Source organism: Oncorhynchus mykiss, chromosome 5 (genome assembly GCF_013265735.2).
Source record: "Oncorhynchus mykiss isolate Arlee chromosome 5, USDA_OmykA_1.1, whole genome shotgun sequence".
Classification (NCBI taxonomy): Eukaryota; Metazoa; Chordata; class Actinopteri; order Salmoniformes; family Salmonidae; genus Oncorhynchus; species Oncorhynchus mykiss.
Window position 1 is genome coordinate 23,462,597 of NC_048569.1, and position 144,179 is coordinate 23,606,775.

General features: G+C 43.4%; 2 protein-coding genes and 1 pseudogene across 3 annotated transcripts; 1 reads left to right on the top strand and 2 right to left on the bottom strand.

The window, feature by feature from the left end:
- Positions 1-8,391: 8,391 nt before the first annotated feature.
- Positions 8,392-11,616, top strand: LOC110522830 (annotated as a pseudogene).
- A 16,838-nt stretch (positions 11,617-28,454) lies between these two features.
- Positions 28,455-94,085, bottom strand: LOC110522831 (synaptic vesicle glycoprotein 2C-like). Of its 2 annotated transcripts, XM_036977081.1 has the most exons (13): positions 93,842-94,085; positions 84,289-85,324; positions 56,920-57,100; positions 46,657-46,808; positions 41,503-41,636; positions 36,541-36,630; positions 36,290-36,400; positions 36,091-36,179; positions 35,536-35,700; positions 33,836-33,969; positions 30,273-30,476; positions 29,905-30,064; positions 29,605-29,788 (listed from the first exon to the last, which is right to left on the bottom strand). In XM_036977081.1, exons 2-13 carry the CDS (start codon positions 84,905-84,907, stop codon positions 29,605-29,607), a joined length of 2,223 nt encoding a protein of 740 aa, XP_036832976.1. In that variant the 5' UTR covers positions 84,908-85,324; positions 93,842-94,085. The 2 variants fall into 2 exon arrangements, with proteins under 2 accessions (XP_036832977.1, XP_036832976.1); XM_036977082.1 differs by lacking the exon at positions 93,842-94,085 and having other exon boundaries at positions 28,455-29,788; positions 84,289-84,907.
- Positions 94,086-128,192: 34,107 nt separating this feature from the next.
- Positions 128,193-135,939, bottom strand: LOC110523460 (E3 ubiquitin-protein ligase TRIM39-like). Its single transcript, XM_036977083.1, has 2 exons — positions 135,794-135,939; positions 128,193-130,576 (listed from the first exon to the last, which is right to left on the bottom strand). The coding sequence occupies exons 1-2, from the start codon at positions 135,912-135,914 to the stop codon at positions 128,937-128,939; spliced, it is 1,761 nt and encodes a 586-aa protein (XP_036832978.1). The 5' UTR covers positions 135,915-135,939; the 3' UTR covers positions 128,193-128,936.
- Positions 135,940-144,179: the final 8,240 nt, after the last annotated feature.

Sequence of the window (144,179 nt, forward strand, 5' to 3'; positions counted from 1 at the left end):
TACTGCAGTCAGACATATCAGTAGGCCTATGTTACTCAGTGATTGTTGGCCAATGTTATAGTAATGTCATTTCATATTGAAAGAAAATAGATTATTTTAGCTTACTGATTACTTCCGAATCATAACATATTTGTGGACCTTCTGCCATGCTGTGAGACGGCCAGGCCATGGTGGAAGACACCGGCTGTTCACACCAGAACAGGAGACCAGTATTGTAAACATGGTGGTGGCAAACAATACCATTAGACTAGGAGAAATCCAGAACCACATAATTGCAGACAACACAATATTCAATAACATTCACCAGGTGGGCTTGTCTACATTAGACCGTGTATTACAGAGCAACCGAATCTGGATGAAACAAGTCTACAGGGAGCCATTTGAGCAAAACTCATTGTTAAAGAACAGCGCTATAAATATTTTGCAAGTACTGTACTTTGAATTTACTATCATATCAGCACTGTATAGACCCATTACAGTACTGTAATCCAGTGTATTGTGCCTCACCATATTGACTGCTCTAGGTATGTCACATATTGTCTTGTCTGTTTCAGAGAGTCTTGGAGCTGGATGCCGTTGTAATTCAGCACATTTATATTCACATTGATGAGGCTGGCTTCAACCTAGCCAAAAGAAGGGGACGGAACATTCATAATGGCCAATAATGTTCCTGGACAGTGTTGAGGGAATATCACCATGTGTGCAGCCGTTAGCCAGCAAGGTGTCCTCCATCACCATGCCAACCTTGGTCCCTACAACACCCCCCCTTCTCATCACATTCCTGGACACACTACATGGCATCCTCATTTCAGCGGAGCAGAGGTGTGGACCAGAGCAGCCCAGGTATGTTGTCATCTGAGACAACGTGAGTTTCCACCGGGCTGTTCTGGTCCGCAACTGGTTCATCGACCTCCCACAGTTTATTGTTCTGTACCTCCCACCATATTCCCCATTCCTAAAGCCAACTGAAGAGTTTTTCGGCATGGCGAAGGAAGGTGCATGACCTCCATCCCCTCGCACGCATGCCTCTTCTCCAGGCAATAGAGGATGCATGTTCCTGGGGGGCTTTCAGCGGCTGGATCCGTCACTCCAGAAGATTCTTTGAAAGAAACAGCCATTCCTTTTTTTTGTACAGAAAACCCTTTATCTTACTGAATGATTTTCCTGGATTTCTGCTGTTGAGTATGGAAAGTGTTACATACAAAACACAAGTATTCAAAAATACTGCATTTTAATGACAATGTTTTTGTTACTGTATTGCATTTATGTATATTTTAGTAGGTATACATTACTGTAACAATCTTTTACAAAACAGGCTACAGTGTAACACTGAAAATGCAAACGGCATAAACCTACTGATGGGATATTCACAGTAGTGTTTTGAGCACATAAGTGTGTTGGTTGGTAGACAGATCTATTCATATGACGCATGTGTGTCATTTTGATGCAAAAAACATTTTGGAAAGAGAAAAACGGTTTTGAATGCAGTGTTTGCTTTTGCTAGAGCTTTGTAGAGTTTTACATTTTTTGGTTGTGTTTTGTGAAACTGGGCCAAAGATTCAGCAAACGTGTAAACAATTGTGGAAAACTGTTGCTAAGAAGCTAATCTGACTGCCCTGCAGCACACCTTGCACTGGATATGACCTAAGTCTCCTTGTAGGTCAACAGACACCTCTACTCTCTCCATGGGTCAGACTCCACTCTATCCAGCCCATCTGATCCAGTCTGACAGAAGACTTCATTGATTATATCAGAGTGAATCAGCGACTAAGTTACTTGAGTGGTTTAGTGACACTTATTTTGCCGCTGGTTAGTGGTTAACCTGTTGTTTGGAGTAGTCTAATTGGCTCTGGTAGAGTGTGATAAGGCTCTACTCCGAATATTCACACTACTAGCATACCACTTAGTTAGGATGGAGCAGTGCATTGGTATGCTAGTGCATTGGTATGCTAGTGCATTGGTATGCTAGTGCATTGGAATGTAGACTTTGATTGCGAAGTACAACAACTCTCTCTCGCCTTCCTTATTATTTCTCTCAGGAAAGTTGTGTAACAGTCCGACCATGAAGGCTTGGGTCCACTGAAGTGTCTGGGGACAATCCTTCATCTGGACCTTACTATGCTGTTCATTCAAAGAGGCCTGAATTCCTCTGACTGTGACAAAGTCAAGTTCATGTTATTGTCGCTGTACATTCCCCAAGGTGATGGAGTGGAGTTGGTCAAAGCCTCTCGGGCAACTTCAGTCTGCGATTTGGGAAGATTTAACAAATTATTTCTCAGCACGGTACTTATTATGGTCATCTGTGGCATACCATTCCCACAAGGCAATACAATAATAAAGTACTGCATGCAATGAAGTAACTGTCCTACTGTGGGATTAACAATGGTTTGCCATTACACAGTCAGCTGTTTACTGTGAGATGTTAGTTCACACTAATATTTTCACACTTATCTTGTATCTCTCTCTTGAAGAATTAGGGTTTGTTTCTCAGCCAAGGGAGTGGTCTCACTCACAATTTTGCCTAAGAACACAGCCTTGAATAAAGAATGGTACCAACACATCCTCTGAGAGCAACTTCTCCCAACCATCCAGGAACAGTTTGGTGACGAACAATGCCTTTTCCAGCATGATGGAGTATCTTGCCATAAAGCAAAAGTGATATGTAAGTGGCTCGGGGAGCAAAACATTGATATTTTGGGTCCATGGCCAGGAAACTCCCCAGACCTTAATCCCATTGAGAATTTGTGGTCAAGCCTCAAGAGACAGATGGACAAACAAAAACCCACAAATTCTGACAAACTCCAAGCATTGATTATGGGCTGCCATCAGTCAGTATGTGGCCCAGAAGTTAATTGACAGCATGCCAGGGCGGATTGCAGAGGTCTTGAAAAAGAAGGGTCAACTCTGCAAATATTGACTCTTTGCATCAACTTCATGTAATTGTCAATAAAAGCGTTTGACACTTACGAAATGCTTGTAATTATACTTCAGTATTCCATAGCAACACATGACAAAAAATATCTAAAGACAATGAAGCAGCAAACTTTGTGAAAATTAATATTTGTGTCATTCTCAAAACTTTTGGCCACGACTGTACATTCATCTTTGTGGATGAAGCTGGATTCAACTTGGCAAAAACACGCTGCAGGGGAAGAAATGTGATTGGACAGAGAGCAACCGTGGATGTCCCAGGCCAGAGAAGAGTGAACATCAAAGTGTGCAGCTCTGTCCAATAATGGTTTGCTGTTACACAAACCACTCATTGGCCCGCTGTTACACAAACCACTCATTGGCCCCTACAATACAGAGCGGCTCATTTATTTTCTGGATGACCTGCATAATTGACTTGTGCAAGCAGAGGAGAGAGGGGCAAGAAACTCCCCTACCTTCGTTGTTGTGTGGGATTGTGTGGCATTCCACCACTCTGTTGCTGTCAGACTGGTTTGTGTGCACATCCCAGGATGTCAGTTGTTGTGTCTTTTGCATCATTAAACTGAAGATTCATTTTTATCAAATGACTCTCTGTAGTTATTGTTACGCGATTAAACTTAATCATGTAACTGTAATTAACTAGGAAGTCGGGGCACCAAGGAAAATATTCAGATTACAAAGTTATAATTTTCCTAATATAACTTTTCAGATATTTTCATATCTGATCAATAGTCTTCTGATTAATGAATTCTTCTTTACCTCACATTAGTCTCATTCCAAACGTCATAAATTGTTGGTTATCTGCACGAGTGGGGGAGTGGGGGTCAGCTGAGAAGTCACTACAGAGTTGATAATTATAATTGAGAGCAACATGGTCTGCTGAGAAATTCTCAAGGTGGGGGTTTTATTTGGAATTGCAGAAAAGGGCCTGTCCCAGGATGCCCGACCATAACTGTGCTCATGGGCGGTCCTCTGATTTAGTTAAACTCAAAAGGGAATTGGAGTTTCCTTCATTAAACAGTCCAAAATCACATTATACAATTTCACAAACAGTATCATCCTCACTCATTCATCTTATACAACAATTAGATGTAAGCCTCATATCTGAGGCTACTATATAAACAGCGTTATGGTAAAGTGGCCGTATTGTTTCCCAAGAGTTTCACAAAATTGTACCAAACGGATTCTTCACCAATCTTTTATTCCTTCTCCTGAACTTAAATGTTTTTCGGACCTCAGGTTCTGTGAGGTGGAAGAAATTCCTCTGTTCTCTATGAAAATTCACTCTGTCTCTATACTGTGGCCATGAGGAGATAACCTCCTCCAGGAATTTACGACCTCCCTCTGAACCCAGCAGCCTGGGTGGTGTGGAGACACTTCTACTGAAGACTGCCAGGGTGTGGAGACACTTCTCCTGAAGACTGCCAGGGTGTGGAGACACTTCTCCTGAAGACTGCCAGGGTGTGGAGACACTTCTCCTGAAGACTGCCAGGGTTGGATTAGACATTCCAGAAGATACTTTCCAAGATGCATCGCCAGAGAAGACATAAGATATGATGTTGATGAGAACTTGTGGCCAAATACAGGAGAGAGGGAGAACTAGAACCCTCACAGTACTGTACAGTATGAGTGATTATACTTTAATGTTGATGTTTTTTTTGTTGTAATTATTATTGCATCCCTGGAATTTCAGGAATTTGCTTTTGGTTTCAACTTTTTATTTTTCACTATAAGTTACTATATGCAAAGATATATAATAAATAAAGGCTACTGAAGCAAATTGCTGCATTTTTTATTAATTCTTGTTACATATACTTTAGTACAGTCAATAAAGTGAGGTGTTATTCTTATTCTATACTGATTTTTGTGAAAAATCTTTTGAACTTTAAAGAGAAGTTCAGCATTTATGTAATGCTTCCTGTTGTTAGTGTGTTTTAGGTCAGTGTATTATGAGTGACAACGTATGCTTTCTGAGTGAGAATTGTTGCCTGTGTTATGGTCGAACAAGCTTATTTTGAAGCATGCATCAAGTGTTTTGGGGGTTTGAGTGAGTTTTGGAGGTGAGAATAACTGTTTGGCCAAGATGCATGTTGGTAATGCAAACTGTGTGAAGAGTTTTGAAAAAATGGCTTCAGTATTGACTGATGCTTGTAAGCAATTGAAAAAAACTAATAGCTTCCTGTGTGGAGAGGAATTCACACGTAAGAAAGACATGTTTATGGAAGAGACTGGATAATCTAATGTTGACCTAAAGCAGCACCAGAGTCCAGAGAGCTGCAAATCCACCATGCGTTATCTGTTCATGTCTTTCCTGTCTAGAGAGGCACATTAAATATGATGCTATTGTATCCAGCCGGATGTCTGGGTGTGTGTGCTTGTGTGTCTGTGTGTATGTGTATATAGGAAGGTGTCTTTGAATCCTGTGATTGAGTTAACAGAGCTCTGGCCCTGTCTGGCTATGGTCCCCTCTCTTTCCCGGAGATCACATGACATTATTTAGCCAGTGCCAGAGCCAGTGAATGAGGTGGGAAGGCCAGTTCATCAAGGAAAAAATCATAAAATCATCAAGGAACCCTAAATCCGTTAACATGGTCACCCTCATTGACATTATCCTGACCAACTTGCCCTCCAAATACACCTCAACTGTTTTCAATCAGGATCTCAGCGATCACTGCCTCATTGCCTGTATCTGCTATGGGTCCGCGGTCAAACGACCACCCCTCATCACTGTAAAATGCTCCCTAAAACACTTCTGCGAGCAGGCCTTTCTAATCGACCTGGCCCGGGTATCCTGGAAGGATATTGACCTCATCCCGTCAGTCGAGGATGCCTGGTCATTCTTTAAAAGTAATTTCCTCACCATCTTAGATAAACATGCCCCATTCAAAAAATGCAGAATTAAGAACAGATATAGCCCTTGGTTCACTCCAGACCTGACTGCCCTTGACCAGCACAAAAACATCCTGTGGCGGACTGCAATAGCATCGAATAGTCCAACTATGCAACTATTCAGGGAAGTCAGGAACCAATACACGCAGTCAGTCAGGAAAGCAAAGGCTAGCTTTTTCAAACAGAAATTCGCATCCTGTAGCTCTAACTCCAAAATGTTTTGGGACACTGTAAAGTCCATGGAGAACAAGAGCACCTCCTCCCAGAAAATATTGAAATATTAAAACTGTACAAACTCCTCAAAAACACAAATAATACTGCACCTGTACTTTGATTTTACAAGTAAATGGTCAGAGCATTCATCACTGTCATCTATTAGATTATGCTGAGCTGGGCTTGGCTGTATGGGGGACTCAGAGGACCTCTGAAGAGGGAAATGTTATTGCCGTGTCGGGACAATTGAGTAGGAGTTTGTGTGTGGGTGTACGTGTGTTTGTGTGTGGAATTAGTGGGAGTGTTGGAGTGTGTATGTGTGTGTGTGCGTGCGTGCGAGCGTGCATGCGTGTGGAATTAGTGGGAGTGTGTGTGGGTGGGAGGGGAAGCATGACTCAGTGAGAAAACACAGAACCAGACTCCCTGGGTTCAAACAACAAACTCTCTGTCTCTCGCTCTCTTAACTCCCTCATACTTCACTCATTAGGGAAACATTAGGATTTTCAATCTGATGAAACTGTCCCCAATATGCTTTGATCGTTGATCATTTATTATGTAATGTTATGTATTCAGTTCCCATACTCTCCCATACGCAAGTGTGTGTGTTTTTAATGTGTATGTTTGTGTTTTAGTGTGTGTGTGTGTGGGGGGGGGGGGGGGGCGTCTTTTAGTATGCATGTTGTGCTTGCATGTGTGTGTTATATATCACATCATATTCTGTCCTCTCCACTGTAGATGCAGCTGGACTTCAAAACAGCACCCTATGTTGGGTCACGTTGCTCAGAAGACCACTAGCTGATCCAAAACTAACATCAGCTCATTCCTGCTAAGGGAGGAGGCAGGATACTGACTATAATAACACAGAGCCCAGGTCTCAACTATGGCATCGGATCAGGGCTGCGTTCCCTACCTTCTGTTCTGTTCTTGCTGACTACCCTCTACAGATGTGAGACACTTGGACAGCTGTAAGTGATATAAATAATGCTGCCACGTATCCAGCATGCTTAGCTCCCTGGCCTACTTTAGTTGGCTAGGGATGATTCTAGGAGAGAACTTTGCTCGATTAAGACGCAGCCCAGATCTAAACAAGTTTATATAACAGGCACAGAATGACCAGCCAGACTACCAGGAATGGGGCAGTACTGGGAAAACATCCAAATTGTCAAATTAAGTGAGGAACATTACTTATTATCTGTTGGAACCCTGACTGTAGCCCCCCCATGTCAATTACACTGTAGCCCCCCCATGTAGCCCCCCATGTCCATTCACCAACCAAGGTGAGAGTCTGTTACTATAATTGAAATGAAGTTTCAAAAATGAAATGAACAGCTTCATCATTTACATCTTGAATTAAGTATATTTAGCTTTTGTGCCAAAAGTTCAGCGGTGCAAAGTTCATCCTGTAGGCTACAGCCCCACAACCACCAGCGGAAACAACCACAGCCTGAACCTCAACCCCAAAACCGCACTGATCTAATCTAAACGCCTACTCACACACAAACAGTGCAACAGCCCATTGACAGACACAATACCCAGCTAGCTTTTTGTCGAAGATTACCTTGCAGCTAGCTAAGCTATGAACCAATTAAAATAGCTAACTTACTGTGGCTAGTCACTTTTTAGCAAGTTTAGTCTAGCCTGGAGTCTAGCCTAGTCTAGCCTATGAGAAAGGACAGTAGACTGCTGTCACATCAAATCATCAAATCAAATGTAATTTGTCACATGCACCGAATACAACCTTACAGTGAAATGCTTACTTACAAGCCCTTAACCAACAATGCTAAAAGAATTTAAGAAAAAAAAGTTCAAATAAGTGTTCACTTAGGGCTAGGCATCCCGCTAGCGGGACAACTTCCTGTGAAACTGGAGGGCGCGCAATTCAAATAAATAAGCATAAAAATGATGGATATTAAACATTTGGTTGGTGAACGGACCGATTCCCTCAAACTGTTGTTGTTTATGCAATGCTTGTACATTTTGATACAGCTGTTTATACTTACAGTATGTGTTGTAACACACTGTTATTTTCGTGACAATGGCTTCATGCTCATAGGGGCAAAAAGGCACCTGCCCCCTCAGATTGTCCTGTTGTAAAAGTGTCCATGTTAAATTCATTATTAAACATATGTTTTTTGCCCACGTTTTATTATAATTATTTAGAAAAAAAATATCTGTCAGCGGTGGTTTACAGAGGGGGCACACTGACTGGACATGGCAAAGAAATAGAAAAGACATACTAGAGTCTATGTACAAGAGGAAGTAACTGCACAGTTGCTCAGTGAGTGTACCCTCAGAGCGTATGGTCTAACAGTGTACCTAATCTCTGGATGACTCACCAGTAATGGTGTTAACGACAACATGACGTCACAGACGCGACAGGTGCTCCTCTACGGACAGACGGCGTGAGTCAAGTCGCTCTGGTTGGGTGGCTCTCTGTGAGGGTTCTCTGGTTTATTTAATTGGATCTCCGTTAGCAGCTTCTCTTCCTGGAGTCCACACAAAAACATGACAATTAACAAACACTGATACACTGATAGACAAGGACAGTCAACATTTTTTACATACAATGATATACAAACAATATAACTAACAAATAATACAAACAATACAACCATTTTTTTGGTCCCCTCACAGTCCCAGCCATTCCCTGAGATATATTTTAATCATTTTTTTAAAGGTCATTTTATGGTTTGCTCGAGTAATTTGTGATCATGGCTCTATATAATACTGTGTGTTGCCGTGAATTCGTTTTGGACATTGTAACTGTGAAGAGAAACCTGATTGCATGTCTTGTGTGTCTGAGCTGAATGTTATTTGCTTATGTAGAGAATCTGTAATGTTCATTACAGTAATACTTCTCAAAACAACTACAAGAGAAGCAGTTCATCTCTCGTTGACCCTCAACCAGGAAAGACTGACATGCATGTCATTGATTGTAGAACTCTATTTGCAGTTAAAGGTGGTACACCTAGAATTTCTCCAAATTGTTTCTCCTTCTCCCCTAACTTTGTGAATTGGACTTGACCATGATTATTGACCATCCAATGTTATACTTAGGAGATCCTCAACTGGTCACACCCTTTATACACAACTCCAGTTGAGATTTAGGTCTTAGAGAATGTTTTGAACCAAATACAATGTTTTTAGTGAGAGGGGTCCACATAGATGTTTAGATGAGACTCTCTGTTGTGTCCCAGCATCTGTGCGTCAGAGACACAGGAAGAACAAGATAGGCCACAGGGTCACACCTGGTAGCTGCTGGGGCCTGACGGGAACTGAGATGATAAAAATAAATACAATGTTTGAGATATAATTGATAAAACAAATGGGAGTTGAGGTTATCAGTTTTGTTTGAACATGAGGGGGAAGCTTGGGGGGTAAAAAACGGCTTACGTGCCATTGTTGTTGTTCTGTTGGACATGTAGCATTTATTATTTACCAGTAAATGAGGGACACAGCAGGCATAGTGTGTCTTTTTGAGCGGATGTTGTTTGTTTTCAGACAAAGACGTAAGTGGGGATATTTCTTGTAAACCCGTCTTTTGGACGTTTGGACGCACCGACTCATTCAAGGGGATGGCAGCCATTATTTTAAGAACTAGGAAGATAAGGTCACACTCCCACAAGTGATATCATTGAAAAGCCCATACTGTCCTCTCAAAGGGACAACAGGACTTCATACAGTGTCTTGTATAGCCTCAGAGATACGGACCCAGAACTGATATCCACTAGAGAGTGGATATACAAAAATGAATTGCTAAGTCTCACGAGGATACACCTCACTGTATATGATTCCGTAATAGGAAGTTTACTAGAATTGTACCCTCTATTTGACTAAATAACCCAAGTGACTTGATCAGTAAACCAATAGAGTAGTTCTCTTAACCCATAAAAAAAAATCTGATCTCTATTCAAAAAGAGTGGCGGTTCAATTCGGTGCCATAATCCTATTCCTTTAACAGCTGTAAAATTAATTCCCATCAATAAAACTTATCTGAGAGGTTGACGGAACTCCAGGCAATCAATATCTACAGTACAATCGCAAAGTATTCAGACCCCTTTCTTCTCCCCTCCTCAGCCCCTCTGCCCTTACCCCTCCTCTTAAAGTCTGTCTCTCTCCCTAATGCCACCCAACAGACACAGACACAACAAGCACCCCATTCTTCTCCCCTCCTCAGCCCCTCTGCCCCTACCACTCCTCTTAAAGTCTGTCTCTCTCCCTAATGCAACCCAACAGACACAGACACAACAAGCACCCCATTCTTCTCCCCCCCTCAGCCCCTCTGCCCTTACCCCTCCTCTTAAAGTCTGTCTCTCTCCCTAATGCAACCAAACAGACACAGACACAACAAGCACCCCATTCTTCTCCCCCCCTCAGCCCCTCTGCCCTTACCCCTCCTCTTAAAGTCTGTCTCTCTCCCTAATGCAACCAAACAGACACAGACACAACAAGCACCCCATTCTTCTCCCCTCCTCAGCCCCTCTGCCCTTACCCCTCCTCTTAAAGTCTGTCTCTCTCCCTAATGCCACCCAACAGACACAGACACAACAAGCACCCCATTCTTCTCCCCTCCTCAGCCCCTCTGCCCTTACTCCTCCTCTTAAAGTCTGTCTCTCTCCCTAATGCAACCCAACAGACACAGACACAACAAGCACCCCATTCTTCTCCCCTCCTCAGCCCCTCTGCCCTTACCCCTCCGGCGCTGCGGTTGCTAAGCAATGACACAGCGGCGTATCTTGCCGGCCCTCTGAGCACACGGGTCATACCCTGCATTTACGTGCTGGCTGTTGTCGTGGGGATCCCGGCCAACGTTGCCATCTTGTCTGCCGGGGCCACTAAAGTCAGGACAGTGTCATCAACCATCCTCTACTGCAGCCTGGCCGTCTCCGACCCCTTCCTCCTCCTCTCTCTCATCTTCAAGGCCCACTACCATCTCCACGGCAACCACTGGATGTTCGGCGAGACTGCCTGCCGCGTTGTCACAGTTGTCACGTTGTCACTGTTTCTACGGCAACCTCTACTGCTCGGCCCACACGCTAGCCTGCCTGGCTGTGGTGCACCCCTTCCTCTACAAGAGCCTTCCCAAGATGGCGTGCACCGTTTGGGCCAGTTTGGTTGTGTGGGGGGGTGTTTGGGGCTGCCGTCATACCTAAACTACTGGTCCGTCAGAGCTACCGCCTACCCCAGCTCGGCCTTACCACCTGCCATGATGTACTCCCCCGAGACTACAGCTCCCATGCTCCTCTGCTCTACTACAATATGGGCCTGACAATCCTGGGTCTATTAGTCCCCCTGGTGGCCATGGCTGTGTGTTACACACGGATCGTCCGAGAACTCAACCGCTCGCACCACGACTGGACACTGTATGTCAAGGCCAGCTCACTGGTGTTTGTGATCTTCGTGGCATGTTTCGGCCCCGCCGCGACCCTCCACTTCCTGCATTACATACGCCTGTTGGAGGGCGGAGAGGAGAGCTTCTATGGCTACTTCAAGGTAGCAGTGTGTCTGTGCTGCCTGCATGCCTGGACCCGTTCCTCTTCCTCCTCATGTCTAAATCAGATGTATCTAAACTCTACTTCATGACCCTCAAGGGGAAGACACTGAACATCTCCACCTGAATCTTAATCTGGATTAGAATCTGGATTAAAAATGTGATCAGAATAATCAGAAAAAGTCCCTGAGCATCCCCAACTGAATTTTACATGATCTGGATTAGAACCTGCATCACAGGCCTACATTTGTGTCAGAGATCTCAACCTGTAGCTAAACTGTGAATGTATGTGACTGACTATCAGAGCATCCTCTCTATTTCTGAGTATCCTATTCACTTATTCTGAATGAAGATTTGGAACATAAACAGGCCACAAACAGGATCAGGACAGTTATGGATCTCAGTGTAAATGGGACAACATCTGGTTTAGGATCTAGTTCCATATGTGATATTTGTTTGGATTTGTATGTGACTCTTTGCTGTTTTTTTTCTGTTTGAGCTGGAAACCAGACGGCAGAAACAGGACCTTTCTGACAACGAACAGATAGTAATGTCAACTACTGTATCAATAACTGTACACTGTATTCCGAGTAGACTGGAATTATATTGTGTGTGTGTGTGTGCGCGTGTGTATGGACTTGTATAGGTGTATTATTATTTACATACAAAACAAGCTTTGTTGTTCAATGCTTGGCTCTTTCAGTACATGTTATTTAAAGAGAATGTTTTAAATGTACCATGTAGTTACACTAAGTGTACAAAAGCATTAGGAATACCTGCTCTTTCCATGACAGACTGAACAGGTGAATCCAGGTGAAAGCTATTATCCCTTATTGTTAAATCTACTTCAGTCACTGTAGATGAAGGGGAGGAGACAGGTTAAAGAAGGTTTTTTAAGCCTTGAGACATGGTTGTGTACAGTTGAAGTCGGAAGTTTACACCTTACACCATAGCCAAATACATATAAACTACGTTTTTCACAATTCCTGACATTTAATCCTGGTAAAAATTCCCTGTCTTAGGTCAGTTAGGATCACCACTTTATTTTAAGAATGTGAAATGTCAGAATAATAGTAGAGAATAATTTATTTCAGCTTTTATTCCTTTCATCACATTCCCTGTTACGGTGAGTGAATGAGGACCCAAAAGCGAACTAACTTAAACAGAGCTTCTTTAATAACCAAACATAGGTAGGCTCAGATAGACCGGCAGATTCCGACAGGACAGGACAAGGTTACAGCAAACATGACGATAGTCTGGTTCAGGCATGAAACACAACAAACAAGAATCCGACAAGGACAGGAACAAAAACAGAGAGAGATATAGGGACCTAATCAGAGGGAAAAAGGGAACAGGTGGGAAACGGGGTGAATGGGTAGTTAGGAGGAGACAAGGCACAGCTGGGGGAAAGAGGGGGAGAAAAGGTAACCTAACAACGACCAGCAGAGGGAGACAGGGTGAAGGGAAAGGACAGAAACACACAACATGACAATACATGACAGTACCCCCCCACTCACCGAGCGCCTCCTGGCGCACTCGAGGAGGAAACCTGGCGGCAACGGAGGAAATCCTCGATCAGCGCACGGTCCAGCACGTCCCGAGAGGGAACCCAACTCCTCTCCTCAGGACCGTACCCCTCCCAATCAACGAGGTACTGGTGACCACGGCCCCGAGGACGCATGTCCAAAATCCTGCGGACCCTGTAGATGGGTGCGCCCTCGACAAGGATGGGGGGGGGGGGGGGGAGACGAGCGGGGGCGCGAAGAACGGGCTTAATACAGGAGACATGGAAGACCGGGTGGACGCGACGAAGGTATCGCGGAAGAAGAAGTCGAACTGCGACAGGATTAATGACCCGAGAAATACGGAACGGACCAATGAACCGCGGGGTCAACTTGCGAGAAGCCGTCTTAAGGGGAAGGTTCTGAGTGGAGAGCCAAACTCTCTGACCGCGACAATATCTAGGACTCTTAGTTCTACGCTTATTAGCAGCCCTCACAGTCTGCGTCCTATAACGGCAAAGTGCAGACCTGACCCTCTTCCAGGTGCGCTCGCAACGTTGGACAAAAGCCTGAGCGGAGGGGACGCTGGACTCGGCGAACTGAGATGAGAACAGCGGAGGCTGGTACCCGAGGCTACTCTGAAAAGGAGATAGCCCGGTCGCAGACGAAGGAAGCGAGTTGTGGGCGTATTCTGCCCAGGGGAGCTGTTCTGACCAAGACGCAGGGTTGCGAAAAGAAAGACTGCGTAAGATGCGACCAATAGTCTGATTGGCCCGTTCTGCTTGACCGTTAGACTGGGGGTGAAAGCCGGAAGAGAGACTGACGGAAGCCCCAATCAAACGGCAAAACTCCCTCCAAAATTGAGACGTGAATTGCGGACCTCTGTCCGAAACGACGTCTGACGGAAGGCCATGAATTCTGAAAACATTCTCGATGATGATTTGTGCCGTCTCTTTAGCAGAAGGAAGCTTAGCAAGGGGAATGAAATGAGCCGCCTTAGAGAACCTATCGACAACCGTAAGAATAACAGTCTTCCCCGCTGACGAAGGCAGTCCGGTGACAAAATCTAAGGCGATGTGAGACCACGGTCGAGAGGGAATGGGAAGCGGCCTGAGACGGCCGGCAGGAGGGGAGTTACCGGACTTAGTCTGCGCGCAGACCGAACAAGCAGCCACGAAACGACGCGTGTCATGCTCCCGGGTGGGCCACCAAAAACGCTGGCGAATGGAAGCAAGCGTACCCCGAACGCCAGGGTGGCCGGCTAACTTGGCAGAGTGAGCCCACTGAAGAACGGCCAGACGAGTAGGAACGGGAACGAAAAGAAGGTTCCTAGGACAAGCGCGCGGCGACGGAGTGTGAGTGAGCGCTTGCTTTACCTGCCTCTCAATTCCCCAGACAGTCAACCCGACAACACGCCCCTCAGGGAGAATCCCCTCGGGGTCAGTGGAGGCTACTGAAGAACTGAAGAGACGAGATAAAGCATCAGGCTTGGTGTTCTTAGAGCCCGGACGATAAGAAATCACGAACTCGAAACGAGCGAAAAACAGCGCCCAACGCGCCTGACGCGCATTAAGTCGTTTGGCAGAACGGATGTACTCAAGGTTCCTATGGTCAGTCCAAACGACAAAAGGAACGGTCGCCCCCTCCAACCACTGTCGCCATTCGCCTAGGGCTAACCGGATGGCGAGCAGTTCGCGGTTTCCCACATCATAGTTACGTTCCGACGGCGACAGGCGATGAGAAAAATACGCGCATGGGTGGACCTTGTCGTCAGAGAGGGAGCGCTGAGAAAGAATGGCTCCCACGCCCACCTCTGACGCGTCAACCTCGACAACGAACTGTCTAGAGACGTCAGGTGTAACAAGGATAGGAGCGGATGTAAAACGATTCTTGAGGAGATCAAAAGCTCCCTGGGCGGAAACGGACCACTTAAAGCACGTCTTGACAGAAGTAAGGGCTGTGAGAGGAGCTGCCACCTGACCGAAATTATGGATGAAACGACGATAGAAGTTCGCGAAGCCGAGAAAGCGCTGCAGCTCGACGCGTGACTTAGGGGCGGGCCAATCAATGACAGCTTGGACCTTAGCGGGATCCATCTTAATGCCTTCAGCGGAAATAACAGAACCGAGAAATGTGACGGAGGAGGCATGAAAAGTGCACTTCTCAGCCTTCACAAAAAGACAATTCTCTAAAAGGCGCTGGAGGACACGTCGAACGTGCTGAAGATGAATCTGGAGTGACGGTGAAAAAATCAGGATATCGTCAAGGTAAACGAAAACAAAGATGTTCAGCATGTCTCTCAGGACATCATTGACTAATGCCTGAAAGACAGCTGGAGCGTTAGCGAGGCCGAAAGGAAGAACCCGGTATTCAAAGTGCCCTAACGGAGTGTTAAACGCCGTCTTCCACTCGTCCCCCTCCCTGATGCGCACGAGATGGTAAGCGTTACGAAGGTCCAACTTAGTGAAAAACCTGGCTCCCTGCAGGATCTCGAAGGCTGAAGACATAAGAGGAAGCGGATAACGATTCTTAACTGTTATGTCATTCAGCCCTCGATAATCTATGCAGGGGCGCAGAGACCCGTCCTTCTTCTTGACAAAAAAAAACCCCGCTCCGGCGGGAGAGGAGGAGGGGACTATGGTACCGGCGTCAAGAGCTACAGACAAATAATCCTCGAGAGCCTTACGTTCGGGAGCCGACAGAGAGTATAGTCTACCCCGGGGGGGAGTGGTTCCCGGAAGGAGATCAATACTACAATCATACGACCGGTGTGGAGGAAGAGAGGTGGCCCTGGACCGACTGAACACCGTGCGCAGATCGTGATATTCCTCCGGCACCCCTGTCAAATCACCAGGCTCCTCCTGTGAAGAAGAGACAGAGGAAACAGGAGGGATAGCAGACATTAAACATTTCACATGACAAGAGACGTTCCAGGAGAGGATAGAATTACTAGACCAATTAATGGAAGGATTATGACAAACTAGCCAGGGATGGCCCAAAACAACAGGTGTAAAAGGTGAACGAAAAATCAAAAAAGAAATGGTTTCGCTATGATTACCAGAAACAGTGAGGGTTAAAGGTAGCGTCTCACGCTGAATCCTGGGGAGAGGACTACCATCCAGGGCGAACAAGGCCGTGGACTCCCTTAACTGTCTGAGAGGAATGTCATGTTCCCGAGCCCAGGTCTCGTCCATAAAACAGCCCTCCGCCCCAGAGTCTATTAAGGCACTGCAGGAAGCTGACGAACCGGTCCAGCGTAGATGGACCGACAAGGTAGTGCAGGATCTTGAAGGAGAGACAGGAGTAGTAGCGCTCACCAGTAGCCCTCCGCTTACTGATGAGCTCTGGCTTTTACTGGACATGAAGTGACAAAATGACCAGCAGAACCGCAATAGAGACAGAGGCGGTTGGTGATTCTCCGTTCCCTCTCCTTAGTCGAGACGCGGATACCTCCCAGCTGCATAGGCTCAGCTCCCGAGCCGGCAGAGGAAGATGGTAGTGATGCGGAGAGGGGGGCAACGGAGAACGCGAGCTCCTTTCCACGAGCTCGGTGACGAAGATCAACCCGTCGCTCAATGCGAATAGCGAGTTCAATCAAGGAATCCACGCTGGAAGGAACCTCCCGGGAGAGAATCTCATCCTTTACCTCTGCGCGGAGACCCTCCAGAAGACGAGCGAGCAAAGCCGGCTCGTTCCAGCCACTGGAGGCAGCAAGAGTGCGAAACTCAATAGAGTAGTCTGTTATGGATCGATTGCCTTGACATAGGGAAGACAGGGCCCTGGAAGCCTCCTCCCCAAAAACAGATCGATCAAAAACCCGTATCATCTCCTCCTTAAAGTCCTGATACTGGTTAGTACACTCAGCCCTTGCCTCCCAGATTGCCGTGCCCCACTCACGAGCCCGTCCAGTAAGGAGAGATATGACGTAGGCGACACGAGCAGTGCTCCTGGCGTAAGTGTTGGGCTGGAGAGAAAACACAATATCACACTGGGTGAGGAACGAGCGGCATTCAGTGGGCTCCCCAGAGTAACACGGCGGGTTATTGATTCTGGGCTCCGGAGATTCGAAAGCCCTGGAAGTGGCCGGTGGATCGAGGCGGAGATGGTGAACCTGTTCTGTGAGGTTGGAGACTCGGGTGGCCAGGGTCTCAACGGCATGTCGAGCAGCAGACAATTCCTGCTCGTGTCTGCCTAGCATCGCTCCCTGGATCTCGACGGCTGAGTGGAGAGGATCCGAAGTCGCTGGGTCCATTCTTGGTCGGATTCTTCTGTTACGGTGAGTGAATGAGGACCCAAAAGCGAACTAACTTAAACAGAGCTTCTTTAATAACCAAACATAGGTAGGCTCAGATAGACCGGCAGATTCCGACAGGACAGGACAAGGTTACAGCAAACATGACGATAGTCTGGTTCAGGCATGAAACACAACAAACAAGAATCCGACAAGGACAGGAACAAAAACAGAGAGAGATATAGGGACCTAATCAGAGGGAAAAAGGGAACAGGTGGGAAACGGGGTGAATGGGTAGTTAGGAGGAGACAAGGCACAGCTGGGGGAAAGAGGGGGAGAAAAGGTAACCTAACAACGACCAGCAGAGGGAGACAGGGTGAAGGGAAAGGACAGAAACACACAACATGACAATACATGACATTCCCAGTGGGTCAGAAGTGTACATACAATCGGTTAGTATTTGGTAGCCTTTAAATATTTTAACTTGGGTCAAACGTTTCAGGTAGCCTTCCACAAGCTTCCCCAATAAATTGGGTGAATTTTGGCCCATTACTCCTGACAGAGCTGGTATAACTGAGTCAGGTTTGTAGGCCTCCTTGCTCGCACACACCTTTTCAGTTCTGCCTACAAATTTTCTATAGGATTGAGGTCACGGCTTTGTGATGGCCACTCCAATACCTTGACTTTGTTGTCCTTAAGCCATTTTGCCACAACTTTGGAAGTATGCTTGGGGTCATTGTCCATTTGGAAGACCCATTTGCGACCAAGCTTTAACTTCCTGACTGATGTCTTGAGACGTTGCTTCAAAATATCCACATAATTTTCCTGCCTCATAATGCCATCTATTTTGTGAAGTGCACCAGTCCCTCCTGCAGCAAAGGATCCCCGCAACATGATGCTGCCACCCCCGTGCTTCACGGTTGAGATGGTGTTCTTCAGCTTGCAAGCATAACCCTTTTTCCTCCAAACACCACTATGGTCATTATGGCCAAACGGTTCTATTTTTGTTTCATCAGACCAGAGGACATTTCTCAAAAAAGAATTATCTTTCTCCCCATGTGGAGTTGCAAACCGTACTCTGGCTTTTTTATGGCGGTTTTGGAGCAGTGGCTACTTCCTTGCTGAGCGGCCTTTCAGGTTATGTCGATATAGGACTTGTTTTACTGTGGATATAGATACTTTTGTACCTGTTTCCTCCAGCATCTTCACAAGGTCCTTTGCTGTTGTTCTGGGTTTGATTTGCACTTTTCTCACCAAAGTACGTTCATCTATAGGATACTCTCCTTCCTGAGCAGTATGATGGCTGCATGGTCCCATGGTGTTTATACTTGCGTTGTCACGCCCTGGCCTTAGAGAGACATTTTATTTCCCTATTTGGTTAGGTCAGGGTGTGATGTGGGGTGGGCATTCTATGTTTTGTTTTCTATGTTTCTTTATTTCTATGTTTTGGCCGGGTATGGTTCTCAATCAGGGACAGCTGTCTATCATTGTCTCTGATTGGGAATCATACTTAGGTTTTTCCCTCCTTTCAGTGTGGGTAGTAACTTTGTTTGTGGCACTAATGCCCTGTTAAGCTTCGCGGTTGTTTTGTATTGTTTATTGTTGGCAACATTATTTAATAAAAAATAAAATGTACGCTAACCACACTGCACTTTGGTCTACTTCCAACGACACCCATGACAGAACTTCCCACCACAAAAGGACCAAGCAGTGTGGTATGGGGGACTCATGGACTTGGGAGGAAATCTTGGACGGTAAGGGACTCTAGAGGCAGGCTCGGGAATATTGCCGTCCCAAGGAGGAGAGCTGGAGGCAGCAAAGCAGGCACGAGAGGCAGCTCCCCCCCCCCCCCCCCCCCCCCCCCAAGAATTTTTTTTTTTTTGGGGGTGGCACACGGGGAGATTGGCGGAGTCAGGTTATAGACCTGAGCCAACTCCTCGTGCTTACCTTTTTATGTCTCTATTTGGTTTGGTCAGGGTGTGATTTGAGGTGGGTATTCTATGTTCTATAATTTTTATTTTTTTCTGTTTTGGCCGGGTAGGGTTCTCAATCAGGGACAGCTATCTGTCGTCTCTGATTGAGATCCATACTTAGGTAGCCCTTTTCCCACCTGTCTTTGTGGGAAGTTGACTTTGTTTAGGCCACATAGCCTTTGAACTTCACGGTTTATTTTTGTAGTTTCATTTGTTCGGCCTCATTTTGATTAATAGAAGAAAATGTACGTTCACCACGCTGCACCTTGGTCCTCTCCTCCTCTGGGGCCTTTCAGAACAGGTGTATATATACTGAGATCATGGGACAGATCATGTGACACTTAGATTGCACACCGTTGGACTTTATTTAACTAATTATGTGACTTATGACGGTAATTGGTTGCACCATTTAGAGAGCCACTTTGGTCGACTTCCAACGACTTCCAATGCGTACTATTGTTTGTACAGATGAATGTGGTACCTTCAGGCATTTGGACATTTCTCCCAAGGATGAACCAGACTTGTGGAGGTTTACAATTGTTTTTCTTAGGTCTTGGCTGATTTCTTTTGCTTTTCCCATGATGTCATGCAAAAAGGCACTAAGTTTGAAGGTTACCCTTGAAATACATCCACAGGTACACCTCCGATTGACTCAAATGATGTCAATTAGCCTATCAGAAGATTCTAAAGCCATGACATCATTTTTCTGGAATTTTCCAAGCTGTTGAAAGACACAGTGAACTTGGTGTATGTAAACTTCTGACCCACTGGAATTGTGATACAGTGAACTATAAGTTAAATAATCTGTCTAAACAATTGTTGGAAAAATTACTTGTGTCGTGCACAAAGTAGATGTCCTAACCGACTTGCCAAAACTATAGTTTAAGAAATTTGTGGAGTGGTTGAAAAACACGTTTTAATGACTCCAACCTAAGTGTATGTAATCTTACGACTTCAACTGTAGATAAATACACTCTGTAAACCTAAACCAACTGATTGGCATGGCAACAGCACTGGTCTCTGGTGTTTCAAGACTGCACCGCCCTCAACCGTAAGGCTCTCCAGAGGGTAGTGAGGTCTGCACAACGCATCACCGGGGGCAAACTACCTGCCCTCCAGGACACCTACACCACCCGATGTCACAGGAAGGCCATAAAGATCATCAAGGACATCAACCACCCGAGCCACTGCCTGTTCACCCCGCTATCATCCAGAAGGCGAGGTCAGTACAGGTGCATCAAAGCTGGGACCGAGAGACTGAAAAACAGCTTCTATCTCAAGGCCATCAGACTGTTAAACAGCCACCACTAACACTGACACTGACTCAACTCCAGCCACTTTAATAATGGGAATTGATGGGAAATGACGTAAATATATCACTAGCCACTTTAAACAATGCTACCTTATATAAATGTTACTTAACCTACATTATTCATCTCATATGCATACATATATACTGTACTCTATATCATCGACGGTATCCTTATGTAATACATGTATCACTAGCCACTTTATACTATACTATGCCACTTTGTTTACATACTCATCTCATTTGTACATACTGTACTCGATACCATCTACTGTATCTTGCCTATGCTGCTCTGTACCATCACTCATTCATATATCCTTATGTACATATTCTTTATCCCCTTACACTGTGTACAAGACAGTAGTTTTGGAATTGTTAGTTAGATTACTTGTTATTACTGCATTGTCGGAACTAGAAGCACAAGCATTTCGCTACACTCGCACTAACATCTGCTAACCATGTGTATGTGACAAATAAAATTTGATTTGATTTGATTTACCTTCAAACTCAGTGCCTTTTTGCATGACATCATGGGAAAATCAAAAGAAATCAGCCAAGGTGGAGAAAATAAAGAGGACAGGTGAACCAGATCAGAGCACACATGCACACATGCCAATACCAGAGTGGTCACATTTACTATTTGATGCAACATTTTTTGTGACCAAACAATCAGTACAGTTGAAAATAAGATGGAAAACCATTTAACTTCTATTTTTTATTCAGTTCATGGGAATTTAACCACAAAATAAATGTTGATGTGCTACACGTCATCGTGCACATCCTTTTATTTGCAACAAGTACATTTGATGGCAACATCTCTGGTGCAGATTTTGGAATATTCAGAGAAAAATCTGTCGCCAATTGGGTGGAAACTGTGAGAGCAAAATTGCAAGATTATGTTAACATATAGTATTTGCATCAAATGGTTATTTTATGCAACAGAATAGAGGGTTGTTATAACTATATTGTGTCTGTGTGGGCTTTTATTCGTAACAATAGGAAAGGGCTATTCCATGACGCCAGATCATGTCTGTGCTCACGGGGGCAGGCCAATGACTTAGTTAAACTTTAAAGGGAATACAATTCTCTCACATTAACATCACATTACATCATTTCACAAATAGTTTCATCTTTACTCATTCATTTTATACAAGAATATGACGCAAACCTCATGACGGAGGCACCTGTATAAACAGAGTTAGGGTAATGTGGCTGTAATGTCTTTCATGAGGTCACAATCATGAAACAAAATGGACCGGGCCGTAGCTGGCTTCTCCACCGACCGTTTACACATTCTCCAAAATATGGATATTGTTCAGTTCTCAAATTCTGTGATGTAGTAGAAGTTCCTTTACTCTACTGTGAAACTCTCTCCATATTACATGGCCAGGGAGAGTCTCTTTACGGAATTTATGATATGGGGGTTAAGTTGTAAAACTGCCCCCCCTCCCCTCCCAACAGGAGAGGGGGTTATTCACATCTCTGCTAGCCAATTGACAGAAAGTGCTAACATCATGACAACAGTATATAGTCATTGAACACGGATCACTTTATTAATGTTTACATACTGTTTTACCCACTTCATACTGTATGTATATACTGTATTCTAGTCAATGCTTTTTATTCAGATAATGCCCATAATGTCTAGACACACACCCTCATATACCTACATATTATATTCCAGACTCTGACATAACTCGTTATAATATTTCTTAATTTCCTTTGTTCGGTATTACTGCACTGTCGGAGCTAGGAACATAAGCATTTCGCTACACCTGCAAAATACATGTACACGAGCAATACAATTTTCATTCGATTTTGATTTATGATCCTATTAAAGCTCAGTAGTTATAGTGATTAGATTGTGAGCGAGGGGGTTCAAAAGCAGGGCCTCCTGCGCAACAGAAGAGCGCATTAGCCCACTTAGCCAAAGCAACTCCTCAGGTCTCATGCAAGTTTGCTCATCACCTGAACACACTCGCCCACATGCACGCCCACACACTGAATGAACAGTTCCATCTTCTGGCCATCTTGATAAATGACACCAATTGTAAAGTCTGTAATCAAAGTACCATGGTTGTTAGAGAATGTAACTCTTTATTGAATACATTACGTGTAGATCCCAGTGGAACCTACCTCTATATAGTTGTCGTGACGTATTAGTTTACCTCTTAGAGCTACCCCCCTACTTTTTTCAATTTCCGCCTGAAGACATACCCAAATCTAACTGCCTGTAGCTCAGGCCCAGAACCAAGGATATGCATATTCTTGGTACCATTTGAAAGAAAACACTCTGAAGTTCGTGTAAATGTGAATTGAATGTAGGAGAATATAACGCAATAGATCTGGTTTAGATAATACAATGAAAAAAAACATGTTTTTTATTTTTATTGTTGTATCATCATCTTTAAAATGAACAAGATAAAACAAACATTCAGATAGGATGATGGGGACAATTTTAGTGAAACATATAAGAGGGCAATAGTACTTGTGCAACGTTTCAGAATGATAACTTCCAAAATGAGTGTGCTACATGACATTTATCATGAAGTCACCCAGGTGTCCCACACAAGTAGCCCAAATGTACCCAAGTGGCCAAATTGGTGAAGGTATACATTTTGAAACAAATGACTATATGCAAAATACCAAAATGGTATTCTAACACCCCCCCCCCCCCCCACCCCAAAAAAAAGAAAAAAAAAATATGAAGAAAAAAATGTATACATTTACAAAATAACATGGGTAACTATTTACACACTTTCAATATTTGGAAGACCCTCAGTCCTCTATCAAATCAAATTTATTTATAAAGCCCTTCGTACATCGGCTAATATCTCAAAGTGCTGTACAGAAACCCAGCCTAAAACCCAAAACAGCAAGCAATGCAGGTGTAGAAGCAAGGTGGCTAGGAAAAACTCCCTAGAAAGGCCAAAATCTAGGAAGAAACCTAGAGAGGAACCAGGCTATGAGGGGTGGCCAGTCCTCTTCTGGCTGTGCCGGGTGGAGATTATAACAGAACATGGCCGAGATTTTGAAACGGTCATGGATGACCAGCAGGGTCAAATAATAATAATCACAGTAGTTGTAGAGGATGCAACATGACAGCACCTCAAGAGTAAATATGAACAGTTTAGGGTTCCATAGCCACAGGCAGAACAGTTGAAACTGGAACAGCAGCAAGGCCAGGTGGACTTGCATGCCTCAGGTCCTCCGAGAGAGAGAAAGAGAGAATTAGAGAGAGCATACTTAAATTCACACAGGACACCGGATAAGACAGAAGTACTCCAGATATAACAAACTGACCCTAGCCCCCCCGACACAAACTACTGCAACATAACTACTGGAGGCTGAGACAGGAGGGGTCAGGAGACACTGTGGCCCCATCTGATGAGACCCCCGGACAGGGCCAAACAGGAAGGATATAACCCCACCCACTTTGCCAAAGCTCTACACAATATTGTGCTGCTGATGCCAGGTGCCATAGAAGTCTCTTTCTGCTGTAAAGCAGAGGGTCACCAAGCATGTGGTGCAGGTGATGGGGGACTTAATTTTGCAAAGAACACAGCGACGCCTCCATGCTGTGCCTATTTGGCCCTGAGGCACATCCATGCCTGCAGAAATACATTTGGGCAGATGAACACCACTTGTAGCAGGAGCTGGATGAACCAGCTTCAGTGGGGGATGGACACCTTGGCACTGGGGGCTCCCATTCGGAGTCAGTGTCACTGTGAAAGAAAATGTTCAGTTAGAATAGTTTCACATATGAGCCCTGTATCAACAGGTATAATAAACATATATATATAGAGTACAGGGAACATAAGATTGAATATATTATTATAGACCTGCTAGATCTACTGTCTCTTTTATATTATGACATTTCAGCTAGATCTACTGTCTTTATTATATTACAACAGACCAGCTGTATCTACTGTCTCCATTTCACTTTGGCCATTGTTGTGGGCCTGCCCTCCCCTCAACAGCCTCAAACAGGCTATTTTATGTGGGTTGGGGTGGGGCGGCAGACACACGCATCTCACATTTCATTACATTACATTTTTATATATTGCTACTAAATGTAAAAAAAATCATAAATAATATTTTATATTATTAATTTCAAACAAGGGCATTAGCATGAGAAGAACTTACCAGTCCAAAACGATGTACTCTCCGTTCAAAAAATATTCATCCATTTGGGAATCGCTAAATTAATCGTCCTCCCAACAATCTGTCTCACTTTCCCGATTTCTTCTAAAATTGTGTGTACATCTGTATATCTAGACTTAGATTTAGCTTTCCCTGATTTAGTCGCCGTAATGATTATTATATAAACAGCTGAATATGCGAAACAACGCTGTGCGTAATATGCGTTGCTCCTTCCGGTATGAAACTTCAATAGCGAATGACTCTCTTTATGCCGGAGTTTACTACTTGGTCTTCCAACACATAAACATTACATATTGCCGTTTACCTCAGCTCATTGGCTATCTACCCAGCTAGATTTCAAGACGATCAGTGGTCATTCGGTTAAAATGCAGTCAATCAACGAAACAGCTGTCAAATCATTGGTGCACAATGATGTCATTACGTGTCGTCGAAAATGGAATGAGACGGAATTCACGACACAAGCGGTTCACAAAATGTTTTGTGTTAGGCTACAAAAAACGGATTTTATCAAACAAAAGATAATTCAATGTGTAACAATGAGCATTGGGATTGCAAACAGACGAAGATCGTCAAAGGTAAACAATTTATTTTAATGCAGTTTGTGATTTTGTTACGCCTGTGCTGGTTGAAATAGTAATTTCTATACTCACAGGTTTTATACCCTCAGGTCAGAAGTGGGCGTAGCCGCCTTTAGGGCCCTTCTCTGGGCGTACCAAGTTAATGAGCCAAGGGCTAGGTTTTACTCAAATCCAATTTTAGACAACTAACTTACCATTTCATCTTCCCCAAAACATTCTCTTTGATTTGGATATTTTCCATACAACGTACAATGTATAAACATCAAACATATACTAGGGAAACCCTTCACATTACAATGTTTTTTGTAATAACGTCATCTGTTAACCTTTAATAACAGAACAAAAATGACATACATTTTCATATTCCATCTATCGTCATGACCACCATTGTGGCGGACGAAAACCATTGTTCCAAAGTCCCTTTAGTTCATGTTTAATGTTCTGAGGCTGGTTCTCAATAGTAATCGGACATAGGAATTTGTCTGTGGCCTGAGATTTACCAGGGCCGTGAGGGGCCATAAAACCCTCCACATTTTCAGACCCCTAGCTCTCCCCTCCTCTGTTGGGTGGAGCGATAATCTGTAGGGTTGTGGTCTCCTGTAACCTGACCTGATCAAGACAGTCATGACATAGTTTACATTGCACCTGTTAACCTTCCCTAGTCAAAGTAAATCAGACCAAGGACAGGTATTTGACAAATGGTTTAACACACACCTCCATGTATTGTCTACAGCAGGGCTATTCAAACCTGGGCCTCAAGATCTACTAACTACAGAACTTGTAATGCTCCGGGTGTCGTGGGTGTGGAGTCAAACGCAGGAGACAGAGAGTGCAATACTGTGCGTCTTTAATAGCACCAACAGGGTGCTCACAATAGTTACGTTCCCAAACACAGGGAATGAAAATGTACAACGGAAAAATCACGACCAGGCACTAACACGTACCTCTACAACAGAGCCGAAGGTTACACTGAAATAATCCCGCACAACAGCCAGGCGGGCCGGCTGTCTAATAAAGACAAACTAATTATACATAAACAGGTGCTACCAATAAACATACAAGGAGGGGGAGGAAAGACAATCAGTGGCAGCTAATAGGCCGGTGACGACGACCGCCGAGCGCCACCCGCCCAGGAAGGGGAACCACCCTCGGTCGGACTCGTGACAGAACTGCTGGTTTTCATCCTTCCCCTCTAACCAGGGACAGATTCAGACCTGGTCAGTGGATTATCTGGCCAATCAATGACATGCATGTTATTTCTGTGTCTAGACCAGGTTACGGTTAAGCACTTTGTGAAATTTTTTTTTGTAAAAAGCACTATACTTTGATATATTGATCAGTGAGAAGAGGGACAGAAGGGGAGAAGAGGAAACCAGTAGTACTGTAGAGGGACCTGGAGGGGCTGGAGTTGAATAGTCCTGGTCTATAGCATGTCTGTAGCTCCGTACAGAACAGAACATTTCCCCACTGCATGCCCCGTCAAAATTACCCAGAAGAACGGATGGACCCATGCCCACAGAACAAGGAACTCACCAGAATGACACAGTCACCTTTGATCCAGATTAAAATGGCTGCAGCAGGGATGTAGTGGAGCGGAAGCACACCTAAACAAGGACTACACCACTGGTTTATTCAATGAAAAGTGTTAACACACCTGGCTGTTACACCAACTTAGCATTGTTACCTGTAGTGTTTATGTTACTCTCTCTGTTATCTCAACCAGCTACAGTGTTTAGCCACCGTCATGTTTTTTTTACAACTACATCCCTGTAGCAGAGACACAAAAACAGAACACACAACAGAAAGACTTTAGTAACACACATGCAAAGTTTCCTATTTTAACAGAAGTGTAGTTAAAGAGTTTGTTTCATACAGAGTGTGACGTGATGAGGGATGGATGGCTGCAAGTGATGCAGTTGGACAAGCTGAAAGACAAACTCATTAACACACCATTAACCATTAACTCTTCTTGAACTGCACTGTTGGTTAAGCGCTTGTAACTAAGCATTTCAAGGTAAGGTCTACACTGTTGGTTAGGGGCTTGTAAGTAAGCATTTCATGGTAAGGTCTACACTGTTGGTTAGGGGCTTGTAACTAAGCATTTTACGGTAAGGTCTACACTGTTGGTTAGGGGCTTGTAACTAAGCATTTTACGGTAAGGTCTACACTGTTGGTTAGGGGCTTGTAAGTAAGCATTTCACGGTAAGGGCTACACTGTTAGTTAGGGGCTTGTAAGTAAGCATTTCATGGTAAGGTCTACACTGTTGGTTAGGGGCTTGTAAGTAAGCATTTCACGGTAAGGTCTACACTGTTGGTTAACAGCTTGTAAGTAGGCATTTCATGGTAAGGTCTACACTGTTGGTTAACAGCTTGTAAGTAAGTATTTTACGGTAAGGTCTACACTGTTGGTTAGGGGCTTGTAAGTAAGCATTTCACTGTAAGGTCTACACTGTTGGTTAAGGGCCTGTAAGTAAGCATTTCAAGGTAAGGTCTACACTGTTGGTTAAGGGCTGTAAGTAAGCATTTTACGGTAAGGTCTACACTGTTGGTTAGGGGCTTGTAAGTAAGCATTTTACGGTAAGGTCTACACTGTTGGTTAGGGGCTTGTAAGTAAGCATTTTACGGTAAGGTCTACACTGTTGGTTAGGGGCTTGTAAGTAAGCATTTCACGGTAAGGTCTACACTGTTAGTTAGGGGCTTGTAAGTAAGCATTTCATGGTAAGGTCTACACTGTTGGTTAGGGGCTTGTAAGTAAGCATTTCACGGTAAGGTCTACACTGTTGGTTAACAGCTTGTAAGTAGGCATTTCATGGTAAGGTCTACACTGTTGGTTAACAGCTTGTAAGTAAGCATTTTACGGTAAGGTCTACACTGTTGGTTAGGGGCTTGTAAGTAAGCATTTCACTGTAAGGTCTACACTGTTGGTTAGGGGCTTGTAAGTAAGCATTTCATGGTAAGGTCTACACTGTTGGTTAGGGGCTTGTAAGTAAGCATTTCACTGTAAGGTCTACACTGTTGGTTAGGGGCTTGTAAGTAAGCATTTCACGGTAAGGTCTACACTGTTGGTTAACAGCTTGTAAGTAGGCATTTCATGGTAAGGTCTACACTGTTGGTTAACAGCTTGTAAGTAAGCATTTTACGGTAAGGTCTACACTGTTGGTTAACAGCTTGTAAGTAAGCATTTCACGGTAAGGTCTACACTGTTGGTTAGGGGCTTGTAAGTAAGCATTTCACGGTAAGGTCTACACTTGTATTCGCCGCATGTGCCAAATAAAGTTTGATTTGATTTGAAACCAGTCAAGACACTTCAGTGAGTCAAGTCAACTCAATAACATCGACCCCAACCCATGGATGTGAAATTAACAACGTTTGAATATATACAATATATTATACACGCACACACAATATCATACATACACACACACACACACACACACTGTACATTTACACAGATGATCCATACCTGGTCAAATGCAAAAGCACGTACTGCAATGATGCCATTATGATACTGCAAAGTCATGAATATGTAAAAGGCATAGTTCACTCCAAACTATACATTTAGCTTTCAGTGAAATAGGTTAAATATCCCAACAGAGTCATGTGCTCACAACAGCTTAAGCCTGAAACCTAAATTGACGCTTCTCTAGTTAGGATTCTGCCCTTAGAGAATGATTATGTTGTAACGTATAGTAACTATGGTACCCAGGCTGACTAAAGAACGTATCTTATCACCTAACTTGTATTCATGTCAGACCCGTGGCACTGAGGACAGCAGCAATAGGTACCTTTGATTAAACTTAGGCTAGGTTTAGAATGGCTTTTTCATATCTCATCAAGTTAAAACCCTCCTGCTTTCTGCTAAAAACAGAGCTGAATTTTGATCAACTTCCCAAACTAAATGCCTGGATATTCAACAAGAAATAATCGTAAAACAAACAGCTGGTTTGGGAATGACAAGGTTGAAAAATAGGTTAGGCAAGATAGTCCGGTCTTGGGGCAGCAATCATCTCTCTACCTGGGCAGAGCCCTCCAGAAGGTGAATGAAATAGGGTTCAACTCTTCCCACACACTCCACCCCGAATTCCAGCTCCACCCCTCTGGTCGCAGGTACAGAGTACCTAAGGTTCAAATAAATATGGCCAAGGGCTCTTTTATTCCGAATACAACTTAACAAAATGTTGGACTAATTGCACTTTAGCACTTGCACTTCAACATGTAGCCCTTTACTTGAACACGCTATCGTAAGGCCTACATACCACTGTCTTAAAGTGTTCAACTAAAGCCTAATGGGTACATGAGTGAAGACTGCTGGGTAGTGTAGTTCTACATCAAGACGTGGCCGCGTGTGTCAGGCAGTCGTAGTCCCACCAGGCCTCCTCCCACTAGTACAGCCGACGCCAGCAGGATGGGGATGGTCTTTGTGATGCCAACCAGAGAACCGAAGATCAGGTTCCCCAACACCGCTGCCAGCTTACACATGGCATTACAGAACCCAAAACCTGTACCCCTGGAGAAGAAAAGGAGGGCAGAGGAGAGAGTCAAGGATGGAGGGTGTGTGTGTGTGTGTGTGTGTGTGTGTTGGTGTGTGTCGTGCCTGCCTGCCTGCCTGCCTGTTGTACCCACCTCCTGTCAGTTGGGTAGAGCTCAGCAGTAACAACATCCAGGGAGTTCCAGGCTGATATACTGAGGCCGTTATAGAGACACAGCATGAAGATCATCATAGACTCACTTGTCCCAAACCACAGAAAGAAACAACTGATGCCTGACAGCACCATGGAGCCCCCTGGAGGAGAAAACATGCTATTACACATCATATCACAACATAAGACATGATAACAGATTACAAACACATTATCTTTTTGGTGATACATTTTTTATTTAATTTCATAGGTACCGATAATGTAAAACCCCAGGGGGGACAGTCACACAATTGAACATTTGTCTGAATATCAAATATATACTCTCTATGAAGTAGAATTTAAAAAACTTACCCAGCATGCTCAGGCGCCCTATCTTGTCCATGAGAAGGGCGGAGACTATGTTGCCGGGCAAAACGGCGAGCGTGCCCACGAAGTTGACAAAGTAGACCCAGTAGGCACTGTAGTCATCATCAAAGGTCATCTGACAGCCCGTCTTGTTGTGGTGGAACGAACTGTTGATCACCCTCGACCCCACCAGCTTAGAATCGTCAATATCTGCAGAAAGACAAAGAGAGAAATAGAGAATCAGACAAGTGTACTATTTTGACTCCTTTATGTTCTGTTTGTCTGGCAGGTGAACTTTCTGAATAGACACTGTGCTGGGTTTATACTTATTATCTAATGCTGCTTCCATGGGCCTTTAACTCTCTTTATTAACTCATGTTTGTCCCCTATCGTTCAGACATGGTCTCAGCCTGCCTCTTGTGAGGTTCTCTTCTCTTGATGAAGGGAAGGTAGAACAGGGCCGGGGGGTCAGAAATATGGTCCGTCTGCAAAACATCCCAGGTCTTTTAGGGATAACTACATAACTCTCCCCTGATGGAAACGCTATTTATACACGACATCACAGAGAAAGAGCAAAGGCAGCAAACACTATGCCCTTTTCATACCTCTCTCGCTCTCTCTCTCTCTCTCTATCCCTCCCTTCCACCCTCCCTCACCCCCTTCCTCTCTGTGTTGCTGCTTGAGGCAATGAGACTACGTCTCCCATGAGACTTTGCCACCAAGTTCACACGCCCAGATTGTTTTCATGTTCAGCTGTTTCCTAAATACTGAGATGGAACCGTTTCTAAACCTGCGACCCCTCATGGTCTGAGTCAGCTGAACCACACCGTGGCCGTTAGCAGTCCCCCTAATTCACTACTCCCTCAGAGACCCTGCCTTTCCTGGTTCAACTATTAGTCAGCTCCTCTTATAATTAGATTGTACTCCACATGAACCCTCCTTCATAAGGGCTAGATAACACAGTCGTAACAATAATATAACAGATGTCATAAACAGTATTGAACGATAACATTAACCAAGAACTGTGCTAAAGTGTACATTGAGATGATATTACAGCGTGCATTGGTCTGTGTAATGTCAAGCCAAAATAGAAAATATCTTTCCTTCCCTCCACCTCACTTTAGAGCACCGTATTTCCATCCCTAATCTTCTATCAGATACAATTGAACTGCTGCAGGAGTGTGTAACGATCATTGCAATGCTATTATAGGTGGTACGTATGGACGTACACACGGCTCGATTTCTTTGTCAAGCACAGTGAACAAGGAACATAGAGGCCATTTCTGCAGGGGAAGAGAGGTTGACCTGTAATTCACTGGTGTAAAGGAAAGCTAGGGGGGAGAGAGGGAGAGGGGCAGGAGAGAGAGGGGGAGAAGGAGGGAGAGGAGAGAGGGGGAGGGAGAGTAGAGAGGGGGAGAGGGACAGGAGAGAGAGGGGGAGAGGGACAAGAGGAGAGAGAGAGAGGGACAGGAGAGAGAGGGGGAGAGGGAGGGAGAGGTACAGGAGAGAGAGGGGAGAGGGAGGGAGAGGAGAGAGGGGGAGAGGGAGGGAGAGTAGAGAGAGGGGGAGAGGGACAGGAGAGAGAGGGGGAGAGGGAGGGAGAGGGAGGGAGAGGAAAGAGGGGGAGAGGGAGAGAGAGGAGAGAGAGGGGGAGAGAGGGGGAGAGGGACAGGAGAGAGAGGGGGAGAGGGAGGGAGAGGAGAGAGAGAGAAGGAGAGGGACAGGAGAGAGGGAGACAGAGAGAGAACAGAGAGAGAGAGCAGTGAGAGAGACAGAGAAGAGCGAGAGAGAACAGAGAGACAGAGCAGAGAGAGACAGAGCAGAGAGAGAGACAGAGAGGGCGAGAGAGAGACAGAGAAGAGAGAGAGAGAGAGAACAGAGAGAGAGAGCAGAGAGAGACAGAGCAGAGAGAGAGAGAGAGAGAGAGAGCGAGGGAGGGCAAGGGGGAGAGAGAGAGAGAGAGAGAGAGAGTCAGAGCAGAGAGGGAGACAGAGAGAACACATAGAGAGAGCAGAGAGATAGAGGGAGCAGAGAGAGAGAGGAAAAGGAAGAGAGGAGAGTAAGAGAGTTTTGTCTGAAGGGTTTTGTGAGAGGCAGGGGGACACCTCATCTATAACATGGTTGCTGTGAGGAAGAGATGTGCTCAGAATTAATAGAATGAGTAACATTTCAAGTAAACAACCAAGTGTGTGTGTATGCGAGCACGCGCGCATACCAGGGTTTCTGTTAGGAAAATGTGGAGCCAGACATTTGAAAGGCAACATTGTAATTTAAGGGACATTTGAGAAATTTGCAGACCCAGATGCATTTAGTGTATAACCTGATTAGGGTGTCCACCCACGGTGCTCAGAATGACAGAAATCCCATCTAGATGATGGTAAAGCATGTTAACAGAACAGGCATGTCAAGGATGCAACGATGTGCGGTCATTCTTACCCAATTCTGATGTGCATTTTGAACATGTTAAAATAACTGTCCACATTTACTTTTCCTCGGCCAACATGAAAAGTAAGGAACAGCAAAATCACTTGCCTATGTCAATCTACTATATTAGAAAAGTTTAGGCTACCTAGTCTATTGGTCAGTTCTTTGAGAAAGACATGTCATATTCCAAACAGACAGTTGTGGGACAATAGATCCCAAATTCAAACAAGCAGTAGGCCTAGGATACAAAAACAAATATGTTAAAAAGCAACAGATCAGAAGCTTCAGTTTAAAATATGATTTATTCACATTATAAGCGCAGCAATGCGAACAAGGCAGTAGACTACACGCAAATGTTCTTTCCATAATGCAATTATCGGGAAAATACAGTCAAAAGCACTCTACCATTGCGAGCGGTTTCATGTGACAAGAGATGAAAATATCTGTTTAGAAAGAGAGGAGATCTAATAGGCTAGTTAAGCAAGTTAAGACATGCCTCATAATATCTATTAAAACGTTCAGGTTTCAAAACATGTATATGTTTTCAAAATGCATACTACCAAAGTGGTGTGATGCTCTGATGAAGCCTGCCTCCCGTTGCCGTTTGATGCCAAGTTCAACACAACTGGGAACTCGGAAATCTCAGACTTCTGACAGTGGGTTCAAGACAACTGGAAAAATATTCTAACTCAGGAACTTGGGCCTCTTCCTAAAGTTCCGCCTTTCCGACCTGAAGATCTCTGACGTCATGATTTCACATCGTATTTTTCAGAGTTCCAAGATGTCTTGAAAGCACCACAAGATGCTGCAGCAGCAGCTCTAGCTGCGTCGACAGATTTTCCACTTAAAGGCTCTGTATCTGTATGCTGTACGAGTGTGATAAAAAAAGATGCATAACAAATATACTGTAAACGCGCCAATTTAATTACACTCAATTATGCAAATGAACCAATAGACCGATAAGCATGACCAGTCAAATGTATTTCCATCAAAGAACAGGCTAAAAATCATTATTTCACAATGGGATTGTCCTTCTCCCAGCCATTCGGCCGGCTTCAATTTTATCGGCTATGACAAAAGCCATTACCGGCTAATGGACACCCTGGCGCATACATGCATGTGTGTGTGAGCGTGTGTGGACTCACCTGTGTTATAAAAGAAGGCTTCTACGAAGGTGCAGTTCTTGAATAATGAGCCCACTGTTGACACGTCGTCAAAGTAACAGTTCTGAAACGTAGAGTCTATAAAGGTGACGGACTTCAACTTCATACTGATGAACCTAGAGAGGAGGAGAGAGGAGAAAGGAGAGGAGGAGAGGGAGGGGGAGAGAGGAGAGGAGAGGAGAGGGAGGAGAAGAGGAGAGGGAGGGGGAGAGGGAGAGGAGAGGAGAGGGAGGAGAAGAGGAGAGGGAAGAGGAGAGGGAGGAGAGGAGAGGAGGAGATGGGAGAGCGAGGGGGAGGGAGAGGGAGAAGAGGAGGGGGAGAGAGGAGAGGGAGAAGAGGAGAGAGGGAGAAGAGGAGAGGAGAAGGAGGTGGAGAGAGGAGAGAGAGGGGGAGAAGAGGAGAGGAGAGAGGGAGAGGAGAAGGAGGTGGAGAGAGGAGAGAGAGGGGGAGAAGAGGAGAGGAGAGAGGGAGAGGAGAAGGAGGTGGAGAGAGGAGAGAGAGGGGGAGAGAGGAGAGGGAGAAGAGGAGAGAGGGAGAAGAGGAGAGGAGAGAGGGAGAGGAGAAGGAGGTGGAGAGAGGAGAGAGAGGGGGAGAAGAGGAGAGGAGAGAGGGAGAGGAGAGGGAGGGGGAGAGAGGAGAGAGAGGGGGAGAAGAGGAGAGAGGGAGAAGAGGAGAGGAGAAGGAGGTGGAGAGAGGAGAGAGAGAGGGAGAAGAGGAGAGGAAAATAAGAATAAATACAGTAAAGAAAAATCTATTGTACCATCAACACTTATTTTTGGTCGACACAAAGCAGAGTTGAGATAGTGATCGAGCAAATAAAAGATTGATGATATCCCCTCCAGTACCCAGCGGTGTGAGACCACTAGCTGGGAGAACAGCCTGGCCTGTACGCTGACTCAGCCCTTTCTATCCAATAGAGATAGGATACGTTATCTCTAAGGATACGTTATCTCTAAGGATACGTTATCTCTAAGGATATGTTATCTCTAAGGATATGTTATACTGTACTGGACATGACTGATGAAACACTTTACAAAACAAAGATGAAACGCAAGTCCACAGGCCAGTATTGTTGCATACAAACACACACACACATTTTAACCAGGGGTTTCTAGTGGAAGGGGTGTAGTACGTCAATATGTTCCTGTGATAGGCAATGCTACCAAATACCAATTGAGTGTATGTAAACCTCTGACCCACTGAGAATGTGATGAAAGAAATAAAAGCTGAAATAAATCATTCTTTCTACTATTATTCTGACATTTAACATTCTTAAAATAAAGTGGTGATCCTAACTGACCTGAGACAGGGATTAAATGTCAGGAATTGTGAAACTGAGTTTAAATATATTTGGCTAAGGTGTATGTAAACTTCCGACTTCAACTGTATGTTAGAGAGGAGGATCATAGTAGAGAGAGAGAGAGAGAGACGTTTTTTTATTTCCCGGAGGCGGTGTAGATAAAGGAAAGGAAGAACATTACGGAGAGCGGTGTGTTGTTTACAGGAATGACGGATCACACTGCTATCCTGGAATGGGATAGGCTACGTTAACTGGATAAACTGGGGGTTTGATAGAGCCTGTTTAACTCATTAAAGTCTCTTTAAGTGAGTTTGTTGGTTACAATAACCATCATTGGTGAAGACTACATTGGTGTGTTTGTGTGTGCGTTTAGACACAGTACCTGTCGTTGACGAATACTCCGTTGGTGTGTATCTGGTTCTCCAGGGTGAAGTTAAAGGTGAAGTCTTCTGTATGTTCGTTGTTGTGAGTCTTCACTCTAGAGGCATACTCATCAGACTGCAGGTGATGGATGACATCAGGGAACCACACAGATAGGCCATAGTACCTGCAAAGGATATGGCGTCACTGACAGACTAGTAACCGCACACAGGAATAATATTCTTAACATTCTCTAGTTAGGATATACAGTGCATTCAGACGCCTTGACTTTTTCCACATTTTGTGACATTACAGCCTTATTCGAAAATGTATTACATCGTTTTTTCCAATCTTCAATCTACACACAATGCCACATAATGACAACGGGATTTAGCATTGGGATTTAGCATTGATGTTCCTAATGGTGCTTTATTTAGATGGGTGGTCTCTTTCCCAGTTAGCGTGGGAGCATTCATCATCTTAGCGCTATTTGAGAGACCCTGGCTCTACCTTAGAGTACTTCATTATGAACACACAGACTCAGGATAAACTGATAGCTGGGATAGGCACTGCTTACCCAAAAGACAGTGTGAACCACACGAAGGCCAGTTTGATGGTGTTGTCTTTCACTGGGTAATTGAAACAGCTCATGAACGTTAACCAGATCTAGAGAAAGAGAAAGAGACAGGTATAAATACCTAAAAAAAAGTCATTATTCATAATGATTTCATATAATATTTGTTGTTACAACCTATCACTAACACCCACAGTCCTACCCCTCTGAGTTCAGTCCTGATCATGAAGAGGACTTGGCCAACAGGGTTGGATGAGTCTGACTGCATCTCTACCAATTCATCCAGATGCGTAGGGAGCTTTATTCTGTTCACCTACAGGGGGAGACTCAGAGTCAATACACTATGTGTGTGTTTTTGTGTGAAGGAGAGAGAGAGAAAGAAAGAAAAAGAGGAAAAGAGAGAGGATGAAAGAGAGCGAGAGAGTCCCAAAGAGACAGGTACTGTATACTCACGGTGAAGACTTTCTCTGGTTCTCCGCGGGCCCTCATGTTGGTGTCATGGATCTGTTTCAGCACCATCCATGCCTCGTCATGTTTACCCATCTAGACACAGAGAGGGTTACACACACAAATCAAATTCCCCCGAATACAATACAACGAATACTGTGAAATGCTTGCTTACCGAGCCCTTCCCAACGATGCAGAGTTTTAAAGTAATAATAAAACATTTTAAAACAGTAACATGAGGAATAAAGAATGGAGATACAGTACAGTGAGGACCAGTACCAGATCAATGTGCAGGGGTACAAGGTATTTGAGGTAGATACTGTATGTACATGAATGCAGGGTAAGGTGACTACGCATCAGGATAGATAATAATAAGAGTAAAATAAAGAACAGAATAGCAGCAGCATATGATGAGTGTAAAAGTGTGTGAACTGTTTATGAAACACAATTGAGACATTATTTTACTCTAAGATTAGAGGGGTACCCTCATACCCTTTTTATGTTCCAACTCCTCAACTTGTGTTTATTTTGAGTAATAATGTAGGCCACATGATTTCAACATGTGAACAAAGTGGACAGACTAGCATGCTGTTCAAACAGTTGGAGAAGGACAGCAGGGTGTGTTTATAACTATTCAACTGTTTTGCCTTGTTAGCTAGCAGATACATCCAAGTTGGATAAACTAAATACAAGTGGGTCTTATGGTTGTGGAAGGCTTATATGTATCCTAGGTATAACTGAATTCATTAGATTATTGCTGACTGTTTGAAATGCTGTGCTTTTGACCTTTAATTGTAAAGAAAAGCTTATTTAGAGAGAACATTTAAAAACTTGAGATGTATATTGTGAATCGGCAATTAAGTTTGAAAAAATCCAGATATGATTTTTATGCCATATCGCCTGGACCTAGTGTCTATAGGTGTGTGTGTGTGTTTATGTATGTATGTGTGTTTGTGTGGTGTCATTATGCATGTGTGTGTGTTATGTGTGTGTGTAAGTACAGTACGTAGTGTATAATGTGAGGTCGTTTTGTGTGAGTGTGTCAGTGTAGTGTGTGTGAGTGACTGTGTACATAGTGTGTGTATATAGTCCTGTGTGTGAGTGGGTATAGATTCAGTGCAAGGTAGATCAATGCAGATAGTCCAGGTAACCATTAATGAACTATTTAGCAGTATTATGGCTATGTCACATGTGCAGCCAGAGGAAAAGAAACTCTAGACCACCTTCACTCCACACATAGTGATGCATACAAAGCTCTCCCCCCTCGCCCTCCATTTGGCAAATCTGACCATAATTTTATCCTCCTAATTCCTGCTTACAAGCAACAACTAAAGCAGGAAGTACCCGTGACTCGCTCAATATGGAAGGTCAGATGAAGCAAATGCTACACTATAGGACTGTTTTGCTAGAACAGACTGGAATATGTTCAGGGATTCATCCAATGGCATTGAGGAGTAAACCACCTCAGTCACCGGCTTCATCAATAAGTGCATCGATGACATCGTCCCCACAGTGACCGTACGTATATTTCCCAACCAGAAGCCATGGATTACAGGCAACATCCGCATCGGCTAAAGGCTAGAGCTGCCGCTTTCAAGGAGCGGGACACTAATCCGGACACTTATAAGATATCCTGCTATGCCCTCAGACGAACCATCAAACAAGCAGAGCGTCAATACAGGATTAAGATTGAATCCTACACCAGGCTCTGATGCTCGTCGGATGTGGCAGGACTTGAAAACTATTACGGACTACAAAGGGAAACCCAGACGCGAGCTGCCCAGTGACATGAGCCTACCAGATATGCTAAATGCCTTTTATGCTCGCTTTGCAGTGTTAGACTCAACATTTTGAACATTGAGATATTAAATAAATGATAGGAAAGAAGCATAGAATCAAAGGAGAAAGAGACTGGGCCTCTGTAGAAAGACAGATAGCTGTGGAATGTGTTGGGGGACGGGAGCAGAGCACCGTGTTGATACAGGGAAGACAGATGGAACTCTATGGATTAGATGAAGGAGGGGTTGAGGTCAGGAGGTGAGGACAGTTCACCTGAAGGGAGTAATAAGGGTTTGGTATCTTGTTACTCTTTTCCTGTTAAACCATTAGATGTAAGGATTGTAGAGAAGGCGGAGTGTTTTAAGTGGGATATATATATCTGAGTGGGACAAATGTTGAAGTGTCTGAAAACAGCTGTACAGAACCTTTGGGAGGAATTAAACTTGGTTAAAGCTTCTCTAGTGTCTGAGTTATTTACTCTGAAAAATAAAAACCTAACAGAGGCAAGCAACACTGAAGCATGCACGAGAGGACTAGTTGTTCTGGACGACTGTGTGATAACGCTCTCGGTAGCCGATGTGAGTAAGAACTTTAAACAGGTCAACATTCACAAAGCCGCGGGGCCAGACAGATTACCAGGACGTGTACTGAAAGCATGCGCGGACCACCTGGCAAGTGTCTTCACTGACATTTTCAACCTCTCACTGTAATACCTACATGTTTCACGCAGACCACCATAGTCCCTGTGCCAAAGGAAGTGAAGGTAACCTGCCTAAATGATTGCCGCCCCGTAGCACTCACATCAACAGCATCCTCCCGGACACCCTAGACCCACTCCAATTCACATACCGCCCCAACAGATCCACAGATGACGCAATCTCAATCGCACTCCACACTGCCCTTTCCCACCTGGACAAAAGGAACACCTATGTGAGAGTGCTGTTCATTGACTACAGCTCAGCGTTCAACATAGTGCCAACAAAGATCATCACTAAGCTAAGGACCCTGAGACTAAACACCTCCCTCTGCCACTGGATCCTGGACTTCCTGACGTGCCACCCCCAGGTGGTAAGGGTTGGCAACAACACATCTGTCACGCTGATCCTCAACACTGGGGCCCCTCAGGGGTGCGTACTTAGTCCCCTCCTGTACTCCCTGTTCACTCACAACTGCGTGGCCAAACACAACTCCAACACCATCATTAAGTTTGCTGACGACACAACAGGGCCTTATCACCGACAACAGGGCCTTATCACCGACAACAATGAGACAGCCTATAGGGAGGAAGTCAGAAACCTGGCAGTGTGGTGCCAGGTCAACAACCTCTCCCTCAATGTGAGCAAGACAAAAGAGCTGATCGTGGACTATAGAAAAAGGCGGGCCGAACAGAACCCCATTAACATTTATGGGGCTGTAGTGGAGCGGGTCGAGAGTTTCAAGTTTCTTGGTGACCACATCACCAACAAACTATCATGGTCCAAACACACCAAGACAGTTGTGAAGAGGGCACGACAACACCTTTCCCCCTCAGGAGACTGAAAAGATTTGGCATGGGTCCTCAGATCCTCAAAATGTTCCACAGCTGCACCATCGAGAGCATCCTGACCGGTTGCATCACCGCCTGGTATGGCAACTGCTCTGCTTCAGACATTAAGGCGCTACAGAGAGTAGTGTGTACAGCCCAGTACATCACTGGGGCCAAGTTTCCTGCCAGGAAACAGGACCTATATACTAGGCGTTGTCAGAGGAAGGCCCAAAAAATTGTCAGAGACTCCAGTCACGCAAGTCATAGACGTGTCTCTCTGCTACCGCACGGCAAGCGGTAACGGAGCGCCAAGTCTAAGATCAAAAGGCTCCTCACAGCTTCTACCCCCAAGCCATAAGACTGCTGAACAATTAATCAAATGGCCACATAACTATTTACATTGACGCCCACCCTCCATTTATTTTTCAATTTATTTACACTGCTGCTACTCACTCTTTATTATCTATGCATAGTCACTTCATCCCTACCTACATGTACAAATTACCTCGACTAAACTGTACCCCCGCACATTGACTCGATACCGGTACCCACCGTATATAGCCTCGTTATTGTCATTTTATTGTGTTACTTTTCATAATTTTTTACTTTAGTTTATTTGGTAAATCTTTTATTAACTCTTCTTGAGCTGCACTGTTGGTTAAGGGCCTGTAAGTAAGAATTTCACGGTAAGGTCTACACTGTCGGTTAAGGGTCTGTAAGTAAGCATTTCATGGTAAGGTCTACACTGTTGGTTAAGGGCTGGTAAGTAAGCATTTCACGGTAAGGTCTACACTGTTGGTTAGGGGCTTGTAAGTAAGCATTTCACGGTGAGGTCTACACTGTTGGTTAGGGGCTTGTAAGTAAGTATTTCACGGTAAGGTCTACACTGTTGGTTAGGGGCTTGTAAGTAAGCATTTCACGGTAAGGTCTACACTGTTGTATTTAGCACATGTGACAAATAAAGTTTGATTTGATTTAGCAGTCTTATGGCTTGGGGGTAGAAGCTGTCTCGAAGACTGTTGGTCCGAGAGCCGATGCTCCGGTACCGTTTGCCGGACGGTAGCAGAGTGAACAGTCTATGGCTTGGGTGGCTGGAGACTGGTGATTCTTCGGGACTTCCGCTGACACCACCTCATATAGAGGTCCTGGATGGCAGGGATCTTGGCCCCAGTGATGTACTGGTCTGTCCACACAACCCTCTGTAGCGCTTTGTGATCTCTTCATGACTGTGTGGGTGTGTGTGGACCATGTTAAGTCTTTAGTGATGTGGATGCCAAGGAACGTGAAGCTCTCGACCCGCTCCAAAAAGTCCTGTCGATGTGGATGGGGGCGTGCTCTCCCCTCTTTCTCCTGTGGTCCATGATCAGCTCCTTGTTGTTGTCCTGGCACCACACTTCTAAGTCTATAGGGGCTGTCCCATCAGGAAGTCCAGGATCCAGTTGCAGAGGGAGGTGTTCAGTCTCAGGGTCCCTAGCTTGGTGATGAGCTTGCAGGGGACTATGTTGTTGAACGCTGAACTGTAGTCCATCAACAGCATTCTCACATAGTTATTTCCCCTCTTGTCCAGGTGGGAGACGGCAGTGTGAAGTGCAATGGAGATTGTGTCATCTGTGAATCTGTTGGGGCGGTATGCAGACACACACACACACACACATACTCCTTACCTCTAGGAAGAATCGTGGGCTCTCGGGCATGAAGGTGAGTGCTACGACAGCACACACACAGGGTAGAGCACACACCACCACAAACACTCTCCAACTGTGGAACTGGTAGGCGGAGCCCATACTGAAACTCCATCCTGCACACACAACCACCAATCAGAAACAAGAGAAATGAGCACAACAATACACATTCCATGTCTGATATTATGCGTTGTTTTTGTATAAGAGTAAAAGTACGAAGGCCTGAAATCTTAAAGTGCCTCCAAGTACCTTAAAATCATCAACCCATTTCATTATAGTCTCTCTTATTAGGAATTATCCCAAAACACACTTCTAGTTTCCACATGAGATGCAGTGTGATGATGGGAATGAGAATCTAGAGATGAAGAACACCATATGGTGAAGGAAATGAGCTCTCTCTCTGTGTATGTGATGCCCATGGGGCTGTGTTAGACTCCACCAGTACATATCACTTTAGGGAGATTACAGCTATAATGGACTGGAGGGTATGGCTGACTGATTGACACACACCTAGATTTATGGAGCTGCACTACCTAGAACAAGGCGGTATCACACACACCTGCAGTGTCCTTGGTCATAGCACAATGCCCATGACATTAACACCTACACATACACATTTCTTACACAACACATTTACGACCGCCCCTCCACTTAATTCCTCGAACACACACACACACACATACACACACACACTGAGGCTTTCCAGTAAGAAGAGGAGTCCTCCAGCCTCTGGCCAGCAGCAGTCAATGAAGAGCCCACTGCGGCGGAACCTGTTACACACACGTTCTCTCACAGACGTGTGTGTGTGTGTGAAGATATGCCTTGTGTTTTATGACGAGTGCTTTTATGTCCCTGACAGACAGACAGACAGTAGTAGACAGACAGACAGTGACAGACAGACAGTAGCAGACAGAAGACAGTAGTAGACAGACAAACAGTAGCAGACAGACAGACAGTAGACAGTAGCAGACAGACAGACAGAGTAGACAGTAGCACAGACAGACAGTAGCAGACAGACAGACAGACAGACAGAAGACAGTAGTAGACAGACCGACAGTGACAGACAGACAGTAGACAGTAGCAGACAGACAGACAAACAGACAGACAGAAGACAGTAGTAGATAGACAGACAGTAGCAGACAGACAGTAGACAGTAGCAGACAGACAGACGTACAGTAGACAGTAGCAGACAGACAGACAGACAAACAGTAGACAGTAGCAGACAGACAGAGTAGACAGTAGCAGACAGACAGTAGCAGACAGACAGAGTCAGCATACAGTAGCAGACAGACTGTAGCAGACAGACAGTAGACAATAGCAGACAGACAGACAGCAGACAGTAGCAGACAGACCGTAGACAGCAACAAACAGACAGTAGACAGTAGCAGACAGACAGTAGACAGTAGCAGACAGACTGACAATAGACAATAGCAGGCAGACCGACAAGACAGTAGACTGTAGCAGACAGACAGACAGACAGCTTCAGACAAACAGTAGACAGTAGCAGACAGACAGACAGAGTAGACAGTAGCAGACAGACAGTAGCAGACAGACAGACAGACAGACAGTAAACAGTAGCAGATAGACAGACAGACAGTAGCAGACAGACAGACAGTAGACAGTAGCAGACAGACCGACAGTAGACAGTAGCAGACAGGCAGAGTAGAGAGTAGCAGATAGACAGACAGACAGTAGCAGACAGACAGACAGACAGACAGACAGACAGACAAGACAGTAGCAGACAGACAGTAAACAGTAGCAGACATACAGACAGTAGACAGTAGCAGACATACAGACAGTAGCAGACAGACAGACAGACAGACAGTAAACAGTAGCAGATAGACAGACAGACAGTAGCAGACAGACAGACAGTAGACAGTAGCAGACAGACCCAACAGTAGACAGTAGCAGACAGGCAGAGTAGAGAGTAGCAGATAGACAGACAGACAGTAGCAGACAGACAGACAGACAGACAGACAAGACAGTAGCAGACAGACAGTAAACAGTAGCAGACATACAGACAGTAGACAGTAGCAGACATACAGACAGTAGCAGACATACAGACAGTAGCAGACAGAGGCAGTAGACAGTATCAGACAGACAATAGGCAGTAGCAGACAGACAGTATACTGTAGCAGACAGACAGACAGTAGACAGTAGCAGACAGACAATAGACAGTATTAGACAGACAGACAATAGACAGTATTAGACAGACAGACAATAGACAGTATTAGACAGACAGACAGACGATAGTAGCAGACAGACAGGCAGACGATAGTAGCAGACAGACAGACAGTAGACAGTAGCAGACAGTAAACAGTAGCAGACATACAGACAGTAGACAGTAGCAGACATACAGACAGTAGCAGACAGAGGCAGTAGACAGTAGCAGACAGAGGGTAGCAGATAGACAGACAGTAGACAGATAGACAGACAGTAGCAGACAGACAGACAGACAGACAAGACAGTAGCAGACAGACAGACAAGACAATAGCAGACAGTAGCAGACAGACAGTAGCAGACAGACAGTAAACAGACAGTCGCAGACAGTAGACAGTAGCAGACATACAGACAGTAGCAGACAGAGGCAGCAGACAGTAGCAGACAGACAGTAGACTGTAGCAGACAGACAGTAGACAGTAGCAGACAGACAGTAGACTATAGCAGACAGACAGATAGTATCAGACAAACAGCAGAGAGTAGACAGACAGACAGTAGCAGACAGACAGTAGACAGTAGCAGACAGACAGACAGTAGCAGACATACAGACGGCAGACAGTAGCAAACAGACAGACAGGCAGTAGATAGTAGCAGACAGACAGACAGTAGACAGTAGCAGACAGACAGACAATAGACAGTATTAGACAGACAGACGATAGACAGTATTAGAAAGATAGACAGACGATAGTAGCAGACAGACAGACGATAGTAGAAGACAGACAGCCAATAGACAGTATTAGACAGTAGCAGACAGACAGACAGACAGACAGACAAGACAGTATACAGTAGCGGACAGTAGCAGACAGACAGTAGCAGACAGACAGTAAACAGTAACAGACATACAGACCGTAGACAGTATTAGACAGACAGACAATAGACAGTATTAGACAGATAGACAGACGATAGTAGCAGACAGACAGACGATAGTAGCAGACAGACAGCCAATAGACAGTATTAGACAGTAGCAGACATACAGTAGCAGACAGACAGTAAACAGTAACAGACGTACAGACAGTAGACAATAGCAGACAGACAGTAGCAGACAGACAGTAGACAGTAGCAGACAGACAATAGACAGGAGCAGACAGACAGTAACAGACAGACAGATAGTAGACAGTAGCAGACAGACAGACAGTAGACAGTAGCAGACAGACAGTAAACAGCAGCATACATACATACAGTAGCAGACATAGGCAGTAGACAGTAGCAGACAGACAATAGACAGTAGCAGACAGACAGTAGACTGTAGCAGACAGACAGCCAGTAGACTGTAGCAGACATACATACAGTAGCAGACAGAGGCAGTAGACAGTAGCAGACAGACAATAGACAGTAGCAGACAGACAGTAGACTGTAGCAGACAGACAGTAGACTGTAGCAGACAGACACACAGTATCAGACAAACAGCAGAGAGTAGATAGACAGACAGTAGCAGACAGACAGTAGACAGTAGCAGACAGACAGACAGTAGCAGACATACAGACGGAAGACAGTAGCAGACAGACAGACAGTAGATAGTAGCAGACAGACAGACAGCAGACAGTAGCAGACAGACAGACAATAGACAGTATTAGACAGACAGACAATAGACAGTATTAGACAGACAGACAATAGACAGTATTAGACAGACAGACAGACGATAGTAGCAAACAGACAGACAGACGATAGTAGCAGACAGACAGACAGTAGACAGTAGCAGACAGACAGACAATAGACAGTATTAGACAAACAGACAGTAGCAGACAGACAGACAGTAGCAGAAAGTAGCAGACAGACAGTAGCAGACAGACAGACAGTAGACAGTAGCAGACAGACAGTAGCAGACAGACAGTAAACAGCAGCATACATACATACAGTAGCAGACAGAGGCAGTAGACAGTAGCAGACAGACAATAGACAGTAGCAGACAGACAATAGACTGTAGCAGACAGACAGCCAGTAGACTGTAGCAGACATACAGACAGTAGCAGACATAGGCAGTAGACAGTAGCAGACAGACAATAGACAGTAGCAGACAGACAGTAGACTGTAGCAGACAGACAGTATACTGTAGCAGACAGACAGTAGACTGTAGCAGACAGACACACAGTATCAGACAAACAGCAGAGAGTAGATAGACAGACAGTAGCAAACAGTAGACAGTAGCAGACAGACAGACAGTAGCAGACATACAGACGGCAGACAGTAGCAGACAGACAGACAGACAGTAGATAGTAGCAGACAGACAGACAGCAGACAGACAGACAATAGACAGTATTAGACAGACAGACAATAGACAGTATTAGACAGACAGACAATAGACAGTATTAGACAGACAGACAGACGATAGTAGCAGACAGACAGACAGACGATAGTAGCAGACAGACAGACAGTAGACAGTAGCAGACAGACAGACAATAGACAGTATTAGACAAACAGACAGTAGCAGACAGACAGACAGTAGCAGACAGTAGCAGACAGACAGTAGCAGACAGACAGTAAACAGTAACAGACATACAGACAGTTGACAGTAGCAGACAGACAGTAGCAGACAGACAGTAGACAGTAGCAGACAGACAGTAACAGACAGACAGATAGTAGACAGTAGCAGACAGACAGACAGTAGCAGAGAGACAGATAGTAGACAGTAGCAGACAGACAGTAGACAGTGCCAGACAGACACAGTAGCAGACAGACAGATAGTAGAGAGTAGCAGACAGACAGACAGTAGCAGACAGACAGACAGATAGTAGACAGTAGCAGACAGACAGACAGACAATAGACAGTAGCAGACAGACAGACAGTAAACACGGGTAATCCCTGGATACAGGTTGAGGGTTCAGGCCTAGGCTGCTGATATCAATTACTATGATTGGTGACCTAGGTGTGGCACAAATAATCCTGCAGCGTGATAGGACAGGGCTGTCAGTCATTCACCGTAGTGTGGTATGATGAGCCAGGCCATTGCCGAGGCATAGATCCCTCCTATCATCCAGAACATGCAGAGCCAGCTCAGGTGCTCTCCTCTCTTCTCCCTCGCCAGGAACTCCGCAAAGTAGGGGAACACGATGGGGACCACCCCACCAATCCTGCATGGGGACATGGGAAATGTCAGAAATACATGTATATGGACAAATTAACTGACAAACAGGGTAAAGATCTTGAGTGCCCTGTTTGTCCTTTTTGTCAGGTCACTTTCAAAACATCACTGTTTGTGTGGTCTTTCGACAGCTGGAGAAACAATATGGCAGCTCTGATCTGGCGTAATGAGTCTGGAGAGAGAAACAGAAAGAGAGAGGTAGAGAGAGACTTGACTTTTTGTCTTACTTAAATGAGACATCCTCATTACACTAAAACCACCAGAACCCCCCACCCCAATAAAAACGCACTGCATGCCACCGCAACCTCCAGCACCACATTACAACTGTACAACCAACCCCTCCTCTCCAGCCGTACAGACAGCTCCCCTAAGCCCCCATACCTCCAGAGAGAGAGAGAGAGAGAGGTCCATCTTGGTCTGATCTGGTGGATGATAAAAATCAATAGCCCACCAGAGGAACCAGCAGTCAGTAGCCTAAAAGCCTTTCTTCTGGTCCCACTGGCAACACAGTAGGACAGACATCAAACTATTAATAGATGATTATCTGTCTATTTCTGCTGCTTTTGTTGTTAGGATCTCTGCTGATGGGTTTGTTTGGGAAGGGAACAAAATATTGACAGTTTGCTACAGCAGGAAAATAATCCTGCAGCAACAGGAAATGTGAATGACTGTGGATTATCATTAATGGGCTTTTTTTTGTAGGGGCTAATACATTTTATGTCAGGGCAAATCAAGTCTAACATTTTTAAGTAGAAATTACAGGGTTGACAAAATGGCGCCGTAGAGAGAACACTGTGTTTCAGCGAGCTCCCATGGCATTTGTGATTTATATTTTTACATTAATCTCCTAGTTTGAAAAAGTGGTAGAATTGGCTAAATAAGTTATCTTACAATGAGTCTTGACGGCTATTTCTCAAAAATCTCCGACAACATGCCCAACAGAACTACTAAGAACTCGACCAAAACCACCATCCCTGTAGATGTGCATGAGGAGCTAGCTAACGTTAGCGAAGCTAACACCATTGCGGATCCAGGCACAATGGACCTGGTGATTCAAAGGATGACTGAAAATATTACTAAAGTGATCGATGATAAGATAAGAATGGTCTTGGAAGCAATAGCAGGCCATTCAGCTGAACTACAGAGGGTTGTGGAACGTGTTGATGAGGCGGAAGGAAGAATTGCTACAGTGGAAACTTCAACTACATCTATGAACACTAAGATAAAAGCACTTGAGAAACAGGTGTGCAAAATGGCGGAGCACATTGACGACTTGGATAATCGAGGACGCAGATGCAATATTCGTGTTGTGGGACTCCCGGAAAATTTTGAAGGGACACGTTCAGTAAATTTTTTTGAGGAATGGATCCCTGGCTACCTACAAAGGCTGGTTGTGCGAAGCTGGACAGAGCTCATCGCTCTCAAGCACCGGTACCCGGTCCCAACCAGCACCTTCACCGACAAGCAGCGCGTCATGGATGCGGCTAGAAACATCGGCTCTGACGGTAGTCAACGTAAAGGTCTCATTCTTCAATGATTATTCCACTGCGGTTGTACGAAGACGCAAAGTGTTTGATGAGGAGAAGGCTCGACTCAAGAGAATGAAGATGGACTACGCACTGTTGTACCCGGCCACATTGAAGATTATGGTCAACGGATCACCTAAAGAACTCTACACACCTGAAGAGGCTGCTGCGTTTTTTGACTCTCTCGGGTAAATAACTTTAAGCTGCACCTCCGCAGCATTGGATAACTTTTTCATTTGAATTTGAATCTGATCATGAAACAGTAGTGTGAGTTCTCACGTGCTCCGGTTCAGTAATATTCCTATCTTCATTATTTTTCTTGCTAAAGTAACTGCCACTATAGCCCAGGCTGAGATATGTGTGAATCCATATTGGTGCCCAAGGCTTGGTTTTAGGTGGAAGAGCCTCAATCTTCTTCTATTTTCATTTCCATATACTGTATGTATGTATGTATGTATGTATGTATGTATGTATGTATGTATGTATGTATGTATGTATGTATGTATATATATATATATATATATATATATATATATATATATATATAGAAGAAAATTATCATCAACAAAACAGTGATCAAATTAGATCCTACATCTGTAGGAAGCTTGAACGATGCCTTTTCTCATTGAGAAGCAAATTTATGCTAATTGTAGCAATTCAATGCAAATTATATCATTTGTCTGACAGCCAGTGGAAACCACCAGCTAGCTGGTGGCTATCAAAGAGATGAGAAGAGTCTTTAAATCGACATGGAAATAAAAGTAAGACAGGCATTGTATTAGATGGAGTGCGCTGGCAGTATGTAGGACTGGTAGAGTGGAACTGCAATGAGGTGTAGTCTGAGTCACACACACACACACAACACACACATACACAACACACACTTACTAATACCACAGCTGAGTGTAAATCCATTGTGTTGTTGCAGATTGATTTTGACAGCTCTGTCCAACTGAAACCTTGCTTTAGAAACAGTCCTGTGGTTTATGAATCCCCTCGGGCCAAAACAGGCTGTCTCAGATTAAATTACATTTACTTGTTAATGCAAACGCACCATAGAGCCATAGCCAAGTCATGCTATGAATAACAATCATGTGCAACAATCACCAGGTAATCAATTGTGCAGATAGTGTATTATCTAAGAGTGGGGGGCAAATATTCTGTCAGTCTCATCTGTTTATTAATCTTTTAGCAGAATGTTTTATTCTATTTTGCCGAAGCTTGTATCAATGTTTCTACCTATTGTTTAGTCTTTTATTACAAAAAAAGGTTTTCTTTTCACTGTCAAAGTCAGTGACATCTTGTGATTATACTAGCAGACTTTGAATCAGTCATTAAACAGAAAAATAAGGACATTTAGTCTGCTGTGAATGTTTAGCTAACATTTGTGTTTCTCTCTGTTCTTCCTCTCTCCCACTCAGGGGAAGGGCTGATGTCAGGCAGCTTGTATAACCTCCTGTGCTGTTCTCTGACTGTGGAGTGGAGACTAGAGGGAGCGAAAGAGAGAGACATCAACCTTGGGAAAATCCTCTGCATTATCACTAACAGCAGACTCCTACATTTCCTCAGTGAAAACAATGTACTGAGCAAATGTCAAATTGGCTTTTTACCAAATTACCATACAACAGACCATGTGTTCACCCAGCACACCCTAATTGACAAACAAAACAAACCAAAACAAATTTGTTGATTTCAAAACAGTTTTTGACTCAATTTGGCATTTTGATGGAAAGTGGTGTTGGGGGGGACATACGACATTATAAAATCCATGTACACAAACAACAAGTGTGTGGTTAAAATTTGCAAAAAACACACACATTACTTTCCACAGGGCCATGGGGTGAGACAGGGATGCAGCTTAAGCCCCACCATCTTTAACATACAGTGCCTTGCGAAAGTATTCGGCCCCCTTGAACTTTGCGACCTTTTGCCACATTTCAGGCTTCAAACATAAAGATATAAAACTGTATTTTTTTGTGAAGAATCAACAACAAGTGGGACACAATCATGAAGTGGAACGACATTTATTGGATATTTCAAACTTTTTTAACAATTTAAAAACTGAAAATTGGGCGTGCAAAATTATTCAGCCCCTTTACTTTCAGTGCAGCAAACTCTCCAGAAGTTCAGTGAGGATCTCTGAATGATCCAATGTTGACCTAAATGACTAATGATGATAAATACAATCCACCTGTGTGTAATCAAGTCTCCGTATAAATGCACCTGCACTGTGATAGTCTCAGAGGTCCGTTAAAAGCGCAGAGAGCATCATGAAGAACAAGGAACACACCAGGCAGGTCCGAGATACTGTTGTGAAGAAGTTTAAAGCCGGATTTGGATACAAAAAGATTTCCCAAGCTTTAAACATCCCAAGGAGCACTGTGCAAGCGATAATATTGAAATGGAAGGAGTATCAGACCACTGCAAATCTACCAAGACCTGGCCGTCCCTCTAAACTTTCAGCTCATACAAGGAGAAGACTGATCAGAGATGCAGCCAAGAGGCCCATGATCACTCTGGATGAATTGCAGAGATCTACAGCTGAGGTGGGAGACTCTGTCCATAGGACAACAATCAGTCGTATATTGCACAAATCTGGCCTTTATGGAAGAGTGGCAAGAAGAAAGCCATTTCTTAAAGATATCCATAAAAAGTGTTGTTTAAAGTTTGCCACAAGCCACCTGGGAGACACACCAAACATGTGGAAGAAGGTGCTCTGGTCAGATGAAACCAAAATTGAACTTTTTGGCAACAATACAAAACGTTATGTTTGGCGTAAAAGCAACACAGCTCATCACCCTGAACACACCATCCCCACTGTCAAACATGGTGGTGGCAGCATCATGGTTTGGGCCTGCTTTTCTTCAGCAGGGACAGGGAAGATGGTTAAAATTGATGGGAAGATGGATGGAGCCAAATACAGGACCATTCTGGAAGAAAACCTGATGGAGTCTGCAAAAGACCTGAGACTGGGACGGAGATTTGTCTTCCAACAAGACAATGATCCAAAACATAAAGCAAAATCTACAATGGAATGGTTCAAAAATAAACATATCCAGGTGTTAGAATGGCCAAGTCAAAGTCCAGACCTGAATCCAATCGAGAATCTGTGGAAAGAACTGAAAACTGCTGTTCACAAATGCTCTCCATCCAACCTCACTGAGCTCGAGCTGTTTTGCAAGGAGGAATGGGAAAAAAATGTCAGTCTCTCGATGTGCAAAACTGATAGAGACATACCCCAAGCGACTTACAGCTGTAATCGCAGCAAAAGGTGACGCTACAAAGTATTAACTTAAGGGGGCTGAATAATTTTGCACGCCCAATTTTTCAATTTTTGATTTGTTAAAAAAGTTTGAAATATCCAATAAATGTCGTTCCACTTCATGATTGTGTCCCACTTGTTATTGATTCTTCACAAAAAAATACAGTTTTATATCTTTATGTTTGAAGCCTGAAAGTGGCAAAAGGTCGCAAAGTTCAAGGGGGCCGAATACTTTCGCAAGGCACTGTATATATCAATGAATTGGCGAGGGCACTAGAACAGTCTGCAGCACCCGGCCTCACCATACTAGAATATGAAGTCAAATGTCTACTGTTTGCTGATGATCTGGTGCTTCTGTCACCAACCAAGGAGGGCCTACAGCAGTACCTAGATCTTCTGCACAGATTCTGTCAGACCTGGGCCCTGACAGTAAATCTCAGTAAGACAAAAATAATGGTGTTCCAAAAAAGTCCAGGCGCCATCTAGACACCATTACCCTAGAGCACACAAAAAACATACATACCTTGGCCTAAACATCAGCACCACGGGTAACTTCCACAACGCTGTGAACGAGCTGAGAGACAAGGCAAGAAGGCCTTCTATGCCATCAAAAGGAACATAAAATTCGACATACCAATTAGGATCTGGCTAAAAATACTTTAATCAGTTTTAGAACCCATTGCCTTTTATGGATGTGAGATCTGGGGTCCACTCACCAACCAAGAATTCACAAAATGGGACAAACATCAAATTAAGACTGCATGCAGAATCTTGCAAAAAATATCCTCTGTGTACAACGTAAAACACCAAATAATGCATGCAGAGCAGAATTAGGCCGATACCCACTAATTATCAAAATCAAGAAAGGAGCTGTTAAATTCTACAACCACCTAAAAGGAAGCAATTCCCAAACCTTCCATAACAAAGCCATCACCTACAGAGAGATGAACCTGGAGAAGAGTCCCCTAAGCAAGCTAGTCCGGTGGCTCTGTTCACAAACAGACCTCACAGAGCCCCGGGACAGCAACACAATTAGACCCAACCAAATCATGAGAAAACAAAAAGATAATTACTTGACACATTGGAAAGAATTAACAAAAAATCTGAGCAAACTAGAATGCTACTTGGCCCTAAACAGAGAGTACACAGTGGCAGAATACCTGACCACTGTGACTGACCCAAACTTGAGGAAAACATTGACTATGTACAGACTCAGTGAGCATAGCCTTGCTAATGAGAAAGGCCGCCGTAGGTAGACCTGGCTCTCAAGAGGCTAGGTGCACACTGCCCACAAAATGAGGTGGAAACTGAGCTGCACTCCCTAACCTCCTGCCAAATGTATGACCATACTAGAGACACATATTCCCCTCAGATTACACAGATCCACAAATAATTTGAAAACAAACCCAATTTAAATAAACTCCCATATCTACTGGGTGAAATACCACAGTATGCAAGATTTGTGACCTGTTGCCACAAGAAAAGGGCAACCACCGAAGTACAAACACCAATGTAAATACAACCCATATTTATGTTTATTTATTTCCCCTTTTGAACTTTAACTATTTGCGCATCATTCCAACACTGTATATAGACATAATGACATTTTAACTGTCTTTATTATTTCTTCTCAGTGTAATGTTTACTGTAAATAATCTAGTTAACTTGCTTTGGCAATGTTATCATGTTTCCCATGCCAATAAAGCCCTTAAATTGAATTCATATGAATTGAATTGAGAGACAGCTGTGGAGACGAGAGAGAGAGAGCCTTGGAAGAGTGGAGAATATCTGGAGCCTTGGAGGAATGGAGAATATCTGGAGAGGGAGAGAGAGCCTTGGAGAAGTGGAGAATAGCTAGAGAGAGAGAGAGAGCCTTGGAGGAGTGGAGAGAGAGAGAGAGAGAGAGAGAGAGAGACGTGGGAGTAGAGCTCTGTCTGGAAGAGTACTGCATGGTCAAAGAAACTATATGGGACTGTCACGGATCCCTCCAGAACTTTCATCACGCACACCTGGCCCCTATTCCCACTGATTAGTATTTGTGTATATGATATGTGCCCTTTGGTTTCCATTGGGGGTAGATTATTGTTACTATGTCCGTTGGTGGGTGTGAGTACCTGTGCTGTGTGTTTGGGGTTTTCGTGCCCTTGTGGATCGTGCAGATGATTACGGGTCTCGTCCCGTGAGTAAATCATTGTGCACGTGTGTTATTTACTCAACGTACTCCTCGCTTTTTTGTTTGGGTTTCAACCCTGTGTTTTGTATAGTGTTTGTTTGGTCTTCGTCCCCGTGCCTTTACACGGCACGCCGTAATTTTGGGGTATAAAAAAAACCTGTCTCCCAAATCTCTTCATACCAGCGTGACAGGAACTTATGAAGTGTTCTAGGAGAGGTTTAGAGGAAGAGAACTTAATGGAACTTATGAAGTGTTCTAGGAGAGGTTTAGAGGAAGAGAACTTAATGGAACTTATGAAGTGTTCTAGGAGAGGTTTAGAGGAAGAGAACTTAATGGAACTTATGAAGTGTCCTAGGAGAGGTTTAGAGGAAGAGAACTTAATGGAACTTATGAAGTGTTCTAGGAGAGGTTTAGAGGAAGAGAACTTAATGGAACTTATGAAGTGTTCTAGGAGAGGTTTAGAGGAAGAGAACTTAATGGAACTTATGAAGTGTCCTAGGAGAGGTTTAGAGGAAGAGAACTTAATGGAACTTATGAAGTGTTTTAGGAGAGGTTTAGAGGAAGAGAACTTAATGGAACTTATGAAGTGTTCTAGGAGAGGTTTAGAGGAAGAGAACTTAATGGAACTTATGAAGTGTTCTAAGAGAGGTTTAGAGGAAGAGAACTTATGAAGTGTTCTAAGAGAGGTTTAGAGGAAGAGAACTTAATGGAACTTATGAAGTGTTCTAGGAGAGTTTTATAGGAAGAGAACTTATTAAGTGTTCTAAGAGAGGTTTAGAGGAAGAGAACTTAATGGAACTTATGAAGTGTCCTAGGAGAGGTTTAGAGGAAGAGAACTTAATGGAACTTATGAAGTGTTCTAGGAGAGTTTTATAGGAAGAGAACTTATGAAGTGTTCTAAGAGAGGTTTAGAGGAAGAGAACTTAATGGAACTTATGAAGTGTCCTAGGAGAGGTTTAGAGGAAGAGAACTTAATGGAACTTATGAAGTGTTCTAGGAGAGGTTTAGAGGAAGAGAACTTAATGGAACTTATGAAGTGTTTTAGGAGAGTTTTATAGGAAGAGAACTTAATGGAACTTATGAAGTGTTGTTGGTGTAATGGCTCTCGTCGTCGGTGGAAGGAAGAGTGGACCAAAGCGCAGCGTGGAAAGTGTTCATGATATTTATTTACAAGAAACACTCAAACAAAAATAACAAATCCAAAAACGAAAGCGACCAGTGCCGTCGGGCACAGACACTAAACAGAAAATAACATCCAACAAAACCCAAACGGAAAATCACAACTTATATATGATCCACAATCAGAGACAACGATAGACAGCTGCCTCTGATTGGGAACCACACTCGGCAAAACAACAAAGAAATAGAAAACATAGATTTTCCCACCCGAGTCACACCCTGACCTAACCAAGCATAGAGAATAAATAAGGATCTCTAAGGTCAGGGCGTGACACTATGAGCGTTTTAGTGGAAGAGAACTTATGAAGTGTTCTAGGAGAGTTTTAGTGGAAGAGAACTTATGAAGTGTTCTAGGAGAGTTTTAGTGGAAGAGAACTTATGAAGTGTTATATGAGAGCTATGTGGAAGAGAACTTAATGGAACTTATGAAGTGTTCTAGGAGAGTTTTAGTGGAAGAGAACTTATGAAGTGTTCTAGGAGAGTTTTAGTGGAAGAGAACTTATGACGTGTTATATGAGAGCTATGTGGAAGAGAACTTAATGGAACTTATGACGTGTTCTAGGAGAGTTTTAGTGGAAGAGAACTTATGAAGTGTTCTAGGAGAGTTTTAGTGGAAGAGAACTTATGAAGTGTTCTAGGAGAGTTTTAGTGGAAGATAACTTATGAAGTGTTATATGAGAGCTATGTGGAAGAGAACTTAATGGAACTTATGAAGTGTTCTAGGAGAGTTTTAGTGGAAGAGAACTTATGAAGTGTTCTAGGAGAATTTTAGTGGAAGAGAACTTATGAAGTGTTCTAGGAGAGTTTTAGTGGAAGAGAACTTATGAAGTGTTCTAGGAGAGTTTTAGTGGAAGAGAACTTATGAAGTGTTCTAGGAGAGTTTTAGTGGAAGAGAACTTATGACGTGTTCTAGGAGAGTTTTAGTGGAAGAGAACTTATGAAGTGTTCTAGGAGAGTTTTAGTGGAAGAGAACTTATGAAGTGTTCTAGGAGAGTTTTAGTGGAAGAGAACTTATGAAGTGTTCTAGGAGAGTTTTAGTGGAAGAGAACTTATGAAGTGTTCTAGGAGAGTTTTAGTGGAAGAGAACTTATGACGTGTTCTAGGAGAGTTTTAGTGGAAGAGAACTTATGACGTGTTCTAGGAGAGTTTTAGTGGAAGAGAACTTATGAAGTGTTCTAGGAGAGTTTTAGTGGAAGAGAACTTATGACGTGTTCTAGGAGAGTTTTAGTGGAAGAGAACTTATGAAGTGTTCTAGGAGAGGTTTAGAGGAAGAGAACTTATGAAGTGTTCTAGGAGAGCTATGTGGAAGAGAACTTAATGGAACTTATGAAGTGTTCTAGGAGAGTTTTAGTGGAAGAGAACTTAATGGAACTTATGAAGTGTTCTAGAAGAGGTTTAGAGGAAGAGAACTTATGAAGTGTTCTAGGAGAGGTTTAGTGGAAGAGAACTTAATGGAACTTATGAAGTGTTCTAGAAGAGGTTTAGAGGAAGAGAACTTATGAAGTGTTCTAGGAGAGGTTTAGTGGAAGAGAACTTAATGGAACTTATGAAGTGTTCTAGGAGAGTTTTAGTGGAAGAGAACTTATGAAGTGTTCTAGGAGAGTTTTAGTGGAAGACAACTTATGAAGTGTTCTAGGAGAGTTTTAGTGGAAGAGAACTTATGACGTGTTCTAGAAGAGGTTTAGAGGAAGAGAACTTAATGGAACTTATGAAATGTTCTAGAAGAGGTTTAGAGGAAGAGAACATAATGGAACTTTTGAAGTGTTCTAGTAGAGTTTTAGTGGAAGGAAATGTTCTACAAGACATGACACATTATAAAGTACTATAATAGAGTAGAATAGAATAACAGAATAGTGCACAGTACAGTATATTATTGTATAGTATAGTACAGTATAGAAGAGTAAATTAGAGTAGAGGAGACTAGAATATAGTAGAATAGAACATAACGGACACCACTCACCCGAAGCCCGAAAACATGCGGCAGAAGAGGAACATGCCGTACCCCTGGACAAAGGAGGAGAGGAAGGAGAAGAAGCCGTTGACAGACATAGCGATGAGCAGGCACTGTTTACGGCCCACCTTGTCTGACAGACCCCCCCAGAAGAACGCCCCCACCATCATCCCCAGGTACACTATGCTACCTGCAGAGAGCGAGGGAGGGAGAGAAAGAGGGGGTCAAGACAGACAAAGAAAAAGAGAGTGGGAGAAAGTAAGAGAAGGGAGGGGAGGGAGAGGAGAGGATGGGAGAGAGAAAGAGAAAGAAAGACAGAAAGACTAAAATAGAGGGAGGGAGGGAGGGAGGGAGGGAGGGAGGGAGGGAGGGAGGGAGGGAGGGAGGGAGGGAGGGAGGGAGGAGAATGGATAAGAGGGAGTGAGAAAATATTAATTTACACAGTGTTGCCTTTTTAAGTGGCCCTTTTATATTTTGCAGCACTTGAGAATGATCTGATCCATCTGGACCAAACATTTTTAAGGCAAACTGCTGACTAGGGAGAAGACACACACACATAGAAGCAGGTGTGTCACACGCATAAACTGTGTCAAAATTGCTGCATGTCTGACTATTAGTACAGTCCAGAGCAGACAAGGTCACGTGGTGTGATTTAACCAGGCCTGTCAATTCCCAGTCATTGACAAACCTATGAGGGGTCACAGAGATCTGGTCAATCTGATTGGACAGTGCCTGGGGACCTGCAGACAGACCGACCTACAGTAATAAAGAACCTACAGGCAACCATGAAGCCACAACACTAACTGAACCTCACCATGGAGTATCACTTCATATCACAACACTAACTGAACCTCACTATGGAGTATCACTTCATATCACAACACTAACTGAACCTCACTATGGAGTATCACTTCATATCACAACACTAACTGAACCTCACCATGGAGTATCACTTCATATCACAACACTAACTGAACCTCACTATGGAGTATCACAACACTAACTGAACCTCACTATGGAGTATCACTTCATATCACAACACTAACTGAACCTCACTATGGAGTATCACTTCATATCACAACACTAACTGAACCTCACCATGAAGTATCACTTCATATCACAACACTAACTGAACCTCACCATGGAGTATCACTTCATATCACAACACTAACTGAACCTCACCATGGAGTATCACTTCATATCACAACACTAACTGAACCTCACTATGGAGTATCACAACACTAACTGAACCTCACCATGGAGTATCACTTCATATCACAACACTAACTGAACCTCACCATGGAGTATCACTTCATATCACAACACTAACTGAACCTCACCATGGAGTATCACTTCATATCACAACACTAACTGAACCTCACCATGAAGTATCACTTCATATCACAACACTAACTGAACCTCACTATGGAGTATCACAACACTAACTGAACCTCACTATGGAGTATCACTTCATATCACAACACTAACTGAACCTCACTATGGAGTATCACAACACTAACTGAACCTCACAAATATTGTGTTCTGACAGCAGCAATTGATAGGGGAGAGTTTCATACCACAACACTGACCTGAAAACAACTGTCTGAGTGAGCTAACAGAAAATGTCAAGTCTTGTTCTTCCGCAGGAAGGGAGTGTGATCTCTCTTCAAGTCCCAAGGGACACTGGGAAGTGGAGGGGAAAAGGGGGCAGTAAATAACCCACTTCACTCCAGAATCGAGAAATGTTAATACAAATTATAATCAGTGTTTCTGGGGAGAGGTGATCGTTTACCGACACTGTGCCTCATCACTGCCGGGAAGGCCAGAGCCCACAACCCAGACCCTCCCTGTTTTCTTCACTTCTGTTTTCCCTTCTTTGAATGTTGGTGATGGCCTTATTGAGACGTACAAACAGGACCATGAGAGACACATATTCATTATAAGTGACAACAGACACTGGACTCTATAGCAGAGACTACAGGACGGTTCTACATGGAAACCAAAAGGGTTCTAACTGGAACCAAAAAGGGTTCTTCAATTCCCAGTCATTGATGACAGGGGATCTACAAAGGGTGCAATTCAGTCTTTACTTCTTACCACAACACCTGCTATGAAATAATGGGATTCACACACATTTTTCTGAGAATTGCTGGAAGGGACTTTCACTTCCACAACAAATGACTGCGTAATAAGCATTATTCAAATGAAGCTGCATTTAGTCTAATTGAATGTAAAGAAAATCCTACGCTTTAGAGATATTTCTGCAGACTGTCCATCTGCTCTCTCCTCTTCAACGGTACGGTACAGCGGGCAGCTCTGCCTTAAGCCCAGGGGGACTACTTAACTAACTCAATGCTAGCTGCTGCTGTTATCTCCACCAGACAAGATGAGCACGCCGAGCGGGGAGGCGTGGTGAGTTTGTCTGGATGATAATTAGCTCTTATGTGTAAGCATAATTCCCCTTCCACGCTACGCTCCTCATTACTCTGTTCTGAGGATGGATGAGAAGATGAGAGGAACGGATGAGAGGAGAGGAGAAGGAAGGCAGACAGCAGAGAGAAACAGCTGACTAATTAGGGATCTGGAAAATTGGGAACATTCCGGATGATCTTTGGGGATTCCCCCAGCACCAGGGAATCCCCTGAGGATGATGTCTGAGCAACAGGTCTGTCTGAGAGCAGCTATCAGACAGACTAGTTGTTGGTAAAATTATGATTAAATGACTGAACAAATCATTTTAAATGGAACTGTAACTAAGTAAACTTATACTCTGTTTTATTATATCTGATTAACAATATGAGTTCATACGATGGGATTGTGTGACACAGACAAGGAGTAATTAAAGTTAATGAACACCATTCCAACTAGGAAGAAACAAATGGGTTGTAGACTGTGTAAACACATAAGGTCGTTAACCTATGGTTGAACCTACAGAACTGAGCTCTGGGGTTTTTAGATAAGACAGTGAGGGCATTCCTGAGTTTTCTGTTAATTAGAACTGTCAGCTCAGTGGTGATTGATAATGTTGAGGGGTCAAAAGTTACCTGGGAGTGTGTTAGTAAGTTAAAATGAACTCACTGTCCCGGTCGAGAGGAGGGGATTCTCTTAAAGCAATGAAATGACGTCACGATTTGTATATAAACTGTTGCTCGTGGTAAAATGGGAGCGTGCTCCGAGAATAAATTCTGTTACCTATTATTGAAAAGACTGGTCTCCATCTATTATATGCAAACAAGAATGAGAATCTTACAAATTCTCATAAAATAGATTAAGGGTTTTCAATGAATGAAAACACATTGGCATCATTAAATTACAGTAACAATTGGTCCTTCGAGTGGATTCCACAAACTTGCCTCTGTCGTCCGAAGGGAAAGCCGAAAGCCGTGCACGGACGGGTCTGACTCGTTATTTAATAAAGACCTGACCACTGGATTGAGGTTTTAAAAAACAGGCTGGTATTGATCTGAAGGCGACAGGGAAGGTAACGGAATCGAACCGGCATTGCTTTTCCCAGTCTACAGGACGAAGGTAAATAGTCTTTATTCTCGAATTTGGGAGGAATTATTTAAGATATTTTTGATTGAATGTGCTAAAGGAGTTTGGATTTAATCAATGATAGGTGCTTGAATATTCTGAACAAATACAATGGGTTTCTACTTTGTGTTTTAACCAAAATCGATAGGAAGGAAACGGGTCTGAACTGACTCGTGGTAACGTGCACTACCAAAACTAAACTAGGACTTAATAAATCTTGGTCTTGCAAGCCAAAAGATTTTTTAAGGGTGAGACATAGTACGTATTGTTGGACGGGACGGTCGTTCTGTACAAATAGGATAGCCATTAATTCAAAAGACATACCTAAATAAAGTTTTAACCTAAGTAGTCTTTCTGTATATGGGAAGTAGTCTGACTATGAAAAGTAGCAGATAGATATATTAAAACAGGTGAGGATAAATTAGGCTTGGTGAGAAGGCAAGGCAATTCTAGGCGAACATAATAACTGAACCCATTCAGTACTGAAATAAATGAATATCTAAGGGGTGGAGAGGGAAACCGATTCTAGAGTAGTGAGATATGAGATATTAACGTTGAAAATCCCAAGGAACAATAGTTTATAATGAGCTTATAATTGTATACGGATGAAATGTAATGTCCGATCAAAAGTCATCTATAGATGAGGTTTCCAGAAAGGAGAAATACATACTGATTATCATTAAAGAGACACACACATAGTCAGACAGAAAAGCAACTAAAGTAACTAAGTAACGGTAAATAGCAGATTCATAGAAATACACGCACATAGAAGGTAAAAAAAATAGAAAGTCATTAGATAAGTGATTAAATACCATAGCTACTGGTAAGGATTTAACGAACATGGAGAGTAAATCCTCAAAGGAGGTCCCGGAATTAACGGGAGATGAGAAATAATGCAGGGAAGAGATAAGAGAAACATCTATTTTGGCCCGACATGGTTTAAAGAAGGAACGATAATTCTCTCACGTGTGAGACCTAATAACTTATTAAGAGTCACGATAGTAACTATTCCTAATTTCTGATAGAGGAGAGCGAGATTAATGAGAATCCTCACTGAGGGAAAACTTTGGGCTTTTAAATTAGGGCTATTTTCTGTTGTCCAGATGCCAGAGTTACAAATACAGACAATTGTAAAATGGGTCTATTTGCGGAGAATCTCAGTCAGTTCCATCGCGTTGGTGGTATAGTGGTGAACGTAGCAGTCTTACAAACTGCAGTCTAGGGTTCGGTTCCCCGCCGAGGCATTAACTAAAAAAAAAAATCTGAGTTGGTTGGTTGTGATTAAGCTAATTGTATTGCATAGAAAGTTATAGTCACTACTATTGGTATAAGATATAAACTGAACGTTTTAAATAGTTTGTTTGGTTCAAATTGAAAGACTAATTCATTCAACTTCAAGTAATAACGAAGCGAATTTTGATGCAAGACGATGTCTGTTCACTAAATGATCTGTTTGAATAAGGTATTGGGAATAGAGTTGTAATAAAATGCTAAATCAAAGACGAGACAGTTACTTAAATCAAATGAATTCTAAATAATACCGAAGAGACAATTACGATAGATTTGTGCCCATCGAAATGTTCTTATAAATTTAGCGAATTGGGAGATGAGAGATGTTGATTGATGTTGTAAATTCTAATTCAGGATTCAACAGATGTGATAAATTAGGTTTGGTTTATCGAACCCGTACTACTGTTGCTGCAGCCAGCCAACAATTGTTTATAATTCATTGAAAGTTGTTGCGGCTCGGCTCTAGGTTGAGCGCTTGTTGATGACATCACTCGCAAGGCACTTTTGTCGCCATGGAAATGATGTCGTGACTGGGGGTATCGGAGAAAATGTTTGTGTCATTTAGAAGGAAAATGCGTGCATTATTGTTTTGAGTCACTTTTCAGAAGTTGAAAATGAAAATGTCCAAATACATTTCTAAAAGTAGTAGTAAGTCGTCAGGGAGGTCAGGAAAGATGCTAAAAACTAGCAGCAGATTCGCTAGGTTGAATGTGGTTATTTGAGCTTTTCCCCTGATACGTAGACATCTGTAACAGGGGATAGTTGTTTTTTCTTGAGGAACATGCAGATGGTGTTTTGTTTTATTGAGATGTAAACATGAGTCTCTGAGTAATTTTGTCATCTGAAGCATTATAGTAGTGAGTTTTTGAATAGTTTGTTTTTTGCTGATAAAAGTGGTTTGTTTATTTGGTTACTGATGATTGTTTATTCTAGGAGTTGATTTAACTTAATTAAGCATTTGTTCTGGTGTGTTTAAGTAGGATTCTTTATTCCGGGATGGATGGAAGTTATCTAAAATATGTGAGTTGAAGGAGCCATGGGAAAATACGTTTACATTTTTATTAAATATCTGGGATTAAATTACGGATTTCTTACACTGAGAAATGTACGACATTTGCGGCAGAGGGAAAAAGTAATAAGTAAGGGTAGCATGTTCATTTAAGTAAACATATACATTGACGTTGTTTAAAACTTATGATTAATGATTTTAGGTAAAGGGGAATTATCATTAGGTTTAGTTTATAGTTCACTTTTGAGTTTCTGAATCGAAGTAGCATAGTGAATGCTAGTTAGAAGTTTTGTGTTCTTCTGGGAAAATTGATGTTTAGGTGTCTCACTTTCAGATGTTTCCTGGGATTATAATCTTGGGGAGAGTGGGTGAGATTGAGGCCATAAACGACCAAATTAAAAAAGGCCTGGAAGTTTTGTTTATTCATTAAGGTTTGCAAATATATACACATAAAACATTTGTTAGGACTATTTGTTTTAGTGCAAAGGTATTTTAAAGAGGCACGCTCACACATGGAACTTTATGAGTTTTTATTTTATGAGTTTTAATTACGCAAGTGATTTTATTTTAATTTTAAGGATAACGGGTCCTTTAATATGTCTAATGTATGTCTAATGTAGTATGGAACATGACTATAAAAGGGTGGTATGACCTATTGACCATGGCTAGCTGACCACGACTCCATTTTGTTGATCCCTGCCTACAGACAGAAACTAAAACAAGAGGCTCCCACGCTGAGGTCTGTCCAACGCTGGTCCGACCAAGCTGACTCCACACTCCAAGACTGCTTCCATCACGTGGACTGGGATATGTTTCGTATTGCGTCAGATAACAATATTGACGAATACGCTGATTCGGTGTGCGAGTTCATTAGAACGTGCGTTGAAGATGTCGTTCCCATAGCAACGATTAAAACATTCCCTAACCAGAAACCGTGGATTGATGGCAGCATTCGCGTGAAACTGAAAGCGCAAACCACTGCTTTTAATCAGGGCAAGGTGTCTGGTAACATGACCGAATACAAACAGTGCAGCTATTCCCTCCGCAAGGCAATCAAACAAGCTAAGCGTCAGTACAGAGACAAAGTAGAATCTCAATTCAACGGCTCAGACACAAGAGGTATGTGGCAGGGTCTACAGTCAATCACGTACTACAGGAAGAAATCCAGCCCAGTCACGGACCAGGATGTCTTGCTCCCAGGCAGACTAAATAACTTTTTTGCCCGTTTTGAGGACAATACAGTGCCACTGACACGGCCTGCAACGAAAACATGCGGTCTCTCCTTCACTGCAGCCGAGGTGAGTAAGACATTTAAACGTGTTAACCCTCGCAAGGCTGCAGGCCCAGACGGCATCCCCAGCCGCGCCCTCAGAGCATGCGCAGACCAGCTGGCCGGTGTGTTTACGGACATATTCAATCAATCCCTATACCAGTCTGCTGTTCCCACATGCTTCAAGAGGGCCACCATTGTTCCTGTTCCCAAGAAAGCTAAGGTAACTGAGCTAAACGACTACCGCCCCGTAGCACTCACTTCCGTCATCATGAAGTGCTTTGAGAGACTAGTCAAGGACCATATCACCTCCACCCTACCTGACACCCTAGACCCACTCCAATTTGCTTACCGCCCAAATAGGTCCACAGACGATGCAATCTCAACCACACTGCCCACTGCCCTAACCCATCTGGACAAGAGGAATACCTATGTGAGAATGCTGTTCATTGACTACAGCTCGGCATTCAACACCATAGTACCCTCCAAGACCCTGGGTCTCGACCCCGCCCTGTGCAACTGGGTACTGGACTTCCTGACGGGCCGCCCCCAGGTGGTGAGGGTAGGCAACAACATCTCCTCCCCGCTGATCCTCAACACTGGGGCCCCACAAGGGTGCGTTCTGAGCCCTCTCCTGTACTCCCTGTTCACCCACGACTGCGTGGCCACGCACGCCTCCAACTCAATCATCAAGTTTGCGGACGACACAACAGTGGTAGGCTTGATTACCAACAACGACGAGATGGCCTACAGGGAGGAGGTGAGGGCCCTCGGAGTGTGGTGTCAGGAAAATAACCTCACACTCAACGTCAACAAAACTAAGGAGATGATTGTGGACTTCAGGAAACAGCAGAGGGAACACCCCCCTATCCACATCGATGGAACAGTAGTGGAGAGGGTAGCAAGTTTTAAGTTCCTCGGCATACACATCACAGACAAACTGAATTGGTCCACTCACACAGACAGCATTGTGAAGAAGGCGCAGCAGCGCCTCTCCAACCTCCGGAGGCTGAAGAAATTTGGCTTGTCACCAAAAGCACTCACAAACTTCTACAGATGCACAATCGAGAGCATCCTGGCGGGCTGTATCACCGCCTGGTACGGCAACTGCTCCGCCCTCAACCGTAAGTCTCTCCAGAGGGTAGTGAGGTCTGCACAACGCATCACCGGGGGCAAACTACCTGCCCTCCAGGACACCTACACCACCCGATGTTACAGGAAGGCCATAAAGATCATCAAGGACATCAACCACCCGAGCCACTGCCTGTTCACCCCGCTATCATCCAGAAGGCGAGGTCAGTACAGGTGCATCAAAGCTGGGACCGAGAGACTGAAAAACAGCTTCTATCTCAAGGCCATCAGACTGTTAAACAGCCACCACTAACATTGAGTGGCTGCTGCCAACACACTGACACTGACTCAACTCCAGCCACTTTAATAATGGGAATTGATGGGAAATGAGGTAAATATATCACTAGCCACTTTAAACAATGCTACCTTATATAATGTTACTTACCCTACATTATTCATCTCATATGCATAGGTATATACTGTACTCTATATCATCGACTGTATCCTTATGTAATACATGTATCACTAGCCACTTTAACTATGCCACTTTGTTTACATACTCATCTCATATGTATATACTGTACTCGATACCATCTACTGTATCTTGCCTATGCTGCTCTGTACCATCACTCATTCATATATCCTTATGTACATATTCTTTATCCCCTTACACTGTGTATAAGACAGTAGTTTTGGAATTGTTAGTTAGATTACTTGTTGGTTATTACTGCATTGTCGGAACTAGAAGCACAAGCATTTCGCTACACTCACATTAACATCTGCTAACCATGTGTATGTGACAAATAAAATTTTATTTGATTTGATTTTGGGGTCTGATCAGCCTCAGGGGAGAGCCATTTGTATAATGAATTTGTGGTCATTTGGGTTACTAGTTTTAAGGTAAATTAATTATAATGGAGTTTTAGTTTGGGGTTAGAATTATTGTTTGAATCACTGATGAGAAAGTGTTTCAGGATTCTGTTTTACAATATTAGCTGTGAAGTTTTTGAATTGGCTATTATTGATTTGGTATTACAACAGAAAAAAAATCCTATTTATCATTGAGAATAAATAGGGGGAGATAAAATACATTGAGGTTTGGATAGGAGATATATTAAGCCGATAGGGCAGGGAATTACATAGAAAAATAAGTTTCAGTTCTTAGGGGTGATATATTACTGTAGGTATTCCACACTATGCAACATATATTAAATTCATGTTATTGTCAGATAGAATACTGAGGATCCCTGAAGGAAAGAGCTAGGAAGGATTTTGATATGGTTAGCATTTGTTTTGGCTTTGTTTGACTATTAGGAGTTTTTTTTAAATAGTATTACATTTAACAGGAATATAGGACATCTGTGATGATTTAGGATTATTGTTAGGATTAAGATAGATTGATTAAGGAAATGTAAGGACTTTAGAGATTGCCACTTATAGACATGTTTTTTCTAAAATCAATGATTTTAGATAAAGTCAAACAGTGAGACGCTTAGTGGTATTTGAGAGATAGGAGAGAAAAGGGTTACTGTTTAAATCAGTAAATATATATATTTAATAAAGTATATAAGTAGCACAGATACTTCTTAAAGTAGATAAGACACTTGACAGAGAATTGGTACAGGATTGACATGCATGGACGCCCAAGGGAGAATTGGACATGTGGAAAATGAAACGGGCGCTCCTACATGATGATGTCAGACATAAGGATAATTTACTAATCTTACCTAAGTCATTGTTTAGAGTAGGCAAGGTTGTTACCTGGGCAGAGCCAGGTAACAAAGGGGGGATGGGTAAATTGTGTTCTAGGATAGGATGTGACCTACGGGATAATTAACTAATAAAATTAAAGAAATTGCTAACAAGTAGGTATAGAAGTTAAAGATATAATCAGATAGAACAAATGAGAAGCTGTTTGTTACCAAACCTGTATGTCCAAGATTTTATGCACTACAGGTGAATTACAGGTGAAGTCACTCAATCCAGTCCCTGAGGCCTGGTGGGGGGACCGTACCAAGGACTCCTGGTGACAGGTAGCTGAAAGAACTACCCGGATTCATATCACACTGCGGGAGGGTAAGACACATTGAAACTGTTGAACAATAACAGTGTTCGAGAGGAGAACTGGAATTAACAGAATTCTGGGGGCCATCTCTCGAATGACGATTCCCTTTCTGTCATTTCCTCCCTGCTCTTGTTCATAGAAGTGAAAGTGTGTCTGACTCTTGCTAATGATGTGTTTTCTGGAAGAGGGTGGGGCTTTATAGGTGAGCTGTCCATCCTAAACTGTATGGTTGGGGGACCTAATTCCTGACCATATTCCTGATACACCATGAACACCGAGAAGGGGGTAATATTGACATAGTTAAACAATGAGGATTTAGTATTAACCAAGCATAAGAGATCACTTGATCTAGATAAACAGGAAGTGAGAGTGGGATTGGGAAGGATGTCTCAGTGGAGTTCTATGTAGACCAAGTGGGGCCTCTGACTCCTTGGCAGTTCAGGACTAAGAGTGGCTATTATGGAAGACATCTATGCAAGTCGCTGTGTAGTTCATGGAAACAGGTTATAGCTCACATCATGTGAGAGGGCTACATAAATCTACATACCCAGCATGGAAGAAGATGGAGTGTAGTGAAAGTAAGGGTTTCAGTTGATAACCTAGTGCATTCCAGGTAGAAAGAGTTAAAGCAGCTGATTGCTCTATAGTCAGCAGACTACAAGCAGAGTCCCTGACAAAGCAGATACTGACTGTGGAGTTGTCCAGAGCCAAGAGCCGGTGTGGATAGTTTAGATGAACGATCTTAAGGAAAGGGAAACTGGTTATGAGGATTCTAACATCTGGTTAGAGTGAATTCAATATACGGCCAGATCAATATCTAAAGAAAAACGCTATGCGGGTGCCACAGCAAACCTCAGTTGACAACCATCCCTTTTCCATTAAATGGAATTAATTCACTTAAGGGAATGGCCTGTATGGTAAAGCTATTCATGGAAGCAGGAAAGCCAGATAATGACAGTTGTATGGATTTGTACTATTTATATCCACATGTTCCTCTGAAATCTGAGCTTCCTCCTTTCACAGAGGCAAGGGGAGACTGTTTACTGTTTGATTCAGTATAGTACTTCTGGGAAATATGTGGGGGAAATCAGTACTTGCAATAGGACATATAATGTTACTTCTGATGCGACCAATGAGTGATTTGGCAGGCTGGTTGAGATCTGGGGATTTCAGTAAGATAAGGAGGCCCAGGGTTCACATCTGTTGGTTGTGTGGGGGAACGACGTTATGGCCGAGCATTACTGGCTAATTGGACAGGGGTATGTGTACTGGTACATTTGAGAATGCCTTTCATACTCATTCAACACCATGACATGATGTTGACTAAACGGGAGAAAAGAAGTACGCAGTCTGGGTCTTCTGATGATAGGGTTTGTATTAATAACATTGTGGTTCCACGGGGGGGCAGATGAGATCAAAGCTTTCAATTAGATCCTGGCAGGATTGGAGTCAAGTATTTTTTGGTGGTCCACTCTCAATGAGAATGTGGATTGGATCAATTATATCTATTAAAAATCAACAGCGCTTCACCAATTATATCAGAGATGTAATGAATGACTTGGCAGAATAGAATAGTCTTGGATGTTTGCTGGCTGAAAAGGGTGGGAGTGTATGGAGGTAACTTCCATGTCCTAGAGAGACGGGGGTGGTGTCAAACTGCTCAGTCCGAAAGTTGACGTCATTTCCGGTCACGACTTGCAGACTTGTTTTCGAGTTGCTGTGCGTTTTGTTGCCAACCTGTTTTGCTACCTGACAAATTTACGGTTTTTACTTTTTAATTACCGTTTATATTTGTGTTTTTTCCTACTCAACTTTTTCACTCCGGACGCTTTATCTGGACACGGTTCGTCAGGATCTCCAACAGCCGAAGCTAAGTAGTAACATTAACATGATGCCTTCTAATTGCAGTCGCTGTACTCGCCTTACGGCGAGGATAGCTGTGCTACAAGCCCAGCTTCAGACGCAATCGCTAGGCAAGGGTAATTTCAGTGTAGGAAAGGATGAAACCGCGTCTGTGCCACCAGTAAGTACAGATAGTAGTATAAATCCCCTGGCACAGTCCCCGCAGCCGGACAACTTTCTCACGGTTTCTGGAAGGAAATGCTGTAGGAACGCTCAACCGGTGTCGCTCATTCAGCCGACAGAAACTTTCAACCGGTTTTCCCCATTAAGCAGCGGGTCGGAGTCAGAGGCCGAGTCTTCTCTGGTCTCTACTCCTCCCGTTACGGGGTCTGAGACGCCGAAGCTTCCCACCATTAGCTCTGACAAATTGAAAACTCTAGTCATTGGCGACTCCATTACCCGCAGTATTAGACTTAAAACGAATCATCCAGCGATCATACACTGTTTACCGGGGGGCAGGGCTACCGACGTTAAGGCTAATCTGAAGATGGTGCTGGCTAAAGCTAAAACTGGCGAGTGTAGAGAGTATAGAGATATTGTTATCCACGTCGGCACCAACGATGTTAGGATGAAACAGTCAGAGATCACCAAGCGCAACATAGCTTCTGCGTGTAAATCAGCTAGAAAGATGTGTCGGCATCGAGTAATTGTCTCTGGCCCCCTCCCAGTTAGGGGGAGTGATGAGCTCTACAGCAGAGTCTCACAACTCAATCGCTGGTTGAAAACTGTTTTCTGCCCCTCCCAAAAGACAGAATTTGTAGATAATTGGCCCTCTTTCTGGGACTCACCCACAAACAGGACCAAGCCTGACCTGCTGAGGGGTGACGGACTCCATCCTAGCTGGAGGGGTGCTCTCATTTTATCTACCAACATAGACAGGGCTCTAACTCCTCTAGCTCCACAATGAAATAGGGTGCAGGCCAGGCAGCAGGCTGTTAGCCAGCCTGCCAGCATAGTGGAGTCTGCCACTAGCACAGTCAGTGTAGTCAGCTCAGCTATCACCATTGAGACCGTGTCTGTGCCTCGACCTAGGTTGGGCAAAACTAAACATGGCGGTGTTCGCCTTAGCAATCTCACTAGGATAAAGACCACCTCCATTCCTGTCATTATTGAAAGAGATCATGATACCTCACATCTCAAAATAGGGCTACTTAATGTTAGATCCCTTACTTCAAAGGCAATTATAGTCAATGAACTAATCACTGATCATAATCTTGATGTGATTGGCCTGACTGAAACATGGCTTAAGCATGATGAATTTACTGTGTTAAATGAGGCCTCACCTCCTGGCTACACTAGTGACCATATCCCCCGTGCATCCCGCAAAGGCGGAGGTGTTGCTAACATTTACGATAGCAAATTTCAATTTACAAAAAAAAAAATGACGTTTTCGTCTTTTGAGCTTCTAGTCATGAAATCTATGCAGCCTACTCAATCACTTTTTATAGCTACTGTTTACAGGCCTCCTGGGCCATATACAGCGTTCCTCACTGAGTTCCCTGAATTCCTATGTTGAACATAATAAGCAGCTCTCTATCCACCGGATGTGTACCAAACTCACTAAAAGTGGCAGTAATAAAGCCTCTCTTGAAAAAGCCAAACCTTGACCCAGAAAATATAAAAAACTATCGGCCTATATCGAATCTTCCATTCCTCTCAAAAATTTTAAAAAAGGCTGTTGCGCAACAACTCACTGCCTTCCTGAAGACAAACAATGTATACGAAATGCTTCAGTCTGGTTTTAGACCCCATCATAGCACTGAGACGGCACTTGTGAAGGTGGTAAATGACATTTTAATGGCATCGGACCGAGGCTCTGCATCTGTCCTCGTGCTCCTAGACCTTAGTGCTGCTTTTGATACCATCGATCACCACATTCTTTTGGAGAGATTGGAAACCCAAATTGGTCTACACGGACAAGTTCTGGCCTGGTTTAGATCTTATCTGTCGGAAAGATATCAGTTTGTCTCTGTGAATGGTTTGTCCTCTGACAAATCAACTGTAAATTTCGGTGTTCCTCAAGGTTCCGTTTTAGGACCACTATTGTTTTCACTATATATTTTACCTCTTGGGGATGTTATTCGAAAACATAATGTTAACTTTCACTGCTATGCGGATGACACACAGCTGTACATCTCAATTAAACATGGTGAAGCCCCAAAATTGCCCTTGCTAGAAGACTGTGTTTCAGACATAAGGAAGTGGATGGCTGCAAACTTTCTACTTTTAAACTCGGACAAAACAGAGATGCTTGTTCTAGGTCCCAAGAAACAAAGAGATCTTCTGTTGAATCTGACAATTAATCTTAATGGTTGTACAGTCGTCTCAAATAAAACTGTGAAGGACCTCGGCGTTACTCTGGACCCTGATCTCTCTTTTGAAGAACATATCAAGACCATTTCAAGGACAGCTTTTTTCCATCTACGTAACATTGCAAAAATCAGAAACTTTCTGTCCAAAAATGATGCAGAAAAATTAATCCATGCTTTTGTCACTTCTAGGTTAGACTACTGCAATGCTCTACTTTCCGGCTACCCGGATAAAGCACTAAATAAACTTCAGTTAGTGCTAAATACGGCTGCTAGAATCCTGACTAGAACCAAAAAATTTGATCATATTACTCCAGTGCTAGCCTCTCTACACTGGCTTCCTGTCAAAGCAAGGGCTGATTTCAAGGTTTTACTGCTAACCTACAAAGCATTACATGGGCTTGCTCCTACCTATCTCTCTGATTTGGTCCTGCCGTACATACCTACACGTACGCTACGGTCACAAGACGCAGGCCTCCTAATTGTCCCTAGAATTTTTAAGCAAACAGCTGGAGGCAGGGCTTTCTCCTATAGAGCTCCATTTTTATGGAACGGTCTGCCTACCCATGTCAGAGACGCAAACTCGGTCTCAACCTTTAAGTCTCTACTGAAGACTCATCTCTTCAGTGGGTCATATGATTGAGTGTAGTCTGGCCCAGGAGTGGGAGGGTGAACGGAAAGGCTCTGGAGCAACGAACCGCCCTTGCTGTCGTTGCCTGGCCGGTTCCCCTCTTTCCACTGGGATTCTCTGCCTCTAACCCTATTACAGGGTCTGAGTCACTGGCTTGGGCTCTGAGTCTACTGGGGCTCTCTCATGCCGTCCCTGGAGGGGGTGCGTCACCTGAGTGGGTTGAGTCACTGATGTGGTCATCCTGTCTGGGTTGGCGCCCCCCCCCCCCCCTTGGGTTGTGCCGTGGCGGAGGTCTTTGTGGGCTATACTCAGCCTTGTCTCAGGATGGTAAGTTGGTGGTTGAAGATATCCCTCTAGTGGTGTGGGGACTGTGCTTTGGCAAAGTGGGTGGGGTTATATCCTTCCTGTTTGGCCCTGTCCGGGGGTGTCCTCGGAGTGGGCCACAGTGTCTCCTGACCCCTCCTGTCTCAGCCTCCAGTATTTATGCTGCAGTAGTTTATGTGTCGGGGGGCTAGGGTCAGTTTGTTATATCTGGAGTACTTCTCCTGTCCTATTTGGTGTCCTGTGTGAATCTAAGTGTGCGTTCTCTAATTCTCTCCTTCTCTCTTTCTCTCTCTCGGAGGACCTGAGCCCTAGGACCATGCCCCAGGACTACCTGACATGATGACTCCTTGCTGTCCCCAGTCCACCTGGCTGTGCTGCTGCTCCAGTTTCAACTGTTCTGCCTTATTATTATTCGACCATGCTGGTCATTTATGAACATTTGAACATCTTGGCCATGTTCTGTTATAATCTCCACCCGGCACAGCCAGAAGAGGACTGGCCATCCCACATATGCTCTCTCTAATTCTCTCTTTCTTTCTCTCTCTCGAGGACCTGAGCCCTAGGACCATGCCCCAGGAATACCTGACATGATGACTCCTTGCTGTCCCCAGTCCACCTGACTGTGCTGCTGCTCCAGTTTCAACTATTCTGCCTTATTATTATTCGACCATGTTGGTCATTTATGAACATTTGAACATCTTGACCATGTTTTGTTATAATCTCCACCCGGCACAGCCAGAAGAGGACTGGCCACCCCACATAGCCTGGTTCCTCTCTAGGTTTCTTCCTAGGTTTTGGCCTTTCTAGGGAGTTTTTCCTAGCCACCGTGCTTCTACACCTGCATTGCTTGCTGTTTGGGGTTTTAGGCTGGGTTTCTGTACAGCACTTTGAGATATCAGCTGATGTACGAAGGGCTATATAAATACATTTGATTTGATTTGATTTGGACGCGGAGGATACAGTTTCGGATGGATCAGTGACCAAGGCCTTGTCTGGTTTACACAGCCTAGTTCACGAGTTGGCAGTAAACTCAGGGGTGGATACTTCTCTGACTTATTGGGTTGACAGTGTGTTTGGAAGATGGAAAAATTTTATGATTACTGTGTTATGGGCTACCTTCACCTGTGTGACTGTGTTAGTTTTGTGCGGATGTGTTTGATTGCGTGTATGAAAGTTATCATTTCCAGGACTCTGGAGAAATCAATGACACTTCAGATGGTGATACATGGACCAATCCTAAGCTCTGACCAGTGGAATACAAAATACATGGCTTGGACGTAATAGAAGAATCCAGATCCTTTCACTCGCGAGGAGACCATATTTGATGTTTAGGAAATTTAGATGGTTTCTTGTTTCAATGTATAGACTGTTTTTTCATGAAGATTAACAGAAAATCCTGATAAGTAGAAGATTCTGATGTAGGTTAGAACAGTCATTGAAGATGATTGTGTACGTACATGTATTGGGTTGTCTTCTTCTAGTATATTATTGATATTTCCATGTAGTGTTTAATGATGGTAGGAGTTGTTAAGTCATTTTTAGGGTGGATTGTTGGTAAAATTATGATTAAATGACTGAACAAATCATTTGAAATGGAACTGTAACTAAGTAAACTTATACTCTGTTTTATTATATCTGATTAACAATATGAGTTCATACGATGGGATTGTGTGACACAGACAAGGAGTAATTAAAGTTAATGAACACCATTCCAACTAGGAAGAAACAAATGGGTTGTAGACTGTGTAAACACATAAGGTCGTTAACCTATGGTTGAACCTACAGAACTGAGCTCTGGGGTTTTTAGATAAGACAGTGAGTGCATTCCTGAGTTTTCTGTTAATTAGAACTGTCAGCTCAGTGGTGATTGATAATGTTGAGGGGTCAAAAGTTACCTGGGAGTGTGTTAGTAAGTTAGAATGAACTTTTCACCTCACTTTGTCCCCGTCGAGAGGAGAGGATTCTGTTAAAGCAATGAAATGACGTCATAATTTGTATATAAACTGTTGCTCGTGGTGAAATGGGAGCGTGCTCCGAGAATACATTCTGTTACCTATTATTGAAAAGACTGGTCTCCATCTATTTTATCCAAACAAGAATCTTACAAATTCTCATAAAATAGATTAAGGGTTTTCAATTAATGAAAACACATTGGCATCATTAAATTACAGTAACACTGATGTACAACAGGAATACAGACCTCTCATTTTAGTAGACTAATTATGTCACGTATTAACAAGGTGGGTGGAATCAGGCGCAGAGAGCAGGTGCAGTGAGTCGAATGTTTATTCTCCGGAACCAAACACGGTCAACCCAAAATACAGGGTGAAATAATCCAACACAGGATTAAATGTATCGGAGCAAATAACACAATACGTATTCACGAAAACACATGAAACCAAAACAATCCCGCACGAAACAAGGGCGGGACAACCTACTACATATAAGGACGTCAATAAACTAAAATACACACAGGTGAAACTAATAAGACAAAACCAACAGACAAACGAAAAAGGGATCGATGGTGGCTAGTAGGACGGTGACGACGACCGCCGAGCACCGCCCGAACAGGCAGGAGAGCCAACTTCGGCGGAAGTCGTGACAGTACCCCCCCCCTGACGCGCGGCCCCCGCAGCGCGCCGCCACCGTCCTCGAGGACGACCCGGAGGACGAGGTGCTGGGCGATCCGGGTGGAGGCGGTGGAAATCTCTCAGGAGAGAAGGGTCCAAAATGTCCCTCACCGGAACCCAGCATCTCTCCTCCGGACCGTACCCCTCCCAGTCCACGAGGTACTGTAGGCCCCCCACCCGGCGTCTCGAATCCAGAATGCCCCGAACTGTGTACGCCGGGGACCCCTCGATGTCCAGGGGGGGCGGAGGGACCTCAGGCACCTCACCTTCTTGCAGGGGACCAGCCACCACCGGCCTGAGGAGAGACACATGAAACGAGGGGTTAATACGGTAATACCTAGGAAGTTGTAACCTGTAACACACCTCGTTTATTCTCCTCAGGACTTTGAACGGCCCCACACACTGCGGCCCCAGCTTCCGACAGGGCAGGCGGAGGGGCAGGTTCCGGGTCGAGAGCCAGACCCTGTCCCCCGGTGCAAATATGGGGGCCTCACTGCGGTGCTGGTCAGCGCTCCTCTTCTGCCGTTCGCCCGCTAACCGTAGTGAGTCCTGAACGGCTTTCCATGTGTCCTTGGAGCGCTGTACCCATTCCTCCACCGCAGGAGCCTCGGTCTGGCTCTGATGCCATGGGGCCAGGACCGGCTGGTAACCTAACACACACTCAAAAGGAGACAAGTTAGTTGAGGAGTGGCGTAGGGAGTTCTGAGCTAGTTCAGCCCAGGGAACATACCTTGCCCACTCACCATGCCGGTCCCGGCAATAGGACCGCAGAAACCTGCCCACCTCTTGGTTTACGCGCTCCACCTGCCCATTACTCTCGGGGTGAAAACCTGAGGTTAAGCTGACCGAGACCCCCAGTCTCTCCATAAACGCCCTCCATACTCTGGACGTGAATTGGGGACCCCGATCAGAAACGATGTCCTCAGGCACCCCATAGTGCCGGAAGACATGGGTAAACAAGGCCTCAGCAGTCTGCAGGGCCGTAGGGAGACCGGGCAACGGGATGAGACGACAGGACTTAGAAAACCGATCCACAACGACCAGGATCGTAGTACTTCCCTGGGACGGGGGAAGGTCGGTAAGAAAGTCCACCGATAAGTGTGTCCACGGCCGTTGTGGAACGGGGAGGGGTTGTAATTTCCCTCTAGGCAGGTGCCGAGGAGCCTTGCTCTGAGCACACACGGAGCAGGAGGAGACATAAAATCTCACGTCTTTAGCTAGCGTGGGCCACCAGTATCTCACTCTCAGACTCCGCACTGTCCTCTCGATGCCAGGATGACCCGAGGAGGGGAGAGTATGAGCCCACCGAATCAGCTTGTCCCGGACCCCCCTCGGTACGTACTGGGTTCCTACTGGACAGTTGGGGGGGGCCGGCTCTGACCGTGAGGCCTCCTCTATCTCCGCGTCCACCTCCCATACCACTGGTGCCACGAGACATGACGGTGAAATGATGGGAGTTGGCTCAACGGGCCGCTCCTCGGTATCATAGAGGCGGGACAGCGCGTCGGCCTTGGTGTTTTGGGAGCCGGGCCGGTATGAGAGGGTAAACCGGAACCTGGTAAAAAACATGGCCCATCTAGCCTGACGTGGATTTAGTCTCTTCGCTGCCCGGATATACTCGAGATTACGATGGTCAGTCCAGATGAGAAAGGGGTGTTTAGCCCCCTCAAGCCAATGTCTCCACACCTTCAGAGCCTCGACTACAGCTAACAACTCCCGGTCCCCCACATCATAGTTTCGCTCCGCTGGGCTGAGCTTGCTCGAAAAGAAAGCACAAGGGCGAAGTTTGGGTGGCACGCCCGAGCGTTGGGACAGCACGGCTCCGACCCCAGCCTCGGACGCATCCACCTCCACTATGAACGCTAAAGAGGGGTCCGGATGCGCCAACACGGGCGCATTGGTGAACAGCTCCTTCAAACGAGTGAATGCTCTGCCCGCCTCTGCTGACCAGCGCAAGCGCACCGGTCCTCCCTTCAGCAGCGAGGTGATGGGAGCAGCAACCTGACCAAAACCCCGGATAAACCTCCGGTAGTAATTGGCAAACCCTAAAAACCGCTGCACCTCTTTCACCGTGGTCGGAGTCGGCCAATTACGCACGGCTGTAACGCGGTCATCCTCCATCACCACCCCAGAGGTGGAAATACGATATCCCAGGAAGGAAACGGACTGTTTGAAAAACTCACATTTCTCCGCCTTGCAATACAGGTCATGCTCCAGCAGTCGCCCAAGTACCTTACGCACCAGAGACACATGCGCCGCGCGTGTGGCAGAATAGATCAAGATGTCATCGATGTACACTACCACTCCCTGCCCGAGCAGGTCTCGGAGAATCTCGTCTACGAAGGATTGGAAGATGGCTGGAGCATTCTTCAACCCGTATGGCATGACGCGGTACTCATAATGACCAGATGTAGTACTAAATGCAGTTTTCCACTCATCTCCTCCCCGGATACGCACCAGATTATACGCGCTCCTCAGGTCCAGTTTTGTGAAGAAGCGCGCCCCGTGAAATGATTCCACCGCCGTAGCGATGAGAGGTAGTGGGTAACTAAACCCCACTGTGATGGAATTTAGACCTCTATAATCAATGCACGGACGCAGACCTCCATCCTTCTTCTTCACAAAAAGGAAGCTCGAGGAGACGGGTGATGCGGAGGGCCGAATGTACCCCTGTCTCAGCGATTCAGCAACGTATGTTTCCATCGCTACCGTCTCCTCCTGGGACAATGGATACACGTGACTCCTAGGAAGTGCAGCGTTCTCCAGAAGGTTTATCACGCAGTCCTCTCGACGATGAGGTGGTAATTGGGTCGCCTTCCTTTTACTGAAGGCGATAGCCAAATCGGCATATTCAGAGGGAATGCGCACGGTGGAAACTTGGTCTGGACTCTCCACCGTAGTCGCACCAACGGCAACTCCTCTACACCTACCTGAACACTCCTCTGACCACCCCTTAAGAGCCCCCTGTCGCCAGGAAATCACCGGGTTGTGTTGAGCTAACCAGGGAACCCCCAACACCACCGGAAACGCAGGTGAATCTATAAGGAACAGACTAATCTGCTCCTTATGATCCCCCTGCGTTACCATGTCCAGTGGCACCGTAGCCTCCCTAATCACTCCTGACCCTAATGGTCGGCTATCTAAGGAGTGCACGGGGAAAGGTTGGTCTACCGACACCAGGGGAATCCCTAGCCTTAACGCAAGCCCACGATCCATGAAATTCCCAGCTGCGCCTGAATCGACTAGCGCCTTATGCTGTAGAGAGGGAAAAAACCCAGGGAAAGAAGTCAAAACATACACATGACCGACAGGAGGCTCTGGGTGAGTCTGGTGCTTACTCACCTGGGGTGATCGAGCAGTGCTCCGCCTGCCCTCCCGACTCCCAGACGAGTTCCTCCAGCACCGGTCTGACGTGTGCCCTCGTCGACCACAACTGGTGCAGGAGGACACTCCTCCTCCGGTCTCCCTCGAAGCTGCCCCTCCTAATTCCATAGGGATAGGGGCAGGAGGGCTGGGAAGTGGAAACGACAGGGCCTGATCCGAACGCCCGCGGGCAGCCAGCAGATTGTCGAGACGGATAGCCAAGTCAATGAGCTCATCCAGTGTGCAGGTGGTGTCCCGACATGCCAGCTCCCTGCGGACGTCCTCCCTGAGACTGCATCTGAAATGGTCGACCAAGGCCCTGTCGTTCCATCCTGCTCCTGCGGCCAAGGTCCTGAACTCCAGAGCAAAGTCCTGTGCGCTCCTCGTCTCCTGCCGCAGGTGGAACAGCCGTTCACCCGCCGCCCGACCCTCTGGTGGATGGTCAAAAACAGCTCGGAATCGGCGGGTGAACTCTGGGTAATTATCCCTTGCCGAGTCCGGACCATTCCATACTGCGTTGGCCCACTCGAGGGCTCGCCCAGTCAAGCAGGAGACGAGGGCGCTCACGCTCTCCTCTCCAGAGGGAGCAGGACGCACGGTAGCCAGGTATAGCTCCAGTTGCAGGAGGAAACCCTGGCACCCAGCCGCCGTTCCGTCATACTCCCGTGGGAGTGTCAACCGCAGAGCCCCGGAGCCAGATGTGGTCGCAGGAACAGGAGGTGCTGGAGAAGGGGGTGCTAGCGATGATGTGGGAAGACCACTCCTCTCCCATCGATCCATCCTCTCCATCATTTGGTCCATGGCAGAACCAATCCGATGGAGCACGCTGGTGTGGTGGAGGACTCTCTCTTCCATCGATGGGAGAGGAGACGCGGCTGCTCCTGCTGATTCCATTGGTGGTGCGGGATTCTGTCACGTATTAACAAGGTGGGTGGAATCAGGCGCAGAGAGCAGGTGCAGTGAGTCGAATGTTTATTCTCCGGAACCAAACACGGTCAACCCAAAATACAGGGTGAAATAATCCAACACAGGATTAAATGTATCGGAGCAAATAACACAATACGTATTCACGAAAACACATGAAACCAAAACAATCCCGCACGAAACAAGGGCGGGACAACCTACTACATATAAGGACGTCAATAAACTAAAATACACACAGGTGAAACTAATAAGACAAAACCAACAGACAAACGAAAAAGGGATCGATGGTGGCTAGTAGGACGGTGACGACGACCGCCGAGCACCGCCCGAACAGGCAGGAGAGCCAACTTCGGCGGAAGTCGTGACAAATTACAACTATTTCTATTCATTTGAGCAAATGGCAGTTTCACAATCGCACGCACACAGTAGCACACGTACGCGCACATACCACACACACACACACACACACGCACATACACACACACAGAAACTCCAGCTGTAGGCCAGAGACAGTAGGACTGTCAGAGGACAAAGCAGTCAATGATCATGTTGAGGCAGACACTTGTATTAGCAGCCTGCCTCCTGCTTGCTTGCAGTCTTCACCACTCTTCTGACAGTAGAGGGCATGCCAGGGGGGACAGAACACTTGATATCAGACTGTGGGACAAAAGGAGGGACTGGGAAAAGACAAGTGTGTGTTTGGAGACTGGGAAAGGGCACAGACACACACACACACACACACACACACACACACACACAATGTTTATTTACTATCCTTGTAGGGACCAAACAATTGATTCCCATTCAAAATGGTATTTTCCCTAACCCCTAACCCCTAACCCTAACCCTAACCCCTAAACCCTAACCCTAACCCCTAACCCCAACCCCTAACCCTAACCCCTAACCCAATCCCTAACCCCTAACCCTAACCCCTAACCCCTAATCCCTAACCCCTAACACTAACCCTAACCGCTAACCCTAACCCTAACCCCTAACCCCTAACCCTACCCTTAACCCCTAACCCTATGCCCTAACTATTTTATTTGAATATGTTTTGTTTTTTTAAGAGAAGGGTTCGTTAAGCATGTATTTCCCGGTAAAGGCTACACCAGTTGAATTCGGCGCATGTGACGAATTAAATTTGATTTGAATTGATTTTACTTAGTAAAACCAAAAGAATTCTAACATTGAATAAGAAGTATGCTTGATGCCACATATTTCTTTAGTGTGAACCCAGTACACCTCTTTGTTTGTCTGAATTTGCAGGTTTTATGCACCAGCCAAGCTTTTAGGAGAGCAACATGGTTCTCTTTTGAGTAGTAAAACCAAACACACACTGACAGTGTTTTAATTAGCTGACCTCAAACTCCAGCTCAGCCAATCTATCAGCCCATTGTGTTGATTAAACTTAGCTGCCCATGTGTTTGTAGCAACGCACACACGCACACACACACACACACACACACACACACACACACACACACTCCTCCAAACATGCTCTCTGCTTCCATCCCTGACCCCGAGTTAAAACAGTGTGTGGGGGAGTGTTTTATAGGGAGGCAGACTCAACTGTTGTCTTCTCTCTCTCTCTCCTCCTCCTCTCTATCCTCTGCTCTCCTTGGTCCTGTGGGTCAGGGTTTCCGTTTTGGAAAATTTTGCGCTGGACATTTGACCAGCAGCATTTTAATTCACTGAGCATTTACAAAATGTACCGGACCCATATGCATTGGGTTCTTTTTTTTTCTTTCTTTTTTTTTACCCCTTTTTCTCCCCAATTTCGTGGTGTCCAATTGTTGTAGTAGCTACTATCTTGTCTCATCGCTACAACTCCCGTACGGGCTCGGGAGAGACGAAGGTTGAAAGTCATGCGTCCTCCGATACACAACCCAACCTAGCCGCACTGCTTCTTAACACAGCGCACATCCAACACCGTGCACCCGGCAACCTTGGCTAGCGCGCACTGCGCCCGGCCCGCCACAGGAGTCACTGGTGCACGATGAGACAAGGACATCCCTACCGACCAAGCCCTCCCTAACCCGGACGACGCTAGGCCAATTGTGCGTCGCCCTATTGACCTCCCGGTCACGGCCGGTTACGACAGAGCCTGGGCGCGAACCCAGAGTCTCTGATGGCACAGCTGGCGCTGCAGTACAGCACCCTTAACCACTGCGCCACCCGGGAGGCCTGCATTGAGTTCTTAACCCGTTTAGGACGTCCACCCACAGTGCTCAGGATGACAGAAATCCCATTTACAGTGAGCTCCAAAGGTATTGGGACAGTGACACATTTTTTATTGTTTTGGCTCTGTACTCCAGCACTTTGAAATTTAAATGATACAATGACTATGAGGTTAAAGTGCAGACTGCTCTAATATGAGGGTATTTTCATCCATATCGGTAAACTGTTGAGATTTATTTTTTGTAATATCACTGTCCCAATAATTTCGGAGCTCACTGTAGACGATGGTAATTGATCTTAACAGAACATGCAACTGAAGGATACAACGGCATGCGTCCTTCTTACTGAATTCCGATCCCAGTTTGAGGATGTTAGAATAACTGTCCACGTGTACTTTTCCTCAGCCAACAAGACGAGTAACAAACAGCTAAATCACTAGCCTGTCAATCTACTGTCCCCCAAAAGTGAACCTATTCTATTGGTTAGATAGTCGTTCTGTGCGAGAAAGAAATAGCCTATTCCAAACAGACCCTGGGACAGTTGTGGGACGATACATTCCACATTCATACAACCAGTAAACCTGGCTACTTCCAAAGACGTCTAAAAGGGGGCGGCTCATACAACAGATCAAAACATTTAACTTAAAATGTTGATCAACTATTATTTCTTCAAATTCTAACACAGCAATGTGCACAAGGCAGTAGGCTGCACGCAAATGTCGGATTCATAACGCAATAAGCAGAAAACATCGCAAGCATTTCATGAGACCGAGATTAAAATATCCTTCGATATTTCGAAAAAGTGGTGATCTACATATGCAACAACTAGCATGGGCTGCTAATATGACTAGGATTGTGCCTTTGGCTACTGGACAATGAAATAAAGTTTATTTGAAAATGAGAGAAACAGGCTACTGGTTTCAGTGGCATATGAAATAATACAATAATTGCCTGCACATTTGGTTGGATTATGGCTAAAATACTTTGAAGCATGGTAAGACATGCCTCATAATATGTAGTAAGAGGTTCAGGTTTCAAATAATTAACTATATGTTTCCAAAATGTTAATGCCTCCAGCTCATTGCAAAGTGGTGTGTGAGGCGCTGAAGCCTGCCTAGTTTCCTATACACTTGAATGGCGAATGGGAAGCATGCTTCAATTACCAGTTGAGAAAAAAAAAAATAGTAGCTCTTTTTAATTGTGTCTTTTAGTTTTTAACATGTCCTTGTAAAAGCACTCCATCCAGCAGCTACGTCGACTGGTATTTCAATCAATGAATAGGCTAAAATGCATTATTTCATAATGGGATTTTTTTTCTTCTCCCAGACAATTGGCCGGTGCCAATTTAAATTATCAGCTTTTCATGACCAAAAGCCCCTGACCCGGTGCCAGGAAGAAGTGACTAAGGGGGCAGTTGAAATCGGAGAGGGGGCAAACATTTTTGGTTTTCTTGCATTTGAATTACAGTGCATTCGGAAAGTATTCAGACTCCTTGGATTATTATAAAATATGTTTTTTTCCCCTCATCAATCTACACATGATACCTCCGGTCATAATCAATTCAGTGTCAGTCAATAACGGGATGAAAACCTCACACACCCCATCATAGGGCAGACACTCCTGCAGGCCCCCCTCACATTATTCACTTAGCCTATGACAGAGATGAGAAGCATTTTTTCCCGTTTTTATGGAAACCCAAAGGAGTCAACTGCCCCAGTGGCTTTCCATACCCCCTTACACATACCCTGCTGTGGGTGTCCTGAGACAGTTTAGCATGGTTAAACTGCAGAGAGGCATAATGCTGCAGAGATTATACTACCTCACAATCATATCCCAAAGCAATGAAAAACATAGAGAGGAGATGTAATAAAGAGGTAATGAGATAGGAAGAGAGAGGGAGGAAACAAAGAGAGAGGGATGGGAATGGATGGAAAGAATGAAGAATAGCAGGTAAAGAAAAGTGTTTTCCTGCAGGTGTCAGTCATTATGCCTCTCTTTGTCTCAAGCCATTTCAGAACTATATAAACCTGACTGTTTTCTCTTTCTTTCTCTCTCTCTCTGACTATCATTCCCTCTCTCTTTCTATCTCTGAATCTCTATCGTTCCCTCTCTCTGACTATTGTTCCCTCGCTCTTTCACTCTCTCTGAATCTCTCTATCGTTCCCTCTCTCTTTCTCTCTCTCTTTCCCTCTCTCTCTCTTTCTCTCTCTCTCTGACTATCGTTCCCTCTCTCTCTGACTCTATCGTTCCCTCTTTCTCTATCGTTCCCTCTCTTTCTATCGTTCCCTCTCTCTCTCTATCGTTCCCTCTCTCTCATTCCCCCCTCTCTCTCTCTGACTCTCTCTATCATTCCCCCCCCCCCCTCTCTCTCTCTCTCTCTCTCTATATTGTTCCCTCTCTCTTTCTCTTTCCCCTTAACCAGACAGTCAATTAGGAGCTCTTCTCCACTAACAGTGTGGATGACCTTCATACAGAGCCCTGATGAGGCAAGACAATCAGACCTACACTGCACCAGAAGGCTATTTCAGGGTTCCAAAGCCTGCAAACGGTTTCTCTGTTTCTTTAGGGTGAGTCACCACTACCTCAGAATGATGACGGTGACAGACATTAAAAGTGAGCAAGAAAACATGTTAACTGCATATGGGTTTGTGTGGCCTTGGAATTTCTGGTTCTGTAAACACTTAGAGCACACACAGCTCTCTTCTCAGGCATCCAAATACCTGGTGCCATGACAACCCAACCTGTTCTAACGTAATGAGAGTACATTTGTAAATGTCATCCAACGTCCTCACTGCCCCTATTTCTACCAACACAAACGCACGCACGCACGCACGCACGCACGCACGCACACACACACACACACACACACACACACTTACCTAGCCACCCAGCTCCAGAGTTGGGAACACACATGTCAGTCTCGGCGCTGGGCAGGACGAAACCCACCACAAACACCTCAACACCGTCTGACATCAGCGCCATGCCCAGCACGAAGAACAACTGCCACTGGAACCTGCCGTGGCCACACTCCTGCATGATCAGCTCATACTGCTGGGCCAGCTCCTCCTCGTCCGCCTGCCTCTCCAGCTCCAGCTCCTTACGGTCCCTCAGGCTGTCTGAGACAGGTTGACCCAGAGAATCCTGCCCATCCCTGGGCTTCCTGTCAGTGTAAGCAGGCACCCCCTGGTACTCCCCCTCGTAGATCTCATCTTCATCATCGTGACCCTCTGTGGCGTCACTGGCGTAGTGTTCGCCATCTTCGTCGTTGGCGGTGCGGCTGCAGGGAAAGTGGCCATTGCTGTCAGGCTGTGTGTAGAACGTGTAGTCATTGTCTTTGTCCTCGTTCTGGAACTGGCTGTAGTTGCGTTGGGAGGAGTACTCTTCCGTGGCGCGGTTCACAATCTTGCTGACCTTCTTGGCGGCGTGGCGTTTGGCCTCTTTGGCGATGTCCTTGGCGCCCTTCACCAGCGACATCCTGTTGTTGTACGACTCATCCATCTCACTAACTCTGATTAGTTATCTATCTATCTATTTGTCTTTATTTGTCCTTTATCTAACCTGCTAGGTCAGTTGGGAACCAATTCTCATTGGCAAGAATTTCTGCCAAAAACTGCAGTGGAGGACAACTTAACTGTCAGAGACTTAACTTACGTTAGCCTACTTGCTTACTTTCTTCTGACGTATCAGTGTAAGTTACTGAATGGCAATTCAGTTGCAGCAAACCACAGTAAGTTTGGAGGTGGTTCAAATGCTGCTAGCGTTGGGTCGCTAGCTGTTGCTGCTGTGGTGAGGGAGAGCAGATCTCTATGGCAGTGGGATGGGAGCAGTCACAAGGTTGAGCAGTGAAGACAGCTGAGTTCCATTAACAGAGATCACCATGCAGACTGTGGTTAGATCTGGTCACAGCTCATCTGTCTGTGGAGAGAGAGTAATACATTTAAGACTTACCTTAATACCCTAAACTGAACCCATATCACCTTCTTTGAACTGGACAATGATTTGGATACAGCAGTGTTCAGGTTCCCTTTGTCAATATAAGTTCCCACAATCAGGTTTTCTGCAGAGTGTTCTATTTCTGCCGGTAGTTAGTGAGGAACCCTTGAGGCCTTCAGTGTACGCTATACAGTGCCTTGCGAAAGTATTCGGCCCCCTTGAACTTTGCGACCTTTTGCCACATTTCAGGCTTCAAACATAAAGATATAAAACTGTATTTTTTTGTGAAGAATCAACAACAAGTGGGACACAATCATGAAGTGGAACGACATTTATTGGATATTTCAAACTTTTTTAACAAATCAAAAACTGAAAAATTGGGCGTGCAAAATTATTCAGCCCCTTTACTTTCAGTGCAGCAAACTCTCTCCAGAAGTTCAGTGAGGATCTCTGAATGATCCAATGTTGACCTAAATGAGTTTGGTCTAGACCCCAGGGCTGGTTGAGTTTGGTCTAGACCCCCAGGGCTGGGGGTCTAACCTCCACCTGGGTGTTTGTGCTAACCTCCACCTGTGTGTAATCAAGTCTCCGTATAAAGCGATCGGTTAGCTGCTCAGAAGGCGACCCGCAACTTAAAAAGGCCTTGGTCTGTTGGCATTTCATTTAATTTCACTGTATGATGGTGGATCCATCCCTTCCTACACATAGTTAATATGCTAATGGCCCTTAATGTTGACATAAGTCGCCGCTGTGCACCTTGAGATTCACAGATAACACTGTGAATGTACTGTATATGGTACATCAGCATAAACACACACACTGACAAAGTTATGGTCACAAAATCACTTATGCAGATTTCACACACACATCCACCCACAAATCCAGTCAAATGCCTTTCCACATTTCTGTCCCTGCGTAGCGTAGCTGCTGTGCCTAGCACAGTGATTATGGTTATTATAGGCTCACGGTGCGTTTTCCGCAATATGCAAATTTCCTGCTGGCTGGAATCAGGAGCCTGCTAAGAGGTACAAATGATTTCCCCCTAGTGGGGCTGTCATGGCCCGCTGACGCCACACAGCCATCTTCATTAATCACACACGTGCATGCACAAAAGCACAAGCTCGCGCACACACACACACACACACACACACAGTGAATCACAGAGAAGGAGAGATTTGTCCCATTTATGGGTCATAAAATGTAAAGCTGAATAAAAATAAAAAGGCCTTCATCTGCACTGTGATATAGAACAGACAACAGTTCAGGACAGGTGGTACGGGCATGACATATTTCCAGATCCAACCAGGGTTGTGATCGGTAAACAGGAAAACATAGCATGATCAGTAAACAGGAAAACATAGCATGATCAGTAAACAGGAAAACATAGCATGATCAGTAAACAGGAAAACATAGCATGATCAGTAAACAGGAAAACAAAGCATGATCAGTAAACAGGAAAACATAGCATGATCAGTAAACAGGAAAACATAGCATGATCAATAAACAGGAAAACAGGGCATGATCAGTAAACAGGAAAACATAGCATGATCAGTAAACAGGAAAACATAGCATGATCAGTAAACAGGAAAACATAGCATGATCAGTAAACACGAAAACGGAGCATGATAAAAAAACGTATTTATTTATTTTAAATAAAAAATCAGGAGTGGCAATGTATTACCTCCTCCATTTAAAAACATTTTCTCCTGTTTGGTGCTTTCTGAACACTACCCAGGTATTCCTCAGGGAGAGAATGTGGTGTGTGTGTGCAAGGGGGAGATATTTCCTTATAAGGATGTTTCAGGAAGGAACGACACCATCCTCTAATCTAGGTAGCTGCAGGATACGGCAGTAGCATCCGAAATGGTTTCCCCGTGCTAACCGCTCCCGCTCGACCTGCCAACTCCGAACTCCACTCACGCACGCACGGACACACACATACACATGCAGCAGTTTATAATTTACGTTCTGCTATAGACAGGCACAGACACACACACACACTGACAAGTCCCTCTGTTGACAAAAACACGCAGTCTCACACAGAAACGCACACCAGTATAACATTTATTGTAAGTCCTAATTGTACACACGCAAGTGTGCACACACCCAAACAAACACACACAGACAAACCCACCCAGCTGCCTGGCTAAGTGCAACAATTTAGTGATGGATGGCTGTGTGGGTTGACTGTAGGAGACCCAGCACGGATGCCCTAGCCGGTTTCATAGAGGCACTGAGGACCGTGTGTGTGTGTGTGTGTGTGTGTGTGTGTGTGTGTGTGTGTGTGTGTGCGCGCGTGTGTGTGTCTCAGAGTTCATGACCTCTCTATCAGCAGGGGAGAGACATCTTGGTTCCAGTCCAGTGGTCAGCTGGCAGGTTGTGACATCATGAGGTCGTGATCCTGGAGCTGCATACCAACTTTTGAAAGATAGTGAAAAGTGTATTGTTTTGAACTACCAAACTAATACTTTGCTTGCTAAAAACACCAGGTTAATGATGATTTAAGATTAGATTTTCCAAAATGTCACAGCGCTCTGACAGAAGAGAAATCTTATGGCTTCCTCGTCAGCTAGCAATGCTCAGGAATCATCCAATGTCGTTACACAGGAGGCAAATGCTTTGATTGACACAACTATACTGGTCTGACAGACTCTATGACACTTAAAGTATCAGACGAGGATTTTCCTTCTTTGCCTATAACCCCAAGCAAACCTCCAGCTTCCAAGAAAGGCATGTTTGAACAGGGCCCAGATGCCACTGACAATAATGATGTTATCGCCACTCTTTCCAGGCTCATCAATGCAAGGTCCGATGCCATAGAGAAAATGGTTGGCGACAACGCAATGAAAATCGAGGGCTTAAAAAAAACAGTTGACTTTGCATGCATGGAAATCAGGGCTGTTAAGAAGAAGGTCGCCCACATCGAAAAGCGTGTCGAAAAGGAGGAGGGAAAGATAGACTTGTGCCAAAGAAGAATCGCGGAAATCGAAAGCTACTCCAGATGGAGGAATCTGAGACTGTATGGAGTTCCCAAAGCAGATGGGGAGAACGTTCCGGCAAGAGGCCATCAAAGTCTGCCAAGCTATCCTACCTGTGGAGAAGTCAAGCTAGCAGAGTTTGTCGACACTGTACATCGTCTCGGCACGAGAAGGCAGGGTGACTCCAAGCCCAGATGTGTCATTCTCCAGTTCACATCACAGATCTACAGGGAAGCCATTTGGAAAGAAATCTACTTTCCTACGTGACAACAACCTGCGGTTTGCTGAATACCTCTCGAAAGCAGAATAGAGAATGGAAAGAGAAACTGTGGCCAGCTGTGGAAAAAGCACGAAAGAAGGGAAAGCGGCTTACTTCATCGGAGGGCGCGCCTTCATCAAAGGATCCGAAATCAACCTTCCTCCTTGAGGACTGTCATAGGCTGTGCTTGGTGGTCAACATAGGCTACCTAGACAGCTACCTCTGATGTGAGCAGATCCCACTCCCGGCTCTAAGGTGATTTAACCTTCGCTCTAACTGCACAGGACTACTGGAGTAATGGATATTTACTATTTTATTTGTTCTCTCACTTCTGATATTTTTACCTGTAGTATAGGCAGTGAGCAAGCTCTTTGTTGTTTCTTGTTCTGGCAGTTAGCTTTGTTATGCTAAACTATTCTCACTCAATTATTTATATCTATTTGGTGTGCAACGCTGGTTTCGTTTCATTCTTTTTCGATTTGCGATTGCTGTTTAGCTCATAGTAACAGATTTATGTTTTTTTCAAGAGTCTCATTTAGTTGCTACCGACGTCAACTTCTGGAGGTCTCAGTGGGGTAATGATGTATGGCTCTCTCATGGCTCTGAACGCTTTGCTGGAGTTATCACTCTAAAGAATCATTTCAATGGAAGTATTTTGCACTCCGACTGTGACCCTTTTGGTCACTTACTTTGTCTTGTTATCAACTGTAACAACATCATCCTTATTATTACCAACATTTATGGTTACAATTCCAAACTTGAAAATGATCACTTTGCTTGGCTAACCAAGTTCCCGAATGCTTTACTTATAGTAGGTGGGGATTTTAATATTTTGCCGAATAATTTAATTGATAGATGGCCTCCGGGACAGTCCACTGCTATGAATACAAGTTTGAGGCAGGTTATGGAAAGGTTTGATATTATAGATCTTTGGAGAGTAAAGTTTCCTAATGACAAGTCTTTCACTTGGAGTAATAAGGCAGCTCCACACAATCACGCATAGATTTTTGGCTGGTGTCTAAATGTTTTGATTAACAGGGTATTTCTGTTAACATCCTTGACACTCCCCTTAGAGCTATTTATATTGACATTAAACTTTTCTCCAATAATGGCCTTGGCAGAGCATCCTACTGGAAGCTTAATAACTCTATATTAAAACATGAGTTGGTCAAGATGGAGATAAACAATTTAATTACACACTTTTGGAACAAAGTAGAGGTCGACCGATTAATCGGAATGGCTGATTAATTAGGGCCGATTTCAAGTTTTCATAACAATCGGAAATCGGCCGATTTCCGATTTAAAAAAATATATATAATAATTTTTATACCTTTATTTAACTAGGCAAGTCAGTTAAAACCTCTAGTGACTCAATTATAGAAGAGACCCAATCTGGATTCATGAGGAATAGACATATCTAATAATATCCAACTGGTTTTTAGACCTTATTGACTATTATGATCTAATCTAATCTTCAAAGATTGTCTTCTTAGACTTTTATAAAGCCTAAGAACTTCGATACAGTGGAACATGAGTTTCTATTTCTCTCCCTTGAGAAATTTGGTTTTGGGGAATTATTTTGTAGTACCATTAAAGCTCTATATGAATGGGAACAGTTCAAATCAATTAAAGCATGGCACTTCTCCTAGATTTGATTTGAAAATTACCTCTTCCTGCTTGCAACCCAACTTCTTACAAGTTCTGTTAAATCCAGCGATATAAAGGGATCTCTATTGCTGACAGAGATATTATCATAAATCAGCTTGCAGATGACACAACCCTCTTTTTGAAAGATGCTGACCAGATTCCTAGAGCAGTCGGTGTGATAAATATATTTTCCAAAGCATCTGGTCTTTGCCTAAACCTTAATAAGTATGAATTGTTTGCTGTTAAAGACAGCATGCATGTGATACCCTCTATGTGCAATATTCCAGTCAAGGAAAAAGTAACATCCCTTGGGATTACTTAGGATACCTTGGGATGTAAGGATCAACAGGAAAGATGCTCATAAAATGTTATACCTATTATTGAAAAAATCAAAAAGAAGTTGAACCATTGGTTGCAGAGGGATTTATCCTTGAAAGGTTGAGTATTGCTTTCTAAAGCTGAAGGTATCGCCAGACTTTCTTATGCAGCCCAGTCCAGCCCAGTCCCCCCATCTTGACAACAAAATAGGTAAAGCGGTTGACCAGGTGCTTTTCATCTGGAAAAATCGTACACATTTTATTCGAAAATCTGTCGTTATGAACTCATATGAATATGGTGGTCTCCATTTATTTGATTTTCCTACTTTGAATAATACTTTTAAGATAAATTGGGCTAAATATTTCTTAAAGAATCCAACTTCAATTTGGAATTTCATCCCTCATATCTTCTCCTGTCTTGGTGGCCTCAATTTTATGTTACTTTGTAACTATAACATTGATAAAATTCCTGCTAAATGATCTCCTTTTCATAGACAAGTATTCTTAGCGTGGTCATTAATATATAAACATAATTTTTCCCCACATCGGTATTTCATTTGGAACAATAAGGACATTTTGTATAGAAACAAGTCTTTATTTTTCAAGAACTGGTTCAATAATCATATCCTGCTGGTGAGTCAATATTTTAATGCAGAAGGATTGTTACTCAATTAATTATGAGGAATTTTTATCTCGTTACAATATCCTTGTAACACCTAGAGAGTTCGCCATAGTCCTTGACGCTATTCCATCTGGAACTCTCATGTTATTTAGAAGTGTAGCCAGACCTCACCTTCTTGACCTACCCTCGCTTAATCCAGTTGACTCTCCAATAGGGAAAATATGTTTCTCCTTGCTCCCTCAGAACAACAGATCTATACGTGTGTCACGCCCTGGTCTTAGTATTTTGTGTTTTCTTTATTAATTTGGTCAGGCCAGGGTGTGACATGGGTTTTGTGTGTGTGGTGTGTTTTGTCTTGGGGTTTTTGTTAGGTATTGGGTTTGTATTATAGTAGGGTTTTCTAGCATAGTCTATGGCTGTCTGGAGTGGTTCTCAATCAGAGGCAGGTGTTTATCGTTGTCTCTGATTGGGAACCATATTTAGGCAGCCATATTCTTTGAGTGTTTCGTGGGTGATTGTTCCTGTCTCTGTGTTTGCACCAGATAGGACTGTTTAGGTTTTCACATTTCATTGTTTTGTAGTTTATTCATGTATAGTTTTCCTTTATTAAACAAACATGAATCATCGCCACGCTGCGTTTTGGTCCGCCTCTACTTCACCCGAAGAAAGCCATTACAACGTGCTTTATTTCAAAGGGATATTGTATCCATTCCTTATGTCACAACTTACTGGAATACATTGGTCGCTAATATCTGTTGGAAAAAAGTCTGGTTATTACCACACAAATACCTGCTAGTTAACCAGGTCAAAGAGGTCTCTTTCAGAATGATCCATAAGTATTACCCTGCGAATCATTACTTGAAGAAACTCAAAAAAGACATTAACATTAACTGTACATTTTGTGATGAGCATCCAGAAACAGTTTCGTATTTATTTTGGCATTGTCTACATGTAAAACAATTATGGAAAGATATTCACAGTTTTATAATTGTTAATATTCTTGATAACTTTTGTTTGTTATGGGAGAATGTGCTGCTCGGTTTCCTTAAGTATAACAAAGATAAATAAAAACAATTTTACCTCATGAATCTAATTGTGCTAAGGTCAAATTATCATATTCATAAATGTAAATTCAGTAATAAAAAAACACTCCTCTGTGTTTTCTATAAGGAATTTGAGCAGTACATTAAGACCATTCAACATTCTTCTAATAAGAAAGCTGTTAAAACAATCCATGTGTGTATTTCTTTTAAGGTATTTGTATAATCTGTAATTTGTTGTACCCCCTAGCATATGTTATCATTGTCTATCTGTACACTTGTATGTATACAGATTATTCTACATTAAAAAAACATGTTGTGGGTTGGATGACATGAATTTGGGAGAACTCCCAATGCCTGAAATATTTATTTATTTATTTATTTTTTGGGCTTGTAGTTCTGTTATGCAATCAGTATACTGACATAAAGACCATGACATATGGCTTTTATATCAGTTTGCAAAAGTAATTACATTAAATGTGACTATATCAATGGAACAATCTACTCATGAGTTGATAAATTACACATTTTTCAAACCAATAAATTGCAGGCTGTTACATCTAGCTACCGATAGGCTATTGATAATTTACTGCTATTAAGGCTTTGTTGAAATAAAATAAATGAGCTGGATAAGATTTTCTTTTATGATGCATGAACTCCAAAGATAACCAGGTGAAAATACACATTCCCTTTATTCCAACCTGAAGTCAACATTGAGTTAAGGTTGGTTCTGTCCCAAAGCACCCTGATCCCTATGTACTGTAGTGTACTACTTTTGACCAGAGCACATAGGGCTCTGGTCAAAAGTAGGGCACTATATGGGGAATAGGGTGTCATTTGGGGCACGCCCAATTTTCAGTTTTTGATTTGTTAAAAAAGTTTGAAATATCCAATAAATGTCGTTCCACTTCATGATTGTGTCCCACTTGTTGTTGATTCTTCACAAAAAAATACAGTTTTATATCTTTATGTTTGAAGCCTGAAATGTGGCAAAAGGTCGCAAAGTTCAAGGGGGCCGAATACTTTCGCAAGGCACTGTATGTGTTGTGTTTTTTAACTCTTTATCTTTCAGTCAAAAAGTGTATTTATTTGAAAGGGTTGTGCGCATTCGTTAATTGATCAACTACATTTTTGTAGAACCGTTAGTCTAATCAACATAAATATAATCCTACTGAATAAATTAAATTAAGTATTCCATGTATCCTAGAGTAGCCTACATGAGTACAGCTAAATATCTAATTCATTCATGCGCGGTGATGTGATCTCAACTGGATGAAACTTGTTGATCAGGTGTCCCACTCCAACAGCAGTTACATCGAGGGCACAGCATGCGCAAATACCTACAACGCTTGAAGTTCAGAGACGTGACACCTTTTAAGTTTCCCTCAAATATGCAAACGCGAAGCCTGTTTATTAATGATATCGTATTCTATACATGTCGTAGTATACATAGCAAATATGTATAGTTATTGATGAGCTAATCTAATGTGAGTACGGTTCGATACACATTTCAAATCTACATTTATCCTACTGTAAACCGAGCAAAGATCACGGGGATAGCCCACTCACAATACACAGGGTTTGCATCAAAGAGATTAAGTCAAATTAAAGTATATAGACGGGGGGAGATACTCACCGACTACAGAAAACGGGCAGTTCGTTACATCATCGCAGGGAGCCAGCTGTGTGCTTTTCCAGTCGATATGCCCTAGTTTCCCTCGCGACACAGCAATGTCGGTAGTTAGTGCCCGCGCGCTGAGGGTTCTCTCTCTTTTCTCCCGCTCTCCTCTCTTCCGAGATGCAACCGTTCCTCTGCAGTACTCAAAGAAAGAGGAGAGGACCCTGAGAGAGAAAGAGAGAGGGGATGGGGGTGTGCTGTATATGAGGGACTAGGAAGAATGAAATCAATAATCGTATACCAGTGAAATGGGTAATACCGTGTAATGGAACAATCTGTATGGTATCTGATGCTGGGGAGGGTTGAGTGTTGGAGGGAACACTGTCGGTTACGTTGCGAGTATATTAAAAAAATAAAGAAATATAATGAGGCAGATAAATAAGAGGATAGGCTGCAACATCGAACAGTTGGTCTTGAGGTCAAATGATAACTGCATAAACTATCAGACTGGTTGTGCATTCCTTTTTACAATTTGTTTAAGTAGACCTATTCAAGTTGGCTGAAACTCAATCTGAATCATACAACTTGCGAAATGTATACAAATATATTTTGAGAGAAGTCACTCCAGCAGCTTGGCCACTACTATGTTGATAGAGGCCCTAATATATGGATTTCATATGAATGGGAATACAGATTTGCATCTGCTGGTCACAGATACCTTAAAAAATGGGCGTGGACCAGAAAAACAGTCCTTATCTGGTTTGAACACCATTTGCCTCATGCAGCGGGACACATCTCCCTCGCATAGAGTTGATCAGGCTGTTGATTGTGGCCTGTGGAATGTTGTCCCATTCCTCTTCAAAGGCTGTGTGAAGTTGCTGGATATTGGCTGGAACTGGAAAACGCTGGTGTACACAGCGATCTAGAGCATCCCAAACATGTTCAATGGGTGACATGTCTGGTGCGTATGCAGGCCATAGAAGAACTGGGACATTTTCAGCTTCCAAGAATTGTGTACAGATCCTTGCTACATGCCATCAATAAAATGCAATTGTGTTCATTGTTTGTAGCTTATGCCTACCCATACCACAACCCCACCGCCACCATGGGGCACTCTGTTCACAACGTTGACATCAGAAAAACCGCTCGCCCACATGACTCCATACATGCTGTCTGCCATCTGCCCAGTACAGTTAAAACCGGGATTCATCTGTGAAGAGCACACTTCTCCAGTGTGCCAGTGGGCATCGAAGGTAAGCATTTGCCCACAGAAGTGGGTTGCAAGGCCAAACAGCAGTCAGGTCAAGACCGTGGTGTTGGACGAGCACACAGATATCTGTAACCGACAGTCATGTGAAATCCATAGATTAAGGACTTATTAATTAATTAATTTCCTTATAGGAACTGTAACTCAGTCAAATCTTTGAAATTGTTGCATGTTGCATTCATATTTTTGTTCAGCACCTATTTTCTAAGACTGTGTGGTGTAATAGTCTTGAAATGCTATTCAGTGGGCTAGCTAACATTGTTGAATTATATTTCATAGACTAACCCGCTTCATCCTTGCCCTGACATGTCCTTCTGTCACGTTTTGACTCAAGGTTTCTGAGAATACTGAGGGACAACACTGAGGAACACATAGGTGTCGTGTCTTTACTATCATTAACTGAAGACTGATAGTTTTTATCAAACATTCTCTGTAATTAGTTATTAAGCGATCAACTGATTAATCACGTAACTAATTAACTAGGAAGTCGGGGCACCAAGGAAAAATATTCAGATTACAAAGTTATAATTTCCTAAAATAACTTTTCAGATATTTTATCTGATCAATTAGTCTTCGAATTAATGAATGATTTACTTTACCTCACGTAAGTCTCATTCCAAACGTCATATATTGTTGGTTATCTGCACGAATCCAGTCTTCCCTATGAGTCATCCATACATCAATTGTCTTAAATAATTTATTTATTACTAACTAACTAATTCACAGAAATGCATAAACAAACAAACAAGGTAAATGTAATGATAGGAGAATGTGCCCTAGTGGGCTAAACCGGCATGGCGGCTTGTTAGACAAAAGGTGAAGTGGGGGTCGACTAAGAAGTCACTACAGTTAATGATTATAACAATTGAAATGCTAATCCTTTCCACATGAACGCTCACTCTTTCAGGAACAATTGCAATCAATATATATATTTACGCTCAGTGTGTCATCTTGATCGCTGGTGAAAAGTTTGTGTCTTTTGTAGAATTGTCCGTCTCTCTCCCTCTCCCTCTCGGTTGTGGTTAGAGGGAATAGTTCAAAGTGACATTAATTCATTTGTTATAAAATGGATGTTTCGGCGGTTGTTGTTCTTTTCATTCGATGATACCGAATTCCTAGCTGCAGACTAGTAATCAATATCAAAGACTTGTTCTTACAGTGCCTTGCGAAAGTATTCGGGGCCCCTTGAACTTTGCGACCTTTTGCCACATTTCAGGCTTCAAACATAAAGATATAAAACTGTATTTTTTTGTGAAGAATCAACAACAAGTGGGACACAATCATGAAGTGTAACGACATTTATTGGATATTTCAAACTTTAACAAATCAAAAACTGAAAAATTGGGCGTGCAAAATTATTCAGCCCCCTTAAGTTAATACTTTGTAGCGCCACCTTTTGCTGCGATTACAGCTGTAAGTCGCTTGGGGTATGTCTATCAGTTTTGCACATCGAGAGACTGAAATTTTTTCCCATTCCTCCTTGCAAAACAGCTCGAGCTCAGTGAGGTTGGATGGAGAGCATTTGTGAACAGCAGTTTTCAGTTCTTTCCACAGATTCTCGATTGGATTCAGGTCTGGACTTTGACTTGGCCATTCTAACACCTGGATATGTTTATTATTGAACCATTCCATTGTAGATTTTGCTTTATGTTTTGGATCATTGTCTTGTTGGAAGACAAATCTCCTTCCCTGTCTCAGGTCTTTTGCAGACTCCATCAGGTTTTCTTCCAGAATGGTCCTGTATTTGGCTCCATCCATCTTCCCATCAATTTTAACCATCTTCCCTGTCCCTGCTGAAGAAAAGCAGGCCCAAACCATGATCCTGCCACCACCATGTTTGACAGTGGGCATGGTGTGTTCAGGGTGATGAGCTGTGTTGCTTTTACGCCAAACATAACGTTTTGCATTGTTGCCAAAAAGTTCCATTTTGGTTTCATCTGACCAGAGCACCTTCTTCCACATGTTTGGTGTGTCTCCCAGGTGGCTTGTGGCAAACTTTAAACGACACTTTTTATGGATATCTTTAAGAAATGGCTTTCTTCTTGCCACTCTTCCATAAAGGCCAGATTTGTGCAATATACGACTGATTGTTGTCCTATGGACAGAGTCTCCCACCTCAGCTGTAGATCTCTGCAGTTCATCCAGAGTGATCATGGGCCTCTTGGCTGCATCTCTGATCAGTCTTCTCCTTGTATGAGCTGAAAGTTTAGAAGGACGGCCAGATCTTGGTAGATTTGCAGTGGTCTGATACTCCTTCCATTTCAATATTATCGCTTGCACAGTGCTCCTTGGGATGTTTAAAGCTTGGGAAATCTTTTTGTATCCAAATCCGGCTTTAAACTTCTTCACAACAGTATCTCGGACCTGCCTGGTGTGTTCCTTGTTCTTCATGATGCTCTCTGCGCTTTTAACGGACCTCTGAGACTATCACAGTGCAGGTGCATTTATACGGAGACTTGATTACACACAGGTGGATTGTATTTATCATCATTAGTCATTTAGGTAAACATTGGATCATTCAGAGATCCTCACTGAACTTCTGGAGAGAGTTTGCTGCACTGAAAGTAAAGGGGCTGAATAATTTTGCACGCCCAATTTTTCAGTTTTTGATTTGTTAAAAAAGTTTGAAATATCCAATAAATGTCGTTCCACTTCATGATTGTGTCCCACTTGTTGTTGATTCTTCACAAAAAAATACAGTTTTATATCTTTATGTTTGAAGCCTGAAATGTGGCAAAAGGTCGCAAAGTTCAAGGGGGCCGAATACTTTCGCAAGGCACTGTATTTTGGTCGGTATCGATCGTCTAAGAGTTTAACCACGTGGTATGGTTAAAAGATTCAGCAATGGTCTACAACCTTTGTCCCCCTCCTAATGGAGAAAAACATGGTCTGCAACCTATAGCCATCTCGTAATTGAGGTAAGCTTGGTCTGCTGATCGAAAACCCTAGTGGGGGTTTTATTCAGAAGGGCCGAAGAGGGCTGTCCCAGAGAAACAAAACAAATATATTGTACCCTTAATGACACATTTTTCTTTGTACCTTTATTTAACTAGGCAAGTCAGTTAAGAACAAATTCTTATTTACAATGACGCCTACTGGGGAACAGTGGGTGAACTGCCTTGTTCAAGGGTAGAACGGCAGATTTTCTACTTGTCAGCTCAGGGATTCGATTCAGCAACCTTTTGATTACTGGCCCAACAATCAAACCACTGGTCTACTTGCCCTGCCATACATAATAGGTTTATCCTTCATCATTTGGCAATTGAGAATGAACAGACAAACTCTCTCTGTGTGTGTGTGTGTGTGTGTGTGTGTGTGTGTTTCTTTTTTATATTTTTTTAGGGCCTGAAGAGGTCCCCAGAGACTTGTAGGTAAAAAATCCCATCATCCCCAAAAAGCACCATCCTATTGTGTGCTTGGCTGAACAACAGCCATTATCAACTCTGCTGAATGGATCCCCCTCTCCTCTTTTATCATATTTTTTTCCACTGTTTTTCTCCTCTCAGAAATAACCATTAGAGGGAGAAATCTCAAGTAGAGGAAGGGAGCCCGGAAGGTCCTCCCTTTTTTTCAAACTCAAATGAAAATGCTAATACATTTGCATTTATATGCACCAGCTGCTGTTTCATCCACGGCTTGAAATGAATCCACACACTATGCACAGATGCGCGCACACACACACACCATGTGTACACACACAAACTCTCTCATACACGCATGCCATGCACAAACACACACACACACACACACGCACACACACACACATCTCCTGCCACTAATTGCTCCAGTATCATTAAAATAATACGAGCTGTGTAACGTGTCCATGTTAGAAGTCAGGCTCTGGGCTGCTGGTGTGTTTCACAGCATCTTTATTAGACATCCTGCTCCTTTTGATTTGATCATCACCCCCCCCCCCCCCCCCCCCCCCACTGTCCTACCTCATCCACCACCACCCCCCTTCCTATGGCACATGGCCATGAACACATACAATACATGCCTATGCAGCAATATTGCCAGCTATAGCCCATAAATCTAGATTATACAGAGATACAGATAGAGAGTTGTAGTCCATAGAGATACAAATAGAGATGGAAAGAGAGAAAGACACAGAGAGAGAAAGACAGAGAGAGAGAGAGAGAGAGAGAGAGAGAAAGAGAGAGGCATTTCTTGTGCATCCAGAATGACATGGGGCCTGAGCTGAGATAAGCTGAGATAAGAGGGGACTTTACCTAGCAGGGTCTTGTAGATGACCTGGAGCCAGTGGGTTTGGCAAGGAGTATGAAGCAAGGGCCAGCCAACGAGAGCGTACAGGTCGCAGTGATGGGTAATATATGGGGCATTGGTGACAAAACGGATGGCACTGTGATAGACTGCATCCAATTTATTGAGTAGGGTGTTGGAGGCTATTTTGTAAATGACATCGCCGAAGTCGAGGATCGGTAGGATGGTCAGTTTTACAAGGGTATGTTTGGCAGCATGAGTTAAGGATGCTTTGTTGCGACATAGGAAGCCAATTCTAGATTTAACTTTGGATTGGAGATGTTTGATATGAGTCTGGAAGGAGAGTTTACAGTCTAACCAAACACCTAGGTATTTGTAGGTGTCCACATATTCTAAGTCAGAGCCGTCCAGAGTAGTGATGTTGGACGGGCGGGCGGGCAGGTGCAGGCAACAATCGGTTGAAGAGCATGGATTTAGTTTTACTTGTATTTAAGAGTAATTGGAGGCCACGGAAGGAGAGTTGTATGGCATTGAAGCTCGTCTGGAGGGTTGTTAACATAGTGTCCAAAGAAGGGCCAGAAGTGGATGATATTAACAAAAGCATTTTCTTTCCAACAACTCACTTTTGTTTTCCAGTAGTTAAAATTCCATTATTACAATAGAACATTGACATTTCCAAAGTGGTTCCTGGAGGCCCTGAGGCCAGCTTGTGTAGGTGATAGTCTTAAAGCTGCTTCATCCGTGGAGGTGGATGTGTGCTATGGAATTGAATTGATGACTAATTACATGGTTTAGTGGGCAAATCATTCCATTCAGATAAGTCTGAAAACAAAAGGTTGTTTAACAAGGTCAGCTTTAGCATGCATCTCTTTATTCTTCACTATAATTACACACTCCAATCATCTCTCTTCTCCCCTCCCGATCAGGCCGTATGTGTGTGTGTGTGAGTGTGAGAGAGTAGGCTTGAAATGCTGCGTAGGAGGCCATTTTTTAAAAGGGATGCTGACACGCACACACACACACACCTGTGGGTGTAAAAAGAGTGGGCAATAATTATACATTGTTGGTCCTCGTTTGCCAAAAACTTTCTTCATGTCTCTCTTTACTTCCAACCCACCACACTCACATAGTCACTGCGCATAATAAACAAATAACAATGGAAAACTCACACAACTCTCAATCCATCAAACTAAAAAGTTCCAGGTCATCAATACCATTAGCTTCATCATAACTGCAGCCTTCAGAAATCCTATATCCTTCATGAAAACCAGTTCATGTATATAGAGCTCTCCATTCTTTAATACGTCCATATATCAGCTCTCCATATGTTAATATTGCCAATGTGTTTGATCTCTGTTCATCTGTGAATGGGGTTTTCCTTCCACTTAATGTGAAGAGGAGGCTTCCAGCAGGTCACCTCTGACTCTGTGATACTGTAATGTGTGCACTAAACTGACAGACACAGGCCTCTTGGGATGAGACCACCATCTGATGTTGCAAGAACGTTCCGAACACATTTAGTCTGTTATTTAAAGGTTCCAACGTTGTGGGAACGTTAGGAGAAGATTCTTGTAATGTTTTCCCTCAGAACCATTTCTGTTGCTCCCACATTTTGTTGTTCTAAAAACATTCCTGGGACATTGTGTTTTTACATTACTTGGAAACCTAGGGAAATGTTCTATGGTGGTTGTTACAGATGTTTTAGTGAATGTCAGAACATTCCAAGGATATTTCATTTAAATCATAAAGAAAACATTGTTTGACATTGTCATTCCCTATCCTCCTTCAACAGTTCCCAGAACAGGGCCTAAAGTAGCGAGACAAGCGGCACTATCGGGGGGGGGGGGGGGGGGGGGGGCGTTTACAGCAAGGTTAATTACATCTGTTAACACACAGAGGTCCAGAGTCACGGAGGAGGAGGGGAGAGGAGTGGGAGGAAGGGGGGAGTAGGGAGAGAAGAAAAGGAGGGGTGAGGGTCATGTGTGAGAAGTGAGGAGAGGAGGAGGAGTGAGGAGGGGGAAAGAAAGGAGGACTGTGGAGGAGGGAGGAAGATCTGGAGAATCTCTCTCTCTCACACTTTCTCTCTCCCACAGAGAACACAGGTCTTTTAAAAAACAGACTTAAGGGGCAGCCTCACTACACAACACAAAGTAGCTCTGCTCTTTAATATAGTCAAAGTGTGTGTGTGCGCGTGTGTGTTTGTAACTCTCTCTAACCCTTTACATTTAAGGACCACAGGAGGCTGCTGAGGGGAGAACAGGTCATAATAATGGCCGGAACAGAGCAAATGGAATGGCATCAAACATCTGGAAACCATGTATTTGATGTATTTGATACTGTCACTAACCGGTCATCACAATGCCATTCCACTAACCAAGCTCCATTCATTACCACAAGCCTGTTCTCCCCAATTAAGGTGTCACTAACCTCCTATGTTGAGGACATGCTATGAATTAAGACACAGAGAACTTACACAGACTTACAGAGACAGCGAAAGATTACAATGGTTGATATACACAGTCTTCCCGCATATACTTGTCATTGAACGCCTGTGAGGCTGGATAAAATATTAATTTGGATGTGAATCTTGAAGAAAAATGCTTATTCACGCTCCTTCAGGAAAGTTCCATGACAACAAATAATTCACTCCGATTCATATCCAACCCTGTGATATTTAGCATCACCGCATTTTCTAAACGTGGACGAGAGAGGATACTTTTGCCCAAGAGCCTCCTGGCTCTTCAAATGCCAAAATGTCACACCACTCCCAGAGGTTGCCCTCCAGACAGAGAGATTGATGTCAGCAGCTACTGGTCCAGAAATAAAAACAAATATACTTTAACAGATGCAAGGATAAACCTGCCTAATTGTATGTGTTGCTTAGAATAATTGGCTAATCTTATGGCCACTATACTGTTATATAAACATCAATGGAGGCTGGGGACTTGAAAAATTGAGGAGGATGGTCGTGTCCTCTAAAAAACGCAGTGGTGTTGATAAGCCGCTTGAGAACATCCCTGTTTCTTCTTACTTCCTTGTTGTGTTGCTCAGTTTGAATACGCAGACCTTTGGTCATGATCAATGCAGCTTTTTCTCAGAAAGTTTCATCTGGTGTGGGCATTTATATGCTCCCTTCTTTTGTTCTGCAGTTTAGCTGAACGACCAATGTTCTTCAGGTCACTGTACCCCTCTTCGCCCCAAGGCTCAGACTTTAAGGCTCAGACTTTTCATCATATTTTGATGAAAGGCTCCCTGTTAAACAGCTATACTTTTGATATCAGTTGGTATTGAACTCCCTCACCTTTTCATCCTTCTTCATGAGACTGACCTCAGGCAGAAGTTGACCCTCAAGTTTTAATTCGCAACTTTTCCGTGTACCCCAAAGAATGAAAGGGGTTCTTCAACAAAAAGTAAACTAAATTTGCGGTAGCCTTGGTGGCGAAAACTGCTGGTAGCAGTTTTCACTCGAGCTGGTAGCTAGCTACTGAAGTTAGCAAGGCAAATTGAAATAAATTGCATTAACTGGACACAAAAATAAAATTCTAAAACCAAGAAAACAATGTATCATCTACCTCCTCTGTCTCCTGTAATTTGAAGAAACTAATTTTTATGGAATAATATTTTTTTTAAATGCTTAATTATCACTTTTCAATATCTATCCAATGTCACCAACTCGCCAAACTTCTCAACACATAGAACCCCCCCCGCCCCCCATTACGATCTGTGGCACAACCCCAATACAACACACTAGGTTCATTCTCTGATCCTAATCCTATGATTGGATGGACAACATGTCGGTTCATACTGAAAAGGCTTTGATTGTTTGGAGGTCGTCCTCTGGAAGTGGTCATAATTACCATGTAGGTCTATGGAAGGGGGTGAGGCCTAAGAGCCTCCTAGGTTTTGTATTGGTTTTGTATTAAAGTACCCAGAGGAGGACAGAAGTTAGCTGTCCTCAGGCTAGACCATGGTGCTACCCCAGAGAGTGTTGTTGAAGTTACTATAGACCTTCATTGAAAAACAGTGTGATTTAAATCAATTATTTGGTGACATGAATATATTTAGTAGTTTTATCTGAAAAGAATAACTTAGTGTTTCACTATTTTAATTTGTATGAAATTTCACTGAGGACTGTATGTGTATATATATATATATATATATATACACACACATACATGTATATACACATATACAGTGCCTTGCGAAAGTATTCGGCCCCCTTGAACTTTGCGACCTTTTGCCACATTTCAGGCTTCAAACATAAAGATATAAAACTGTATTTTTTTTGTGAAGAATCAACAACAAGTGGGACACAATCATGAAGTGGAACGACATTTATTGGATATTTCAAACTTTTTTAACAAATCAAAAACTGAAAAATTGGGCGTGCAAAATTATTCAGCCCCCTTAAGTTAATACTTTGTAGCGCCACCTTTTTCTGCGATTACAGCTGTAAGTCGCTTGGGGTATGTCTCTATCAGTTTTGCACATCGAGAGACTGACATTTTTTCCCATTCCTCCTTGCAAAACAGCTCGAGCTCAGTGAGGTTGGATGGAGAGCATTTGTGAACAGCAGTTTTCAGTTCTTTCCACAGATTCTCAATTGGATTCAGGTCTGGACTTTGACTTGGCCATTCTAACACCTGGATATGTTTATTTTTGAACCATTCCATTGTAGATTTTGCTTTATGTTTTGGATCATTGTCTTGTTGGAAGACAAATCTCCGTCCCAGTCTCAAGTCTTTTGCAGACTCCATCAGGTTTTCTTCCAGAATGGTCCTGTATTTGGCTCCATCCATCTTCCCATCAATTTTAACCATCTTCCCTGTCCCTGCTGAAGAAAAGAAGGCCCAAACCATGATGCTGCTGCCACCACCATGTTTGACAGTGTGTTCAGGGTGATGAGCTGTGTTGCTTTTACGCCAAACATAACGTTTTGCATTGTTGCCAAAAAGTTCCATTTTGGTTTCATCTGACCAGAGCACCTTCTTCCACATGTTTGGTGTGTCTCCCAGGTGGCATGTGGCAAACTTTAAACAACACTTTTTATGGATATCTTTAAGAAATGGCTTTCTTCTTGCCACTCTTCCATAAAGGCCAGATTTGTGCAATATACGACTGATTGTTGTCCTATGGACAGAGTCTCCCACCTCAGCTGTAGATCTCTGCAGTTCATCCAGAGTGATCATGGGCCTCTTGGCTGCATCTCTGATCAGTCTTCTCCTTGTATGAGCTGAAAGTTTAGAGGGACGGCCAGGTCTTGGTAGATTTGCAGTGGTCTGATACTCCTTCCATTTCAATATTATCGCTTGCACAGTGCTCCTTGGGATGTTTAAAGCTTGGGAAATCTTTTTGTATCCAAATCCGGCTTTAAACTTCTTCACAACAGTATCTCGGACCTGCCTGGTGTGTTCCTTGTTCTTCATGATGCTCTCTGCGCTTTTGACGGACCTCTGAGACTATCACAGTGCAGGTGCATTTATACGGAGACTTGATTACACACAGGTGGATTGTATTTATCATCATTAGTCATTTAGCTCAACATTGGATCATTCAGAGATCCTCACTGAACTTCTGGAGAGAGTTTGCTGCACTGAAAGTAAAGGGGCTGAATAATTTTGCACGCCCAATTTTTCAGTTTTTGATATGTTAAAAAAGTTTGAAATATCCAATAAATGTCGTTCCACTTCATGATTGTGTCCCACTTGTTGTTGATTCTTCACAAAAAAATACAGTTTTATATCTTTATGTTTGAAACCTGAAATGTGGCAAAAGGTCGCAAAGTTCAAGGGGGCCGAATACTTTCGCAAGGCACTGTATGTATGTATATATATATATATATATATATACATACACACATACATACATACACACGTATATATATATATATATACACACACACACACACATATATATATATATATATATACATGTATATGTGTGTATGTGTGTGTGTATGCGTGTATGCGTGTGTGAGTGTGTGAGCTGCAGTAAGTTAAGGTCAAGGTGGCAGGTTCGTTGTCTTTGTTTATTTTACTCACCAAAGAGAGAACTGAACATCTTCCTCTATTAATTATCCATCATTGCCTAAAATAGCAGGATATACACAAAAACATCACACCCAAATGTGAGGTGGTCGATAACCATCTTCTCTTAAAGACATTTACATACAGATGTCAGATCTTAAAATTACCCATTTCAATGCAGGAGGAAAATGATCCTGCAGCAGGAGGATTTGAATGAATATTTAGAATCGCAGCCAAGGGGCAGCTGGAAGCGGTGTTTGTAGGCTATTCAATGCAGTACCGTACCTAGCGGGTTATCGTATGGGTAAGGCTCTGCAAACCAACCAACCTCATACCATCAAGTATCATCAAGTATTATCACGGTTGCTGGAGCATTGTGAACTTCTGTAGCACAGTTGTCTGTTTATTTTATGAAATTAATTCAGCATTGTCATATTATTGATGCCTTTCTAGCTCATTGCAGGGACAGATGAGCTGCAGTCACCAGATACCCAAACCTCAAAACATGTGGAGATATCAACACTTGTAATTTTGAATAAATGTTCAAGTGTTATTGGTTTTCCTGTATTTGTGCATGTCAAAGCATTGTGCATTGTACAAAAAAAGTAATTCCCAAGTGAGGGATATCAAGAAGATTAAGCTCCAACATTCATAAGCCTGTTCAGTACATGAGGGCAAATTTAGTTATAACAGCCCCAGGTTTTTGTTCCAGCCCTTCACTAACACCTAATTGTGGTCTAAATTGAAGACTTGCATAGAGTGCAATCCCCTGGGACAGAAATCCCATATGTATTTTAGAATGAGCTTCATAAATTACAGTGTCCTGCATGATCAACAATAACATGGGTGAATCTATTTCTATCTAACAATTGTGATGTTGCACACTCCTGAATAATATCATGGGACGGGCTAAATGCCTTTTATGCTCGCTTCGAGGCAAGCAACACTGAAGTATGCATGAGAGCACCGGCTGTTCTGGACAACTGTGTGATCACGCTCTCCATAGCCGATGTGAGCAAGACCTTTAAACAGGTCACAAGGCCACAGGGTCAGACGGATTACCAGGACGTGTACTCAGAGCATGCCCAGACCAACTGGCAAGTGTCTTCACTGACATTTTCAACCTCTCCCTGTAATGCCTACATGTTTCACGCAGACCAGTGTGCCCAAGAAAGCGGAGGTAACCTGCCTAAATGACTACCGCTCCGTAGCACTCACGTTGGTAGCCATGAAGCGCTTTGAAAGGCTGGCTCACATCAGATGAGCAGAAGATTAATGTGCAAGTAGAGATACTGGGGTGCAAAGGAGCAAGATAAATAAATAAATACAGTACAGAATGAGGTGGTTGGATGGGCTATGTACAGGTGCAGTGATCTGTGAGCTGCTCTGACAGCTGGTGTTTAAAGCTAGTGAGGGAGATATGAGTCTCCAGATTCAGTCATTTTTTCAGTTCGTTCCAGTCATTGGCAGCAGAGAACTGGAAGGAAAGGTGGCCAAAGGAAGAATTGGCTTTGGGGATGACCAGTGAGATATACCTGCTGGAGCGCGTGCTACGGGTGGGTGCTGCTATGGTGACCAGTGAGCTGAGATAAGGCGGGGCTTTACCTAGCAGAGACTTGTAGATGACCTGGAGCCAGTGGGTTTGGCGATGAGTATGACGCGAGGGCCAGCCAACAAGAGCGTGCATGTCACAGTGGTGGGTAGTATATGGAGCTTTGGTGACCAAACAGATGGCACTGTGATAGACTGCATCCAATTTGCTGAGTAGAGTGTTGGAGGCTATTTTGTAAATGACGTCGCCGAAGTCGAGGATCGGTAGGATAGTCAGTTTTACGAGGGTATGTTTGGCAGCATGAGTGAAGGATGCTTTGTTTGTGAAATAGGAAGCCAATTCTAGATTTAATTTTGGATTGGAGATGCTTAATATGAGTCTGGAAGGAGAGTTTACAGTCTAACCAGACACCTAGGTATTTGTAGTTGTCCACATAATCTAAGTCAGAGCCGTCCAGAGTAGTGATGCTGGACGGGCGGGCAAGTGAGGGCAGCGATCAGTTGAAGAGCAGTTGGAGGCCACGGAAGGCGAGTTGTATGGCATTGAAGCTCGTCTGGAGGTTAGTTAACACAGTATCCAAAGAACCTACAGCACAGTACAAGTCAAAAGTTTGGACACACCTACTCATTCAAGAGTTTTTCTTTATTTTTACTATTCTCTACATTGTACAATAATAGTGAATACATCAAAACTATGAAATAACAGTGCTGGCTTGTCAGTCTTGTTCTATAGCTACAGTATGATGTATATCAACTAATGTAGCCTATAATGTGCCTGTCCTTTCTAATGTTATCCCAATGGAAGACTATTAGGGATTGTACTGTGATCTGTGAAAGGACCATCTCTCACTGCGACACAAACCTGATGATGCGCAAACATCTCCCCAGGGGATAACATCTCTCTCTCTCCCTCTTGTCTCCCCTCTCCCCCTCTCCTTTATTTCTCTATTCCATATCATCCCATCACCCTCTCTTCTTCTCGCATCCCCTATTTCACTGTCTTCCCCTCTCATCCTTTCTCTTCTTCCCTTCCCTCTCTTCCACTTGCTTCCTTTCTCCACCTTTTCACCAGTGAGAGGTTGGAGGAGAGGGGATAAAAAAGAGGAGGCAAGTCGAGAGGAAGGGAGTAGAGGGAACATGGAGAGAGGGGGGATGGAAGGAGGGATGGAAAAGAGGATGGAAGAGGAAAGGAGAAGAATCTACCTCAGGCTGTCCAGTCTGCCTTTACAAACTCCAATAACCACGGGAAGCACTTATCTTAATGTATGACCTACAGGTAGAAAACTACTGCTGCAGTGTGTGTGTGTGTGTGTATACGTGTGTGTGCCCATCCATGCCTGTACATGTGTGATTCCCCCAGGGTTTCCCAGTCAGCACCACAATATAATGTGTGTGGGTGTAGAGTAGTGAGTGTTGTCATGTGAAATGTAATGCACTGAGGCAGGAGTGGGCGGTGTGGCTTCTAGTACTACGAGGCACACATCATTCATCACATTAGATCTCTTCACTTGACCTTAAGGAGTGATGCTTCCTGTGTCAGGGAGCTAGACAGGAAGGGGGAGACCATGGTTACATCCTATATGGCACCCTACTCCCTATGTAGTGCACTACTTTTGGTCTACTTGCACTACTTTTGCACTACATAGGGAATAGGGTGCTACTTGGGACAGTCAATGGGAGGACTGTACAGTCACTAAAACACATACAATTCCTACACAATTCCTACTGTAGATTCAGGTCATGATTTGTGCAACTACCAGAAGGTGGTGGTTGATGTGACAGTTTTACTTGTTTCTAAAGCACATCAAACCTGCTTCCAAGAGTGTCTACTTGATTTATGACAACACAACTATGATGTGGTTAGATCCTGTCACTCAACCTTACACTGAAGCCGACATAATCACACTCACGCACGCTCCTTCACCTTGTTGGCTGGATCAAACATTATGCTAACGTGATATAGCAACTTCCTTCAAACTGAACGCAGAGACATAATAATGGTATCCATGAGTTCATCTGACTGTGGAGAAGTAGATAAAATCATGAAGTACCCCTCTAAGTCTGTGAATGGCTGTATGAGTGTGTGTGAGTGCTCATGCGCCTTAGGCACAGATCTAAAATCAGTTCCTTTATGTGTAGCTGCTGTCTGGATGTCGGGTTGCTATGCCAATGGTATGGGTCTCCATCGTTGTCTTGGGTGAGAGTTTAGCGTGGTTGGCTGTAGTTGGTGAGGTACAGTAGTGGTGGCTTCAGAGCACCTCACCTCTCTGTCTGGGGCCTGTTGACAAATATAATGAGGAGGACTGTTATTGGGTCATTGCGTATGTCGGCTCTAAACAGCACCCAACATGACACTGCACCTGTTTGAGCCGAAATGGACCCAGCCACGGTCACATGGATTTCTCAGTTGCTCCCCTCTTCCTTACAGTTCTAAGGGCTGTCAACATGACAGAGCACAGTGAATCTCCCCGCTGTTGTCATTGATAGGACATGGCTGCAAATCCAATGGTGCACTGCAGCCTTTTTGAGCCATAATGGACCCAGTGGTGGCTGCGCCCATCTTTCAGTGGCTCTGCCTGCCTTTCTGACTGAGCTGTGGGTAATGAAACCAGACAGCCATGGGGAGACTTGAGTGAATTGGGAATTATCAGATACAGGATGTATGACAGAAACAGACCATTAATCAAAGGCTTTTTTCCTTTAAGGTCCAATGCAAATGTTTTCTCAATATCAAAACATTTCTGGGTAACAATGAAGTATCTTACTGCAGTGTCTCCCAACCCTGGTCCTCCAGTACCCCCAACAGTACACATTTTTACTGTAACCCTGGTCCTCCAGTACCCCCAACAGTACACATTTTTACTGTAACCCTGGTCCTCCAGTACCCCCAACAGTACACATTTTTACTGTAACCCTGGTCCTCCAGTACCCCCAACAGTACACATTTTTACTATAACCCTGGTCCTCCAGTACCCCCAACAGTACACATTTTTACTGTAACCCTGGAAAAGAACACCTGATTCAACTTGTCAACTAATCATCCAGCCCTCAATACACTAAAAAATGAATTCTTAGCAAAGAGCAATTTCTCGAGTAAGAAGTTTGATAGGACTGTCTGGGAGGCTGGCGAAAACTACACCTGAAATTTCAGGTGATGTTTTCAAACAGCTCTTACTTCCCCAAACTATTGCCACAAAGTTGGAAGCACAGAATCGTCTAGAATGTCATTGTACGCTGTGGCGTTAAGATTAGCTGGAACCATAAAAAACAGCCCGAGACCATTATTCATCCTCAACCAAACTTTACAGTTGGCACTATGCATTGGGGCAGGTGTACCTCTCACAGAGGTCCTGGTGTGTAAATTCACGACCCATAGAATATTACATTTCAGGGTAGTAAACTTGAAAACAGCATACTCACATCAAATTGGCCCAGGAACAACATATGATTTACCTTTAGGCTGGAATTTCCAACATTTTGTATACAGATGGACAGCAACACATTAGCTGGGTGTTAGGCCTATTTATAGAACATGCCGTAGTAGTACATTGCCAAAAAGAGGCAGAGAGAGAGAGGTTAAGAACACTGCAAGCCCAGGGTTGATACTGTATATGTCTGTCCTGTCTCAGCCTCCAGTATTTATGCTGCAGTAGTTTGTGTCGGGTGGCTAGGGTCAGTTTGTTATATCTGGAGTACTTCTCCTGTCCTATTCTGTGTCCTGTGTGAATTTAAGTATGCTCTCTCTAATACTCTCTTTCTTTCTCTCGGAGGACCTGAGCCCTAGGACCATGCCTCAGGACTACCTGACATGATGACTCCTTGCTGTCTCCAGTCCACCTGGCCGTGCTGCTGCTCCAGTTTCAACTGTTCTGCCTGTGATTATTATTATTTGACCATGCTGGTCATTTATGAACATTTGAACATCTTGGCCATATTCTGTTATAATCTCCACCCGGCACAGCCAGAAGAGGACTGGCCACCCCACATAGCCTGGTTCCGCTCTAGGTTTCTTCCTAGGTTTTGGCCTTTCTGGGCAGTTTTTCCTAGCCACCATGCTTCTACACCTGCATTGCTTGCTGTTTGGGGTTTTAGGCTGGGTTTCTGTAAAGCACTTTGAGATATCAGCTAATGTACGAAGGGCTATATAAATAAATTTGATTTGGCTAGCAGCAGGATGTCAGCAGCTGTATGAGGTATTCACCACTCCTCAGTCCTCACTGAGACTCACACCTGATTTACACACTGAGACATATAGGTGGCGGTGGAGGGGGGATACATGGTGGGGGAGGAGAGTGGTGGTGGTGGGGGGACTGAGGAGAAGGTGGATGAGGAGAAAGAGCAGCTGATGATAGATAGGGAGTGCCGTAGTGAGGTACAATATTAATCTTCAGAGAGAAATGAAGGCGAGAGAGAGAGAGGTGAAAGAAGGACAGGGAAGAGGAGAGAGCTGTTGTCATCAATTAGCTCCATTTCCTGCTCAGGAAATGAGTCAGAGTGTGTGTGTCTTATCAGATTGAAGAGCAGAGAGCAATCAGTGTGTGTTCGTGTGAGCATACATGCATGGATGTGCAACCTGTAGAGAGCTCTCTGGAAAGGTGCATTCATCCTGACATGACTAATCTGATTACGTTGCTAATCCAGCTCTTCTAACACAGCCCAATCGCCACAGACACTCACACACACCATGCCACTCCCGCTCTTTATAACAGCCTCCTTGACCTGACATTGTCAAATTGTCTTGAGACAGACAGACAGAGAGACAGACAAGGTATGACATTGTCTTGAGACAGACAGACAGAGAGACAGACAAGGTATGACATTGTCTTGAGACAGACAGACAGAGAGACAGACAAGGTATGACATTGTCTTGAGACAGACAGACAAGGTATGACATTGTCTTGAGACAGACAGACAGAGAGACAGACAAGGTATGACATTGTCTTGAGACAGACAGACAGAGAGACAGACAAGGTATGACATTGTCTTGAGACAGACAGACAGACAGACAGACAAGGTATGACATTGTCTTGAGACAGACAGACAGAGAGACAGACAAGGTATGACATTGTCTTGAGACAGACAGACAGACAGACAGACAAGGTATGACATTGTCTTGAGACAGACAGACAAGGTATGACATTGTCTTGAGACAGACAGACAAGAAAAAGAGTCTACTGCCATATTTAGCTCCTGGCATTGATCAATTGCTACCGATGAGTGTCGAGGTGACTTTAACCTCAATGTTGTCATGGCGACTGTGTGTGTGTGCATGTGTGCTTCCGTGTGTCTTTGGTTGAGTCATCTCCCAAGACGCTCTAATGAGAATAATGGCAGTCGTTATGATATTCATCATCTTCATCGTCATAGTCAATGAAATAATGCCTTGTAAAGAGCATTAGGGACAGATGTCATGTCTGATAAATGTTATATGTGAGGTCAGGAGGTGAGTCTTCAGGTCAGAGCAGGTGAACTAGAGGAGATCAGAAGAGGAAGCCATATTAAAATAGTGAGATTTTCCAATGGAATTCTCTCTGTAGGGTCAAGTTGTGTGTGTGTGTCCATCTCCTGTGGTGAGATGTGACCCAACATGGTCCCTGTGCGTCGTGAGTGGAGTGGGTGGGAGGATCTGACCTGCGGGAATCACAAGATGGAAATTGCAGAGCACGTTTCATTTCCGTCGTGTGTGCCATTATGCGTCAGGCTTCCACTCCCTCTCATTCCCTCTCCTCCCCCTTTCTCCATATTGCTCGGAGGAAAAATCCTCAGTGATATGCAAATCAGCGATGATCACCACGTCGCTGTGTAATGACGGCCCGGAGAGAGAGAGGGAGTCCCCTCTCACAGAGAATCCTTTCTAACAACTTATCAAGCTCATTCTCTTTCCACAGGGAAATGGACTGTTCATTAACACAGTGCAATGAAAGAATATCCCTCTTTCTGTCAATTCCCTACCCCTTTTCCCTGCTCTCCTTCTCCGAGATCCTATTCATCTTTCTCACTGTGCTATTCAGAAAGTATTTCCAGCATTTATCTACTACCATGTGTGACTGAATTAGGAATACTCTGTATCCCAGTCTATACTACTGAAATAATGAAAGCCATTCATTGTGTAACAGATTCTAACTACTACTGTGTATGAGTAAAGTTGTCTACGCTGTTACCACACCACAAGTCTACTAACTAACAGATCATTAGTCAATTAGCAGTGAACATAATCAAACAGGGTTGAAATGAAAACCTGTGTGTAGATTGGCTTATTTTACCATGTCTGTCTGGAAGGCAGAAGTAAACAGTCACCTCTTACAGCAGGTCTGGTTTCAAGGCCTCCTTAATCTAGTTTCAAGGCCTCCTTATAGCCTGCCGCAGTCACCACTGGTCCATCATTGTCACACACAATTACTGCACATCAAGACAGAAAAACACACACTGTCAGACACTGCTGTCAAGAAGAATAGGAGATTCAGAAAAACACTCAGAAAAAGTGTCAGACCAACTTGTTTGGCTGCTCAAATTGGACCTTAAGCACTTTGTTGAAGTGATGTGAGCTTGAATGAAAGTGTGCAATTGAAGATAATTAAAGGCACCCAAATTACAAAATGACACATTGGTTTCTTTACCCTGTAAGCAGTCTACAGACAAGATATAACAATCCATGCTATGGTTTAGTTTTTCTGGCACCGTTTCCACATGCTAAAGGTTAGCATTTTTTGCACAAATCCCATTCAACTCATGGGACCGACCTTAGCATTTTTTGTGCATCATGTCCTTCCTTGTCCATAGACTGCTTACAGGGTGTCAGTTTATCAACCAATATGTCCATTTATTTTCCTGTAGTCCATGATCATCTCCTTTGTCACATTGAGGGAGAGGTTATTGTCCTGGCACCACACTGCCAGGTCTCTGACCTCCTCCCTATAGGTTGCCGCATCGTTGTCGGTGATCAAGCCTACCACTGTTGTGTCATCAAACTTAATGGTGTTGGAGTCGTGCTTGGCCACGCAGTCGTGGGTGAACAGAGAGTACAGGAGGGGACTAAGCATGAACCCCTGGGGGGCCCCGGTGTTAAGGATCAGTGTGGCAGATGTGCTGTTGCCTACACTTACAACCTAGGGGGGCAGCTCATCAGGAAGTCCAGGATGCAGTTGCAGAGGGAGAGGTTTACTCCCAGGGTCTTTAGCTTAGTGATGAACTTTGTGGGCACTATGGTGTTGATCGCTGAGCTGTAATCAATGAACAGCATTCTCGCATACTGTAGGTGTTCCTTTTGTCCAGGTGGGAAAGGGCAGTGTGGATTGCGATTGATATTGCGTCATCTGTGGATCTGTTGGGGCAGTATGCAAATTGGAGTGGGTCTAGGGTTTCCGGGATGATGGTGTTGATGTGACCAATGACCAGCCTTTCAAAGCACTTCACGGCTACCAACGTTAGTCATTTAGGCAGATTACCTTCACTTTTTTGGGCACTATTGTGGTCTGCTTGAAACATGGGTGAAAATGGCATCGAAGACACTTTCCAGTTAGTTTGGGCATGCTCGGAGTACACACCCTGGTAATCCATCTGGCCCCATGGCCTTGTGAATGTTGACCTGTTTAAAAGTCTTGCTCACATCGGCTACGGAGAGAATGATCACACCATCGTCCGGGAACAGCTGGTGCTCTCATGCATGCTTCAGTGTTGCTTGCCTCGAAGCGAGCATGCAAAGGCATTTAGCTCATCTGTTAGGCTCGCGTCACTGGGCTTCCCTTTGTAGTCCGTAATAGTTTGCAAGCCCTGCCACATCCGACGAGTGTCACAGCCGGTGTAGTAGATTCAACCGGTAGGATAAAGAAATGCAAGGGTAAGTGATATTGAACAGAGAGATCTATATCTGAATGTAGGCATTCACTTAAGATAAAGAAACAAGCAGTAATGCCTGAGAACCGGGGAATTACTGTCAGACAACTCCCGACAAGGGTTGCTCAACTTACTATGCTCAACTTACCCCATACCAGGGACAAGCTGTTTTCAAAACTGTTATGTCTACATGAATTGTCAACTTACCCCACTCTCCCCTACAATCACGCAACCCAACACTCTCTGTTTGGTGCGTCAAACCAATGAAGTCCAAAAATAAATGGCCTATGATGTCAGGAAAAAGACCTGTGTACTTATTCAGTTGATGGTATGCCTGGACCTGAAATAGTCAAGTGATTCACACTTTTGTCCATGTCTTAGTTCTAAGATTAGCCCCGTTTTATTTTTCATCCAGGTTATAGTGTTTAGATACAGTACTATCATCTAATCTCTTTTGAAAGAGATTCCTGTCATGATGAACGAGGGAGGTCTAGCAGGGGGAGAATAGAAAATATGGTCATATTAACGCCACTGCTAAACACCAGCATGACAAATCTACTCAACAGCTTAGCGAAACATTGTCTCTCTGCATTACTCACTCAATTTGTTTCCACACACACGGACAGAAGTACACACACACACACAGAGGGATAGAAGGGGTGGATACATTTCTTGTAGTTTCATTAAACTTTTTCACTCAGGACGCTTTATCTGGACGTGGTTCGTCAGGGCCTTCACCAGCCAAAGCTAAGTAGTAACATTGTGCCTTCTAATTGCAGTACTCATAATATACCGGAGAACGATCGCCTTATGGCACGGATAGCTGTGCTGCAAGCCCAGCTTCAGACGTAATCGTTAGGCAAGGGTAATTTAAGTGTAGGAAAGGATGAAACAGCATCTGTGCCACCAATACGTACAGATAGTAGTATAAATCCCCTCTCACAATCCCCGCAGCCGGACAATTTTCACATGGCTTCTGGAAGGAAATGCTGTAGGAATGCTCAACTGGTGTCGCTCATTCAGCCAAACTTTCAACCAATTCTCCCCATTAATCAACGGGTCGGAGTCAGAGGCCGAGCCTTCTCGGGTCTCTCCTCCTCCCATTATGGGGTCTGAGATGCCAAAGCCTCCCACCATTAACTCTGACAAATTGAAAACCCTAGTCATTGGCGACTCCATTAGCGCAGTATTAGACTTAAAATGAATCATCCAGAGATCATACACTGTTTACCAGGGGGCATGGCTACCGAAGTTAAGGCTAATCTGAATATGGTGCTGGCTAAAGCTAAAACTGGTGAGTGTAGAGAGTATAGAGATATTGTTATGCACATCAGCACCAACAATGTTAGGATCAAACAGTCAGAGGTCACCAAGCGCAACATAGCTTCAGCATGTAAATCAGCGAGAAAGATGTGTCGGCATCGAGTAATTGTCTCAGGCAGTTTTTTTTTGAGTCTCACAACTCAATTGCTGGTTGAAAACGGTTTTCTGACTCCCGAAAGATAGAATTTGCAGATAAATGGTCCTCTTTCTGGGACTCAACCACAAACAGGACCGAGTCTGGCCTGCTGAGGAGTGACGGACTCCATCCTAGCTGGAGGGGTGCTCTCATCTTATCTATGAACACAGACAGGGCTGTAACTCCCCCAGCTTCACAATGAGATAGGGTACAGGCCAGGCAGCAAGCTGTTGTTAGCCAGCCTGCCAGCTTAGTGGAGTGTGACACTAGCACAGTCAGTGTAGTCAGCTCAGCTATCCCCATTGAGACCGCATCTGTCCGTCAATCTAGGTTGTGCAAAACTAAACATGGCGGTGTTCATTTTAGCAATCTCACTGGAATAAAGACCTCCTCCATTCCTGTCATTATTGAAAGAGATTGTGATATCTCACATCTCAAAATAGGGCTACTTAATGTTAAATCCCTCACTTCCAAGACAGTTATAGTCAATGAACTAATCATAAATTCATACTAGTTTTGCTGACTCCTTCTGAAATAAATAATTGCCACATACGTACTGGAAAATTCACAATACCTACTGAATCACTTTTTATAGCTACAGTTTACAGGCCTCCTGGGCAATATAAAGCGTTCCTCAATGAGTTCCCTGAATTCCTATCGGACCTTGTAGTCATGGCAGAAAATATTCACATTTTTGGTGACTTTAATATTCACATGGAAAAGTCGGAGCCATCATCGACTCAGTGGGTTTTGTCCAACATGTCTCCGGACCTACTCACTGCCACAGTCATACTCTGGACCTAGTTTTGTCCCGTGGAATAAATGTTGTGGAGCTTAATGTTTTTCCTCATAATCCTGGACTATCGGACCACCATTTTATTATACTTGCAATCGCAACAAATAATCGGCTCAGACCCCAACCAAGGATCATCAAAAGCCGTGCTATAAATTCTCGGACAACCCAAAGATTCCTAGATGCCCTTCCAGACTCCCGCCACTTACCCAAGGATGTCAGAGTACAAACATCAGTTAACCACCTAACTGAGGAACTCAATTTAACCATGTGTAATACCCTAGATGTAGACGCACCCCTAAAAACAAAAAAACATTTGTCATAAGAAACTAGCTCCCTGGTATACAGAAAATACCCCAGCTCTGAAGCCAGCTTCCAGAAAATTGGAACGGAAATGGCGCCACACCAAACTGGAAGTCTTCCGACTAGCTTGGAAAGACAGTACCATGCAGTATCGAAGAGCCCTCACTGCTGCTCGATCATCCTATTTTTCCAACTTAATTGAGATCCAAAATGTATTTTTGATACTGTCGCAAAGCTAACTAAAAAGCAGCATTCCCCAAGAGAAGATAGCTTTCACTTCAGCAGTGATAAATTCATGAACTTCTTTGATGAAAAGATCATGATCATTAGAAAGCAAATTACAGACTCCTCTTTAAATCTGCATATTCCTCCAAAGCTCAGTTGTCCTGAGTCTGCAAAACTCTGCCAGGACCTGGTTAATGAATGCAAATGTTTTTGATAGGACAGCACGTGATCATCTGTAAAACTCATATTGCCATGGATTTAGATTTTTTTTGGTAAACAGCATTGCCAACAACATTTTAGCTAGGCCTGCTATAACTAAGCCACAGATAGAACAATGGGTTAGTAAAAATATTTGACTAGGCTTTGTGTCACATCTTCGACAGTAATTTATGTTTTGACAGAACGAGTGCGAGGAGGAGAGGCAACAATGCTTGACTGTGACAATCAAGCCCCAACCGTCTATCGCTGCTGACAGATTCTCAACGTCAAAAGACAACATTGGCCCACAACACTCAGCTGGTAACCGTCAATTTCACCGAACAGGCCAGGGACAAGTGCTGTTCGCTATTTGAATGAAAATGGCCTTTTAAACGCTTGAAATAGCTAGCTAGTCGTATTCAATTAGAATTGAATGCCACACTTTTCAATTCAAGTTCAAATGAATTTGTGTAGCCCTATTCCCATTGCCTGCCTAATTGACCGTAAGTAGCCTGAAGCTCAAGATAATACCTGAGAGCTCACAGTGCCTTGCAAAAGTATTCACCCACCTTGCCATTTTTACTATTTTGTTGCATTACAACCTGTAATTTAAATTGATTTTTATTTGGATTTCATGTAATGGACATACACAAAATAGTCCAAATTGGTGAAGTGAAAAAAATAACTTGTTTCTGAAAATTCTAAAAGATTAATACGGAGAAGTAGTACGTCCATATGTATTCACCCCCTTTGCTAAGAAGCCCCTAGATAAGATCTGGTGCAACCAATTACCTTCAAAAGTCACATAATTAATTCAAGTCCACCTGTGTGCAATCTAAGTGTCACATGATCTCAGTATTGTTAAGATATTTTATCAAGGTTTAAGATAAATGATTAAATAATTCTACCCAGAAACTTAACCATTAGGATTAGAGGTTATGTAGCATGAACAAGGAGTAATTAAAAAGAATAAACACAGCTCCAACTAGGTTGGAGGGGGGGAGTGTCACGACTCCTACCGAAGGTGGCTCCCCTTCCCGTTCGGGTGGCGCTCGGCGTTCGTCGTCGCCGGCCTACTAGCTGCCACTGATTCTTTTCTCCCCCTCCTTATGTGTTTATTGAGGTCACCTGTTTTGAGTTGGTTATAATTAGTGAGGCTTTATTAGTCAGCCGGCCCTTCTGGTTCTTTGTGCGGGATTGATTATTGTAACCCTGGTGTTTGCATTAGATGTACATGTTCGTGTATTTAGTGCTAGACTGTTTTCGTTTCCCTGTGTCTGGGGCATTTGGTTTGAGCACCCGTAAGTGGGGTGACCGTAGTTCACCGTGTGTGCATTAAAAAAAGAAAGCACTTTATTGAACTCTGCTTTCCTGCGCCTGATTTCACCCTCACGACACCCAGGACCTTACAGGGAGGGAGGAAGGCATGTGTGTGCCTAAAGTAAGAAAAGAGAATCCTTAACCTATGTTTGAACCGACCTGGCTATAACTCTGTGGCGATAAAATAAGACAGCGAGAGCCCCTCCAGGTTTTCCGTATCTGGGGGGGACTGGAACTGTCAGCTAAGTGGTAATAAACTGTGGTGAGACTTCAGGAGATAATCCAGATATAATCTGTGCGTTAGTGGGTTGCAATGGACTTTTGAATCTGCTTTGTCCTTGTCGGAGAGTAGGAGGAGTCTTCAAGACTCTATGACGAAATGTGTGGTATATAAACCAATGTACAGTATATTGTATTATGACCAGAGCTCTCGAGAATAAACTATATTGGCTAATTTCAGTTGACTGGTCTCTGTCTATTTTATGCAATTAAGGATCTTACAAATTCTTAGAAACGGACAGAGTGTTTTAAATTGAATTGGTTAATGAACACATAAGAACTAAATTAATCTAACAAGTATATATACACACCTGTTCTGATAGGCCCCAGAGTCTGCAATACCACTAAGCAAGGGGCACCAAGAAGACCAAGGAGCTCTCCAAACAGGTCAGGGACAAAGTTGTGGAGAAGTACAGATCAGGGTTGGGTTATAAAAAAATATCAGAAACTTTCAACATCCCAGAGCACCATTAAATGCATGATTAAAAAATGGAAAGAATATGGCACCACAACAAGCCTGCCAAGAGTGGGCCGCCCACCAAAGCTCACAGACCAGGCAAGGAGGGCATTTATGGAAGAAGGTACTCTGGTCAGATGAGACTAAAATTGAGCTTTTTGGCCATCAAAGAAAACGCTGTGGCACAAACACAACACCTCCCATCACCCCGAGAACACAATCCCCACAGTGAAGCATGGTGGTGGCAGCATCATGCGGTGGGGATGTTTTCCATCGGCAGGTACTGGGAAACTGGTCAGAATTGAAGGAATGATGGATTGTGCTAAATACAGGGAAATTCTTGAGGGAAACCTGTTTCAGTCTTCCAGAGATTTGAGACTGGGACGGAGGTTCACCTTCCAGCAGGACAATGACCCTAAGCATACTGCTAAAGCAACACTCAAGTGGTTTAAGGGGAAACCTTTAAATGTCTTGGAATGGCCTAGTCAAAGACCAGACCTCAATCCAATTGAGAATATGTGGTATGACTTAAAGATTGCTGTACATCAGCAGGAACCATCCAACTTGAAGGAGCTGGAGCAGTTTTGCCTTGAAGAATGGGCAAAAATCCCAGTGGCTAGATGTGTCAAGCTTATAGAGACATATCCCATGAGACTTGCAGCTGTAATTGCTGAAAAAGGTGGTTCTACAAAGTATTGACTTTGGGGGGTGAATACTTATGCACGCTCAAGTTCAGTTTTTTTGTATTATTTCTTGTTTGCTTCACAAGAAAAAATATTTAGCATCTTCAAAGTAGTAGGCATGTTGTGTAAATCAAATGATACAAACCCTAATTCCAGGTTGTAAGGCAACAAAATAGGAAAAATGCCAAGGGGGTAAATAATTTCGCAAGGCACTGTAAGTAGTAGGCCTACTATGGATCAACCGACCCGATTGATCTGAGCAAATGGGTTAAATCAGAGAGGAAGAGAATCTTTGGTTAAATAGCTTGAAACAGGAAATGGTCCCATAGGACACATAGGCCTACCAACAACCGATGGATCCGACCACACAAGAATTAAACATACACCACAAAAGGGGATGCAATTAAGATTTGTTTTACATCAACAAATAGCCTAAAATAGTAATAGTATCATGAGTTTAATTAGCACAAAATGTATGTAAAAGCAACTAATTTGATTGCACAACACTTCTGATAGCCACTCACCCCAACACCTCAGATTTTCATGGAATCCAATGGGCTGCTTTAGCCTAGCTAGCATAGCATGAGGACAAAAAAGGCAGTTTAATAAAAAACGAGCCGTATTTCAATCTTATCGATTTGTTAGTTCGGATAATGGGATAATTAGGAGTACAGCAACATATTCCATTCCTGGATTTGTCACGTATACTCCCTCTCCGGCCTCTAGGTCATCAGGCTGCTGATTATCTTGCACACCTGTCACCATAGTCTCGCGCACCTGCGCCTCATGATACTCACCTGGACTCCATCACCTCCTTGATTATCTTCTCTATATCGGTCACTCCCCTTGGTTCTTTCCTCAGGTGTTATTGACTCTGTGTTCATGTCGATGAGTTGTTTGTGATTCGTGTTTTATTTTTTTAATTAAATCACTCACTCCCTGAACTTACTTCCCAACTCTCAGCGCACTTGTTACAGGATTAAGGAACGATTTCGAGCCATATCCCGTACTAGCTCCACGCTGCCCACATTAGGGCTTAGCATTGTTTAGACTTGGAGAAGAAAATCTTTGGTTTTAGTTAGAACAAGGGTCTAGTGTCTGTCGCTAGGGCAGTGATCAGTGGTAACCATAACATGACCAAACTACTAGACAAATGTGTGACTCATGATTTATTTAGCTATGTAAAAAGTTTAAGGCCCCTCTGGTGGTATACAGTAGTTCTTTCCCCAGACCAGGTCACCACAGACAGTTAACCTCTGAGCCTGTCCTGCTCCTATACAGTGTCTGGATTTACTGCCTCGTCTAACGGTCTGGTGGGACATCGTCAAGCTGTCTTCTCCTGGCTTTTTGGTCGTCAGTCTTGTGTCCTCTGCTAAGTCATTTAATTAAGATTGGGTCAGAAACAGAGGAACTCAGGCCACACCGCACAACAGACAGTTAAAAAGCACACACAAACCGCTGTGTAACCTCCCTGGCTTGGGGGTCAGCAGCATACAAACGGGCAGGCATACACAAGCAGGCACAGTCATATGCGCACAGCTGGACTGCAACTGTATCTTCGACTTTGCGTAGCGATGCCTGGTGAGTTGATGGTTGACCCAGAGAGCTCTCTAGTTCCACCTCCGAGCTCCTCCTCCCCCAGAACCTCCCATCACCATGGAAACACGTTTATCACTGAAGACAACTGTTATGGGATTTTTTATCAATAATGACTAAATGAGGTATACTGCACTATAACTGGCAAGAATTCTACCCTGTCTTTCTTGTAGTATTAAATCATGTATGTTTATTAGGAAGGGGTTATTTGGCATATACCTAGGAAGAAAGGAATGTATGTGGGGGTAGAAAGAGAACGGAGGGGCGCATTAACCTATGTTGGAATCGACCGGGATGTAAATCTGAGGAGATAAGAGAAGACAGGGAGAGCTCCTCCAGAGTTCTAGTGTCTGGGGGAGCCTGGAACTGTCAGCTGAGGGGTTATAAACTGTGGTGAGACTCATGAGAAAATCCTTATGTTGTTGTGTATGTATGTGCGTAGTTTAGGATGGTTTAAAAAGGAATGTATTTATAAACTTGAGAGCTCTCGCAAATAAATTTGGATCTGATCAATTGTGAGCTGGGAATTCTGTCTGTTTCATTTAAGACCAGAACTTTACAACCTCTGGGTAAATAGGCCAATGTATGGTCTGAGCTGAGAAAGTGGAAGGTGGGGGCTGTGGAGCTGCATGGCCTGGAGCTGAGGAGAGAGAGGAACACACACATTACACACACAGCCTCAAACAACTGAAACACACAGAGGTGTGAGGGCCAGAAGAGGACCCAGGTACTCTTGCATGCATGCCCTCACTCGCTTTACACACACATGTACTCGCACATCTAACACATACAGTGCCTTGCGAAAGTATTCGGCCCCCTTGAACTTTGCGACCTTTTGCCACATTTCAGGCTTCAAACATAAAGATATAAAACTGTATTTTTTTGTGAAGAATCAACAACAAGTGGGACACAATCATGAAGTGGAACGACATTTATTGGATATTTCAAACTTTTTTAACAAATCAAAAACTGAAAAATTGGGCGTGCAAAATTATTCAGCCCCCTTAAGTTAATACTTTGTAGCGCCACCTTTTGCTGCGATTACAGCTGTAAGCCGCTTGGGGTATGTCTCTATCAGTTTTGCACATCGAGAGACTGAATTTTTTTCCCATTCCTCCTTGCAAAACGGCTCGAGCTCAGTGAGGTTGGATGGAGAGCATTTGTGAACAGCAGTTTTCAGTTCTTTCCACAGATTCTCGATTGGATTCAGGTCTGGACTTTGACTTGGCCATTCAAACACCTGGATATGTTTATTTTTGAACCATTCCATTGTAGATTTTGCTTTATGTTTTGGATCATTGTCTTGTTGGAAGACAAATCTCCGTCCCAGTCTCAGGTCTTTTGCAGACTCCATCAGGTTTTCTTCCAGAATGGTCCTGTATTTGGCTCCATCCATCTTCCCATCAATTTTAACCATCTTCCCTGTCCGTGCTGAAGAAAAGCAGGCCCAAACCATGATACCGCCACCACCATGTTTGACAGTGGGGATGGTGTGTTCAGAGTGATGAGCTGTGTTGCTTTTACGCCAAACATAACGTTTGGCATTGTTGCCAAAAAGTTCAATTTTGGTTTCATCTGACCAGAGCACCTTCTTCCACATGTTTGGTGTGTCTCCCAGGTGGCTTGTGGCAAACTTTAAACAACACTTTTTATGGATATCTTTAAGAAATGGCTTTCTTCTTGCCACTCTTCCATAAAGGCCAGATTTGTGCAATATACGACTGATTGTTGTCCTATGGACAGAGTCTCCCACCTCAGCTGTAGATCTCTGCAGTTCATCCAGAGTGATCATGGGCCTCTTGGCTGCATCTCTGATCAGTCTTCTCCTTGTATGAGCTGAAAGTTTAGAGGGACGGCCAGGTCTTGGTAGATTTGCAGTGGTCTGATACTCCTTCCATTACAATATTATCGCTCGCACAGTGCTCCTTGGGATGTTTAAAGCTTGGGAAATCTTTTTGTATCCAAATCCGGCTTTAAACTTCTTCACAACAGTATCTCGGACCTGCCTGGTGTGTTCCTTGTTCTTCATGATGCTCTCTGCGCTTTTAACGGACCTCTGAGACTATCACAGTGCAGGTGCATTTATACGGAGACTTGATTACACACAGGTGGATTGTATTTATCATCATTAGTCATTTAGGTCAACATTGGATCATTCAGAGATCCTCACTGAACTTCTGGAGAGAGTTTGCTGCACTGAAAGTAAAGGGGCTGAATAATTTTGCACGCCGAATTTTTCAGTTTTTGATTTGTTAAAAAAGTTTGAAATATCCAATAAATGTCGTTCCACTTCATGATTGTGTCCCACTTGTTGTTGATTCTTCACAAAAAAACACAGTTTTATATATTTATGTTTGAAGCCTGAAATGTGGTAAAAGGTCGCAAAGGTCAAGGGGGCCGAATACTTTCGCAAGGCACTGTATATACAGTGGGGCAAAAAAGTATTTAGTCAGCCACCAATTGTGCAAGTTCTCCCACTTAAAAAGATGAGAGAGACCTGTAATTTTCATCATAGGTACGCTTCAACATGACAGACAAAATGAGAAGAAAAAAAATTCAGAAAATCATATTGTAGGATTTTTTATGAATTTATTTGTAAATTATGGTGGAAAATAAGTATTTGGTCAATAACAAAAGTTTATCTCAATACTTTGTTATATACCCTTTGTTGGCAATGACAGAGGTCAAACGTCTTCACAAGTCTTCACAAGGTTTTCACACACTGTTGCTGGTATTTTGGCCCATTCCTCCATGCAGATCTCCTCTAGAGCAGTGATGTTTTGGGGCTGTTGCTGGGCAACACGGACTTTCAACTCCCTCCAAAGATTTTCTATGGGGTTTAGATCTGGAGACTGGCTAGGTCACTCCAGGATCTTGAAATGCTTTTTACGAAGCCACTCCTTCGTTGCCCGGGCGGTGTGTTTGGGATCATTGTCATGCTGAAAGACCCAGCCACGTTTCTTATTCAAATCAAATCAAATTTTATTTGTCACATACACATGGTTAGCAGATGTTAATGCGAGTGTAGCGAAATGCTTGTGCTTCTAGTTCCGACAATGCAGTAATAACCAACAAGTAATCTAGCTAACAATTCCAAAAGTACTACCTTATAGACACAAGTGTAAGGGGATAAAGAATATGTACATAAAGATATATGAATGAGTGATGGTACAGAGCGGCATAGGCAAGATACAGTAGATGGTATTGAGTGCAGTATATACATATGAGATGAGTATGTAAACAAAGTGGCATAGTTAAAGTGGCTAGTGATACATGTATTACATAAAGATGCAGTAGATGATTTAGAGTACAGTATATACATATGAGATGAATAATGTAGGGTATGTAAACATTATATTAGGTAGCATTGTTTAAAGTGGCTAGTGATATATTTTACATAATTTCCCATCAATTCCCATTATTAAAGTGGCTGGAGTTGAGTCAGTGTGTTGGCAGCAGCCACTCAATGTTAGTTAGTGGTGGCTGTTTAACAGTCTGATGGCCTTGAGATAGAAGCTGTTTTTCAGTCTCTCGGTCCCAGCTTTGATGCACCTGTACTGACCTCGCCTTCTGGATGATAGCGGGGTGAACAGGCAGTGGCTCGGGTGGTTGTTGTCCTTGATGATCTTTATGGCCTTCCTGTGACATCAGGTGGTGTAGGTGTCCTGGAGGGCAGGTAGTTTGCGCTGCTGCGCCTTCTTCACGATGCTGTCTGTGTGGGTGGACCAATTCAGTTTGTCTGTGATGTGTACGCCGAGGAACTTAAAACTTACTACCGATTCGACTATTTCAGACATACCCGTTGCTGACAGGTGTATAAAATCGAGCACACAGCAATGTAATCTCCATAGACAAACATCAGCAGTAGAATGGCTTTACTGAAGAGCTCAGCAACTTTCAATGTGGCACCGTCATAGGATGCCACCTTTCCAACAAGTCAGCATGACAATGCCTCCGTGCACAAAGTGAGTTCCATACAGAAATAGTTTGTTTCGAGATCGGTGTGGAAAAACTTGACTAGCCTGCAGATAACCCGGACCTCAATCCTATCAAACACCTTTGGGATGAATTGGTACCCCGAGCCAGGCCTAATCGCCCAACATCTGTGTCCGACCTCACTAATGCTCTTGTGGCTGAGTGGAAGCAAGTCCCCGCAGCAATCTAGTGGAAAGCCTACCCAGAAGAGATCAGGCCGTTATAGCAGCAAAGGGGGGACCGACTTCATATTAATGGCCATGATTTTGGAATGAGATGTTTGACAAGCAGGTGTCCTCATTATTTTGGTCATGTAGTGTATCTCTTCCCCTATATGAGTTGCCATATTATATCATCAACCACTGCAGTCTCTCTTACATCCACTCTGTAGTCACATCATACACACTGGTATCGCTTCCCTTACCGCAGGTCACATGTCCCCATCAAGTGTTATATCAGACACCGCAGTCTCTCTCTTACATTAACGCAGCACCTCCTAAGGCATCGCTACAGCAGCTCTTTCTCTGCCTGTCAGCTCCTCCATTAAGCCTAATAGTCATCTACTGGGTTATGGTTTATGCTAATCATACAACTCTGCAGATAGCTCTAAATATGGATAAGTATAGCTACTAGAGGAGGAATGGCCACGCTTCATGTACAAGCCGTTTTACAGGCTAGAGATGTGATATCTGTGATCAGTTACCCGGCCCAGTATTTGTTGTTTCCATGAATTCATCAGAATAATACAATTTCTTCTTTCCCCCTGTAAAGTCAACTGACTTTCTTCTTTAAGGAGACAATTAAATATCTTATAAAATATATATTTTTAAGCAATAAGGCCAGAAGGGGTGTAGTATATGGCCAATATATCACAGCTACGGGCTGTTTCTTAGACATGAATCAACGCAGGGAGCCTGAATACAGCTCTTAGACATGGTATATTGGTAATATACCACAAACCCAGAGGTGCCTTATTGCTATTATAAACTGGTTACCAATGTAAATAGAGCAGTAAAAATGAATGTTTAGTCATAACCGTGGTATATGGTCTGATATAGCACGACTGTAAGCCAATCAGCATTCAGGGCTCAAACTACCCAGTTTATAATGTAGAACTATTAAACTTTGACTATACAACTGTTTTGGTCCTGAATCTAGGCTGTGTCTCTGTGTCCAGGTCTGTGTGTGTCCTCCTGTCCCAGGCCAAGGGTGGCAGGCTGGCTGAGCACCACTACAGGCTAGAGAGGCGTGTGTGGGCCGGATGGCATGGCACGGTGGAGGCAGAGGGTGGAAAGGGAGAACCACAACAAGGCAGAACAGATCTGTCTACAGCTGGCTGAGGTTTTTACATCATGTGTGTACGGTAAGTGTTTCTGCCTTGAAAAGTGTGTGTGTGTGTGTGTGTGTGTGTGTGTGTTAGACACGAACGCGTTAACCATGTGAGTGAATCCCCAGAACATGGCAATCATCCGCGTGTGAGACGTCTTTGCTGGATAGCTTACAGGTCCAGAGAAAAGAGGAAGAGAGAGACAAAAAAGGATGCGTTGTAGACAGGTGCATCAGCAAGCCTCGTAAATATAAAACACCTTTTATTCTTTTGTCAATTAGTGGTTCAAAACCAAGAGAGGAACGTGCAAGTGCCTGCAGTGCTTTTGGAAAGAGAGAGAGGGAGAGAGATAAATAAGGTGAGAAAGTGATTGGGGGATGGGGCAGAGAGAGGACAGCGCAGCAGTGTAGCCTAGTGGTTGTTCATTAATGTACACCACTACTGTTACTAGGAAAACATGTCACTCTACAACAACCTTACTAAATATGCGTACCGCGGGCCAGATCCAGAACGGGCTCAATACGGGCCGCGGGTCCCGACTAAATTCGACCGGGATTTGATTACTGGTATCATATGAACACACATAAGCAGGGACGGACTGGGACAATAAATCTGACCTGGCATTTCTAACACTAGCCAATTTCTTCACTTGAGGGCCCTATTATTGGCTAGACCATCATTACACCAAAAACCCAAGCTAGACAGACCCACTAAGCTAAAAATGGACTAACACATCTAACATTTCCCCAAATTCCAGATGTTAAGTCCACCCCTGCAAATAGAAAATGTGTAGAAATTCAAGAAATTTGCTTTAAAAACTGCTAAAATGTTCCCTTCACGCCATGGCATAGTGTAGAATTGCAGGAAATTGCAAATGTCTCACTCTGCCAACAAGAGGGGGGTGAACAGTTTGGGGTCGCATGGTGGGAGTTTGTTACTACGCCGATAAATGACAATATCCATCTGGACCTTTGTCACCTAGGAAATTTGTGTGACCGGACCTTCTCAAATAGTTTGAGTACCCCTGCGGTATAACATACAAAAGAAGAAACCAGAACAGTCCCTGCAACTACTGTTCCCTGTTCCCTGTTCTCTTCCCTCCCTGTTCTCATGGTGTAATATTTTTTCTTGGCTCATATACTCACCTCTGTATTGTGTACATTTACTAGTCTTATTGTGATGCTGTCACTAATAAAAACATATTCAGTGGTAGACTATTGGCTTTAATATCCACTATTCACAAAGGGTGTATGCTGCATGAGCGTAATATACACACTTCAGTCAGCACAGACAGATTATAATTAATACATAACATTTGCACAACAAATTCAAACACATACATTCTAAACAGCAGGTCACAGTACACACAGCCTATCCCTAGACACTTGCAGTATATATATGTACATGTAAGAATACACATGTTATACAAAATATCTATGTACTGACATTCTTTATACGGTACGGTTTCTGCAAATGTAACTGCCACTTAGTTATTTGAATTCTGTGATAACAGCATCCAAATCCAAACGTTTACAAACACAAATCTTTATAGCTCACTCAGCAGTGAGGCTTTAAAAGTCAGAGCCTGACAATAGAAAACTCAGAGACTGACAAGAGAGATGATCAGAGGGGCAGAGTTTTTACCATCATTATTTTTGTAAGGGCGGAAGTATGGATAGAGTTTCTCAGTGAAGGTGCAACCAGTGAAAGAGTAGATATGAGACCTGGCCTCTACATCATAAAAGGAGACTTGACCCTCCTCATAATCCACAAATACCCCCACCTTCTGAGGCTTCTCTCTCAGGGAGAGGCAGACAGGAGAAGAGGTATTGGCCTGGTACTGATACCTATTCCTCAGCCACACACTCCAGTATCCATTCTGAGGGCTCAGTGTAATGCAATCCTTCCTGTTGCTGGACTCTCTGGTCACTCCTAAATCCCAATCAGTCTTCCCCTTGACCTGCACCTCATAGTAGAATCTCCCTGAGGAGAAGCCCTTCTTTCCAAGGATACCGGTACATAAGGAAAATCTATTTGGGTTGTCAGGGAGATTCTGTCTCCTGTCTACATGTCTCACTTGTTTCCTATCCTCAGACAGGCTGAGACTGGGATGTGCTGTATCAGGGTCCAGAGTCACATCCACTGCATACTGCTGAATTCTCTTCATTTCAGTATCATACATCAACTTCTTCACATCACTCCAGAGTGTCTCCTCCAGCTTAGACATAGCTCGCCTCAGGTTCCCCACACCCAGACTGGTGTGAATACTGATCTCAGACCAGTCCTTGGTGGGAGGTAGGGTGCTGAGGGATGGAGAGCTCTGGAGGAGGTGGAGCTGGTCCTCAGTGTGTACGAGCTGCTCCAGCTCAGTGCTTCTCTTCTGTAGCTCAGCGATTTCCTGCTGCAGCTCTTTAATGAGCCCGTCAGCCTTCCTCTCTGCTGCTTTCTCCTTCTCCTCAACTACCTCAATGAACTCAGCCTGGCTTTTCTCAATGGAGCGCACCAGAGCAATGAAGACCTGTGCGCTGTCTTCTATCTCTCCCTCTGCGTCTCTCTTGCTGATCTCTACTAAGTGTTTTATATCCTGAACCTTCTGAAGTCGCTCCTGGATCATCTGCTGCACTTCTGCCTCCATCTTCCCAAGCTGAACTTTTCTCTGTCTATACTCTTTCTCTAGAGGGACAGTGTAGTGAGTCTTGTGTTCTGTTTTCATGCACAAGAGACAAACACACGTCTGGTCAGTCCTACAGAACAGATCCAGGAGTTTGTTGTGCTCATTACACATCCTGCCTTCTAGGTTCTCCACAGGGGCAATTAGCTTGTGTCTCTTCAGGGCTGGGGCTATCTGATGCGGCTGCAGATGAGTTTCACAATAAGAGGTCATACACTCCAGGCAGGACTTCAGAGCCTTGAACTTCGTGCCAGTGCAGGCGTCACAGGCCACTTCTCCAGGCTCAGGAGGGCGTTGGTCTGGGCTGCTGGTAGTGTTCACTTGAACTGACTTCCTGAACTGAGCAGCCATCTCAGAAATTAAATTATTGACAAAAATATCTGGTTTTCTATCAAACACGTTTTTACACATTGGACACTGACATAGGTCATTTCTTTCCCAGTACTTTCTGATACAGGCCTTACAGAAGTTGTGTCCACATGGAATGGTGACAGGCTCAGTGAACACATCCAGACATATAGAACACAGAAACTGCTCTTCCAACAGGAAACTGCTGGAGGACGCCATATCTAGACAGAGAGAAAAGGTGAAACGATAAAGCATTTAATGGAATGAGTCAGCTCTTGATACTTTGTTGGTCATACAATCATGAGCTTATGTAAAGTGTCTTTGAGTGACCTGAAAGGCACTTACTAATACAATGTAACTACTATACTGAACAAAAATATAAAACGCAACGTGTAGGGCTGTGGCGGTCACGAAATGTCATCAGCCGGTCATTGTCAAGCTAATAACTGTGTCTCACAGTAATATACCGTTAATTAACAAACACATTTAGCGTCTCCTGGCTTCCACACACAGCCTACAAGCCACTGACGCAGACCTTTGGAACATCTACATTTTAAAAAGTCTAATAAATCCAGGTAATATAGCCTACACCTTCACAAAAATAATGTATTTATTTTAGACAGGTCTAAAGAAGCATGATATGAAGAAAATGTAGTCTATTTCAGAAGAACAGAATAGCATACTCTGAGTTGTCCTTATGTTAGATCCTGATCTGGCTATGTCAAATGGCTGTGAGCTACACTAGTTCATTTAGCAGACAAGATTTTCTTAGAATTCATTGGCATTATTTTATATTATTTCATAGTATGAAGAATACAATTGAACAAAGCTGAATCAAATAGAAAGGATTTTTTTTTTTGAGGGAGTGCGCGGCTATTCTGTGTTGAGCGATTAACAAAGAAATAGGTATTCCTATATGCTTCATTTAGAGTTATTAATGTAACTTTAGTTATTCTACAAACATTGGACTGTATGTTTAGATTTTTAATACATTGTAAGGCTGCATGAAGAGAAGAGAAGAGCTCAACATCCGACGAGCTTCTCCTTCACATCTCTATGGATTAAAATGTCAATTTGACGAATTTGACGAATTCCACGGCAGAATCACCTTAGTGTGGCTGTAATGCACCCTAAAAAAATCCATGCCTTTAGCGGACAGTGGCCGTTGTGCCATTCTCCCTGAGTGCTGCACGCTCTGAAGCACCTCTCACTCACACGGCTCTCCATCACATAATTGGGTCTTTCTCACAGGCTACAAGTGAAGACAGACACATCGGGGACGCAACTGCGGGAGTCCTTATCCAATTCCGAGGTGCATGTTGAAGGTATTGGAAGAACTGTCCACATTTACTTTTCGTCAGCCAACAAGATGAGTAGGCCTAACAAACAGCAAAAGCACTAGCCTATGTCCATCTACTATACCCCGTAATACAAAAGTTGACATATTCCATTCTGTGAGAGAAAACATGGTCTGGTACAGTTGTGGGATGCGATAGATGCCAAATTAATACAACCACTAGCATAAAAAAGTTTTACGCGATGTGGCTGATGCAACGGATCAAGACATTTAGCTTAAAATGTTGATAAACGGTTAGGCTATTTATTCACATTATCAGCACAGCAATACGCACAAGGCAGTTACCCATAAGAAAACGCCTTTATCAAAAGTGACCGCAAATGCGATTGTATGTAAGGCTTTTATTAAAAATGTGCATTTTTATGATGTAAATTCTTCACCAAACTTGAAACTCACGCGCTGCTTTTGTATGCCAGTTAGGCTCTACACCCTTGTAAAACGGAGTAATGTGCTTAATGTGAAGAAGTTATTGGGCCACTTTAGTTGTGATACAAACTAGAGGTCGGCCGATTAATCGGAATGGCCGATTAATTAGGGCCGGTTTCAAGTTTTCATAACAATTGGAAATCTGTATTTTTGGGCGCCGATTAATTTTAATTTTATTTTTTTATTATACCTTTATTTAACTAGGCAAGTCAGTTAAGAACACATTCTTATTTTCAATGACGGCCTAGGAACGGTGGGTTAACTGCCTTGTTCAGGGGCAGAACGACAGATTTTCACCTTGTCAGCTTGGGAGATCCAATCTTGCAACCTTACAGTTAACTAGTCCAACACAATAACGACCTGCCTCTCTCTCGTTGCACTCCACAAGGAGTAAGTTGCTAGCTAGCATTAAACTTATCTTATAAAAAACAATCAATCATAATCACTAGTTAACTACACATGGTTGATGATATTACTAGATATTATCTAGCGTGTCCTGCGTTGCATATAATCTGACTGAGCATACGAGCATACAAGTTTCTAAGTATCTGACTGAGCGGTGGTAGGCAGAAGCAGGTGCGTAAACATTCATTCAAACAGCACTTTCGTGCGTTTTGCCAGCAGCTCTTCATTGTGCATCAAGCATTGCGCTGTTTATGACTTCAAGCCTATCAACTCCCGAGATGAGGCTGGTGTAACCGAAGTGAAATGGCTAGCTAGTTAGCGCGTGCTAATAGCATTTCAAACGTCACTCACTCGGAGCCTTCTAGTAGTTGTTCCCCTTGCTCTACATGGACAACACTGCTTCGATGGTGGCTGTTGTTGTTGTGTTGCTGGTTCGAGCCCAGGGAGGAGCGAGGAGAGGGACGGAAGCTATACTGTTACACTGGCAATACTAAAGTGCCTATAAGAACATCCAATAGTCAAAGGTTAATGAAATACAAATGGTATAGAGGGAAATAGTCCTATAATTCCTATAATAACTACAATAACTAAGACTCATGTTAAAAGGAACCACCAGCTTCCATGTGTTCTAATGTTCTTAGCAAGGAACTGAAACTTTAGCTTTCTTACATAGCACATATTGCACTTTTACTTTCTTCTCCAACACTTTGTTTTTGCATTATTTAAACCAAATTGAACATGTTTCATTATTTACTTGAGGCTAAATTGATTTTATTGATGTATTATATTGAGTTAAAATAAGCATTCAGTCAGTATTGTTGTAATTGTCATTATTACAAATAAATAAACAAAAATCGACCGATTAATCGGTATCGGCTTTTTTGGTCCTCCAATAATCGGTATCGGAGCTGAAAAATCATAATCGGTAGACCTCTAATACAAAGCTTATCAAAACATTTAGGCCTACATGAGGTGTGCAACTATGATTTGAAAAAAAGTCTTGCCTTATGCTGGGCATCATTCACAAGTGATATTATACAATTCACAAGTGATAGGCTAATATTGTCACCCATCAGACTATTCTTGATTGAATCTTGTCTTTACATATATACTACCATTCAAAATGTTGGGGTAACTTAGAAATTCTTGTTTTTGAAAGAAAAGCACATTTTTTTGTCCATTAAAATAACATCAAATTTATCAGAAATACAGTGTAGACATTTTTATTGCTGTAAATGACTATTGTAGCTGGAAACGGCAGATTTTTCATGGAATATCTAAATAGGCGTACAGAGGCCCATTATCAGCAACCATCACTCCTGTGCTCCAATGGCACGTTGTGTTAGCTAATCCAAGTTAAAAAAATTAAAAGGCTAATTGATCATTAGAAAACCCTTTTGAAAACTGTTGTTCTGATTAAAAAAGCAATTAAACTGGCCTTCTTTAGACTAGTTGAGTATCTGGAGCATGAGCATTTGTGGATTCGATTACAGGCTCAAAATGGCCAGAAACAAATACCTTTCTTCTGAAACTTGACAGTCAATTCCTGTTCTGAGAAATGAAGGCTATTCCATGTAAGAAATTGCCAAGAAATTGAAGATCTTGTACATCGCTGTACACTACTCCCTTCACAGAACAGGCTCTAACTGGCTCTAACCAGAATAGAAAGAGTAGTGGGAGGCCCCAGTGCACAACTGAGCACGAGGACAAGTACATTAGTGTCGAGTTTGAGAAACAGACACCTCACAAGTCCTCAACTGGCAGCTTCATTAAATAGTACCAGCAAAACTCCAGTCTCAATGCCAACGGTGAAGAGGCGACTCCGGGATGCTGGCCTTCTAGGCAGAGTTCCTCTGTGTTATTTTTCCCATCTTTATCTTTTCTTTTTATTGGCCAGTCTGAGATATGGCTTTTTTGTTGCAACTCTGCCTAGAAGGCAAGCATCCCGGAGTCGCCTCTTCACTGTTGACCTTGAGACTGCACAATAGAGTGGCCTTTTATTGTCCCTAGCACAAGGTGCACCTGTGCAATCATCATGCTGTTTAATCAGCTTCTTGATATACCACACCTGTCAGGTGGATGGATTATCTTGGCAAAGGAGAAATGCTCACTAACAGGGATGTAAACAAATCTGTGCACATTCTTTGGGGGCGAAATATGCTTTTTGTGCGTATGTGTTAAACAAATCAAAATACATTTTATATTTGATATTCTTCAAAGTAGCCTCCCTTTGCCTTGATTACAGCTTTGAAGAATCACATATATAAAATATATTTTGATTTATTTAACTCTTTCTTGGTTACTACATGATTCCATGTGTTATTTCATTGTTTTGATGTCTTCACAAATATTATACTATGTAGAAAAGAGTAAAAATGAAGAAAAACCCTGGAATGAGTAGGCGTGTCCAAACTTCTGACTGGTACTGTATTTTTGTCCCGTGTATAATCATTTAAACTCTATAATTCTCAAGGTGGCACTATGATATACTTACTAGCCAATTCCAATACATATTTTACCATATTACACAACTAATAGTCCTTAAATAAATAGAAAACAGGTGAAGACAAACACTGTAGGTAATCAGACCTTCATTTGTCCAGGTCAATGTTAACCCAATATTGGACTAATGGACCTTACATGTTCTGTTTAAAGGCGAATTGGCTCTGGAAGCCAAAACAGCAAAATACTCCATCTAAAAGTAAATATATTGAAGTATGGTTCTTGAAACATAATCCCTCATAATCCCTCATATCACATCAAAATAATTTCATATTACATTAAAATAATGTCATATTACAGTAAAATAATTTCATATTACATTAAAATACACAGTTACTGTACAATGTTTTAGCACAGTTGTAGCCAACAGTATTATTTTGTGACAAGTTTGTGGTGTCTGCCCGTTTACACACAGGTGTTCAGAGACACAGATAGCTAATTAGCACAGGTAGTCCACTCTGTTTTCTGTTAACAAGCACAGTAACATAGAAATATGCCCGTGTGAGAATCCTAACCCTATCAAGGTGTGTATCAATTTAACCTTTTGATTTCTGAAAATTGTTTCTCGCCAATATTAAAGAAAATGTCCTTAAAAAGCGATGCGCGTTAATGTTCAGAACGAACGTCGTGGCTCTTATCAAAACGCTACCCCCTTACAGAAAATGCCTTCCTCCAATGACTCTTATGTGTAATTTAATGGAACTGAGAGTCATGATCAAGGGCTAGGTCAATTAATCGACCTACTCACCTGTGTATAACTGTGGCTGCTTTCTCTGCTGTTTCTGTTTGTAGTACTGTATCAAACAAGGCCTATAGCATGTAGTTGTTTTTAAAATATTTCTGAAGTGTATGCGAGACTGTCCTAACATGTACAATACACACTCTGTCTCTCCAGTTAAGTTTCACTTCAGCATGACTTCAACATGCTCCTCCCCAATTTTTACTGTTATGAGGTTTTGCTGCACTTCCTGGTAGACTTAACCCTTTACATGGCCTAACTCATTCTGACAAACTGATATAACTGATGTTTTTTTTATTTTTTAAACCATTTTATCCCCCCCCCCCCCCCCATCACACACACGTACGCACGCACACACACACACACAGAATGACAAAGATTCAAATACATGTTTGTGCTCATTGCTTACACTCAGACATGTATTTTCTACACATATTTCCTATTATAAATTATTTGTCCCTCCTGTTCCTCCCCTCTGTCTCTCAGGTGTTGAGGCAGGTCCAGGCTGAGGCCCAGGGGTTGCAGAGGGAGATACAGCGCTATCAGGAGGCTGTGAAGAAGGCCTTTATGAGAGGAGTGTGTAGCCTGAACATGGAGGCATTGGGCATGTTCCACTCAGGACCTGGAGGAGAGGTGAAATGTGAGAGATATGTTCTTATTCCTCTCAAATATAAAGAAAGAATACTTTGGGCCTAATTTCTTCATTCCATTCACTCCTTGCATGAACTAATCACTGATTGATGAAAGTATAATACAGTGGAGACATGGCCTATCCACTGACATAGATTTTAGTTAGGATACTTGAACAGAGGTAGGAAGGAGTCAACCAATCTTTTTTTGAGAGCTTTCTCATTTCACTCATGTTGAATCCATACAGAATTATTAACTGCACACCACACAAGCTCTGATCATTTAGTCATTACTCAATCTGTCATTATTCTCAGTTCCACCTTCCTCTGCTCTGACGGTAGCTGGGCTAGTAAACATTCCTTCATGACCTGCAACTATATTTGCCTCTCTCCGTGGATTTGCGGGCTTGGTGCGTGCATGAGTATGGGTGTAGAGAGGCAGTCAGTTTAATTAGTGTGTAAGTTAGGGGAGCTGTTCCCCCTGATGTGGATGACAAGTGTAATTCAGTGGCAGAGGGAAAGTGCTGAGTGGGCTGGGCCTGGTTGGGTTGGACTGCCTGGGGAACGACAGTGACAACGACAGTGACAACAATTTTGGACCCCCTCGTGGCCCCCCTAAATGTGGAGTATGAAATAATTTTTACATAACACATTTTTGATGTCATTTTTTTTTTTAACATCCGTTATTAGACTGTGGCAACGATGATGATTATGAACATGGTCTTCTGCCTGCTAATGCCTGCAATGCAGTGAAGAAAATGATATGACGTCTAATGTAACTGGCCCCTCTAACAGTACAACTGGCCCCAGCTTGCCCCCCCAGTTGAAATGGTCTAGAACCGCCACTGTTCTGACAGCCATCTTTCCAAATCCGCCCATAACTTTTGGACTTCATAACATTCCCAGAACACATGAATTATTGAGTCATTGGTAGTTTTAAACTTCAGACATGACTCTGCCATTGTGTTGTAGAATTTGTACATTTTGTCTCTTATATAATAACTTCTATACATTAATTTATACTGGATTAAGCATACATTTGTGTTATGTTCAAGCATTCCCTCCCATCTTGTTCTAATATCTGTCATTTTTAAATATTGGTTCCAATAGTTTATATTTTATTCTAAGAGATTGTCAGCTGGATAGGCTCTCTGCAAGGTTTTGGATAGCTTACCTATCATATGAGTATCCTTTTCTGACTCAAATATGATTCCCTGAAGATTTCTCTGAAGTCCAAAAGATTTCAAATCTAAATTATGTGAGATGAAAATATCTACATTAGTCAATCAAAAATGTCTCATTAAAGCTGTTATGGAAATTACCAAGACATTTACGGTTTCTGTGCTTTTTTGTTTTTAATATAGACCAATTTATCTGTGAATTCTGAATAGCTATCCAAATATTGTTCCATAGGGTTATGTTTTTAGGGAGTGATATTGGTTCTTGTAGAGTACGTTTCATTTTCTTCCATATTGTTATAATTTCCTTAACTATGAAGTTGTTCATGTTCTTAGCTTTATCCTAAAAAAAAAAAGATTCTGGGGATGAGCATGCATGTCTTCAACATTACCCGTTGTTCCTCTTTAGTGCATTTAACTATATGAATTGATACAATTCCAAGTCTGGATGGTTAAAACCACCCTCTGACTTTTTATTCTATGAGTTGTATTTGCCCATAGAACATCTGTTATGACCGTGTATTCTTTTTTAAATAATGTCTTCAGTCGGGTAATTACTCTTGGTATTACCAAGAGTAAACCTAAAAACGTTGGGAGCCATACCATTCTGAATAGGTTTATTCTACCTGTAAGATGTATGGGAATATTGCTCCTTTGAATTAGATCTGCTTTCTTGAATAGATTTTCTTACTTTGAGAGAAAAAGGAGTAGCCTTTTTTTATTGCTGTGTCTATCAATATTATCAAATGTATGATTTAGTTGTCCTGCTAAGATAATATACTGAGCAAAAGTAGAAACACAACATTCAACTATTTCAAAGGTTTTACTGAGCTACAGTTCATATAAGGAAATCAATCAATTGAAACATTAATTAGACCCTAATCTCAGTGGTGTACAGTATTTAATGAAAAATACTTTAAAGTACTACTTAAGTAGCTTTTTGTGGTATCTGTACTTTACTTTACTATTTATATTTGGACAACTTTTACTTTACTACGTTCTTAAAGAAAATAATGTACTTTTTAAAAATGTTCCCTGTCACCCAAAAGTACTCGTTACATTTTGAATGCTTAGCAGGAAAGGAACATTTTCAAATTCATGCTAGTATCAAGAGAAGATCTCTTGTCATCCCTACTGCCTCTGACTCACTAAAAACACATGCTTTGTTTTTAAATTATGTCTGAGTGTTGGAGTGTGCCCCTGGCTATCCCTAAATAAAATAAAGTGGTGGCGTCTGGTTTGCTTAATATAAAGAATTTTAAATGATTAATACCTTTACTTTTGATACTTAAGTATATTTTAGCAATTACATTTACTTTTTATAGTTACAGTTGAAGTCGGAAGTTTACATTAAAACTTGTTTTTCAACCACTCCAAACATTTCTTGTTAACAAACTATAGTTTTAGCAAGTCGGTTAGGACATCTACTTTGTGCATGACAAAAGTAATTGTTCTAACAATTGTTTACAGACAGATTATTTCACTTATAATTCACTGTATCACAATTCCAGTGGGTCGGAAGTTTACATACACTAAGTTGACTGTGCCTTTAAACAGCTTGAAAAATTCCCCAAAATGATGTCATGGCTTTAGATGCTTCTGATAGGCTAATTGACATCAATTGAGTAAATTGGAGGTGTACCTGTGGATGTATTTCAAGGCTAACCTTCAAACACAGAGCTTCTTTGCTTGACATCATGGGAAAATCAAAATAAATCAATCAAGACCTCAGAAAATAAATTGTAGACCTCCACAAGTCTGGTTCATCCTTGGAAGCAAATTCCAAATGCCTGAAGGTACCATGTTCATCTGTACAAACAATAGTACGCAAGTATAAACACCATGGGACCACACAGCCATCATACTGCTCAGGAAGGAGACGCGTTCCGTCTCCTAGAGATGAACGTACTTTGGTGCGAAAAGTGCAAATCAATCCCAGAACAACAGCAAAGGACCTTGTGAAGATGCTGGAGGAAACAGGTACAAAAGTATCTATATCCACAGTAAAATGAGTCCTATATCAACATAACCTGAAAGGCCGCTCAGCGAGGAAGAAGCCACTGCTCCAAAACCACCATAAAAAAGCCAGACCACGGTTTGCAACTGCACATGGGGACAAAGATCATACTTTTTGGAGAAATGTCCCCTGGTCTGATGATACAAAAATAGAACTGTATGGCCATAATGACCATCGTTATGTTTGGAGGAAAAAGGGGGATGCTTGTAAGATGAAGAACACCATCCCAACCGTGAAGCACGGGGGTGGCAGCATCATGTTGTGGGGATGCTTTGCTGCAGGAGGGACTGGTACACCTCACAAAATAGATGGCATCATGAGCTAGGAAAAGTATGTGGATATATTGAAGCAACATCAAGACATCAGTCAGGAAGTTAAAGCTTGGTCGCAAATGGGCCTTCCAAATGGACAATGGCCCCAAGCATACAGTGGGGAGAACAACTATTTGATTCACTGCCGATTGAGCAGTTTTTCCTACTTACAAAGCATGTAGAGGTCTGTAATTTGTATCGTAGGTACACTTCAACTGTGAGAGACGGAATCTAAAACAAAAATCCAGAAAATCACACTGTATGATTTCTAAGTAATTAATTAGCATTTTATTGCATGACATAAGTATTTGATCACCTACCAACCAGTAAGAATTCCGGCTCTCACAGACCTGTTAGTTTTTCTTTAAGAATCCCTCCTGTTCTCCACTCATTACCTGTATTAACTGCACCTGTTTGAACTCGTTACCTGTATAAAAGACACCTGTCCACACACTCAATCAAACAGACTCTCCACAATGGCCAAGACTAGAGAGCTGTGTAAGGACATCAGGGATAAAATTGTAGACCTGCACAAGGCTGGGATGGGCTACAGGACAATAGGCAAGCAGCTTGGTGAGAAGGCAACAACAGTTGGCGCAATTATTAGGGTGCATGTTTATTAGTAACTGGAATAAGCAATTTCATAAATGTGTCAAGTGCATCGTCTGGTTGCTCCTCATTACACACCACAGGTCAATAAATATTCTTTACAACAACATAGGAATCACTACAAAACTTATTGTATGACCTCTTACACACTATATTAGATCCAGCCTTTGGAACTCTGGTTTTCCTAGATATTGCTACTATATTGTGTTCACTACATCCAATGGATTTGGATACTGCTTTAAAGCAAATTTCTGCAGCATTAGTAAAGATGTGATCAATATATGTTGATGATTTAATTCCTGTGCTCTTTGTAACTACCCTGGTAGGTTGACTGTTAACCTGAACCAGGTTGCAGACACTGGTAACAGTTTGAAACTTTCTTAAGTGGACAACTTGATGAAAGCCAGTCAATATTTAAATCACCCAGAAAATATACCTCTCTGTAGATATCACATGCATTTCACATGTTATCCAGATACTGACTGGTAGCACTTGATCTATATCAGCTTCCCACAATAATGGGCTTTAGGTGAGGCAGGTGAACCTGGAGCCATATTACTTTTTAGTTTTTAACATGAGATCCTCTCTTTACAGGAATGTGGTTCTGAATATAAACAGCCACACCTCCACCATTGGCATTTCTGTCTTTTCTGTAGATGTTATAACAATGTATTGCTAACACTGTATCATCACGGGTATTATCTAAGTGAGTTTCAGAGATAGTCAGAATATGAATGTCATCTGTTACTAGTAAGTTATTGATTTCATGAACATTGTTTCTTAAACTACATATGTTAATGTGGGCTATTTTTAGCACTTCTGGGATGCTTGATTGCTTTCATTTCTTTACTGGGAAGTAGACATGCTCATGTGAGTTATCTTAGTGCAGGGTGAGCTGCACACAGTGGACTTCCTACTAGGAACAAACAAATGAAATGTATATATAGAGACATAGTGAAGTCGCAATTCAACAGCTCAGACATGAGACGTATGTGGCAGGATCTACAGACAATCACTGACTACAAAAAGAAAACCAGCCATGTCACGGACACCGACGTCTTGCTTCCAGACAAACTCAACACCTTCTTTGCCCGCTTTGAGGATAATACATTGCCACCAACGCGGCCCGCTACCAAGAACTGTGGGCTCTCCTTGTCCGTGGCCGATGTAAGATGTTTAAACGTGTTAAACCTTGCAAAGCTGTCGGCCCAGACGGCATCCCTAGCCTCGTCCTCAGGGCATGCGCAGACCAGCTGGCTGGCTATTCAATCTCTCCCTATCCCAGTCTGTGTCCCCACATGCACAAGATGGCCACCATTGTTCCATTACCCAAGAAGGCAAAGGTAACTGAACTAAATGACCTTCGCCCCATAGCACTCACTTCTGTCATCATGAAGTGCTTTGAGAGACTAGTCAAGGATCATATCACCTCCACATTACCTGTCACCCTACACCCACTTCAATTTGCTTACCGCCCCAATATGTCCACAGAGGATGCAATCGACATCACACTGCACACTCCCCTATCCCATCTGGACAAGAGGAATACCTATGTAAGAATGCTGTTCATTGACTACAGCTCAGCATTCAACACCCTAGTACCCTCCAAGCACATCATTAAGCTTGAGGCCCTGGGTCTCAACCCTTCCCTTTGCAATTTGGTCCTGGACTTCCTGATAGGCCGCCCCCAGGTCGTGAAGGTAGGAAACTTCTCCACTTCGCTGATCCTCAACACTAGGGTCCTACATGGGTGGGTGCTCAGCCCCCTCCTGTACACCCATGACTACGTGGTCATGCTTGTCAACTAAAACCCTCCCAAACTTTTACAGATGCACAATTGAGAGCATCCTGTATCACCGCCTGGTACGGCAACTGCAACGCCCATGACCGCAGGGCTCTCCAGAGGGTGGTGCGGTCTGCACAATTCATCACCGGGGGAAAACTACCTGCCCTCCAGGACACCTATAGCACCCGATGTCACAGGAAGGCCAATTCAGAATAATAGTAGAGTGATTTATTTCAGCTTTTATTTCTTTCATCACATTCCCATTGGGTCAGAAGTTTACATACACTGAATTAGAATTTGGTAGCATTGCCTTTAAATTGTTTAACTGGGGTCAAACGTTTCGGGTAGCCTTCCACAAGCTTTCCACAATAAGTTCCACAACAAGCTTTCCACAATTCCTTCTGACAGAGCTGGTGTAACTGAGTCAGGTTTGTAGGCCTCCTTGCTCGCACACACTTTTTCAGTTCTGACCACAAATGTTCGATAGGATTGAGGTCAGGGCTTTGTGATGGCCACTCCAATACCTTGACTTTGTTGTCCTTAAGCCATTTGGGTTAGGGTTTGGAAGTATGCTTGGTGTCATTGTCCATTTGGGAGACCCATTTGCGACCAAGCTTTAACTTCATGACTGATGTCTTGATGTTGCTTCAATATATCCACATACTTTTCCTGCCTCATGATGACATCTATTTTATGAAGTGCACCAGTCCCTCCTGCAGCAAAGCACCCCCACAACATGATGCCGCCACCCCTAGGCTTCACGGTTGGGATGGTGTTCTTCGGCTTGCAAGTCCCCCCCTTTTTTCCTCCAAACACAACGATGGTCATTATGGCCAAACAGTTCTATTTTTGTATCATCATACCAGAGACATTTCTCCAAAAATTATGATCTTTGTCCCCATGTGCAGTTGCAAACCGTAGTCTGGCTTTTTTATGGTGGTTTTGGAGCAGTGGCTTCTTCCTTGCTGAGCGGCCTTTCAGGTTATGTCAATATAGGACTCGTTTTACTGTGGCTATAGATACTTTTGTACCTGTTTCCTCCAGAATCTTCACAAGGTCCTTTGCTGTTGTTCTGGGATTGATTTGCACTTTCGCACCAAAGTACGTTCATCTCTAGGAGACAGAATGCGTCTCCTTCCGTGGTCCCATGGTGTTTATACTTGCGTGGTCCCATGGTGTTTATGCTTGCGTACTATTGTTTGTACAGATGAATGTGGTGCCTTCAGGCATTTGGAAATTGCTCCCAAGTATGAACCAGACTTGTGGAGGTCTACAATTTTTTTCTGAGGTCTTGATTGATTTCTTTAGATTTTCCCCATGATGTCAAGCAAAGAGTCACTGAGTTTAAAGGTCAGCCTTGAAATACATCCACAGGTACACCTCCAATTGACTCAAATGATGTCAATTAGCCAAGCTGTTTAAAGGCACAGTCAACTTAGTGTATTTAACTTCTGGCCCACTGGAAATGTGATACAGTGAATTATAAGTTAAATAATCTGTCTGTAAACAATTGTTAGAAAAATTACTTGTGTCATGCACAGAGTAGATGTCCTAACCAACTTGCCAAAACTATAGTGTGTTAACAAGAAATTGGTGGAGTGGTTGAAAAACGAGTTTTAAAGACTCCAACCTAAGTGAATGTAAACTTCCGACTTCAACTGTACATACTTAAAATCATTGGCCACTAATACATGGATTACTAGTCACTTTAAGAAAGCCACTTTAATAATGTTTACATATCTTGCATTTCTCATATGTATTTACTGTATTTTATACCGTCTATTGCATCATGCCTATGCTGCTCGGTCGTTGCTCATCCATATATTTATATGTATATATTTTTATTCCATTCCATTACGTAGATT

What these genes read in the sequence shown, in the direction of transcription:
- LOC110523460 (XM_036977083.1), bottom strand. Translation starts at nt 135,914, where the DNA reads ATGTTAGGACAGTCTCGCATACACTTCAGAAATATTTTAAAAACAACT. An exon ending in GCAGCCACAGTTATACACAG is followed by an intron (nt 130,577 to 135,793) that starts GTGAGTAGGTCG and finishes CTCTCTGTCTAG; the next exon opens with ATATGGCGTCCTCCAGCAGT.
- LOC110522831 (XM_036977082.1), bottom strand. Translation starts at nt 84,907, where the DNA reads ATGGATGAGTCGTACAACAACAGGATGTCGCTGGTGAAGGGCGCCAAG. An exon ending in CGCATGTTTTCGGGCTTCGG is followed by an intron (nt 46,809 to 56,919) that starts GTGAGTGGTGTC and finishes GTCCCCATGCAG; the next exon opens with GATTGGTGGGGTGGTCCCCA. An exon ending in GCCCACGATTCTTCCTAGAG is followed by an intron (nt 36,631 to 41,502) that starts GTAAGGAGTATG and finishes CTCTGTGTCTAG; the next exon opens with ATGGGTAAACATGACGAGGC.